The sequence below is a fragment of the Bombyx mandarina genome, chromosome 17, assembly GCF_030267445.1.
Source record: "Bombyx mandarina strain Sakado chromosome 17, ASM3026744v2".
NCBI classification, from domain to species: domain Eukaryota; kingdom Metazoa; phylum Arthropoda; class Insecta; order Lepidoptera; family Bombycidae; genus Bombyx; species Bombyx mandarina.
Window position 1 is genome coordinate 9,976,871 of NC_143223.1, and position 144,179 is coordinate 10,121,049.

At 36.7% G+C, this 144,179-nt stretch overlaps 4 protein-coding genes and 2 non-coding genes across 19 annotated transcripts; 3 read left to right on the top strand and 3 right to left on the bottom strand.

Moving 5' to 3' along the window:
- The first annotated feature begins 1,600 nt into the window (after positions 1 to 1,600).
- On the top strand, positions 1,601 to 33,512 carry LOC114240597 (G protein-activated inward rectifier potassium channel 3). 9 transcript variants are annotated; one of them, XM_028171191.2, is made up of 4 exons: positions 1,601 to 1,846; positions 11,983 to 12,383; positions 24,397 to 25,454; positions 31,964 to 33,512. In XM_028171191.2, exons 2-4 carry the CDS (start codon positions 12,100 to 12,102, stop codon positions 32,227 to 32,229), a joined length of 1,608 nt encoding a protein of 535 aa, XP_028026992.2. In that variant the 5' UTR covers positions 1,601 to 1,846; positions 11,983 to 12,099; the 3' UTR covers positions 32,230 to 33,512. The 9 variants fall into 9 exon arrangements, with proteins under 9 accessions (XP_028026992.2, XP_028026990.2, XP_089590542.1 ...); XM_028171189.2 differs by lacking the exon at positions 31,964 to 33,512 and adding an exon at positions 30,027 to 30,856 and having other exon boundaries at positions 1,603 to 1,846; XM_089734416.1 differs by lacking the exon at positions 1,601 to 1,846 and adding an exon at positions 23,847 to 24,111 and having other exon boundaries at positions 11,985 to 12,383.
- On the top strand, positions 10,557 to 10,628 carry TRNAE-UUC (transfer RNA glutamic acid (anticodon UUC)). The gene has a single exon. It is a non-coding gene; the product is annotated as a tRNA-Glu (tRNA).
- A 1,345-nt stretch (positions 33,513 to 34,857) lies between the features above and the next one.
- On the bottom strand, positions 34,858 to 98,185 carry LOC114240588 (inward rectifier potassium channel 2). 6 transcript variants are annotated; one of them, XM_089734415.1, is made up of 10 exons: positions 97,660 to 98,185; positions 73,148 to 73,677; positions 43,593 to 44,040; positions 42,474 to 42,653; positions 42,061 to 42,240; positions 41,137 to 41,326; positions 38,933 to 39,057; positions 36,747 to 36,852; positions 35,991 to 36,372; positions 34,858 to 35,325 (listed from the first exon to the last, which is right to left on the bottom strand). In XM_089734415.1, the coding sequence occupies exons 2-10, from the start codon at positions 73,537 to 73,539 to the stop codon at positions 35,247 to 35,249; spliced, it is 2,082 nt and encodes a 693-aa protein (XP_089590541.1). In that variant the 5' UTR covers positions 73,540 to 73,677; positions 97,660 to 98,185; the 3' UTR covers positions 34,858 to 35,246. The 6 variants fall into 6 exon arrangements, with proteins under 6 accessions (XP_089590541.1, XP_028026975.2, XP_089590540.1 ...); XM_028171174.2 differs by lacking the exon at positions 42,061 to 42,240; XM_089734414.1 differs by lacking the exon at positions 42,061 to 42,240 and having other exon boundaries at positions 34,858 to 35,344.
- A 10,796-nt stretch (positions 98,186 to 108,981) lies between these two features.
- Positions 108,982 to 109,053, bottom strand: TRNAE-UUC (transfer RNA glutamic acid (anticodon UUC)). The gene has a single exon. It is a non-coding gene; the product is annotated as a tRNA-Glu (tRNA).
- A 3,877-nt stretch (positions 109,054 to 112,930) lies between these two features.
- On the top strand, positions 112,931 to 115,265 carry Y-b (yellow-b). Its single transcript, XM_028171250.2, has 2 exons — positions 112,931 to 112,981; positions 113,147 to 115,265. The coding sequence occupies exon 2, from the start codon at positions 113,251 to 113,253 to the stop codon at positions 114,622 to 114,624; it is 1,374 nt and encodes a 457-aa protein (XP_028027051.2). The 5' UTR covers positions 112,931 to 112,981; positions 113,147 to 113,250; the 3' UTR covers positions 114,625 to 115,265.
- An 8,880-nt stretch (positions 115,266 to 124,145) lies between these two features.
- On the bottom strand, positions 124,146 to 131,671 carry LOC149501143 (uncharacterized). The gene is made up of 2 exons (XM_089734529.1): positions 131,151 to 131,671; positions 124,146 to 126,159 (listed from the first exon to the last, which is right to left on the bottom strand). The coding sequence occupies exons 1-2, from the start codon at positions 131,162 to 131,164 to the stop codon at positions 124,446 to 124,448; spliced, it is 1,728 nt and encodes a 575-aa protein (XP_089590655.1). The 5' UTR covers positions 131,165 to 131,671; the 3' UTR covers positions 124,146 to 124,445.
- Between the last annotated feature and the right edge of the window lie 12,508 nt (positions 131,672 to 144,179).

The window sequence follows — 144,179 nt, forward strand, 5'->3', positions numbered from 1 at the left end:
GTGAATGCGACCCATTTAATTGAATGTTTCTTGTGCCTTGAGAGTTAGGCTAGGGCCAGTGTTAGCAACACTCCGGTTTGAGCCCCGTGAGCTCACCTACACGTAAGGGTGAAGCTGAAATAGCCTCTCAAGGCTATCAGCATAGGTAGGAAGAAAAAAAACCTACAAGACGTCCTATCACCAGCAATTACGAAAATTATAGTTTTGGGTGCTTAATTTGATTTCTATTTCATTGTTAAGTTATTACTGAACATATAAAAGTATAAAATATATTTCATTGGAACAATTGATATCAACTGCGGGATTTGAGGAGCGGTATGCCGCATCGCTCGATTAGAGCATACCCGGCATCTTATTCTTTGTGCCCCGAGGTATATCACCAAAACAAACTTGTTGAATTAATTAAATGTTATCGCCGCATCCGGTTCCAAAAAAGCCACATCCTAAGAAGAACCGGCGAACCAAACTCAACGGGCGAATCTTTTTTATACTTAATCATTTTTGGTTAATTTCTCTCATATGCTTACATTTAAATTGAAAAAAATACAAATAAAATCAAGCGGTTTAAATCGAAAACCTTATATCGTGCTGTGCTGTGCTGTAATCATTGACTTCAATTAATTTCAATAAAGTTTCAAAATTGTTTTTTATAATTTTCTTAAGCCTATGTATTTATTATAGGTAACATTTTAAGGCCTTTGTAGATAGACGAGTTTACGACTAACAGTACCAGGAGCACAGTTAAGTCCCTGTCTATAACTGAGACAGGTCATAGTGCTCGGGAAACCCCGTGAAGGGGAGTTCACTCCAGAGCTGGATGATACCTGGTAGAAAAGATCGACAAAGAAATGCATTGTCGATGAACGCAGCGGTTCTTCATAATATGGATGAATGATTTAGGAATGATAATTTATTTAAGTTTTAAATTCCAAATCGGGATAGCTTGTGATATATTATGATCATTAACAACAGAAAAATGACAAACAACAAAGCAATTTCTCTCTGACGTTGCGCTTGTTACGATTATAGAGCCAGTTTAACTAGGTCTATCTTTTGGTCAACAATTGAATAAAGTTAGGATACAGGTATGAAGTTCACATTTATTTGGTTATATGCAGTGTGATTGACAGTCAAGTGTACGAAAAATGGAACGTGTCGGTGAATGAATGCTGTTCACGTATGTAAGAAATTCGTAATTTGTTATTACTTTTAAACGATCACTGCTTAAATTTCATGTAGGTCTAATTTGACATTTAAAAAGCAAGTGAACTTGATTACTTGAATTCAAACAATTTATTAATTTTTACTATTTTGTATTGTTTTACAAAGTGTTAAGTTTATTTCAACTAAATTAAAAATCACATTAGGTTGATGATGAATCGTCAAAGTCACTCAAGCGTTTCTATGCCGCATGGTCCTAAAAATGTCTAAGAAAATATTTTTAACTGTACTACACTTCACAGCCACGCCTATACCATTAGTCCCATACAATTTACTTAACAACATTACTGAACTCAAACAGGACATGCGAAATCTTATCGTGCAAAGGCCAAAAGCAAACGCAGTCAATTGTTTCCGAGCGCGTGGCCTGTTAACAAATAACAGCCGCTGACAATTGGATTAGATACCCGTGCAAGAGCACACGCTTCTACAGTCCATTCTATCCCGACACACGATGAGCTCACGAACTGGCCGAAATAAAAAATAGGTCCTAAAAAAAACTTTAAATGAAAAGAACGACAATTTTTTTGAATTGACGAACAACTAGTGTTGTGTTGAGAATGAAAGTGATAACGTTAGTGTGAAATGCTAATCAACCAAATAGCATATAAAACTTTGACTTAAGGTGAGTTTTTATGTGTTAAACGTGAAACGCCAATATTTATGGGTTTGAACTATGAAAAAACGTCTTTTTCGTGCACTTGAGTTTACCAATAATATGTAATTCCATTTTCATCACACCACCTAGTTTAATCACCGTATAAATGCAAATATAAAACTACAGATTTCTTGTTCCTTTAACTTCAACGTAAGGTCTGTTGACTACCGATGCCTGTAACAAACTATGCGTAATTGTTTCGCCTATGCTATTAACGATAAAACAAAACGCATTCAACACATTGTCAGAAGAGCGCTAAATCTATCCCTCTTGACATTTTAGAACACAATCATACATTGATATTCCAATAAAACTTAAAAGATTGTGATGCGTGGTAGTGTCAAATTCACGTGACAAATACTTATCATATCATTTTGACGCCAAATTTTTAAATGTTCAACGGTTTATGCAATGGTTTATTACTAAATGAGCAGCGAGCTAATAAAAATTAAATAAACAGTTTGAATCAAACTACGTATTATTGTCATTTTGAATTAATTACATACAATAACATCAAGCTCGTGAAGGGTGCACACCTGGTTGGTTGTAAACTGCTATTAATGTTCATTTGAATTTCAAATATACCACTATTCTAATTTGTGATTCATTCTACAACTTAGCAAACATACAAAACAGTGTGTTATAAGTTATAACTAATAACATAATTTATAAACGTATTCAAGAACAAAAAACATCGTATCAGATTATATAAACAAGAAAAAAAGGAAGTAGGTATTTTAGCGAAAATAAATAGGGCTCTATTACGTAATATTATAGGATGTAAGGGTTCAGGGGATCTGGATAAAGACATTGACAAGTCGTGGAATATTGATGAATGAAATCCACCCAGTTTCTCGCCGGATCTTCTCAGTGGGTCGCGATTCCGATTCGGTAATAGATTCTACGAAATACTGCTCTTGTCAGAGCCAGTGTTAAGCCAGTTGGCGTATCTTCTATCTTGCACGACACTGTGATACACTGACACTGATGTTGTATAAGAATAAAATAAAGTCTTAGGCCATCTCAATAATTAAATCACAAAATAACTGATTTCTGTAATGCGGAGCGCGCGCGAGGTAGCCGCCATTTTTTTTTTTCTTTTTTTTCTTTTTTTCTGTGTGCCCGCGTCGCTCGTACAATTCTCTCAGGTTGAGTTTGTGAGCTCACCTAACCGTCTGCGCGAAGTTGGAATAGCCCCTTAGACTACCAACAAATAGGCACCGCGGAGACTGACGTCGTTGGTCGTCGACTATCGCCTCGACGACCCGTCGGTCGGGCGTCCTCGGGGTGGCGCCGCGTGTCTGGTTGTAGTGTTGACCGCGGGAACCCCCCTACTCTGAACGGGTTCTGACCCCGGACGGAGATCGGACGTCGGGTGTAAGAGTGCAGGGGAGTCGTTTAGTGGGTGGGCCCTAAAATCCTTGGGCCCGCGATCTGCTCTCAACACCTGCAGATCGTTGAGTCTCACATACCCCGCGCGCCCCCTAGGCGCGGGGACCTCGTAGGAGGTACGGCCCCCGGCCCGAGAAAAAAAAAAAAAAAAAAACCAACAAATAGGCAAGGGGAAAATGTATAGTAAAAAATATAGTTTCTACAAAAAAACACGCTACCAAAATAATAATTTAGGTATAATTTTTCTGTCCGTATGTACGTTAGTGAACTCCTCCTAAACAAACGGCTGGACCGATTTTGATGAGTTTTTTTTGTGTGTTCCAATGAATGGGATCGAGAATGGTCAGACCGGACAGGGCAATGTCTGTCGGGTCTGCTAGCTATTAAATATTTGAAGTTTATTTCATGTATCTTTTCTCGTAGTGTGTGTGCAGCTTAACTAGCGTATACTGATTGTATGTTTAGTTTCGAAATTACTATGAGAACGATTAGAGTTTTACGCACGGACACCACCCTTTCCCTTCCCCTACCCTTCCCCGTGCTTAATCTCAATCTGAAATTTTATGACTAATGATTTGAGATGTCTCTTGTTTTTTTAGGTCAATCCTATCTAATTTTTATTATTGATAATAGCTATTATTTTAACAAACTAACTATTAATTGACATAAATTTAAAGAAATTACAAATAGGCTAGTCACGAACATTCTTGTAGCATCAAAATATTGGACCTAATTTACAAATAAACTTTTTAGACCCTAAAAACTGTGACGACAATGGTTTGTCTATTTATCAGAAATACCGGTCGATAATGACCAAATGTGCTATTTTGATGTACATATATGCTATTAAATTCTGAATTAGCATCAAAATCTGTGCAGTAGTTTTTGCTTAAAATAGTAACAAATATCCATCCGTCCCCACAAACTTTTGCCATAATAATAATAATAGTAGGATAAGTCTCTTCTTTACTTGTGTTAGTCACTGAACTCTTAAACGGATCGACAGATTTTTATGATTTTGTTCTATATAGTACCTGCATAGTAAAATCGGGAAAACACCCGGAAGATTTTTTTTTTTTTAATTTAATTACGGAAGAACAATGTTTTCCAAGTCAAAGCATTCATAAAAATAAATATACTCAAGCAAGCCTCAGCTAGACGATGTTTCATAAGATAATTTTATGTTGCAAAATAATAGACACTAGTTGAGTTCATAATGCCTATATTTATTCACCAGCTGATAGTTTTACAGTTGCAACGTTGAACAATAGTGTAGTGAAAGTTAATTGTAATTCTATTCAAATAGATGTTATTTATTGTGTAATATGAGGATCAGGAAATTACATTTGTATATTTGAACTGAGGTCCCTTTGCAATATTCTAGTATGCAGCGGTTTGGCTATGACATTTGAAAATATCGCTATATGACCTCCTCCTCCTCCTTCAGTCGATCGCTCATTGCTGATCGCTGCATCGTGATGCGGCCCGCCTGTGACCTTTTTTTTTGTAATTTGTAGCCACTTTTGTTGGTCAGTGGCACAGTGAAGTGCGTGGCTCAGTCTCATGTCCAGACGCTTGAAGATGGAGTGACCAAGAGCCTCCATCTTTTTTGACTTCGAGCTCTAGATCATATAGGTGTCATATATGACAAGCCGAATTAAAATAAATAACGTTCCTATTGAAAAATTACGTAAATTCAAATTCACATGTTTTACATAACTGAAATGATTTTCTGATCACAGCGCACGTTCAACTGAATTTGCACAATTAAGTATTTTATGTAATGCATAAATAAACATTTGGTTATATATAATTAATGATTCTTATTTCTTACTTATCAATACTTAGTAATCATATCATCATAATCATTATCATGTTCTAAAGATACTCAAATTAAGTGAATAAAATCAAAGACCTACTCAATCTTTAATCATTTAGAAGTTCGGTAGGCTAGTTTCATTAGAATGACTCGTATGTGGGTGAAGTGTCAACCAGTTGGGGACAAATGTAACATATCTAATTCTAGGTTGAGTCATGCGACATGCATGCATCTGTCTTTTTGCAGTTGGATATTCTTCTTTTAATATCGGTATGATGTAGGATGTAATATTGAAAAATGTAAATAAAGTCCGTGCTCTGAATGTGGATTGAGTTAAATTCAGTTCAATCCAACTTATTAAAGTAACAAGTGTACAAAAATGCGCACATTATTGAGCATTGTACACTTGACAAGTGGTAGGGAGTCCTGTGAGCCCACACGGCAATTTCTATCAAGAAGGAGTAATGCGTTCCGAATTGAAGAGATAGACAGACGTTAAGCTATACAATGAGACATATCTCAAGGTGATCGGTGGTAATCAAGTATTGGCTCCAATAACTACTTAACACCTGTTGGGCTGTGAGCATATTTACTCATCTACGACATGTTCTACTTTAAGCGTGGTTTGAGGAGAGTCTCCGGTCTCCTACGCTTCTGGTATTGCTGACGTTTATGAGCGACAATAATCGCGTGGTTAGTACGTCTGCAAAAGCAAAAAGTAAAAAATACACTCGTAGCGATGACTCGTGGAAAGTGGAAAACCATAGAGCTGGTAGCACGACAATATGTGTAGAGTTAGTCCAAAACAGTGGCGCATAAAATTTATTACAGCGTAGATGAATCATAGGTAATGAAATCTGTGGTCTAACATTCTGTACCGTGTTGTAATTGGGTGATTGGACCTCGGTGTCCCGAAATAGACATTTCCTGTGCTATTCCACAATATTCGACAGGATGAATTATAGCAATATCAGCAATTGTCAATAGAGATGTCCTGGGGTACAGAGATAATTTATTTGTCGGTCGATTTTCAAAATAATTGTGAATATAAGATGCTATTTCTTTAAATATTATATTACCGTTCACTTGCCTTCGCTATCAACAGAGATAAAATAAATCTATCATTATACAATATATTCATATCGTTTTTATGTTAAAAAAGTAAGTATACACGATATAAAATTACCTGACTCTTAATTAAACTATTTTTGTTCCACAACAAAAATAATGATTGTACAAAAATATGCTTACTATGTAGACTATACTATTGGAGACAATTAAATTCTTAAAACCGAACGCTACCTGTGATGAAGGTCGAACTCAACTACAACGTCTGACGAGTAATTAATAACGTTGCGCAGCGGCCCTATTTCTCGCCATTGTACGAACTGCATTTATATCGCTAGATGGTATGTTCATACAAAATATCGATTGATAACTAGTATATTTTTTAACCAGAATAAGCCCACGCATTTTACTGACTGTTATTTATATAACAGAGATAATATTTACTATTCGTATTTTAATGGTAGTAGAACGAGATCATACCTAAGTAGCGGTAGGCAGCGGCTTTAGCGCTAACCAGCGGCTTGGCTCTGTCCCTGGCATTACTGATGTTCATGGGCGACGGTAACCATTCATCGGTGGGCCGTATGCTCTTAGAAGGGCAATAAAAAAAAGTACCATCCTGTATATTTCTGAAGCGAAGCAAACATGCGTTTGGGATGCATTCGCGAAGCAGCTGCCCTTGAGCTGCTAGGTATCTTTCGGAGGCGCTCGGCCAGCTATTAGCAAATCCCACCCCTCCTGGCTGAGCTTTTGTTCGCCCACCTGTCCTGGTGAAACTAGAAAGGCCTTCGGGCCACCAGTAACCCTTCTTTCATAAAGAAAGAGATTTTTTTTTGGGTCTTAAAGTAGAGGGCGGTAGATTCCCTTTCTATTGTTTTTGTGCTCCGGTAAACACTTAGCACCAAGGCGACGTGAGCTAATCTGCTCATCTGGAGCTATAATAAAAAATCTAATATCTAATTAATGGAGATAATAAGTAGATTTAGTATCAATTGAAGCGTAAAGTATCCGCGAGCGTGCTCTATAATGTTAAAAACGGTTTTATATCAAACGTTCTCATACAATTTACGTATGAATTGCACTTCATTGTTATTTAATAATGGGCATTATCTTGATGCTACATTATTGCTGGCATAATGCCGATCTTTTTATTTAATAACAGGAAATTATGAGCCAAAACAAGTGAAATAATTTTAACGTTACACGGTCATTTATTTATTATGTCATACTAGGTCACACTTCAGGCACAACCACAAAAGTTATATCGTGTCTTTGCTTCGTGTTATGTATTGTACTATTTTGATTAAAAAGGAAACCGTTCTATGTCACAGAAAGGTCATTATATTTCCAAAAGACGTCTCTTCGTGGGGTCCATCCAGTCTCTTAGCGCTATGGAGATACTTCTTCAAACAAGGTTCATTTATCAAATATATGTAGTTCAAAAACGAACTTAATGCGCCTATCCAGCAAACCAAACTAATAATTAATCTTATATTTTTTATCCTGGTGATACAGAATATTAGAGCGATATTTTAAAACTATTTCTTTGTCGTCCTTGATGCATATACAAATTTTAAAGTTAATCGGAGGTCTTGAAGTCGGTGAAAACTATGCTATGCAATACTATGCAACTATGCTATACAAACAAACATGCATGTGGGATTTTATATTTTTGGTGGGCCAGTGAAACGGTTGATGAATTGACACAAACTTGATTTTTTATTTCGTCTTAATCGTATTAATCTATGTAACTTTTTTTTTATTGCTCAGATAGGTGGACGAGCTCACAGCCCACCTGGTGTTAAATGGTTACTGAAGCCCATAGACATCTACAACGTAAATACGCCACCCACCTTGAGATATAAGCTCTAAGGTCTCAGTATAGTTACAACGGCTGCCCCACCCTTCAAACCGAAACGCATTACTGCTTCACGGCAAAATAGGCAGGGTGGAGGTACCCACCCGCGCGGACTCACAAGAGGTCCTAACTCCTACCACCAGTAATCTAAACTACTGAAATATAAACGTCTTTCGCCTTCAGAATTAGACCGCGTCTATCTGCCGTCGCGTCCGGCAACTACCCTCTTCTCGCCTAAAAATAAAACTAAGCGTTCCGCATTCATTCGCCGTCTTTCTTACTTCTTAACTTGATATCTCCTATCTCTCTCACTCAGTCATGCTCTATATCTGTCATCCATCAATATTGTTCCGTTCCTACATACATACCAAGCTAACAAAAGCATGTTAATAAGGGTACGTCGTCACGACTGCGACCTTGGCACTGTCGGTTTTCAAGGGCGGTATTTTTGATACCATAACGCGGACCGCTAACTCCATCAATTGCAACCGCAATATGAAATAAATAAGCCTTCGATAAGCACGGTCATAAATCCATACGAACCAAATTACATTTCCTGACTGAGTGATTTATCAACGACCAGTGCAAACGACTGCACCCATGAGCCACATAATATAAAGCTGAAACTCTGACAGCGTATTTCTACAATGACATACATGTAGTTACTAAGAAAACGTTATATATGTAGTAACAATTTCATTTCTCTTACAAATTTGCTCATAGTTCGGTGCATATTTGCGTTAAGAAAAACATGAATAATAATTCCACTAATAGTTCCACTGTTTGTATTATTTATATCATCAAGATCGTATTTATTGTAAAAAAAAACAAATATACGTTTTTAGGATATTTCATATTACATATATATTATATTTCATATAAATTTATGTGAATATTTCTTAAAGCACTATCGTAATAATATGTTGATTTACAATGGCTTGTTATTTTTTATTCCTTATATATAGATATAGACGGACGATATCACGGCCCATTTGGTGCTAAGTAGTCATAGGACCCCTATAAGCATCGATAACATAAATTGCGCTACCCATCTTGAGACATGAGTTCTAAGTCTCAGTCGTATAGCACAATGGCAGCCCCATCCCTTAAATCCAAATGTATTTATTACTCCTTCACGGCAGAAATAGGCAGGGTTGGTACCTACCCGTGCGGGCTCACAAGACGTCTTTCGCCCTTAGCAAATATTTTACTGTTATACTTATCTTAGAATTCCTTAGTCTCTATAGAGCGAACGAAGCCAACGGCACCAAGTAGTGTACTGATTTTTGCATAAAAAGTCTTGTGGTACGCAGCGGCTTGGCTAAGATCCTGGCACGGTTCTTTAGTGACCGTGACATCTTATGTATGATTGATGACCTAGGAAGCAATAAACAAAAAAATATTTGAAGTAGTCGATTTGAGAAGTTAATGTCTTAAGTTTGAAATTTCCTAAGTTTACTTGCGCGTATACGTGGCATATTTTCTATTGTCATGAAAATATCGGAAGGTTTCGATAAGGAAATCAAGAATCTCTGTAATTAATATTTTTGTACACTAAATATTTTATCTGTCAATTGTTTTCCTTTCTAGTCTCAATCAGTTATAAAACTGATCACAGTAAACAGTAATTTTTGGCAATGATGTTGTTTTAATAACTAAGTAAATTAATATCTGATATGTTGGTCTACTGGCTGGGGCGACTGGTGATCGTTGTAAATGATCTGACCGTGTCGGGGCTTATTCCAACATTTTTCAGTGAAAACATTCAGTATTTTTCACACGAAAACCCTCTTATCGTGGCCGCCTTTCCGTAACCTACCCAGTAATGTAACAGACCCAGACGACGGGGTAACGAAACGCCGCCGTCATTCTATACACATCTTATCCGGCCGTGCCGGACATCAATTAGATAGCCTGGAAAGGCCTGGAAAGGCTGAGATGATGGTGGTGATTTTTTTTTATTGCTTAGTTGGGTGGACGAGCTCACAGCCCACCTGGTTTTAAGTCATTACTGGAGCCCATGGACATGTACAACGTAAATGCGCCACCCACCTCGAGATCTAAATTCTAAGGTCTCAAGTATAGTTACAACGGCTATCTCACCCTTCAAACCGAAACGCATTACTGCTTTACGGCTGAAATGGGCACGGTGGTGGTAACTAAACGTGCGGACTCACATGATGTCCTACCACCAGTAACGCAAATTATAATTTTGCGAGTTGATGATGAAGCGCCGGTCCGAAAAAGTCCAACTTGCAACATAGCCCATAGACACAACCCACTGAGTTTCTCGACGGATCTTCTCAGTGGGTCACGTTGCTGAGTCTATAGTAGCTTCAGCAAAGCAATTCCCCTGCTAGGGGTAGTGTTAGAAATTTCTCTCAGGCTTAGCCTTGTGAGCTGCTCTAACCGTTCGCGCCGTCGAAATCGCCCGTTAGTTACCAACAATTGAGCAAATTTATAATTTCTGAAATAAAAGTAATAGCAAAATAAAGAAGTGTTAAAACAAACAAATAACGTTATTCAATTTAAAAGGCATATCCCGTATGGTCTAGTGGCTAGGATACCTGGCTTTCACCCAGGAGGCTCGGGTTCGATTCCCGGTACGGGAATTTTTTTGCCTTTTTTGCAACACAATTACGACTAATACATTCAGTTCAATATGTTTCAAACTAAACTTGCACTTTTTATAAATTAAAAAACATCAAAACTTTACCTATAAGCCTCGTTATAGTTTTCTTTTACTTTTCTTAGGAAAGAGAGGGAAAGAGTAATTTACTGAATAGCATAACCCAACCTTGAACACTTACTATTTTAAATAATAATATTCAGAACATTATCTTAATAACTTAAACTAAAACATCACAATATTATAATATAATATTTATTTAATGTTATATATTATTTTAGAATAATATGAATGTGCTACAAATGTACACAAATTAATAAAAATAATAATTAATAACAAGTAATTTACAATACTAACAAACTGACGAAACCAAAACATTGTATTTTTTTAAATAACTTAAAAATGTATTTATTTATGTAATAACGTACGATGTAGAGTACATTTATTCTATACTATACCCGAAATTTAATTTTAATTATGAACAGTTAATGTTCTTCCATTTTTCTGGAAACCGAATTGAGCCATCGGAATGTTCGAGCGTTGTGTTTGACACATTACGTCCTTGCACTCATTAGGATGTGGTCGATCTCACTTTACCCATTTAACGCCCTGATGATGATTGTCGGATGTCTTTACATCCTACAGTTGATCGGTATTGCGGAAAAACCTCGTAAAGTTATCTTTATTCCGCGTTTCAACGGTTTGTGCAAAGATTACAAACGATAAATGACTCTGTTCCTTTTTTATTAATGGACGGAATTGCATTACGGTGTTTGGTTGGCTACTGGCATATAATTGGTTTTAATCTGAACACATAAACGTTGTGTTGTTCTATTTTCGTATTCTCAACGAAGATTTGGTGATTAAATATGTTTTTCTAAATTCAGAAAAAAAGTGGTTTCCTTATTATGTAACCGAGTAATGGAATCAAAATGCCAATGTAATTAAATGTTATTTATCACTCTACAAACATACATTTAAAAGTTAATGTTCACCCAACAGATAGTTAATCTATTCGACACAAGATGGCGCTACTAGAGTAAATGTCAGTTTAAATTTTCATTTCTGAATTACATCCAATTAATTTTACAAGCTGTTGTTATAATTTTGTTGTTGTCACAATAGCTTACAAGTTTTTAGAAAAAAAAGTATTTTTTGTTAATTTTATATTGTTTTTTTTTTCAAGACAAACCCTATCTGACCATAACTTAAGTTCACTTAATCTTTATTGCTCACAAGAATTTTATTTCTATTCCCACGCATCTAAATAGAAATATAAATAAGAAAAAATATTACGTACATAGATAAACTTTAACACAAACAATATCTTTCATCAGGTTCCTTGACGCGGCCCGGCGGAGACTGTACACAATGAGTGTTCAAACACCAACAACCTCCGATATGAACAAACAAACAAGCATCCGAAAAATATCGTGACATCTGTACAACACAACATGAATCCGGAACATTCTTATGAGATGCAAGTACGAAACGGAGATGACAGTTCAGACAAGGGCAAACTATCTGCCGGAAAAATCTTCTATAAGCCCGGTATTATAGAAGAGGAGACAGATGAAACCAGTGTTTTTGATAGTTCTATTGTGGAGACTCCCATGTTATACACCGGTAGTGGGTTTCTCAGGCCGCCTCAGATACACCCATCGAGCAGCCTTCATAGAATACCAACTTACAGCAGCTCTATTGGACAGAACACTATCTATCGGCAGGATACTTGCAGGTCTGTGCGTAACATTACTCGAAATATTATGATATTCATATTATGTTAAGATAAACCTTGAGTATTTAGTTTATATTCATGTTTAGATTAAAAATAAATATTCAAGATTACGTAAATTAATTTCTTAAAATTCGTTGCAGTAAATTTCAAAATTTTGCGTTCAGAAATCTTATTAATATAAATGATTTTAAATTCTATTTAAAGTATATTTTTTTTGCGGTGCTAAAGAACTTGTTTTGTACGACTTTAAAACTATTTGGTAGGCAGCGTCTTGGCTCTGCCCCTGGAATTGCTGAAGTCCATGGGCGACGGTAACCACTCACCATCAGGTGGGCCGTATGCTCGTCTGCCTACAAGGGCAATAAAAAAAAACTATGTTTTATACGTTCCCTTTATTAAAATTGATCGAGAATATGAATCATTAGAAGTTTCTTATTGTTTTAAAAATATTTAAAGCCCCACTTTCTACTAGCAAAAATCGTAACTATATCGAGCGCTTATTTGGTTTAAGCAATATTACGCTCAATACGCGACATTTATCTTTGTAATTAATGGTGCGTTTTGTTTGGTATTAGCCTCAATAGTTCGATATTTTTAATTAAACTTCAAATAAATTGAGTCCATTCAAATCGCTGAAGAAGTTTTTTGTTATGATATTTTTTGCAAATTTTAAACTTCAAATGGTTCTCCTTTAAAGTTGCAAAACTGTTTGCTTAAACCCAATATCCTTTCACCCCCCGATATTCAGCAATGTCTATGTCGTGTTAAGCATCAATGTTGTGAGCGCCTTAAACAGGATCTTCGATCTAAAATCGATTTGGATTGCTAGCTTCATCGATGAGTTGTCGGTGAAGGCCGCTGTTGTCAAGTCAACAAGTGTCAACAAGTGTCAACAAGTGACACCAAAATTTTACGCCTATTGAATGATTCTCTATGATCTTCTATGACGTTTTACAGCTAAGGATCGATATTTGCATATTATTATATCCGTTGCTTCCATACTTCCGGACAGTAGTCTATTCAGATTGTCGATGATTACGGTCTAAAGGACCCTGTCAGTTTACGGAGAGATTTCTGCTAAAGCTGTATTTTGTACGGAATGCTCTGTAGGTAGTTCTTTGTGGAATTTTTTATCTCGCTTAATTTACATCTGATTTCTACTACTAAAGCTCATCTCTACTGCTTATTGCTTTTATCCGAAGATATTTTTGCCATCAGCTAGACTTTCGACTATGGAACGAACTTTCCACCATGGTGCTTTTCCACGCTATAATAGAGTTATTTCAAAGGATAAGACTTACGGTCTCGATAGGTGTACTTTATGATCGCCTGTCTTCGTAAGTAATAAATGTAGCATGTAATTTTTTTTTTAATTTTTTTATTGCTAAAGTGGTTGGACGAACTCATGGCCCACCTGGTGTTAATTGGTTCCCGGAGCCCATAGATACCTACAACGTAAATTCCGCCACCTACCTTGAAATATGATTCTAAGGTCTCAGTTTTTACAGTACAACGGCGGCCCCACCCTTCAAACCGAAACGCATTACTGCTTCACGCAGAAATAGACTGGGTGGTACCTACTCGTGGGGACTCACAGCTTGCAGTACTATCCTACCGTCCTACCATCAGTAATTACGCAAATATCTCCATATTTCTGTTAGTGTTCATTCTTAATAAATATATGCTCGGCACCATTCGACCTTTTTCTTGTTTCTGCTACTGGTCCCAAATGTTACAAAAAGGCTCAGAATTAAATTCAATTTACTGAATCATGAATGCATTTTACGATACGTGTTTTGCGAAAGCAATTGAAAGTATAGATATGTGATTATGCTTTAATTTTAATATCCTGTTAAGGTAGGTTTGGGTGTCATAATTTCCGCAGCAATAAATCACCGAAGGATCCGCTTAAATGACAATCAGTCGCAATTTTATTATCAATATTTCCACAAAAAAAGATATTTTTATGTTTGCGCCACGGACAACAATCTTGAGGTGCCAACGTATCTAATCAGTTTGGAACAGATAAATTCTTGACTTATCAATAGTCACGTAAAGTGTGTATTCGCGCGTCAACCATTGTACTCGGGACGTTATTTGCCACACCTAAAAACCGCGTAAACGATCACCGTTAGTTACTGTTTCGAATAATTCAAAGGATATTTCAGTGAATTAAATTAATAATCGGAGGCGACACAAGACGACAGTGAGCGAAAATGCGTCGCAGACGTAAATAGTGATGTGATAAGTCCATTTTATCTTTGTTGACCACGTTTGCTCTACATTCATGTAAAATAAATCAGTGGAGTGACGAGGTATGTTCATTGTTCATAATAAATACATATATTAATTATGATAATCATAATAATATAGCTGTTTGTGACGATCACAACAACGTACTAATGAAATCGTCGTATGAAATTTCAACAATGGAACTTTCTAGATATTGTTATGCGAAAACTAAAATGCAGCTTAAAAAGACTGTCGTAGAGAAATAGACAGGCTTACATTTCAAATATTATGCGGATGCCTATAATATGCGTGGTGGTAGGACCTCTTGTGAGTTCGCACGGATAGGTATCACCGACCTACCTATTTCTGCCGTAAAGCAGTAATGCGTTTCGGTTTGAAGGCTGGGGCAGCCGTTGTAACTATATTTGAGACCTTAGAACTTACGTCTCAAGGTAGGTGGCGCATTTACGTTGTAGATGTTTATGGGCTCCAGTAACCACTTAACGCCAGGTGAGCTGTGAGCTCGGCCACCCACATAAGTAATAAAAAAAAAATGCGAGAGTATTGTATGTATAAATTAAGGTAGCTACGAAAGTTATTTTAATTAATATTTTTATTGCTCTAAGAGATCATGGTGTATCTGGTGGTTAGTGGTTATTGAAATTCGTAAACATTACAATGCGAACACCATCATCACCCGTTATGAGATCTCCGGTTAAAGTGAAGTGGAAAAAAAAAGATTTTTGCAAAATATCACTTTTAAATTGCGTGGCCATTGATTCAGAAAAATTGGAATAGAAGTGCTCACGATTTAGTCGTATCAGATAATAAATATTGGGTCATTGTCGGTTTGATGGCAAGCAACGGATTCGTTTGTCTTTTATATGACTTTTTTTTTATTGCTTAGATGGGTGGACGAGCTCACAGCCCACCTGGTGTTAAGTGGTTACTGGAGCCCATAAACATCTACAACGTAAATGCGCCACCTACCTTGAGATGTAAGTTCTAAGGTCTCAAATATAGTTACAACGGCTGCCCCAGCCTTCAAACCGAAACGCATTACTGCTTTACGGCAGAAATAGGTAGGTCGGTGGTACCTATCCGTGCGGACTCACAAGAGGTCCTACCACCACGCATATTACATCTACAACGTAAATGCGCCACCCACCTTGAGATATAAGCTCTAACTAAGGTCTCAAGTATAGTCACAACGGCTGCCCCACCCTTCAGACCGAAACGCATTACTGCTTCACGGCAGGAATAGGCAGGGTGGTAGTACCTACCCGCGCGGACTCACAAGAAGTCGCGATATCTCAACTCATTCAGAAATAATAGAAATGGCAAAGCAATGTTTTGAAATATTGCTACTTTTAAAAAAATCACGTTATTTCTTTTTACTATTGGCATCAATTCTAGCCCTGCCCATTTGATGATAAGGAGGAACTCCAGGGGCGTAGCCAAGCCGCTGCATGCGACTGAGAATTCTTTTTAAGCTTCCGTTTGAATAAAATCATGTCCTAGTGTTTAAGAAACGCCATGAACGGCTGTTCATGCCATAATAGGTTAGAACATGGAAAATATTTATCCCTTAAAACACACTAAATGAACGATGAGAATGAATGAACGATGATGAGAAGAGATGAGTAGATCTAGTGAGAACCTCAGTGGGTTAGATCGCCGAGAACGGTGACGAACATTTTCCAGCTCCGTCCCAGTGCAAAGTAGTGTGAAGTTTATAAGGCCATCATCAAATTCATCATCATCAAATATTTTCTCAAACCACTCCTCAAGGTGCCATCCCAACCTATTGAATTCAAATTACATCATTATTTTTACTCCAAATCTATTATTTCAATAGATAAATTATTTGTTACATTCAATACGAAACCTATTAGTCATAGGGTTATCGATAACATAATCGACTTTTGGAAATAGGATTTACTATTGATTATCGTCTATCGATATTTACGTGAAGAGAGTATTCACTGAATGCTTTTTTTAATGCATGATATGGAAAAATAAGCTTCCGATCCACTTGGTACTCAGTGGCTACCGGAGCCTATGAACAAAAGGCAGGTGTCATTGGTATTGTAATATAGGTAGGATGGGGGTACCCCTATTACATTTTCTGCCACCAGGACAATAAGAGGGCAATTGAGGTCGGGAGGCTGGGTGAATTTGAGAAATAAACATAATTGGTAAGTATAGTAATGGCAATTGCAAATGGGAGAGGTCGCACCACGTATCTCTCTTCTCCCTCTCCCCACATCTTATTTAAATTAAAATAATTGTTTGTATTTTAGTCCTTTATGCGTTCCTAAGCCATTCACCCGATTGCGACGAAACTCTGTACAGTCGTTATTGGTACTCTAGAGGAGATTCCTGACATTGTACAACGCCAAAGACCCATCAACGTACGATAGGTAATTTGTGAATAGTTTCATGGAACCAATGTTTTTCATGCAGTTCAACATTTTCATAGCGGAACATGAAATGGTTTCAATAGTCCTGAGAAAATGTTCGGATAGACGTGTCCTACACGTGACCTCAGATTTTTTTTTCTCTTAAATCTGCTAAATATACCGCACTATTTCAGCCGCGCTAAAGTTATCATTCAGAAAGAACTGAAACAATACAAATTCGCATCTAAGTATAAACGTTTATCTTCTAGGATATTATTTACATACTTTGTGTAATAAAAATTATTTAATCAGAAGATACAAGAATGCAAACCAGCTTCTTCGAGATCCTACTGCTTCTTTAATTTATTTAGCCGTCTTTAGTTATGACTCTTTTTTATTTCAATTAACTCTTTTTTATAAAAAAACGTTAACAGCTTTATCCAAATAGCAAATTTTAACAATATTAATAATTGATGAATCATTTGCGAATATTTACAACACTTAAAAGACGTTGCGTTGATAATGTAATTAATCCCAATTTAATAACTTATTTTTTCGATATAGATACAATATAATCGCGATTAATATATGAAAGGATACAATATATCGCGATTAACATATGAAAACCATTACCAAATTACGAACAAAGACATTTCATTATCAGCTGATAAACGCGTGGTCGCGAAAGGCCTTTACCCCGAATCTTTTCATCGTAAAAACGTCACGCCAAGGTCTCAAATAATAATGTAAACATTTCAGTATACCGGTTAATCTAGCAAATCCGTGAAAATCTGTAAACACAGATACGTGTCCGGGTAATCTTGATTAATGGCGTCTCGAAAACCTTTCCACGCACTCTATAGTAGATTGTTTTATAACGTCTATAGTTAATTTCATCAAAATAAAATAAAACAATAGTACTTAAATATGAATTAAAGAAAATTGGTCGGTGACTCACAATTATGGTGAGTTAAGATTTTATTATATCAGAAAAACATCCATCTTGTTTGTTTACAGTATCATGTTTAATTCTATGCTTTCAAAACTCCACCTAATCGAACCCTGATAATAAAAAAACGTTTTCGATTATTTCTAAAGGGCCTCTGATGCACGCCCGATAATTATGCGATTTTGTTGAGACAGGTTAGGCCTAGAGGAGGATAGCGATATGTAGCGAATAGGTAGGAAAAAAATAATGAAATGAAACCTATAGAACATTTTTTTTTTTTAAACTTAGGGCTTTATTTTTGAAGATCAAAAAATACTATGATGGAAAAGATGCAAGCGAATATTAGCACGTTAAGAATTTAAAATAGAGCATACCTTAAAACTTTTATGCCACAATATGAATTGTTAACAAAAAAAACTGGTTGATATTAAAATAATTCATTCCATTCTGTTTTTGTTAAATTTTGTATTAAAAAAAAACACTTTTATTTGGCTTATTGCGAGCCTTCTGTAAAGTGGCGTCCGTAAAAAGCTCTGTAAAGTGGCTTCCGTAAAAAGCCCATAGACATTTAGAACGTGAATGCCGCCAACCCATCTGGATACCAAGTTTCAATAACAATTGTTTAACAATTGTTCCATCCACCATTTAAAGTCCAAACAAACACGCAAGACGGTAATGATGTACTTTGTCGTTGACAAACATATGTGATTGCTATTTGCTTTAATTTTATGAATCCAATTGAAATGTATTTTCATCCAGATAGCGACATCTCAGGTTGAGTTAATTGTTTTATATTTATCTCAAATCCTTTTATTATTGTAGCTTCAAACTAGAACCATAAACTTTATGCTAGATACAAGCCGTTACCTTATTATATTATTCATTACATTTATTGGAACGAAGTTCCTTACGGCAGGCTTGGAGGAGATAGGGATTTTGTTGCGCGACCGAACTGAAAAAAATGTGATAGTGAAACCGTAAGAAAAAGTCCGTGGAATAAAACCGTTAAATGAGACGTGCGCAGGCGCGACAGTCGTATACACAAGCGAGTAGTGTATAATACCTTTCTCTTTCTCCTTCTTTCTTTTCGTTCTCTCATCCCTTCTCTCTCTATTATTGTAATTATTTCTATTTCTATGTAATTTTATGTTGTCAAACAAAAATAAAGAGACATATTTTGTTATTTTAATTGACAATTTGAATTACGATTTTTTTTTTTTTTTACGTAATTTATTATTTCCTAAAATACTGAATTTCCTAAATACTTTCCTGCACTTAAATAAAAACTAATCAGCAAAATTTGAGAGAAAAATCAAGAAAACCTACATAAAATTGAGCACGATTTTTTTTTTGCAAATTGTGTCTATTCTACATTAGCCGAAGGAACTTCGTTCCTACCTGGTGTCCCACGACACCACATCTTTTTTTTATTACTAATGTACACGACGTGCAAAAATAAATGATTTGACAGTGGTTACATTTAACTTCTTAAATCATTTCTTCGGTTTTTACGAATAGCAGACATTTAATACTACTTTTACGTAATCGTCCGTGACTACGAAAATCATAAATTATTCGTAAAGTAGCAAAAATTGCGCAGACACAAAAAAAATGCGAGACTAAACGGTAAAAGTGGTTTTAGTTATATTATCTTTTTGTTTAGTGTTCGGAAATGAATTAATACTCCCATTATCTTATTTCTTATGGGCGAATAAAAATAATCGAAATTAATTATTTTTATTTTTACGTTAGTATTATTGGTTAAATATCCGCAGTACCTATTGTAGTAGTATTCTCGTCCTATTTTTCATAGTTTCTAATCGCCTTAACGCATGATGCCCTAAACATGTCATTACAAATCCGTCCGATCCACTAACGGTGCTTTTAGGTACCACAAGCACCGATCACCGTCCTCGTCGATCCCGTCGCTTGCGACGAAGGGCTCGACGAGTAAATTAACCCATAGACACAGCCCCCTGAGTTTCTTGCCGGATCTTCTCAGTGGGTCTAGTTTCAGATTCGATGGTAGATTCTGCGAAGCACTGCTCTTGATAGGGCCAGTGTTAGCAACACTCCCGGTTTGAGCCCCGTGAGCTCACCTACTAGCTCGGTGAATCTATAATAACCCCTTGAGGTTACTAGAATAGCTGGGTATAAAAAAAACGGATATCGTAATATAGTTGGTTTTGTACCCCACTTTTTTGGAGCCGTCGTGGCTCAAGCGATAAGACGTCCGGTGCATTCGTGTTGAGCGATGCACCGGTGTTCGAATCTCAGGCGGGTACCAATTTTTCTAATAAAATACGTACTCAACAAATGTTCACGATTGACTTCCACGGTGAAGGAATAATAACATTGTGTAATAAAAATCAAACCCGCAAAATTATAATTTGCGTAATTACTGGTGGTAGGACCTATTGTGAGTCCGCGCGGATAGGTACCACCATCCTGCCTATTTCTGCCGTGAAGCAGTAATGCGTTTCAGTTTGAAGGGTGGGGCAGCCGTTGTAACTATAATGATACCCTTAGAACTTATATCTCAAGGTGGGTGGCGCATTTACGTTGTAGATGTCTATGGGCTTCAGTAACCACTTAACACCAGGTGGGCTGTGAGCTCGTCCAACCTACTAAGCAATAACAAAAAGGTTCAAGTTGAATATTGAATTGAAACATTGTTGTCTTGCCTAAATTGGAAAACATGAAAGGTATCATACCTCGAATATCAAAGAGTTCTTTCATGAGTTCTTCATGAGTTCTGTCTCATGCGAGGTTTGGACGTTGGTTGTTGAGCGACAGGAGGTTTTAGTCAGTTCGACTCTGACATGCTCCGCCCTCTATCCCCAGTGGAGGGCGGAAGTCCGGCGATTTCCTCCTGACAAAAAAAAAAAAATCCTTGACATACCTCGGGTTACGATGCTGACTACGAACCTCCAGTATTGGAGTGGTGCTAGAGGAAGACGATAGGAATATTGTATTTTGATTAACTTAGATCAGTTGGCGAGCCTACCGTCCACCTATAAAATCTCTCTCACTCACCGATGGGTAAATTTTACCTACCCGCGCGGACTCATAAGAGGCCCTTCCACCAGTAATTACGCAAATTATAATTTTGCGGGTTTGATTTTTATTATACGATGTTATTCCTTCACCGTGGAAGTAAATCGTGAACATTTGTTGAGTACGTATTTTATTAGAAAAATTGCCTCCGGGTAGGTATTGATGAATTGTAGTCACAGCTTATAGGTAAACTAGAGAATGTCACAAAACATGTCAGACAGTGCTTATTCTGGGATCACGATCAAAAGTGTCGCGCTATTTACAATTCATTAATGAATCGTGATCAAAATTATTGACTCGGAGGCGTGGTGTGAATCGAACCAGATGAGAATCATTAAGTCACGCCAATATTATGTTATTGTGCTCAACCTGTCGTTTAGTGAATAAATGGATGTGTTGATATCCCAAATTGTAAACAGTAATGTATTTGCGAATATGTCAGGTAATTTTTTTATATTTAGAGAGTATAGGGTTGCCATCATCGGTTTTTGACAAACTCATTGAAATAGCGGCATAATTAAACAATGTCATTAATATTGACATTGACACAGATACAGACAAAGATAAAATGCACAAATCTCAAAAGACAAAAATGAAATGAAACACTATTGGATTACAAACCCTTTACTTAATAATAAATAAAAAGTTTTACCATCATTGAGTTTGCAGAAAAAATCAAAAACATATAATAAAAAATAAAATAAAATCATATCTCGTTAAATTCATAATTTGAATAGTGAAAGTCTAAAACTTAAAAAATCTAAAACAGACTATTTGACTAAATTAAAGTATGAAAATCCCATTGAAAAAATAAAATACAGCTTCCTGGGATTTTCCTTAATTAAAATCAACCTAGAAACAAAATTAAATTCTCGATATTTTCGCCCTAGTAACTTTTTATCCTTGATCGTCCTTCAGAGTGCGATCGAGAGCAACAAATTAGTAAAGGCAAAATATTCATATTAGCAAATCAATTTGCGCGCTGTCAAATTAGCCATTTTAATGAAAATTTTAGGGGCGTGTCTCCGTATATAGATTGCTTATTTCCTATTATAATTTTTAAATATTAGATTTATTTAACTTTTTTTCTTCTTTTATGGAATTTCTTGATACGTAAAAAAAGTATAACGAATAAGGAATAACACGTTTTAGTCGTGCTTAAGTCTGTATGTTGTGAATTGAAATACTTATTATAATACACAAACACCTTCAAAATCCTTTAAAGACCTGGATACTATCTAATAAGGCCATTTCTAAGGTAAAACACTAATACGACAAGGGTTTTCATAAGAAAGCAAGGAAAATTAAACTATCCATATAATTAAAAAAGGCTCTGAGAGAACAGTTGATTACAGCACCTGAATTGTACACGGGACTTCTCATTAGAAAGCATAATGAAAAATGCATCTGAGGCAATACTTCAAAAGCTATTTCTTGCTAACAGAAAAATCCTTTGGTTTAAAGCATACAAAAGAGTTTTACAGTGAAATTAATTTAGACGAAGTCACTTGTTCAGACAATCTATCAGGTGCCTAATAGGCATTTTGGTATTTTTCCAAAATTATCTTGGCCGTTCTCCCAACGGTAGGAATATCTATTTGCTCGTAATTTCTAACATATTTGCCAATGTTGTAAGGAGATAATGAAAGAAGGAAATGAAAAAATAAACGTTAAAAATGGAGGTAGAGTCTATGCTCTAGGGTTGAAGTGTCCAGCCAATCAATATCTGTCCAACTCTCCAAACACAAACATAAGAATACACAGGTACTTTATTTGCAGTAGGTGAAAAATGAAAATATTTAATGAACGTTTGGAACAATAAGAAATTATTTTCCGGTAGTGTCAATCAAATTACTGTTCGTATCATGCGACACGTCGCCATGGCCTCGTAGAAAACTCTTTTTCAACCAATGCCAAGATAAAATTTCAATTACAGTACACGATTTAGGCTAAATATAATATAATATAAATATTATTTCGTAAATAACGAGTATGAGTGTCCGTACAAGTAGCGGTAGGCAGCGGCTTGGCTCTGCCCCTGGCATTGCTGAAGTCCATGGGCGACGGTAACCACTCACCATCAGGTGGGCCGTATGCTCGTCTGCCTACAAGGGCAATTAAAAAAAATGTCATAGCCGACTACTCCTGACGCTAGGCGTTTCTATTTTGGCAAAATTGAAATTATTCATGTTTCCAAATTCCAAATCTTCGCAAATCGAGTGTAAAATAAATATTTCCCTACAATTTATTGGCTAGCGACCGTCATCTTCTTAGTACTGTCTTAGTTGCCGTTGTAAAATATTTACAAACAATAAAAATTAATGACGCTTCACAATAATTGTCAGAAACAATTCGGAACAGTTTTAGGTAAATCAATAATGTTATGATACACGTGCAGAATTAATAAGTAACAAAAAAATGATTTTTGGAACTTCACCACGTGAGCACTGTTACCCGTCGTAGTGAAAATAGCCACTACATTGTATGTTTTTGTGATTTTTATTTTTTACAAAGCTATCTATGACAAATACGAGATATTTAGACTAACAAAACTACATATAATATTAAACAAAGTTCGCATAAACTTTTGATAACCGAATAAAGTATCGTGAAATACATCATATGTTTAAAAAAAATAATTGATTGTTAATCTACACCCTGTAGTTAGCGTAGCGTCTACGTAGACACTAACTAAAATTTATTTTGCGTAGCCGATAATTTCCGATACAGAGTCTCGCGGTACAATTATAAAACATTTAGCGCTTCGTTGTATGAGAATGTCTGTCAGTCGTGACCGAAATATTATCAGGCGCGATGCTTCAGGAGGCTTGAGATCATCGAGGGATGGTGGCGCAGACAGTACGCGATTGAGACGCGCGCACGACGCCTGCGCACCAGACTCCGCCATGCACGCCGATCCCGAGTCGCCCTGTTGTCGTGAGGAGACACAGCTGCTCCCCGACGAGTGGCTCAAAGTCAAGACGGTACCCACCAACGGGAACCTATCGCCCGGAGTCTACTATCCAACAGGCAGCAAGAGGTTCGTCGACGCCACCAAGCAACTGCCGTCACCGACCGAAACCATACCGTACTGTTTCGCTTTTGTCCGTTTATTGGCGTTTCGACTCATTCTGTTTTTATGTTGCATTAATTTTTATGTTAATTTTAGAATATTATTATGCACGATTAGCGTAAGAAAGCCTATAGAAGTCAGTGTATATAAACGATATTAACATTAACGAAGGTCGTCGACGTCACACCGACAGTGCAAGCGTGAACTAGACATTCACACATGTTAAAATACAATATGATCACAGGTATTAAGTAACATTACTGGATAAATAAATAAACAAATTATAATATTTATTTACAGGAGCCGATCGCACCGGCATGGCGTCACTAGAAGGACTAGACGGAGAGCGATTCTCAAAAACGGAGAGTGCAATATTCTCAAGTCCCGAATCTCTCAGCGGCGGTTGAGATTCCTGCAAGACATGTTTACGACTTTAGTTGACGCACAATGGCGGTGGACCCTCCTTGTTTTCACACTATCGTTTATACTGTCGTGGTTGGGCTTTGCGTTGATCTGGTGGCTGATAGCATTCACGCACGGCGACCTGGAACCGGACCACCTACCGCCATTACAGGATTCTGCGAATTGGAAGCCGTGCGTTTTTAATATAAACGATTTCACGTCGTGTTTCTTGTTCAGTATCGAAACGCAGCACACCATTGGTTACGGTGCCCGTACTACAACAGAAGAGTGTCCGGAGGCCATTTTCATAATGTGCCTCCAAAGTATCGTCGGTGTGATGATTCAGGCGTTCATGGTCGGTATCGTGTTCGCAAAGATGACAAGACCTAAGCATAGGACGCAGACGTTACTGTTCTCGAAGTATGCAGTTGTGTGTCAAAGAGATGGCGAGTTAAGTTTAATGTTCCGAGTGGGCGACTTGAGGAAATCGCACATAATAGGGGCGAGCGTGAGAGCGCAGTTGATTCGATCGAGGACGACTAAGGAAGGAGAGGTATTGTCGCATTATCAAACCGAATTAGAACTCAACGCAGATGGATGTGACAGCAATCTTTTTTTCATCTGGCCTATTACAATGGTACACAGAATAAATCGCGACAGCCCCTTCTACGGAGTGTCAGCGGCGGACGTACTACAAGAAAGATTCGAAATAGTAGTTATATTGGAAGGAACAATCGAATCGACGGGTCAAACCACACAGGCGCGCTCCAGTTACACAACCAGTGAAATTATGTGGGGACATAGGTTTGTTCCGCTTGTGACGTACAACCGTGAACGACAAGGATATCAAGTGGATTATTCTAAATTTGACGAGACGACCCAGGTGGACACTCCGCTCTGTTCAGCCAAAGAGCTAGACGAATTTTACGGCAGCCAGGCTGATCGTAGATCTATCGGTGAGTTCCTTTTCAAAGTAAAATCTCGTGTCGGTGGTTGGATCGGTGTGGAAAATGTTAATAACTGCTTGTGATGTGTCCTTTACTGCTTCACTTCTCATTACCGTTCACAAGACGCACTAATAAGAATGTTTTGATAACCTATTTTAAAATTTAAAACCCCAGTATCTTTTATTAATCGTGAAGAATTATGGTATAGAAATGTGAATTTATTTTTTCTTTAAATTAATAAGAAATCGCAGACCATTATTTATTGCTATAATTTTTATTTATCATTCAATTTTCATAAATTATCAAATTTCATAATGTTAATTATTATAATTTAAATCTTTTATAATTAGTAATTTCTTGTACTCGTTTTGTACGTACAGCCATTACAAATTTTATAATTTAACATGTTTCCTGTATAGAGACTCGCACAGAGAGAAACGCTTATTGTCTTGCAAGATAATGTCCGCTGTGATAATGTTACCAAAGGATTTATTGCATTTGATCTCATTGTACTACGTAAATCATATTTTGACCTACTTCCGTTGTAAGTCAAAGCCCTTTGCAAACGTTGATACTATTTTATGATATCTTTATAATTTAATGACATCAAATAAGAATTAAACATCATGGACAGTCCTGAATTCTTGATAAAGACGTCTTTTTAAGTTTGTTTTCTACATTGAGTTATGGATCTTTATTTTGCTCATTTTTACCGCGGGGTGATAACACATTCCAATTAAAATAAAGACTTTATCAATCAAAATTAAATGTTGGCGTGTTCGCGTTGTGATATTCAATAGTAGGCGCGTATCACATAAAAATCATGTTTATTAAATGTACACTTGGAATATAAAATACAAAGGTATAATAAAACGTGTGACAACGTGCTTGCAACAAAACTACTATAGACTGCTACTAAAGAATCTTACTATAGTTTCATTTATACAAAAAGTAATTTAAGGAGAATGGTGCGAGGTGGTTTATCTATTGCTAATATTTGTGAACCTAGCTAGTTTTGAGTAGTTACCGAAGCCACCACTCACCTTGAGACATAAGTTCTAAGGCTCCGTTTTTATAGTAAAACGGCTGCTCAGCCCTTCAAACCGAAACGCATTACTGCTTCACGTCCGAAATAGGCATAGGGGTGGTACCTACCCCTGCGGACTCACTAGTGCACACGGATCCTCCCAATCCATTAACGGTGTTTTTAGGTACCACAAGCACCGGTCACCGTCCTTGTCGAACCAGTCGCTTGCGACGAAGGGCTCGATAAGTGAATTAACCCATAAACACAGCCCACTGAGTATCTCTCCCGATCTTCTCAGTGGGTCGCGTTTCCGATCCGGTGGTAGATTCTGCGAAGCACTGCTCTTGCTAGGGCCAGTGTTAGAAACACTCCCCGTTTGAGCCCAGTGAGCTCACCTACACGTCAAGGAGAAGCTGAAATAGCCTCTCAAGGCTATCAGCATAGGTAAGGAAAAAATAATTGCTCTCATACTAATAGTATGGGCGGCAGTTACATACCGCCCACATTGCGTACATTAAAAAAACTAACTTGTCTCCAGTAATTGTATGTAAAACGAAGCGTCACATATATTTATTATATTTATTATGTTATTATTCATAACTCGCAAGTGTACTCGTGATCTTGTCAACCATGTCACATACTGTGTACACTGCAAACAAATATTCTTTCCTTAGTCTGCGCATCAAATAACGTGACTAAAGCATTTTTAAAACTATAACGAATTTATTAATGTAAAAATAAAAGCCTTTGCCTTCTCGTTTCGAAAATATAATAGCTGTCATTGACATTTTTCAGGCTTTGTGTTTTTTTTTTGATAGGTAATTGCACTCTTTAAAAGTCGAATCCTTGGAAATCAAAACTTATAAGCATTACAAACATATTCGACCAGTCTTGTTCATTACAGAAGCAGTAAACTAGCTTTGTTTTATATTATCGCGAAATTGTAGTATCAATGAAAAGTTTGGAGTACCTACTTCATATTCATATACCACATAAGTGGAATCACGATTAATGAATCAAGCAGCGCTTATCTTATATTCATGTTTTAATATGGATAAATCATTATTTTTTTTATTTCCAAATTACTTAACAATAACCTCCTTTTGTTTATGGTAAAATGAATCGATTATAAATAAATGCATGATTTTGGTGCAAGACTTAGTAAAATGCCAAGCTTAAGTTTTAAATTCAAATTGAGAACTCAGAGGTCTGTTTGTAATGTAAGCTAACCGGAGAATTTATGATTTCCTTGTAAACTAAAGCAAAGGATTTGTTTGATGGTTTTTGGATGGATGACAAACTCTTCATTTTTGACAGCTACATATCGATCACGAGCTCTCGTTTGAATTGGTGTAATTTAAGCGGGAAAATGCTGCCGCAAAATCTACAGTGTGGCAATTACATAAATGACACCACCGCTCGGACGTGTAACAATAATTACATGTACACACTCAAATACAAAGCTATTTATCTTCGAACATGTTAATTTGCATTCGTACCTATTAACTTATTAATTATCACATTGCCAGATCTTTTATTGTTGCAAAACGAACAACTTAAATATTACGTTATAAACCAGTTACATAGGCACCCATAAGATTTTTTCCAATGGGTTTATGGTTCACACTTAAGAGTCCTTTTTCCAACGTAATACTTATCTATTCACTTGGTTGTTGTAAAGTGCAGTTTTTGGTTGAAATTAAAAAAAAAACATAACATTTTATTTTAGAAGTGATATATTGCTTTCATTTTTATTAAATAAGTACACTAAAATAATTTCGTTTTGTCCAGTACGGTTTGGACAATTTAGATTCTCACAATATTTTACCTTGTAACGGCATAGTGTAATAGTCACTTCCTACTTCTCCCCTTAAAATAATTCGAGTCGTTTCTTATTTACCGATTATCGAATCTCAGCAGGATGCGCCATTTTGCCAATTGGTTTCCCCTTTTTCAAAACAGGATACATTTATTTTGATGTAATATCAGAACAATGGCATAAATAGTTTCTTTCTCCACTCTCTAGTCACAAACAGAAATATAATTTCAGTAAAACCGATAAATGAAAATTCCTCATCTAATCCTACAATATAGCTTTCATTTTGACTAAAATTAGTTAGGCTTTTACGCATATTAGGTATCAGTATTCGCTCAGATCAACGTAATCTTTTATCATATTTCAATACACACCTATGTGTGCACCATTTATCATTTGTTTACTGTTGATTGATACAAGTGAGATTACCTGTCTTATCAAGTTATAGTCCTAATTGACCTTAAAATAAACGTTTACTGAGAATTTAGTAAACCCAAGTGTACCAATTGAGACTAAGTGGCTTTGTTAAGAAGTTTCTCGGTTTATTGTTTGTGCAAACAAAGGTATTTTGCAGGGAATATGAAATTACTGTTCCTTCGTTTTAATAAGCCCCCAAAATAAAATGTGTGCGTTTGATATAAGATAATAACAGCAATATCTTGACTTTGTAGTTCATCGGTTTTATTGATTTTGTCCCATGGAAATTTTTAATGAATTTAACTAGTAAATTAAAGCTGGGATATAGGAATTTTATTCAAGAAGTAATCCGTTTTCCCACCAAAAACAAGACTGTAGATATATTATATACCTAAGTTAACAGTGTAGTTATACGTCCCAAAAATGCAATTCTTAACAAATCAAGGTAAGAAATATATTTCTATCTTTTTCCATACCAAATGTCACAGCGCGCTCGAAATTATTTCAGTTACGGAGAAGTACTGTAGCATTTTTTTTTGCATTTGTTCCCTATTAGTTTTCACTTGTCTCTATTATGCCCAAAAGATTCACTGAACACTAATTTACTAATGATCTGAATTATGATGAATTTTATTTAATACTAGCGGCCCGCCCCGGCTTCGCTTGGGAAGTAAGTAGCGCACGCGATGTAAAGAATATTAGGTAATTTTTTTAACACATTGGGTTATATTATTAGAGTTTCAGTGAGGATCCCTAAATATTATTAGAGTTTCAGTGAGGATCCCTAATTTTTTTTAAATATATTAAATATAGCCTATGTCACCCGGGGATAGCGTAACTTCCCAACAGTGAAAGAATTTTTTAAATCGGTTCAGTAGTTTCGGAGCCTATTCAATACAAACAAACAAACAAATCTTTCCTCTTTATAATATTAGTATAGATTTTTCACGCACTGTAAATAACTATAAGCACTATATTTATAATTTATTTTGTTAAATGTATTTTATTTTAATGCAATTATATTTTAATAAAAAGTCTCATAAAAGATACAGAATATTCTTGTGGTCTATTCACATTCAGTATCATCATTGAGAAAAATGATCAAATATGAAATATTTGAAAGTATTAATTACAATTATTATTGAAAGGTAATGAAACGCATATTAGGATACATAATTTGATTTATATAAATCCCGTTAATCATTAATTTAGAGATGTTCGATATTATTTCAGATATTTATTTCTTTTTATCCTAAGCCAGGTTTTGATGAGCGTTTGTATATAAATAGAAACTGTATGTTATGTTTGTGATGTCATACAGAAAGCGCGGAACATCCACAGCAGCAGTTAATTCTGAAGATGCCGGATAGAGCTCCCACCACCGAACCTAAGGCCGAAAATAAAGACGGCGACTTCACTGTTACGTTGTAAATTCAATTGTAAAGCCTGTTTCACGGCAGCGTAATTCTGACCAACGAAATGTGTTTAAATTCTCTTGATTGTCAATATTATTAAAGCAACCCTACCCTATTCAGTTGTGAAACACGCTCGTATATTATAATTAGCTATTTTTACTGAATCTGAATTGGAATCTGAATGTTCTTCATAAATAAAAAATCTCATAATAAGAAAAAGAAATTTTAAGCAGTGCTCCCTAGTCAGTTCTTGGCAATATCTGAATCTCATATTTTTGAAATCTAAATTGTTCGTTACCATTATATTAAATAGGTTGTGTAATTAAGTAGATTTTAATAGTCACATAACATTCCATAATTTATTATTGATAATCTGTTACGCATGGGCAGAGTTAATTTATTAATGTATATAAGAATTGAAAATAAATATGTAATGTATATATAATATATAGGACGTTAAAAATATTTACTTTAAAGATTCGAAAGTTTTTTTGTTGTATTTTTAGCAACAGGCTTCAAACAGCAATATTAAGAAATAAATTCCCAAATTTATTTGTAAAATCATAAATTATATTGATAATGTTATTAATAAACAAATAAAGAATGAATATCCCATATATCGTATGTGTCATACTAGATAAGTTCATTTAAATGAAGCAGCCATGATATATAATTCGAAACGCGTATAATTTTTGTCAATGTTAATGTGAAGTCAATAATTATGTGTTTATGTTGATTGTTGTTTGATTTTAATCACCTCGAAACCCCATTATCGAATTGAAACACCGAAAGGTGCAAATTAATTAAAAAGGTAACACTGCTCAAACGCAATAAGATTGCTACCGATGCAATTAAATCGAAGCATTGAGAATAATTATTAAAATAGAAAGAATAATTAAAATTAACCAACTTGCAGCTTCCTATGAAAATAGACGCGAAGATTTGGTCGATAATACCCAAGCTGTATGAGCCTAGTTTATTAGTATCATTGTAATCATGAATTCCATTTGTGTTTTGCATTTGTATGTCGTGAACATATTATGTAGTTATATTCCTGCTGTACCGCTTTTGGGTGTGTTCGTGAATGTCTATGTCGTGTTGGTGAACTGGTTAGTATTGTTTGTTTACATACATACACATATATATCTATATAGTTTCATTAAAAGTTTGATGGAAATTAAGATCGTTAATTTCGCCAAATTTCAATAAGCATTAGAAGTAGTAATGCGTTTCGGTTTGAAGGGTGGGACAGCCGTTGTAACTATACGTTGTAATCTTAGAACTTATATCACAAGGTGGGTGGCGCATTTACGTTGTAGATGTCTGTGGGCTCCGGTAACCACTTAACACCTGGTGGGCTGTGAGCTTGTCCACCCCTGTAATCAATATAAAAAAATGCGTTTTTAGTAGAAAGTAATTCCAACATGGTTAATTTGGTCCTGTCAATCCTTTATTGTCTACTTTTACAGATTTATTTTATTTAACTGATTAATTTTCTATGAAAATACGTACGCACGTATTCACAAAGGCTTCCACTATACAATGAAGACTTCGATTTCATATTTGAAGATAGATGACCCAGTATTCATTTGGGCCTACAGGTTCCGGTATGGGCCGTGAGCTCTTTCACTCAAACATGCAATAAGCCTCAAACAAAACTATTACCGGAGACTATGAATAATTAATTTTCCACATTCTATATCTAATAACATAATATCTAAATAGAGATAATAATATAATAGTTAATATCGAAATTTTGCTAAAATGTTAAAACACTTATGCATAGTAAGTACTTAATTATGAATCTCAATATTATTTTGAGACTATACTTTTCCTTTTCTAGGTTTTCAATCACCAGTACCTGGTGATTTCATATACCGCACTTCTCTAAACTCTGGAGGTGTACCTGCCTCTCCTATCCTCAACATAGCGGACAGACTTGTCGCCGACGCTATCCGGAGAGCCAGCCTCACCAACAGACCGTCCACAGTGAAATATCCACCGGATTACTTCAATGGCCCCGAAGACCAATCGTCTTCTTCAAGTGAAGAGGAAATAGATAAGAAAAAGAAGAAAGGAAACAAGAAAAACGGAGATAAACTTGTTTAGTTAAGCGTAATATCGTTTCGTCTACTCTTAATCCGTAAGGTATAATATGTAGTTTATAAATTGTACATTCGCAGTAACTTAATTTTTATTACGCTTTTATTGGCTTCAGACGTATGTAAGTATGTTAGTATGTAACGGAATCTTTGAACATGATTTTGACCCCCTTCAAATCGTCGAATTAGCTCGTAATTTGGTTGATTGTTAGGGACCGATGACAATACAATATTTAAAAAAAAAAGTGAAAAAAATATTGAAAAAATTGAAATTCAACTAAAAAATGTAAAATAAATAATAGTTTCAAAAAACTAAAAAATACACTTTTATAGAAAAAATCCCACTAAAAATAGAAATAAATCTTAATAAATTTGAATTGAAAATAGTGCATGGTATCAGTAGTTATAAATGTTTTATGAACAGATATGAGTAGAAGGGCTATGTTGATAATATCCTGAAAAGCAACCCACGCTTTTTTTACAATAAAATATTATTTTCTTACACTATTTTTAATTCAAATTTATTAAGATTTATTTAAATAATAATTTGCGATAGGAAATAGTACCTTTTAATTTACTTCAGATTGATTGTATTAGCGTGTCCGTAAGAGCGTCATATCATTTTCATAAGAAAGTGAAGCGTTTGTTAAAAATCCTTGTATTCTCTATGTAGGTATGCTTGTTAGTAGAAAAATGTATCTCAAATAAAAAAATTAAAATAAAACCAGATTACTTCGGCTGTGTAATAGTTTGTTACGGATATAATTTTTCATAAACAATAACATAATAACCATGTAACGATCCATTATGTCGGTCATTGTGGCGAACCTTCAGGGAGTCCTGTGTCCAGCAGTGAATATTTGTGGGCTGGTGATGATAGTCAATTAAATGTCAAAACCGCGTTAATTTTGATAAATTGAAAGCTATGTAGCTACTCGTTTTGTATGTTCTAAAGATACCTTAAGTTTATGAGTGCTTCTATGGTTAATTTAAGGAAAGAATTGAATCTACAAAACTGACTATCCACGCCATCTGTTGTTAAGTAGAAGTAACTATCAAATAAAACTCAAAAACTTAGTGAGTAACTAATTATCCTTACCTTACCCAATACTTTTTAAGTTCAATAAATAGGGTTTAAGTAAATGCAGGAATAATACGAGAATTTCGTATTAAGCTTTAAAGTTTGCATATTCGTTCTTATACTCTATATCTGTAAGACAATGTCTATATATATGTATATTGTTTTTATTATGTATAAAATAAAGAGAAATAAAAGTCTTATTGTTAAAATACTTTTTATTTACTCTGATATAGATATATTTATTTATATCAACACCAGAAAAAGCATTGGGCATATATATTTTTTCAGCGCCTGCGCCGACATTGGCCCCCGATATTAAGTCCACCGATTATCAAACTTTCGGTTACTGCTGCATTTTCTTTAATTATTTTACTTTGATTACAGTAACTCGTGTGATTGGGAATAAATGGATTATAAATGACAAATAAAATTTGGCGCTGTTTTATTTTATTTAAAGTACATTTTTCTTTGCGGATAAGTGGAAAGAAACTTTTTAAGACTTCACAAGCATTATCAACACTTACATTTGAACATTTAATTTTGAATTTTACTAGGTAGATGTTGTGTTACGATAAATAAGTAAAATACATATGAAATATTAAAAATACTATGATACATTGTCCAACATTACGTTCTTGTTTTCTTTTTCAACCACAATACGCTATATACCTAGAAAAAATCACAATAATATTTAAAAACGTCCTGCCCTGTATTTACGTGAAACGTTTCTTGAATAGTCTAATAGTATGTATGACATATAAAATTGCTAAAATATTAGATACTATGATTGTACGTATACCGCTTCATACAATAGCCATGTAAATTATTTTAAATTCAAGCAATAGCGCTCCTTTATAGGGATATAAAATTTTATTTGGATTTAATCCAATTTTAAGCGCTTCATTTTTTTATTATACAATAAAAGTCACACTTTATTTTGATATAAAAAATATGAATAAAAACAAATTTTGTTAGGTTTAAAAAGTATATAGAATTATATCGTTTGAAGTAATGAAAAATTTCGGCGTGGTGTTTATTTTTATCAAACCAGATTCGATATTTGATATCATACGAATATAAATGTATCCATATTTGTGTTTTACTATGTGAATCGATAATATAATAAATAAAATAATAATAAAAATATTAATAATAAACAGTTACTACCTACAGTTTCGTGTACTAAATGTAGCATTTTAAAAACATTCTTACAATGTTATGAATATAAATTTTAAATTCGTTTTTATTGGCACCGATTTAAAACACAAACCTAAATAGTTAGATTCCAATTTATAATCAAGGTTATTTTTTATTAAATACGTCATCAATACATCAATAAAACCTATAAAATTTTGGATAAAATTACAAGCAATAAATAGTTTTTTTTTTCTAACCAGTCGAGTTTTGAGGACTTTGGTAACATAGGACTTTTGAAACTTTGAGTTTCACGATTGCGAATCAAATTTAATTTAAATCATCTAAAACTAATTCAGTTGTACTATAACTCACTGACTCCTATGTTTAATACTTTTAATAAAAGATATTTTACGCTTATTTTTATTTTTTTTGTAATTCCTACCACTCTTGTTGTGGTTTCTTCAACGACACTAGAAATAGTTCGAAGAATAAATTAGTGGTAAAATTTTACTAAATCAATTAATTATATACCTCTTAACGTTCATAAAATTCAGACTTATGAAAGGAAATTAATTATACTAATACATATGTTGTTCTCTCTGTTAAAACTAGATGCCGCTTAAAAAAATCTACAATCGAAATAAAGTATTTAAGCGACATCTTTTTTTAATGTAAAATGAGTACATCAATGGAATTCATATATAAATTGTATTTAAATTTGTTAAGACCCCACAGCAATTTGAGAACCTAACGTGGGACTTCTTGTGTCTTGTCGCTTTGAAGTTGGAAAGTGGAAGTGGGGGGCGTCAGGCGGGCTCCGCCTCCGGTGACGTTACAAGGATGGGAATCACTGGAGTTTTCCCTATGAAGTTTTCACTCGGGGATCTGCAATAATAAGAAATTCCTAAAATAAATAAGCATGATTGGATAATTTAAATTATAATGCGTACATCCTTGTTTGTTATTTTTCGTGGGTCTTCGAGCGAGCTCTACTGACAGAGACGATCACGAAGCTTCCAGAAAACTTAGCGATTCAATCGATATAGACAAGTGTTTAATTGTGGTATCTCAGTTATTTATCTTTTAAGTACATTATTGATTGTTCACACATCATTAAACTATATGACTGTGATAGTTTTAATTCGTTATAAAATTAATTTCAGTGTTTTTTGTTTTAATTATTGGCAAAGAATGTTCAGACGAAGTCACATGTATTTGATACTAAATGGTCTTTAATGTCCGCAGCCAATGTAAATGCTGCTAGCCTCTTGGCATAAGGTTGAAGCCTCAGTTGTATTGTAAAGATTCTGACCTACACGTAGTCAATTCTGACCTTCGAATTAGAGTCCGAGATTGCTTCGCAGGAGAAATAGGTAGGGTGTTGGTGACGATGTGGAATTACAACGTACCTTACCAACAATTGGGTAAAAACTGGGCAGTTAATACAGCATTATATTATTAATATAAAATATAATATTAATCTTTCTCTCCTTTTTTCTTTCGTCTCCTTTTTGTTTTAATTCTAATTCACGATTACAATAATAACTTACTTGTTTAGAGTATGATCGTCGGGTACATGTTCATGACCACTAATCGGATGGCATATCCCATTCGGTATTAGCCCATGAACCCTCTTCATGCTGGCATGACTATGACTTCTGTGCATATGATGATTGTCCTTTCCTTCGGCTCTATTCTCTATAGTGTTCTTGTGCAGTAAATCTTGTCCGTTTTCAACGGCCAAGTGGTTATGATGACTTGGGTTTTTGTTTTTCTCGTTAACGTGCTGTACAAAGTTTGTTTGCGCCATCAGTCTGTTCTCGCGGGCCCTCGATTCCGGAATCTTAATCTCGATGTGCTCATCCAAAGACATCGAATCGATGGAGCTCAGCTCTAGCGTGTCGTTTGAGAATGTTTTCGGTAGCATGCGATCTAAAAAGTGATGTGAGTTTATTAGATATCTATGGATATTGAAGATAGCCACAAATAATCGAGTTTTCGTTTTCTTATACAACAAAAAAGATATGGAACTTTTTAAATTGTTTTTTTTTGCTTTTTATAAAAAACGATTTTTTGTCACTATGTTTAATTGAGGTTCCCGTTGAGCTAGTTTTGATTATACATTTATTTTAACTGTTTGTAAACTAAAAACCGCGTACTGGAGGTTAACGCGGGAAGCGAAAACTAAGGAAATTTACAACTCAATGAAATTTAATTTTACGTATGAAGACTTCTATATTCCATATTACATTTGTATGAACGAAATATTGAATGAAATATTACATTTGTATTTGTATATCACTCACCTAGTTTCTGTGAAGTTGAAACAGAGGCGCGCAGTTCGTCTAGTTGTTTTGCTGAACACAAAGGCGTGTCCACCTCGTATGTGTTGTTAAACCGCGTGTAATCAACCTGAAATATAATAAATAACACTTATTAATTCATTTATGGCATTGTATATGAGTTGTATTTGTATTCATATTCGACTGTAATCTAACGTGTTATAGTTGATTTCTTTAGATTTTACTATGTATTATAAGTTTAGCTGTTACTTGGAACAATGATACTAGGCTGTAGATAAGCTAAAGATGAGCGTTGAAAGCTTCAATACGTCTCTGGACTAAACTAGTTTTAAGCGAACACACTTAACATGGAACATGTTGTACAATTTTTAGAGTGGGATGGCTGTTTCACCATTGAGACTTCTGTCTCGAGTTAGGTAGCTTGGTTCACGTTGTGTTGTCTGTGCGCTTCACTAACCACTCATCTCTGCCTAGGGTTGTGAAATCGTTACGTACAGTGTTGCAATAAACAAAACAATAATTGTAATTAGTTCCAAATAAAAATTAATTTTAAGTCATGCTAATTTGATTTCAATGTCAGCTACCTAATAAATAAAAATTCGATTGTCGATTACGATTTTTTTTTATTGCTTAGATGGGTGGACGAGCTCACAGACCATCTGGTGTGGTTACTGGAGCCCATAGACATCTACAACGTAAATGCCCACCTTGAGTTATTTCTAAGGTCTCAGTATGGTTACAACGGCTGCCCCACCCTTCAAACTGAAACGCATTACTGCTTCACGGCAGAAATAGGCAGGCATCGATACAATAAAGCTTTAGACGACAAATAGATCTGTCTATACCGGGCGAATTAATGGCAAAGTTAAACGAGCTATTCTAATTATTAAATTGCTACGCGCCTAAAACGAGAGGCAAGATGCACATTTAACAATTACGCAGATAGCCGCGCCAATAAAGAAACGAATCTAAAATGGCGGCGGCGATTATGCGTTCTCACTCTAAACTATTGCTGTCTTTAGTCGCACACGGCGCGTACTGCATGCAAAAAAAATATCAGTTACGACTTTGTTCTCAGACGCGCTCTGTTTTCTCTAAAATTCTATTGTTATTTGTTGAATTTGTTCGTTATTTCGTGGTTATTTTGTTATTTATTTTACACCTCCCCTTCTGCCAGGGCATCAAAGTAAAGTGAAGTACATTTGTTTTTTTTATATTTTTTACAATAAACAACTTTTTCTTTCTATCTTTCTTTTTATTTGTTGACCCTACCATCTGTCAGTGCAGGTACATAGACGCCATTTTCGATTCGTTTCTTTATTGGCGCGGCTTTATACAAATATAAAAGGTGCCCTATGAACTGTCACGTGATTGTCTTTGTGCAAGCGCCAAGTCGCAGTCATACCGAAACGCCGACGGGCGTCACACGCTATCCGGAAGTCATGGTTGATATATGCTGCATAGTTCTTGCAGTGAAAACTTCGAACTAATTAATTGGTTTGCGGCGACGCGACGGTGTTAGGACCATAGTGGATTCGAAGCGACACGAAAATGAGACAGACACATATATCTATGGCATTTAGGTTGCGCGAGAATGATATAGAATTATAATTTGCGTAATTACTGGTGGTAGGACCTCTTGTGAGTCCGCGCGGGTAGGTACCACCACCCTGCCTATTTTTGCCGTGAAACAATGCGTTTCGGTTTGAAGAGTGGAGCAGCCGTTGTATCTATACTGAGACCTTAGAACTTATATCTCAAGGTGGATGGCACATTTACGTTGTAGACGTATATGGGCTCCAGTAACCACGTAACATCAGGTGGGCTGTGAGCTCGTTCACCCATCTAAGCAATAAAAAAAAGACTTCCTGAACTCGTGTTTTTTTTTAAATATAATCTATTTACATAATGTCCACATTATATACACATAATGCACACATTACGTAGTAAATACGTATGTATATGCTACATAACTCAATATCTGCAGCTTATGAACTGTCTCGTCTACTTCTATAGGCTGAACATCAAGGAGGTCACGAGTTCGTCTTTTTTATTGCCCTTGTAGGCAGATGAACATATGGTCCACCTAATGGTGAGCGGTTACTATCGCCCATGGAAATCAACAATGCCAGGGGCAGAGATAAGCCGCTGCCTACCGCTTAAGCTAGAAGCAAAACTAAAGAACTCACCTCATATTCACCGGTGTCCTTTCTGAACTTGACCATGGTCTCGAAACGATGTCCCCAGAGAATTTCTGATGGTAAGAAACTGCTGCGAGCTTGAGTTGTCATTCCCGTTGACTCTATGACACCCTCTGAAATTAATAACAAGCGAATGCTCATTAAAAGTGAGCAATATTGCGATATAAATATATAAATATTTTGTCGTTGTATATTAGGAAACGTAGAATGGTATTCCCAAAGGTTTGACAAAAAAAAGAAAATCAGTATAAAAGATGGCGAGATTCTAAATAAAATATGACTAGTACTGACAAACAAACAAGCTCATCAAACCTTGCAAATTTTAGAGTAAAATTGACTTCCACGCTGGAGGTATTCAGAAAATTACGCTAAATTTATAATGTTGACTGCTTTTAGCGACAGCTTTATTCGGCCGTTGATACAACTTAGGTTTTGGAGCATGTCGAATTTTTTTTAACGTAAAATGGGGATTCCATTTCCCATCCACGCTAACACAGAATAATAGTACGATTATTAATAAAGTCGGTTTCAACAATCAACTTTGAATACGGGTCGCGCTTCATACTTATTGGCTGCGAGCCCGTTATTGTATCTAAAATCAACATTTTCACTAAAACAATAAGCGATGAGCAAAGTGTGTTTCCAACGTTCTGTTGACATTGTCCATGGACTTTATAAAGCTTTATTCCATTTACAATAAAATACCTTAGAATTCCACCGATAACAGTTAAATAAACATTTATATCAATGATGTCACGTACAAAAGGTTCGTTATAATCAAAGAAATTTATTGAATTATTTTCCGTGTGGGGTCATTTATTTATACGTGAATAATGACGAACATCAATTCAGTTTTATTGACACGATAATATAAAGTAACGCGAAGGTTTATTACCTATAAATCAAATTGCACATTGCAACCGGCAATTACATATTCAACTTTAGCTGAATAACAAGTTTCTCGACACATTTACGCTCCTGTCTGCTAGCCTAAAATTACCTATAAACGACTTTCATTCTTGTCATTATTTCCCGAAACAAATAATGACGTCACACAGAATTAATTTAGTTAATTTATCTCACGGCTAGTTAGTGTTTGTTTATTTTAAGTAAATAAAAAAACTAGTAAAATCGGATTTGTATTCGTTTCCAACAACGCTAATAAAAAGAATGGTCACGTGTTGTTTTGTTGTTGTGTAGCCAAAGTTCAGGGCAATGAAGCTCTGATGCAACGTCACCGAATTTGATAGTAGGACTTCGTGACGCATTATCTATCTTATACCTTTAAACGAGCAATTCTTGTATATATATATATAATCTGAATCTCGGAAACTGCTCCAACGATTTTCATAAAATGTAGTATAAAGGGAATTTCGGGGGCGATAAATCGATCTAGCTACGATTTCTTTTCAGAAAATGTTGTTTTATTCGTGTTTTCAATCACCAACTCTTCCCGACATCTATTCGCGAATAATAATACTATTTTTCTTAATTGAGGGCAACTAACCGCTTTAATGACACAACAAGATGGCGTTATCAAAAAAAAACCTCATCATCATCTATTTGAATTAAATTAGGATTGAAATTAACCATACCAATTTACTTACAGAAGGTTTTCTTTACTGTGATGGGACGAATGATAATTGATAATTATAACCTCAATTAAACGGTAACGTTGACTTTAGTTTCTTGTAAATTTGCATCAAAAATATATTCAATTGTTAGTTTTAATAGCCTTACTATGGACCAAAGCTTAGTTTAAAAAATTAAAAGATAAAGCAAGACGAGGCACGCTATGCGGTTTGCATTTAGTTAAAAAGTCAACGTTTTCATTAAAAATAAATACATTTCTAGAATTACTTTTGCCTTCATGTTCTAATTGTTTTTGCAAGATCTAATTGTTTTTTTTTTTAATAACTAAATACTAACAAGAACTTCTGAGATTATTGCTATTATATTTAATCAGTTTATTTTGAATTAGTTCATCCTTCATTTGGTTATCATGATGAAAATCTATATATATATAGGTATATAAATGAATTGCCGTTCGTTAGTCTCGCTAAAACTCGAGAATGGTTGGACCGATTTGGCTAATTTTGGTCTTGAATTATTTGTGGAAGTCCAGAGAAGGTTTAAAATGTTTAAATTATCAACATCTATATTTTAAAATTTAGATAAGATATATAACTTACCAAGCATAACTACGATCTCGAATCTCTCTCTGAGCATATCCGACGCTGACAAATTGTATAGCGGAGATTTCTCATTGATCTTGTGTACTATGGTCATAGGCCAAATAAACATAAGTCTGTCCTCTTCTCCATCAGCTCCCACCTTCAACTCTTGCTGGTAAAAGGGCAAAACTTCGCCTTCCCTTGTTATCTATGGAAATTTAATTTTCTAATTAAAGTTCATTGAAAATTTTAATGTTTCAACTTATTAATTTTGACTGGTAAGTTTCTGTAGCTATTTTGTTATTCATAATATTTATAGAAGCGAATAATTTCAGCAACATATTAGTTTGTTATGTACATACATTAAATGTTTGCTATTTTTATACCGAATCTAGTCCGTAAGTAATTTATTGTTGACGAATGCAATTTGATTGTAATTATAACAATGTTTATGGTTTAATTTCGCGTTTTTTTATTATCATTATATTAGATTACGACTACGAAAAGTAAAAATTATTCGTAGCGTCGAAAATAATACAATGATAATAAAAACCCGAGATTAAACTGTAAAATTAATGTTAATTACGTTTAAGACTCGCGATAATCGAAAAAAAAACTCGAAAAGAATCGTAAGTATAAAAATAACAAAAATAATATTATATGAAAAATGTTAATATGTGCAAACGTATGTATTGTTATGAAATTGTTTTTATTGTTATTAATATCGATTGGCTTTTGTTAGAATGGATAAAGCGTAAAATAATAAATACAACAGTCAGGTTTTGTGAGCCATGCCGCAGTCCATAGATGGGTCATAATTAAAATAATAGAACAAAAGTAAACATAACAAGTAAAAAGTAAACACGCGACAGAATGTTTAAATACACATAGTGAATGCACGTTCATAGTAAAACAATTTTTTTTATGAATACATTTTTGTACCTTTTTACGTATGATCTGAGCACGCACGTGTGCTTCCAGAATGTGCGACTTTCTTATATCCCCGACGCGGAATAGGAGACAAAATTCACCGTCCCTCAGACAGATAACAGCGTTTCTCGAAAACAGGAGCGTCGTGTTACGTTTTTTGGCCCTCGCCAGCTTCGCGAATATTAAACCCACCTATGGACAAGAGACAAAGGAATTTCGTGTTTAAATTCCGTAATTGCGGCAATCGAAATCTGGGTCCGTCGATCAGGGCGTCTCCTAAGCGCCTGTTACAGTCGACGCCATCGAGATTTCGACTCTCGTTGCATTACAAAATGGAGTCAGTGCGAGTTCATGTTAAATGGAATATTAAAGCCGTCTGAAATCCCCAATCACTAACCAGTCTCCGTTTTGTCGTAACATAATACCTTGCGGCGTATGATTTGCGCTCTGATATGAGCTTCGACTATGTGAGATTTTCTCATGTCGCCGACTCGGAACATCAGACACAGTTGCCCGTCTCTTAAACAAATTACGGCGTTCCTGGAGTACAGAAGAGTTTGGGCGCGTTTTTTTGGCCTAGAGAGTTTCGCGAACACGATCCCAACCTAAAATTAGAATAACCTTCGTGCACTGTCTGTCGTGAGACTCCAGAAGCTCTTGTAAACGACTTTGGAACCAAAATAAATGAACATCTGTCCGACACTCGTTACCTTTTTTACTTCGTTCAATGTTTTCCCTAGATAATTAACACTTAAAGTTTTTTGCATTGAGATAATAAACTGTACAGTGGCATATTTAACTTCACAATTATAAGATTTTCAAAAGAACATCTGGCTTCATCGTTATAATATAGTACGTTACATTTATAAATTTGGATCGATTCCAAGTTTATTTTCATATTAAATTATCATAATGGCATAGAAGCAGGAAGATAATTTTTTTTTTAAAGAAAATTTAAGAAAATGTGTCATCACGCTTCTGTTAAGTATATCGGGGTACTGTAGGGGTTTTGTAGATTAAAAAAAGCTATTTTATTAGAGTGCGTTTTTTTTATTTCTTAGTTGGGTGGACGAGCTCACAGCCCACCTGGTGTTAAGTGGTTACTGGAGCCCGTAGACATCTGCAACGTAAATGCGCCACCTACCTTGAGATATAAGATCTATAAGGTCTCAAGTATAGTTACAACGGCTGCCCCACCCTTGAAACCGAAACGCATTACAGCTTCATGGCAGAAATAGGCAGGGTAGTGGTACCCGCGCAGACTCTCAAGAGGTCCTACCACCAGTGCGTAGTTAATAAATCCAATTTTACTATCATATCTAGACGTGCTTTATTGCCCATATATAACACAGGCAGCTTCGACTCCCGGTATGGTTTCCAGAGTGAAGATATAATGATTAATTGGGTGTCCAAACGAGTTTTAGAAAAAACCCTCCATAATATGCATTGATGTACATACATATGTCTATGAGTGGACAATCATTGTAAACGTATACACGTCTGCCTTCTTCAAATGGAAAAAGTATTACATAATTAATTCTTACCATGAAAGCTTGAATGAAAACTCCGACAATACTTTGTATGCACATAACGAATATCGCTTCGGGGCATTCTTCATTCGTTGTCCTTGAACCATAGCCGATGGTGTGCTGAGTTTCAACAGAAAAGAGGAAGCAGCCAGTAAAGGAGTTGACGTTGTTGAGGCAGGGAACGGGTGGTTCTCTCTGCTCCGTAAGTGGAATGGGGGTGAGGTCTCCGTGAGTGAAAATAATGAGCCACCAGATAAGTGCGAACAAGAGCCACGAGAGGATGAAGGAAAGCGCAAACACTAGCAGCGTCCAGCGCCACTGGGCGTCCACGAGGGTCGTGAAGATGTCCTGAAGGTATCGGCGCCTGCGCTTAGCCACGTTCCATTGGACCACGTTGCAGTCTCCGTGCTTGAAGATGACACGCTTCCGCACACGTCTCGCTGCGTAACGAGCATTACGGTATCTGAAATACAAAAGTACATCTTATAATATTACATTTGTAATTTCGAATTTCGAATCCCGCAGGCGGGTACCAATTTTTCTAATGAAAAACGTACTCAGCAAAGGTTCACGGTTGACTTCCACGGTGAAGGAATAACATCGTGTAATAAAAATCAAACCCGCAAAATTATAATTTGCGTAATTACCGATGGTAGGATTTCTTGTGAGTCCGCGCATGTAGGTACCACCACCTTGCCTATTTCTGCCGTGAACTAGTAATGTGTTTCGGTTTGAAGGGTGGGGCAGCCGTTGTAACCAACTATACTGAGACCTTAGAACTTATATCTCAAGGTGGGTGGCGCATTTACGTTGTAGATGTCTTATTTCATCATTTAGTCTATGGGCTCCAGTTACCACTTGGGTGGGCTGTAAGCTCGTCCACCCGCCTAAGCCATATAAAAAAATATTAATTTGGTTACATAAGTGTATTTTATTTTTATTTTTTTATTCTTTATTAGAGCCATATACCTATTAGGTTAAGTCGGCTACATAAGTATATTTATAAAACAGAATATTCACCAAACGAAACGAGGACTATGATCTTGGAAGAATTATAAAAAAATATGGTCACATAGGAATATAATTCTGTGTATTGAACGTTATGAAAAATACTCTTTAGGAATAAACCCTCATTTGAATAAGTGTAGTAATAAATGTAACGGTGTTCTTTAAAAAAATAATACTACTATAATGTTTAGCATCGTGAAGATGAAAAACCAAGTCAAACAAACTGTCAGACCTCAAAATATTGTTGGTTCGCTTCACTTCGGAAACTGTTATTTATTATTGAATTCTCCACTGTTTATTGGATGTTATTATACATATAAACCTTCCTCTTCAATCACTCTATCTATTAAAAAAACCGCATCAAAATCCGTTGCGTAGTTTTAAAGATTTAAGCATACATAGGGATATAGGTACAGTCAAAGCGACTTTGTTTTATACTATGTAGTGATATTCAAATGTCCACTAATAATACCTTAGTCGAACAAACTGTCACACCTCAAAATATTATTGGTTCGTTCTGTGTGAAACGAAACGTAAAAGCAAAAATATATTTTTTACAGAAAAAAAGAATTTTAGAAAATATAAAAAAATATTCAAATGTCCACGAATAATACTTTAGTAGTCTGCGACCACGGTAACCTTAAGATATTCGAGACGACCAAAAGAATATAATTACAATAAAAAACATGAGATTCAATATGAAAAGTAGTTTTAATTATATAAAAAAAAAACTTATTTATTTGTAATAGACGATTAACATATTAATAAAAGCGTCGATCACGCTACAATATAAACGATACCTGATGTAAATGCTCCGTGAAGTGAATAACATCATACGTCAACGCTTGTTTGTTTGGATATCTTAATTGCATTTACTTTTGTAATGAAAAAATTACTAAATAAATTAAGTTCCGTGATAATAAAGCGCACAACAACACTTTTTTTTCTTCGATTTAACGAGAATTAGCCAATTTTACAGTATCAAATACAGGTTTCACAGCATGTCTCTTACACAAAAAGCGAATACTCACTATTGTTTCGAGCCATAGATAACAAGGCCGTATACCGTGTAAAGCACTTCACATGCATTACATTTAAACACGGCAGCGATATACAATACCACACTCAGATTTATCTAAATGAAGCTTTTGATATTTACTTTTATCTCAACCGATAAAGTTTTGGTAAAAAACTATGAATTTTGAAATTTTAATACGTAAAGCTAGTAGGGGCTTCCATTGGAACGATGTATTTTTTTTTATTGCCCTTGAAGGCAGACGAGCACACGGCCCACCTGATGGTGAGTGGTTACCGTCGCCCATGGACTTCAGCAATGCCAGAGGCAGAGCCAAGCCGCTGCCTACCGAAAATATTGTATTCATAATATAGAGTGATGCAAATTTTTGTGATTGATTGTGAGTGATTTAAATCGTTAGGGCTGGTAATAGATTAGTTTTTCTGAATACTAACATAGCACGTGCTCACTAACGACATGCATGATGAATAAAACTGGAAATTAAAATTCAGTAGTTTATCATTATTAATGATAGGGCATTTTTGTAGTTACGACTATTCTCTCCGTTTCTATCGTAATATTAAGGATGTGACAACCCTAATACAATATTTAGAAGCTTTTCATGTTTTAAGCGAATAGCGGCATCAACTACATGTAGCCTGGGCTGCGATAGCCACATAAGATGAACTCTTGTCTGTGCACCTATACTGCACTTTAACATCAAATACAAATGCAATCACTCAGACTACGGCCGATAGTGGCCTTACTTATACACGTGGAGTGTAAAATATATTATCTCAAGGCTTTGCAGGTCATTCTGTGGACTAGAGACCCACCTAAGACAATAAAGAAGCACACACGATAATTGTCGTTACAAGGCTGGAGTCAATGTTATTAGCCACTTAAGTTCAGACGATCATTAGTTGCGACCAAGACAATCATTTCCAATACCACCAACTACAATAAAATCCAGCGAAGGAAATCACGAAAAAATATCGTAAAATTAATAAAGTTTATTTCACGCCACGTGACGTCACCGAATTGGTTTTGTTACGTCTGTGCTATTCAAGACTTGAAGATAACAAACGTCAGAGCTGTCCATTATAATAATTATAGACGCTTATTCCTGTAGATTGTGGCCAAATGAAATATTTTCATGAACAATAACTTCTTGATCAAATAAATTATAACGGAATAATTCAAGTCTTTGCGTCACCTTAAATGTGATAGATAGGTTGAAACGATATTTAGGTTAATTTTATTCGTAAATAAATTATTTCGATTGATTTTAAAATCATACATTTCACTATATCGTTCTTATCGATAACATCAAATAGTTTAATTTTCCACTTACTAATTGCTCGATGTTTTTTTTTGAGAGGCTATTTCAGCTTCTCCTTGAAGCTTAAGTGAGCTCACGGGGCTAAAACCGGAGTGCTGCTAACACTGGCCCTAGCAAGAGCAGTGCTTCGCAGAATCTACCACCGGATCGGAAACGCGACTCACTGAGAAGATCCGGCGAGAAACTCAGTGGGCCGATGTTTTTGAAACACTAAATACTATATAGTACCACCCAGATATTGTATAGGTGAGCTTGGAAAGTGGACTGCTGAATCTTAGATGGTTTTATTCGTCAAATTTGAGCATTTGAATATTTTTATTTATTTTGTCCGTAAATTTTAAATAGTAGATTGTAGGATTGGCTAACGAGATTTCGTTGCATTTTTAGGCATTCGTAAATTCATTTCTTCAACCTAACTCGTAATATATTTAATCAGTCGTCAACTTACTCAATCAACACGTAGAGACGATGCATTTGATTTACGGGCAGTCGTTTATGATAAAATTTATCACAAACACTCTTTATTACCTCATTTGACCGTCTGAAGCTGAAAACTGTATTGCTTAACGTCTTTCTTGGAATCTCATTACTTTTTTAACGATAATGTGAAAGCGCATAAAATATATTATTATCTATACTAATATTATAAAGAGGGAAGATTTGTTTGTTTGTTTGTTTCGAATAGGCTCCGAAACTACTGGACCGATTTGAAAAATTCTTTTTCCATTAGAAGCCGACTTTGTCCCTGATGAACATAGGCTACTTTTTTTATTTTTTATTTTTTTTGGTTTCATTTGTGTTTTAATGTTTCCGAAGCGAAGCGAGGGCGGGTCGCTAGTGTATTTATAAAGAAATAAATTGTTAAAAAAACCTACCGTGAACTTTAATTTATTCATATTGTAAAAATTCATAACTAAATGTTTTTTTTCATTCGCCATTGTTGCTGACGTCATTTCCACCATCGTTGCCACGTTAAAAGAGAAAATGGTCTCGTATATTCTAAAATGTATATTTCGATAAGAAATTTAGATTAGTTCTTAGTATTACACATAAGGTTAAGCATAAGCTGTTCGTCAGTTTTAAGGAAAACCAATAAGGAAAATGCTTACATTTAAAAATAGTTTTGCTTTAACTTAATGACAATAAGAAGAATTTGTTGTGCAAATAAACATGAAACAAATTATCTACTCGATTAAATAGTAACATCCATCTTCCTTCAGGACCTAATGAATGGCTCTGCGTATACATCATCAGTGTAGCCACGACTACTCTTACAAGAGAACCCGACTAAGTAAAAGAAGAGGACTCTATATAATAACTACAAATATAATTAAGAAGCTTTTATATCATTTTTAGCATACCGCCTCAAAGTGCAATGCAAGTGGAACCGGAAAACATTGCATTCTTCCGCAAAAAAATTTAGTAAAATAACAATTATACTTAATACTAAGAAAAATAGATTTAGTAAAATCTAGATCAATTTTAATTAAAATTAAAACTAATACCGAAATAACTTTTACTCTGATCAGAGGTACCGATATCCTGCCTTTATTTATTTATTTTAGACTCAATATTACTGCCAGCATCGGGGCATTTATCTACATTATTCTCATAGGTATCTGAAAACCAAATAGGAAGTAAAGTTTTTTATTTTTAACTAGTGGACCCGACGAACTTTGTTCCGCCACACGGTTTGTTTCAAAGACATCAACCGGTCAACTTCAAAATTCTACTATAATTAACCATAGAATAGATTACGTTTGGCTGTCAGTTGCGTTTTGTTATTCCATATCAGTTGCGTTTTGTTATTCCATATCAGTTGTGTTTTGTTATACCATGTTTTATGTCACGTCCCATGGGAACGTGATAAAAAGTATCCTATGTCCTTCTCCTGGTTCTAAGCTACCTCCCCACCAATTTTCAGCCAAATCAGTTCAGCCGTTCTTGAGTTATAAATAGTGTAACTAACACGACTTTCTTTTATATTATACTTATTATAGTTATAGATTTGAAGAAAATATTCTATCTAGCATACGTAGGCATACGTCAACCGAGTCAATAGATTGAAAACAACTGTATATATTAAATTAATACTATTCTACGAACCACACAAGATAAACAAACACATAAGCCAATTAAAATTAAACTTGCAAAAAATTATTATCGTCCCATTTTACGTGTACAATGTACGCAGTCAAGCTTAATAATGAGTGGCGCCGATCCACCCGTAAATTGTATATTATTTATGACAAGTTCATTTATAAATTAATAGTATCGAGATATCTATTATATTTATTACGGTGTGTATTAAAATACTTGATTAAATAAACAAGAGCTTTCAAGTTAAATTCCTGAGTGAGTAATTACTTTTAACCGATTGATTTTGAAATCTATGGAGATTGTTTTGGTTAATTGAAGGTTATATAGTTACGATATTATGAAGATTGCTTTATAAAGTTATAGCCCTGAAAGTATTTTTTTTATAAAACCTCTTTTCAGTAATTTTGTGAAATAGAATTTAACACGTTTTTATTTTATAAAACACCGCGAGTAGTTTCGTAAAGGCTCTCTTCTGGTGGATCAAAATTTTACGACACTTAAATAGTGATCAATAATTGCGCTTTTAAAACTCAATAATCTATAAAATTCTTATATTGAAAATTTTCTGGCATATTTCTTAATTGGAATCCTTAGCTGACAGTTTACTAATCGTGAACCAAATGATTGAATAGTTCAAAATATGTAGAACTGAATAAATATTGCACCACAAGTCTGCTGTTAATGCTAATCAATTAATATTTTGATTACAATTAAGTCGTGCTATGTAAAGTTAACATACCGGTTTAATGGAATGTTCTCGGTTCTGATCTGTGTGTATGGCTTAATAATGCGGAAAAATCGTTATAAGTCAAAGTATCTTTTTTCACGATATTGATTTTTATAACTACTTTGAAATAAATAGTTGATTATTAATTGTGCCAACCAACGCTACCTTGCTTATTTTACTAAAAAGCTTTTCAATGTATTTTAATTAATGCATACTATGAAACAAACTTTCTCGCTTTCAATTTCTATCTTTTACTTTTCTTTTTTTTATTGCTTAGATGGATGGACGAGCTCACAGCCCACCTGGTGTTAAGTGGTTACTGGAGCCCATAGACATCTACAACGTAAATGCGCCACTCACCTCGAGATATAAGTTCTAAGGTCTCAGTATAGTTACAACGGCTACCCCACCCTTCGAACCGAAACGCATTACTGCTTCACGGCGGAAATAAGCAGGGTGGTGGTACCTACCCGTGCGGACTCCCAAGAGGACCTACCACCAGTGAAAAGTTCTCAAGTTTCTATAGCTATCTTTCTTTTTATATACGAGGGTATGTTTATGCGACCGGTTGCATATTTTTTTTTTACTAGTCATACAATAATTCACTACTACGTATCTCTTTATTTTTTAAATACTTTTTTTTCATATAGTATTAAGTGATATCTTGATTAGTATTGTTTTTTTATAATAAGGAAATCTCTTCCTTTTTCTTGTTCAGTGTCAGAAATTACAAGCTCTACCAAGCTTTTGCTCTTTCGAGAAAGGTTCATTTACAGTACTTATTAAATTATTCTGTTAAAATTCTTTTTTTTATATTATATTTGAGATTTTGATTTTCACCACTTCAATGTCTGTAGTGGCATTAAATATTAGTTCTTATTCACAAACTAGACGTGAGTAGCTTTAAATCAATATTTAGACGTTTTTAAACTTTTATAGCTTTATTCGTGTATTTTACAATTTATTTGGGACAAAATGAAATGTGACTAAACACGTCGGCATTAAGCTTATATTGAAATAACGCATAGTAAGCGTTATCAAAAATATATCTCCATTTCGAATTCGCGATATTCGCTGATTGATGTGTACTAATAGCATGTTTAAATTTGCTAAACAAATGCAGATACTCAGAGATTGTTTGAAATGAGTCACAGCATTGAGACAAGTTATTGCTGGTGCCAATAATAAAAGTTCCGAGAAAACCTAGAAAATAAAAGTATTAGTAAGCCGACTGGTGCCAAACGTTTGGATTTTTTAGGATTTAAATACTTACATATGCCAGCGAGAGGCCCCTACATCAGACGCTACCTTCGGACATATGCGAATTGTTTATAGAATCCTATCACTATTCTTACGCTCGTATATATATATTTTTATATATTGCGTAAACAGTGGAACGAACACACGGCCCATCTGGTGTTAATTGACTACCGGAGCACATATACATCTCGACGTGATAAACCGCTATACAACTTGAAATTTAGGCCTCTTATCTAACTGTATCATTATTTTTAAAATAAATTCTTTTACGGTTTTGATGCTTACTATATTTCTAAAAGTCTATGTCAGTGTTCAAATCCCGCAGGCAGGTACCGACTTTTCTAATGAAATATGTACTTAACACATTTTCAAGAATAATCTCCATGATAACATATACATATGTATGTTTGTTATACGTAACGTGTATACGTTTATATATTATATATGTATACAATTAGTATGCATATATATACAATAAAGAAACAGTGGAAATATTCATTCGATTGATTAGTAAACTTATTTTAACTAGAACGCTTTTCATTACGCCTTTCGTTTTTTTTTAAAGATCTATAATTTATTCGCTTAAGAAGCTATAAATTAGCTTATGCCGGCACGGCCAATTTACGCTATGACAACTAATATGTGCTATTTTTGACGTCGATCAATTCAAAAACACCTACATGGCTGAAAAACTTACTTTTGTAACTCTTCTCTCCAGGCGGATTCGGAGGAGTTCATTAGTTTTTCGGCCATCAGCATCGAAACTTGACTTATACATTTCTTTAATCCTGACATTCTATTTAGCATGAAATTAATTTTATGTCTAAAAATGATGTTTTCACTTATATTATTATCGAACACGTAAATACACTTGCACTATTGATTGAATTTACTAAAATCAAAATTCCACACGAAACTATTACAATTCTGGGAAGGCAGGAACAAATTACACCAAACCTCCGTTGATTGTTATAAATTAACTATAAAGTATTTATATCGCACAGCCAAAATACTGTTTAAAGCGAAATTCGCATACGAGATGAGTCGCTTCACAGAATCGTCTCCATTCTGTCTTTCAGCAAAACGTTGATTAGTGATTCACTGAACACTTCTTTGATGTCGAAAAGTAGAACCACGAATTTCCCCAACATTGTCCTCGGCGCTGATAACGGATAAAACGAGAAAATACAATATGGCGTTGCAATGGAAACTGCGTGTCTTCTGACGCGCAACGAAAATTCCGCTCGCACCGATTGCGAAGGGAATTGCTCCGATACTGAAACCCACGGATGCTTAATGAAACAGACGCGAAGATGTTCACAAACAAATACTATACCGACGTCCCGTGCCAAGGCAGCCAGTGGCGCCGCGGCGCGTCTCTGCGTCGCCTAGTCTAATTTTGAATAAAAATACAGAACTACTTACTAAAATTTAATAGTCGCCGATTACCCGTAGATAACCTTAATTTCAGTGCCGTATACTTACCGAGAATTAACAGAGATTAAAGAGTAAATGTTTAGACTGCGATGAGTTAAAGTAATCGAGACCGAAGGAGCATTATTTATCTTTGATGTTGATAGCTCTGTTTAATAGCTGTTTAGAAATGTTTTTTTATTACCGCCGATTACGTTTTGTGCAACGTTGATTTGACGTCTGGCAAGGGCTTGATTTGAGAAGAGAATTTACGCAAATATCCGTGTTTAGGTACAGGGGTTCAACAACGGTGAGAAGGCGGTAGGTCTAACAATAGTGTTTATGAAAGAGTTCGTGCCTTAACTTAACTGGTCAACAAACCTGCACAATGTAAGCTCACGTGTTTTGTTTGAGCAAAACGGTTTCCTCGTTCGCAGAAGGGTCGGAACCACCGCGAAGTAGCTTTCTACGCAATTTTGTTTTGAAATTCTGAAGGCTCATTCGATTACAATATTTATTGCTTCTTTGTAAGGGTGGCGATGAGATAATTTATAGACATAATGTATAACCATAATGATTTTCTGGTAACGTGACTTGAAAACGTGCTCCTGTGGTCTAATAGAAAACGCCAGCCATAAATTATGTATCGTATAAACATTTAACAATGGCTTTGAGGAATGCTCCTCCTCCGAAGGAATTAATATAAGGTGTCAGTGTCACGGTCGGAATTTTAATATATTACATATGCAAAATACCAGATAATACAAATAAGAACTTCTGTCATATCACGAATACTATGAAATATGTATATGTAACTATGCCAATTTAACATATTATTAACATATTGTTATTAACTTTCAATATGGCACTACGTGGGAATGAGGCGTTCGCTCCTGGCCTTTCCATTTTTAATTATTATTATTATTTTAATTGTATGTTTTGACTTGTTTTTTCCTTTATTGTAAATATTTTTATTTATTTAAAAAAAAAAAGAAGAAAATATTTTGAGAAAAAACAAAAGACAAATAAAGCCCGCTGAGTTTGTTTCGCCGGTTCTTCTCAGGACTGCGGCTTTTTTTGGAACCGGTGGTAGAGTTAACATTGTTATTTTTATTTTGACATTCAACAAGTGTGTCATACTGACATCTAAGTTGAAATAAATGATTTTGAATTTTAATTTGAATATAAAGTGAATGCCTAAAAATTTAACCTATCGAATTGTTTATCTTTTACAAGCGACCCGCCCTCGCTTCGCTTCGGAAACATTAAAAGACACATGAAACCAAAAAAAAAAAATTAAAAAAAAATTAAAAAAAGTAGCCTATGTTCATCAGGGACAATGTCGGCTTCTAATGGAAAAAGAATTTTTCAAATCGGTCCAGTAGTTTCGGAGCCTATTCGAAACAAACAAACAAACAAATCTTTCCTCTTTATAATATTATAGTATAGACGAACAACCACGTTTCATTTAACTAAGTTAAATATGAATAATCCTATATTCTAATCCACCACAGCAAGTTAAGAATCTCTAAAGTTATTTAGTTAAAAAAAACAATAGTAATCAAATATTTTTACAATAAAAATGTAGAAAAAATCGATACCTAATACAATTCAAAGTTTAAATTGAAATGATTGATAGTAATCATCATTGGTTTATCCAAATTGTTTATGTTTTGAACTTTATTCACTGAGGTCAACCGGTCATTCTTTGATGTAAAGAAGAAATTGCAGCTTGATGTTTAATTGAGGAATAAAAGTATATTTTACAAAATAAATTCTGATTTGTTTTTTGAATAGCAATGTAGTTATAACTACCCTTTAGAGATTGATGGGCTAATGAGTGTCAATCATAGGATGCTACTTCTAGAGATGTCGCGCAATGTATTCAAATAAAATAAACTTGTTCATGCGATGATATTTGTGATATCCCAACACATAGCTTTTTGAAACTGTTTAGGATTATAGTAAGTGGCTTATTTAGAGGAACGCTCAATAGTGGACGATTGAAGATTGTGTCAATCTGGTGGTAGGACCTCTTGTGAGTCCGCGCGGGTGGGTACCACCACCCTGCCTATTTCTACCGTGAAGCAGTAATGCGTTTCGGTTTGAAGGGCGGGGCAGCCGTTGTTACTATACTTGAGACCTTAGAACTTGTCTCGGGGTGGGTGGCGCATTTACGTTGTGGATGTCTATGGGCTCCAATAAACACTTAACACCAGGTGGGCTGTGAGCACGTCCATCCATCTAAGCAATAAAAAAAAAAAAACTATGAACAACTGAAAGACATCAAACAACGCATTTTAATTCACCATTTAATAGGTATGACCCACCCCTGCTCTGAAAATTATCATTAGAACGACGCAACTAAAATAAAATATACGAAAATGTTATAAGAGATTTATTCATCAACGTCTTAATCAATTTAATATGGCACTGCAAAAATAATCGACTAGGAATACAATCCAGAATTTTCTACGAATGAGCAGTGATATTTTTATATTTGATTTAGTGTACGATTGATAAATAATGGTTACACGAGGGGATACTATCTTTATCGTAAAGTTGGCAACGAAACTATTCCTTTGGGAATTTCTGCGGAAGACGCTACTAATTTATCATTGGATAACGTAATATATATTAGGCAATTAATAAAAGTTTTTTCCCATATTTTCGGAGTTTCAATTTTTTATATATATTGTCTGAGCTACGATCCCCTATTCGGCGATCCAATTTAAATTGAACTTATAATAAAATCCAAAGTTACGTAGCTAGGTTAATAAAACATTTTTATTATTTCGTCATTCGAATTTATTATACGAGTTTGGTCGAGCCATTTAATATCAAACGTAAGAGGGATAATGTAAACGACCTAAACTATATCAAAAGTACGACACTAAAACATTGACACTGCTAACGACCTTGGATTTTCGTGGACTACGCATCACAGTCACCGATGCCAAGAATCTGACGACAGAAGCGGAGTAGCAATCGAACTGAGTCTGATTCTTACAATTATTTAAATGGCCAATATTTAATTTTATTTTTTTACAATAATCCGCTATATAGCCAGATGTTACATTATGCATTAGCTTAGTGAGTGAGGTTATTGATACCAGACTTAAGTGCTTTTTACATTCCGTCTTGATTAATTCGGAATCTTTTTATTTTTTTATTGCTTATATTGGTGGACGAGCTCACAGCCCACCTGGTGTTAAGTGGTTACTGGAGCCCAAAGACATCTACAACGTAAATGCGCCACCCACCTTGAGATATAAGTTCTAAGATCTCAGTATAGTTACAACGGCTGCCCTACCCTTCAAACCGAAACGCATTACTGCTTCACGGCAGAAATAGGCAGGGCGGTGGTACATACCCGCGCGGACTCACAAGAGGTCCTACCACCAGTAATTACGCAAATTATAATTTTGCGGGTTTCACTTTTATTAGAAGATGTTATTCCTTCACCGTGGAAATCAATCGTGAACATTTGTTGAGTACGTAATTCATTAGAAAAATTGGTACCCGCCTGCGGGATTCGAACACCGGTGCATCGCTCGATACGAATGCACCGGACGTCTTATCCTTTAGGCCACGACGACTTCTTTAAAGATACAACTAAAAATGTATGTAGCTGTCAATAATATTAACATATTTATGATTGACCAAATGATTGACACAAGGTGCGTTTAAGTTCTTTAGTTAAACATTCCATTTATGTTTGTCAAATTCGCGCGATATAAAATAACCATTTCGAGTATTATTTCGGTACGAGCTTACGTTTTTGATTGAAAAAGATAGAAGTTAACAGCTCAACATCGAGCGAATCTAATGATTAAGCGCTTGTTCGCGTGTCCGTTATTATTGTCTTCGCCAATTCGTAAAGAAAACAGTATTTTAGTAATTGTTACCGTTTCACTGCCAAACGAAAGAACAAAGTCCGAAAAAAGTATATTCAAAAACGCTTCTCAGCCAAACTGTAATTTCGTGAAATAAAGCACCTGACGTGCGTTTTAATTCTGCTCATTATTTACGCAGCTAAATAGTGTAACGTGTTTAGCATCAGCATCAGTTTCGCATCAGCTAAATGTTAAAATTTTAATAACATTTAACTATAAAATTGAGGCCGTCAGCGCAAAAGTGGCCTATGCTTACCATAGTATGGAGGCAATTAGGTTTGAATTTTCATGAATTTGAATTTAAGTAGGCAAAAAAACAATACGCGCAAAAATAATGCTTACAAAGCTATCTGTTATCTATGGGTGAAACTATGGATAGGCCGGTTTTGCATCAAAATTTATTATATTTAAATAAATTCCAATATACGTCATATAAGTTTGAATAAAAAAAATTGTGGGTTAGGCCACTTTTGCGCTGATGGCCTCTAATATGCTCTCAAACGTACTATCAAATCGGCTCTTCCAAAATATACATGTAATTTGAAAGCATTGCATAGTTTTATTTTACTGAAGCCCGTAGATGTCAAAACTCGACTACTATTCTTAAGACATGAAGTGAAAAGATCGGTTGTATATCTAAGGGGACAGCTAGCACGTGTCAAGCCAGTGCGAAACGGTTTTGCGGTAGAAATATTAGATATGATTACTGCGCGGTAAGTATCTCCCTTAAAAAATGAAGTTTCAATGAAAGTTTTAATCAATTTTTTATAACCTGGTGGTAGGACTTCTTGTGAATACTGGTGGTAGGACCTCTTGTGAGTACGGACGGGTAAGTACCACCACCCTGCTTATTTCTGCCGTGAAGCAGTAATGCGTTTCGGTTTGAAGGGTGGGGCAGCCGTTGTAACTATGCTGAGACCTTAGAACTTATATCTCAAGGTGGGTGACGCATTTACGTTGTGGATGTCTATGGGCTCCAGTAACCACTTAACACCAGGTGGGCTTTGAGCTCGTCCACCCTTCTAAGCAATAAAAAAAACAGGTTCATTGGAGTCTTTTCCTTTTTTTTTTTTTTTTTTCCTACCTATGCTGATAGCCTTGAGAGGCTATTTCAGCTTCACCCTAACGTGTGTAGGTGTGCTCACGGGGCTCAAATCGGAGAGTTGCTAACACTGACCCTAGCAAGAGCAGTGCTTCGCAGAATCTACCACCGGATCGGAAACGCGACCCACTGAGAAGATCCGGCGAGAAACTCAGTGGGCTGTGTCTATGGGTTAATTCACTTATCGAGCCCTTCGTCGCAAGCGACGAGTTCGACGAGGACGGTGACCGGTGCTTGTGGTGCCTAAAAGCACCGTTAATGGATCGGGAGGATCCGTAATGACGTGCTTTGGGCGACGTCGACTGTTTACCATTCGGTCTACAGGATCGGGTATGTAGTTTCCAGCGGCCACGACAAGAGGGTTCTCATGTCGTGCCGCCTTCTCGAAATGGCGCAATGATGCCGACTGTAGATACTTACTGACAGAGTCGAGCTCCAGGTCATCGTGGAGATCCACGTTCCTCAGGAACCATGGTGCTCCGACGGCTATCCTGCAGAATCGGGATTGAATAACCTGAAGGGGCTTCAAGTTGGTGCGGGCTGCGTGAGCGAACACTATGCTTGCATACGTCATAACGGGGCGTATGCAAGTTTTGTAGAGAGTTACCTTATTACGGAGGGACAGTTTGCTTCGCTTGCAAAGCATAGGGTAGAGACGTCCTAATATGAAGGCGGCACGGTCGCGTACCGTTTTAATATGGGGACGGAATGTCATCCCTCTGTCGAGGGTGACGCCTATGTATTTGACCTGCGAGGCCCACGGTATGGACTGGCCAAAGAGAGTGACGGGGCTAACGGCGGAGGTGTTTGCGCGCCTATTAGGGAGTGGGATGCTCGAAGTGGTATTCGGAGGGCGACCCCTTTTGAAGAGCACCGCTGTGCTTTTCGTGGGGTTGATGTCGATGCGCCACTTCCGGAACCACTGTCCCATGGTGGCTACTGCGATCTGGAGTCACCGATGCAGCAACGACATCTTCCTACATGAGTAGTAGATAGCCGTGTCATCGGCGAAGAGCGCTAGATGGGTCTCCGGAGACCGGGGTATATCATTGATATACAAACTAAATAATAACGGGGAGAGCGCGGAGCCTTGCGGGACTCCGGCAGTCAGATGACGGGGGCGAGAGCGAGTTCCCTCTACTCGATATCGAAACAAACGGTTCGACAAGAAGTCTCGTATGATGAGCACGAGTCTGTCTGGCACTCCCATGTTGTACAGTTTGTAGATCAAACCGTTGTGCCAGACTTTGTCGAACGCCTTCGCGATATCGAAGAAGAGGGCGCCGGTCGGGATTTGTTTACGCCTATTTAGCCCTATTAAGATGTGCTCCGTGAGGCGGTGCACTTGTTGTACGCACGAGTGCTTAGCGCGGAATCCAAAAGTCTTTTCCGATGATGAGCTCACAGTACGCACTACGATTTTAGTTTTTTTTTGTTGCAAATAACAAAATTGTATTGATTGTTAGTTTTTGCCGACGCAGTCTTCGGAAACCGTGCACTGTATCGTGCTTGCTACTTTGTAAAGCTAACAAAGCATTTTTTTTTCTCTTGCGGGTTCAAAGAACAATGGTATTATATATTTTCATGTTAGTGTTTAAATAATACGGGGTTATATTGCATTCGCTATGTTGTTTCTAAATGGGTTCTAAATTTCAGTCATATTTGATGAACAATGCCAAGACCGAAATAGTCGAAATTGAAGTAAAAAAAGAAATAGTACATATTTTTGTAAAAAGTTAAAAGTATAATTTTTTATCGAATTAAAGAATGGAAGAGATTTTTTTTATTTTACTCTTATTCATTACAGTTAAAATTCTATATAGATACCTATTCTTCATATTCATTTTGTTATATTTCATTTTAACTTCAAACTGGCTGAACTTCGCTCGCTATGAAATAAAACGAGGGGCACTGTTGCCAAGTCGCAGAAACTGTTGTAGATTCGGGTGACAAGTGTGTCGGAAATAGCAGTTAGTAATCTCAATATAATTTTACATGCTGAAAACGACTGCTCTAATTTTATAGTTACGCTATTCGATAATAGATGGCTCTGATCATCACAAACCTTCCTTTTTAAATAACAAGATGCATACGTCTTATCTAAAAATAAAAATCCAAGGTAGATTGTCGTCATTTAACTTTGACTTAGTCAGACAAACACTTCCTGGTGAAATTGCAACAAAGATTACAAATGCGTTATTATATCTTAATTGTTAAAATAAATTCATTAGATGTTCTCCAAATGGTCTGATTAATTCACCAAAACCTACTTGGCGATGGGATTGGTGCATTACTCCACTTAATTGCGGTTTGCGTGTTGTATGATCATCCTAATTTATTTAGTAATTTCATATATGATTTAAGCAATACGAAAGTAACTGAATACTAAATTGAAACTTTTCAGTTTATTGTTCATAGAACTACTATCTCCCAAGCCTAACCTTGTAATTAAAAAGTTGATTAACTACCGCACAATATTGGGTGAATAATGAAACACAAATACAATAATTAGCAGCTATTTTTGCAGAATATTTTTACTCAGGAACTCTAAAAATAAATTTATAATATACTAGAAAAAATACCCATGAAGATTATTGATGACAGCACCATCTATTGGTTTCTAGTGACAGCACTAAAATTACAATGATGATTAATTTTGGAATACAACCGAGCCTCATGTGACATCGAATATCCAAAAGTATTTTTAACGGACTCTACGGTTCATTGGTCTTTGAACTGGTTCACAAATCTGAGTCACGTATCTTTTTTTTCTAAAACTATGAATCCTAACGTCCAACAGAATAAAAAATTGAACAAAAACTCATGACCAATTTCAAGAAGACGGAAGGTAAATTATATTCTTTATCAATGGAAAATTTTTCAAGAAATATACCGAACAATTATGTACAACACATTTATACGCTATTACTATTAGACAAAAGAATAACATTGTGAACGTGTTGTATAGATTATTTAAATTCTTTCAGTATGTTGCATTCGGAAATTTAAATTTATTCGTAAACTTCTGAAAAATCATAGTAATTATTTCGTGAATTTAATTAATTATTATTATACCTATCCAACTTAAGTTTGTGTTTGATTTTATACAACTTTGGGAAAATAAAATAATCAATTTGAAAGAAATCCGTTTTAAATAGGGATCCGTAGAAATATTTAATTAGGGGTATTTGAATGTAGACATATTGCGGAATAGTGTTGTGCAACAAATGTGTCTTACTTTTTATCTAAACACAATTAAACTAATAGTTATTTAGGGGACTATTGAATTTATTCAAAGCGAGTTCACGTCCGTGACTCAGTTATTGCATAACGGTTACATACAGACAGTCACTGTTTTATATAACACTATGTCCATACTAAACGACTAATGGGTGATGAGAGATTATGTACCACTCCCAATGGAACTACAACAGGTTGTAAAATGTCAAAACAAGTCCCATTTATTTCTCTATACATTCTTCTTCTATACATTATGCCTACGACGATTGGTTATTGATTTTTTAAAAGACGAAGACCGAACATTCCTAAATAGCAGATTTTTTTTTTAAATTGCTTATATGGGTGGACGAACTCACAGCCCACCTTCTGTTAAGTGGTTACTGGAGCCCATAGACATCCACAACGTAAATGCGCCACCCACCTTGAGATATAAGTTCTAAGGTCTCACTATAATTACAACGGGTACCCCACCCTTCAAATCGAAACGCATTACTGCTTCACGGCAGAAATAGGCGGGGTGGTGGTACCTACCTGTGCGGACTCACAAGAGGTCCTACCACCAGTACAATATAATAGTAATAAAATTAAAATAACATTAGATCTTAATCAAAAGAAAGTTTACATCACAATAACTTACAAATGTATTTGTATACTAGATTAGTATAGTTTTAAAATAATAAGGCAAAAAAATGAGGATTGAGTCTAACTGAAATCCTAAAAACGACAATATTTTGTTGTATTTAATTGAAGTTGTTAAAACAAATTTTATAAATGGCGTTTTATGAGAAGCTATGACGAGTTGACTTGTGAACTTTTCAATCAAGACGTATTGTAAACAAACGCATACATTGATATCAATCCTTGTGCATAATAATAATAATAAAATCGGGGACAAGTCACACAAGGTCATCTGGCCTCAAACTTTTATTCCTTGTACTATTGGAATCAGGGATTGATATACACACTTAAAAACGTTTATATATGCATATATCAAACACCCAGACGAAAAGTAGACACACCCATTCATTACATGGATTGTTTACCTGATGTGTGGATCGAACTCACAACTCTCAGCCAGCAGTCAGAAGCGCTAACTACTACACCACCGAGCCAGTCAGTGAATATATTTTTAATGCATAACGTAAAAGATGCAGTACAGTACCCGGCGATAAATATTGCACATCGACCGTAGGAAAGAGACGGTTAATTTTTGCTTCGTAGAGCGTTATACCTGTCGCACATTACCTAATTGACATTTAATCTCCATAGATACCGGATTGTTAGTGTTTCGTCGCACACAGGTGACGCCCTACAACAAAAACAAAATTAGACGACTGTCTCTTTCTAAATATCGATGTGCAATATTTATTGCCTGGTACAGTAATACATTTAAAATTAAATTCTTGTATAGTTCAATATTTGACATAAACGTTAAAGTTAACGTTTCGAGAAATTTTAAAATGAAACTATATTTTCAATTTATTTTGTAAATAGCGGATTCGTGACAAAATCCATCCTATAGAAAAATCCTATCATTTGGCTGCTTCGTTTCGACGCGAAACAAAGACAAACAAACACAATTCTACGTTTGAAATATTAGAAAAGTTTGGATTTGTAACGCAGTTGTTACTACCGATGTGTATTCTCAGTATCATTGTTTGAGATATTATGACTTCATCACACATTCACGACATTAACAACGTAAGTCAAAACAAGTGGAAAAACTCCATATTTCTAAACATCAAATTCTTTTTTATAAGATTAACTAATATTGAATTAGTAAAGATAGAGTTTTGTTAAGTGTTTTCAAATTTACATTACACTCGGTATCAAGTATTTGAACATCTTCTGATTGTGAATAAATTCAGAACTATGTATGCTTTTTTCACTCCAGAAAGAATGTAAGCACTGATAAATCTTTTATAAGGCACAAACAAAAACGGTTTATTTTATTTTTGGAAAAAAGAATTCCTTGTGTACCCTTTATTTGAATTACTTCTATCTGTCACCGGTATTATAATTCAAAATTTATCTAAGTACCGTTGCAATATTTACAGACCTAGATTTCGCGGATGTCTGCCTAACTGTCAAATAAACCTCATTTTACTTATTTTTAGTGTTTGTAAAAAGGAGAGATGGGCACGTTTTGAGGCTGTTGTTATACTTTCTACAAGAGTGTGTTTGCACGATGTTAGACTTCCTATTTGAGGATTTTTTCGAGAAGAGAAAGTGTTTCATATGTCTTGAGCGGCAGACGGCACACAAGTGGTCAACCTCGCTCATTAACAATGGCAATACTATGAGCACAGCTAAAACGTAGTCTAGCACTTGAAGAAGAATGTCATACCGCTGAGGGACCACCATAAAGCGATGCTCCCCAACGTGAGGCTCACGCACCACAAGGGGGCAATTTGATAATTAAGGATTAGGCAATCGTACTAAATTAATAAAGAAAATCTGCATTAAAATTATTTTCAGAATTAGAATTTCAGTTTTTTGTTATGTATTTAGAAATATTACTTACTGTGTTTTGATAACAATTTCATAGTGATTTCTTCCTAAAACCATTTATGTTTCTTAAGTGAACAAATCAATTTTTTTATGTTAAAAATTATGTATAGGGGCCATAAAAATTTTAGAAATGTTACAGTAGGGAATGGCACAAAAAAGTTTGGGAAACACTGCCATAAAGTGTCCTTTTAGCTGAAGCACCGTTCATTCCATAACCATCAAAAATAGTCCTTGGAAAGTACTGTATAGAGTTATAGGGCTTAGGGATTTTGCTGCGGTGGCGTGTAGTGCGGTGTTAAAATGAAGATGGCGGATCCTCAGCAAAAATCCCGAATAACAACACTATTCAAAATACATTATGGTATGATTAGTATATTAACGTTTTTCCTGTCTTACATACATTATTATAGTATGTATAACTAACGACCTGCCCTCGCTTCGCTATGGGATAATTTAATTTATTATTGATTACGAAAATAATACGTCAGATGTTTTTTCCTACTTACTTGACACTTCGTTATATTTTTGGTACATGGTCCTAGCACACTTACTGGTGGTAGGACCTCTTGTGAGTCCGCACGGGTAGGTACCACCACCCTCCCTATTTCTGCCGTGAAGCAGTAATGCGTTTCGGTTTGAAGGGCTGGGCAGCCGTTGTAACTTTACTGAAACCTTAGAACTTATATCTCAAGGTGGGTGGCGCATTTACGTTGTAGATGTCTATGGGCTCCAGTACCTACTTAACATCAGGTGGGCTGTGAACTCGTACACCCACATAAGCAATAAAAAAAAAATTGGGTAATTCACACTATATCTCCTATAAATAGCCTTTGTGCTATTCTGAAGTGTAAGCTATATTATTGTAAAGTTTCTTCAAAATGCATCCAGTAGTTTTTGCGTGAAAGAGTAACAAACATACATCCGCACATTCTTAAGGCTTCGTCAAACAGAACGCGTAATTAGCGCGCGTCAGAGCGCTAAGGTGACGGCGCGCTATGACGCCGAGATGTGTTGTATTACTATGGTAACACACCGTCAAACAGAGCGCCAGCGCTATAAGTACGCAACGCTCTGTCGCAGCGTTAGGGCTTTTTGACAGTATATTACCATAGTAGTACAGCACATCTCGGCGTCATAGCGCGGCGTTAGTTTAGCGCTCTGACGCGCGCTACGCTATGAATAGCACGGCGTCAGTTTAGCGCTCTGACGCGCGCTAATTACGCGTTCTGTTTGACGAAGGCTTAACGTTCTGACGCGCGCTAAGTACGCGTTCTGTTTGACGAAGCCTTTACAAACTTTCGCGTTTATAATATTAGCTGGATTGTATGAGTACGTATTTTCCTTTCCAGATGTTACTATATTCATAATTTATTTTTTCGTTTAAAAAAAAACACTATAGTTAACAGTTTCTATACTTACTCGAACGTAAACAACTGTAAAGTTTTACAATTTATGTATTGATTGATCTGTTTCTTACATTTATTATTGTAAAAACTTAAAAAAAAAACAAACTTGTGTACCTAAATTTACGGACGGAAAATTTATTAGACAGTTTTAGTCTACATGAAATGTTACGAGTGATGGACCAACAAAGGAATGCCGTAAAACAAGATTACCTAATTACAAAAACATGGTTCATTTTCAATCTGACTTCTGGCTAGTTTGCTTTGCAGTCTTTGGAGTACACCGATAAATCCTTGTTCTACTTTATGGGAGTGATGGTATGACTCTCACAGCATACTAAACACGGATACCTACTTATAGGTACTATCTTACTTGTGTACAACGAATAATAAATCGTAAGCTACTATTAAGTACTTCGAAAGTATGGGAACGTCACGTGGGCGCAAATATGTATTATCTATACTTCTATACTATAATAATATTATAAAGTGGAAAGATTTGTTTGTTTGTTTGTATTGAATAGGCTCCGAAACTACTGAACCGATTTGAAAAATTCTTTCACTGTTTGGAAGCTACACTATTCCAGAGTAACATAGGCGATAATCTTTTTTGAAAAAATATTAGGGATCCATACTAAAACTCCAATAATGTAACCCAAGGTGTAATAAAATTACCTAAAATATTCTTTACATTGCGTGCCCTCCGAAAACTATTGATGATAGAATAAAATAATGTACTACGACTTTGTAGAACACAATATTATTTACAAAAAGTGTCGCGTCAGCATACGTCTAACTATTATAGTTATGCCGCAATAAGTGTTCTTTTATTTAAAATAAATAAAATAACGTCCAATATCGTTGAAATGTTTGTTAAATACCCGAGCGGAGCCGGAGCGGGCCGCTTGTGATGACTAATTTTGTAGATCCCAAATATAAAGATTTTAAATGTAGTGTTGAAATGTAATTATTGCTTTGAAGTGCAGCGTCGATTGCACAGACTCCATCGACCGCAGAATATACAATAGCAGAAACCACTGCATCGGTCCATTGTTCGTTTTCAGAGATTACTTTGGCCTATTTCCCATTAACTATGGAATGAAAAACTCGTGTGCGCTCCAGCAGCGGTGCTAGCTATGTTTAAAAATAATTTTATTGCTTGTTGACTACAACAAGAACGGATACATATCACGTCCTTCAGCATTACTGTGTGCCTAGTGCGAGTTTTTTAACGTTCTCGATAGCGTAAAAGTTAGTTCATATTTGTATAGAATGGCATAGTTTGCCTACGTTTCCCACTAGGGGCGCTGTTCCAACTGCATACAAAACTGTTTTTTTTTTTTGTAATCCTACCTAAGGTGATAGCCTTGAGAAGCTATATCAGCGGAACCTTAACTAGTAGGTGAGCTCACGGGGCTCAAACCTGACGAAGTTGTTAACACGAACCCTACCATGAGCCGTGCTTCGCAGAATCTACCACCAGATCGGAAACGCGACCCATTGAGAAGATCCGGCGCGAAACTCAGTGGGCTGTGTCTGAGGGTTAATTTACTCGTCGAGCCCTTCGTCGCAAGCGACGGGTTCGACGAGAACTATGACCGGTGCTTGAGGTACCTAAAAGCACCGTTAGTGGATCGGGAGGATCCGAAATGACGTGTTTGGGGCGACGTCGACTGCTTTCCATTCTGTCCGCAGGATCGGGAATGAGAAAAGTGGGTTAACCTTTACGCTATCGAGAACGTTAAAAAACTCGCACTAAGCACGCTGTACATTTTTCACTAGATTGGAGATAGATTAGTGGACCGTTACACAGATTAGTTTTGTTTTGATCGCCTCATTGGTCTCGCCAATAGACTAACGGGTTGCTCAACAAGATGCCGCCCGCACTTCAAATCTCCACAAGCACGCATCAACTGACGTGGAATTACAGTCCTTAAATAGTTTCGGGTCAGCGTATGATTGCGAAACTGTTTCAATGAATTTTTATATAATTTTTTTTCTCTATATTTCCTATAAATTTGCACATCACTAATTGCGCGACATATTTGTGACTTTTAGTTACTAATAGCATCACTGATTTGATTTCTAACAAAAAAAAAAAATTACAGCAACCCCATTGATTGTATCAATTACCTATGCATGTAATATAGATCACATATACACGTAAAAATAAATATATGCATACCTAGCATGATCTTTTCGTAAATCCCTTAAGCTCGAACTTCTAGAAAAAGTTATGCGATAGAGGATAGACAGTACTTAACAAATATTATTTCTGAGTGAATTTGAATGCTTTGAAGTTATTTAGGCAACTTCACTGTGTAGGATAAAAATATGTTGGTCATCTTTTACGAAAATATACCGAGAATATTAATTAGGATCAATGTTAATCTTCATGCTCACCGAGAAGCTCTGCTTAATGCAAAGAAAAATAAATGACGTTATATTTCAGAAGGGATGAATGAATTTGGCAGAACCGGTCGCTGTACCCACTTGTATCAGCTGTATTGCTTACGTGAGCTTGTATGACTGCTTAATCACCTCAAACCCGTAACGTAATTTATGGTATAAAAATACACGGATTATAATACGTATGCGGTCTGTAAAAACCATACAAAGCGTTTTCGTATTTTATCCGTCACGATCAGCATGTGGTTCTTGTTCAAATATATAATTAATACATTATTTAAAATGATTAATAAGAACAAAGAAAAGGCTTTTTGGTTACGACGTCTGTTTATTCCTCAATATTAAACACATACATCTTTTCCAGATCATTTTTGTATTTGAAAACGGTCGACTGTTTGTTTTTAGTGATAAGAAATGTAATTATTGTTTTGGGTAACAATAAAGTACATTCTAGTCGAGGTATTTGTTTTGCTAGTATAAAAATATATCTATCTCTATATACGTAATATGAGATACGCAACATTTTACTTGTAAATATTTTATTTTTTCCGTTGTTATTGGTAGTCATATTGAGTTCAATGCCATCAAAGAGGTAGATATTTTGGTGCTCTAAGTGAACACTGTGAGCATTCGTAACGAGACTTAGAGGTCACGGACGTGTCCACTGAAAAATGGAGGTCAATGAATGCACACTTTCATTTAGGTACATAAAATTCATAGTCATCAATCATTATTCGTTTGCGAACGTAAAGCGTTTGCTGTTTCTAACAGAACAAAAAAAATATCGTGGTCTGCAGAAATTGTTTGGGTAAGGAAAATATCGGATTAATTACTACATTGAATAAGCAGTATATTCTTTACCCTAATTACTTTTCATTTACCCTTTTTTTGTGTGGCCTGACGCAAGCTAAAACTAAGAAAACCAACTAGTTGATAAATATATTTTTTCTTACGATATGTGTGCTATTTTCTATATAATTCCTCAATTAAGATCTTACTTATTAAGATATAATACAGCTCCTGAACAGATGCATATTTTGTTTCTTATTTTTTGTTAACACAGGTGAGCAGACATGCAGATTATCATCTGATATTATGCAGTCCACCAAACCTACAGAAAGGACAATTTGAACACACCGGCCCACTTTGAAGCATTATAATTAAGTCAAAGGTGTATTGGAATTGGCGAGGCTGGTGGAGAATACTTAACGGTAGACAGCGGCTTGGCTCTGTCCCTGGTATTGCTGAAGTCCATGGGCGACGGTAACCACTTACCATCAGGTGGGCCGTATACTCGTCTGCCTACAAGGCCAATAAAAAAATAGATTGTAAAAAAATATTAAGAAGCCAATTAGATTAGCCAATTTAGATATTGAGTTCCACGTTAGTAACAGATTCATAATATAAAAAAGATGTTCGGTCGGTTAGTATAAATTTTCAACGATATCTTTTTTATAGTTCAAGTGATATGAATTACTCAGCTTCTGTGTTGTATAACGCTATAAGTATTATTTTAGGCATGATTCATTCGTATGACGTCATCTGAATTAGAGATTAGAATTAGAGTTGATTTTCTGGAACTAATTCGATTTTTCTTATTAAAGTTATTACGTAAGCAAAGGGTCGAATAAAAAGGTTTTTGTAGTTTATTATTAGTGTTTGGTTTTGTGTGTTTCGTCTCTTTTGATGTCTTGTTTTTTTTATCTTTTAATGAATGAAAATTCTTTCAGCGTTTATAAGGACGAACTTCTGTAGATTGATATTTAGAATTTAATAAATGATGTCGTTGTCTTTGATTGTAAATAAAAAAATCCAATATTCGTACGATTTTTTTAAATATGATTATCTAAAGTAAATTCCCAAAAAAAATGTGGTAAAATCATTGTCGTAGTCCGTTAAGTGATCGAAAATAGTTTTAAATACAAATCTATGTACATTAGTTTTTAAATTTGTTACTAGAACATTATCAAAGCGGTTTCGTCACGAGTTTGTTTTGAAACATTAAAACCACTTTAGTAACTGGCAATCTTTTCATGATTTCTCGACTGACAATGATAACAATTAAAAAAATATATATATATTTATCTTTGTTAACGAAAATCTTCTTCAATGAAGTCCTAAAAATACTGCCTTCGTATTTGTTATTATATTTGCCAAAGAAAATGTTCTTAAAGTCCTGAAGAGATTGCCTTCGTTTTGTTATGAAACCATTCATGATTTATATGAAATTGTACAGTTGAAATCACGTCTATAAAATACGTCTTTCAACCAATTAATCTCTTTTCCTATTATGAATAAAATAATGTCGCCGTAAGTAAGAATTCTGAAAATAAGCTTTTCATATTCTCAAACAATAGCTCAAACAAAAAGGAATACGTTAGTTTATAATAACAAAGGCAGATGACACATATTCGTGTGCATCATTAATAGCAAACATTTTCTTTTCAGAATTTTCCCCGAATACATTTTATGACACTAAACGTGTTCTAAGATTTACTGTTTATTCAGCCGACTACTTGCATTGTGTTTAGCACCTCGCCTTTCAATAGATGTATACGTGCTTGTAATTATTATATATAGTAAAAACAAGTATGTACGTTCATACAAGTATACCTACACTTATATACCTTCATACAATTATACACTTATGTACAAGTATGTACTTCAGTGGTTCATTTTTGAATTATTATTTATATTGATTTATTAAACTCGACCACACAAAGTCGTGACGTATATAGGTGTGACGTGGGTCTCGAAAAGGCGTTTTCAGAGAAAACGATATATATACTTAGATTCTGATTCACAATTCAGCTGAGGGCTGATCACTTTCTTATCCATTTGTAGTAGAAATATCTTCACATATCTTTCTATTTTAGTCCATAATTACAAAGCTCCAAGGTCGATTTTAATTTTGCATTTAGTCGCGCCGTGCTTTTTGCAGTATCTCAGATCAAATGGAAACCACATTTTAAATTGGAATTAAATTGTGATTAAGCGTTGAGACCTTTACAATTCCTATTGTTATATAAACAGTGAAATCTATTCGTTTTAAATCTGGCAACTGTAATTAAAGATTAGCAATTTTCAACTTAAAGTCCGTGAATTAAGACTCCGTTTACACAAGCATCGAATGCGAATTAGCGAAAGTACCGGGAAATAATATTCATATATCTGGTATAAACAAACATTACAAATTTCGCCAAAACGATACGACGCGTTTGTGTGTCTTAATCTTCTTGTCGATTATCGCCCCTTCAGTAAAGGAGAGTGTGTGAGATGCAGACGAGACTTTCAAGACGCGCTCATGTCATCAGACCGTTTTAAGACAATGTGATACAAAAACGAAACAATGTATTTCGAAATTAAACAAAGCAGATGTTAATTGACCTAATTAAGATAATTTTTTTCCAACCTAATATAAGCTGAGAGCCTTTAGAGGCTATATCAGCGTAACCTTAACTAGTAGGTGAGCTCACGGGCTCAAACCTGACAACGTTGCTAACACGAACCCTACCAAGAGCCGTGCTTCGCAGAATCTACCACCGGATCGGAAACGCGACCCACTGAGAAGATCCGACGAGAAACTCAGTGGGCTCTACTTGAGAATTCATCACATACCAGAGCTAAACAGCTGTAGTTTTAAACTAACCAACTGTTCTTCGACTTGACGAAATAAACTCCTCAAGTAGGCGTGACCGGTAACGTTGTTAAACTAGTCCGAGAATAATATTGAAATCTGGGTCGTCTGTTCTGAAACGAGCTATAGCAGGTAAGTAGGAAATCCTTATTATGTATTTGAGGACGGGATAGGACGAATGCTATTTTTATGTAATTATTCACTGAAGTCACTTGAGCTGTTATGTAAATTGATCTAGGCAGATCACGATTTTTCATTATTTTTGATATATTGCTTAGATGGGTGGGCGAGCTCACAGCCCACCTGATGTTAAGTGGTTACTGGAGCCCATAGACATCTACAACGTAAATGCGCCACCCACCTTGAGATATAAGTTCTAAGGTCTCAGTATAGTTACAACGGCTGCCCCACCCTTCAAATCGAAACGCATTACTACTTCAAAGCAGAAATATTTGATATTATACCGTCAATATATTATAGAGTATAGAATTCTAGCCGTTAGCTCATTTGCTATGCTAAGAAAACGGGCGAACACAGAGTTCATTTAACTCAAATACAAAATGTAAATTTTAATTAATTGTTTGAAGTAAGTCTTATACTTGAATAAAAACTGCGTATCTCGAACCCAAATAAATGCATTCTGAACTAAAATATAGACAGTACGTGCGTATTAAGGACCATGAAGTACATATATTCAATTGGATCATCTGAGAATCCTCAACTGGTTAATAAGGAAAATCAAATGACGTTGAAAAAGAAGCATGTAATTGCTTATGTTTTATGGTTTGTTAACTTTACAATCAACTTCAAACATTTGTCAAAACATTGGTAAAACATTGGCCACACGCTGACCAGCTTATGCCAATAAAAACATTTCGCGTCAAACCATTCTTCATCATCTTCGATGTTATGGAAGTGAATGGCCTCGTGTCGATCTTTAAACACTCGTGACGTGAATCCGTCCAATCGTTATAAAGACATATAACTAACTATCTATTGACATTACTTTCTATAATAAAACCTTTCTGAGCTGACCGGCACGAATTACAGCTTAAGCATCAGTGAACAATAAACAATCTTACGAGTTTCACATTATTTAAAGTGGAAACTGATCCATAGCTTGAATTTTTAGTTTTAAAATGAATTACTAGAGGATATTTTAAAAATTTACTCAAATGTTAACTTGGAAATCTTAATGATGTCAGAAATTTGGTTCTCACTCTATACCACTCTGTAGTGAGTTAAAACTTCGCATTAAATGATTCAATACTCTCAAAGGTTTATATGATAATAATAATAATGGCAATAACGATACGATTGTATTAATTGAGGTTGAATGACCAAAGAATACGACGCACCTATTAAATATTTTAAGAAAACGTTAATAGCAGAGATCTCGAAAATTAGTATAGGAAGCAAATCTAGTGATAGACATTGAGGTTAATTCCGAATCCAATTCAATGTTCTTTTAAACGAATCCAAGTTGTAATTGGATAGTTCGTATCAATAACAGCCCAGGGAAATTTGATTGATTGAAAAATAAAATCGCGTGATTTACGACCCAAACGGGTGCTTGGTACTTATCGGTCTATCAATAAAATTGTCTTTGCATTGTTCGCCCAATGTCTAGGCCGGCGTCGGGTTTCCTGTAAATCGCAACACTTCGAAAGAGGACGTCCGTTTCCTTCGAACACCATTATTCATTTGACAAGAAATTTATCGATTGAAATCGTTCGTGACAATTGGCGGTCGCAAGGAACTTTGGCAACGGAAGGACCTTTCGTGGAACACCTCTGGATGTGAAGAAGAAAGTTCTTAGAAACACATATTATGTCGACAATTGTCCTTGTAAACGTGTCGTATTGATTTGCAAATTTATTCTTTGTTATTTCTCTATCTGAACAATTGCGTTCATATGCGTCACATTAATCTAGTCAATTACACATATTACAGGTAGGTCAATTGTTTACTACACAGCCAGCGTTAATAATTACATAATTCAAATGAATATTTAATATTTTATTTCTAAAGCGATATGTGTATTTCTATTCATTTCAAAGTATCAAGATGGTTACGTTAGTGTTGGACTGTCATTGAAGATTGAATAAAATCTGACCGAGACCTTGAAATGAGGGATTAAGCCTCACAGACGCCGCTAAGGCATTTACTCTTGACCTTTCTAGCTATTATTAACAAATTCCTAACTATAGTCGTCCTATTTAACCTAGTACAATTATAAACGTTATCGTACATATCGTTGTGAGGACACTTTACGTGTGGAACGCCTTTAATTTGAATTTGTAATGAGTTGTGTCATGTCTTCGTTTAAATACAAGTGTGGAAAGCGGAAAATGTCAATGTTTATTTCTTTTATCATTCGACAATGGCGTGTGGAAATATAGCATTTATGTTGCACTAGTTACCGTTTTGAGAATTTCTATATTCAAATTCAATTGGATCTGAAATCAATACCTAAACAAAAAGCACGAATAGTCGTTAAAACTTACTTAAGAAGAAGATTGAGGGCACTATCGTTTCTAGTCGTCGGGACGTCCTTGACGCTGGAGGGTTCACTGCGAACGCCACGGAGAGAGAGCCGCAGCTGCCGGGGGATGGAACTGAGGAGGCCGCTGCTATTCCTCCGCTGGTTGAGGCTCTTGGAGCGCGTCAACTTGTTCGCCTCTAAGTCCACGACTCGGGGGTGCGTAGACACCTCCTCCCCGATTCTTGAAATCGTTGCACTCGACGCATTAGTTTTAATTATAGTAGGAACGGCAGTATTAACATCATCCAACAGTTTCTCCCAAGGTGACGTCACGTCCTCCTCCGAAATCGTCTCGAAACTTCGGGGACCGACCGACGATGAGGTCTTGTCAGACATCTTGAAAACACTAAGCATTGAAAGGATAAAGGAACGCAGCACTACAGACACCTACAGGGCACTTCGTCACTTTGGATTTTTAGTTTCTTGACAACACTTCACTCTTATCATAATATCCATTTGTAAATCATAATGTTTGGGGTAGAAATGTTGACACTGAAACAAAAGAGAAATTGAAATTAGAACTCAGAACCGAGGTAGGACCTCTTGAGAGTCCGCGCGGGTAGGTACTACAACCCTGCTTATTTCTGCCGTGAAGCAGTAATGCGTTTCGGTTTGAAGGGTGGGGCAGCCGTTGTAACTATACCTGAGACCTTAGAACTTATGTCTCAAGGTGGGTGGCGCATTTACGTTGTAGATGTCTATGGGCTCCAGTAACCACTTAACACCAGGTGGGCTGTGAGCTCGTCCACCCATGTAAGCAATAAAAAAAAAGTATGCCAGAAACATTATGGTGGAAAATAAAATATTCGTCGTTTTAAACGAAAGTAATTTTTTTTTTTTCGGTAATCAATATAAGTCAATATGAACAGTGATACAAGACTTGTACTTTTGCTGAAACTCCGTCTAGTATGGACAGTTGAAAGGAATCTCAAAACATACGTAGTAATTATCATACATTTTGAAAGTACTAAGACAAAAGAAACTTTCATGTTACGTTTAGAATTTGCAATATTATTTGAGGAGAAAGGTGTATGTTAATGAGACGCTAAATAGCTGCTAACAAAACATACTATTCTTAATAACTAGGTACATATTTTTTAGGCCCGCCGGCTGCCAATTACTGCGTCATTACTAAGAAAATAAAATGACTGGTTATTTATTTTGTGCAAGTTTCACTTGTTTAACTAGCCAATATTGATAGTGGCGCAACAAGCTAGGTTTAGGCATCTTTGTATATTAAAATTAGAAATAACAAAACATAAGATTTCGTTCTTCGAACTCGTATGCTTAAAACGTATTGAATTAGCTTTCCCATTGAGTTTCTCGCCGGATCTTCTCAGTGGGTTGCTAGGGTTAGTGTTAGCAACACTCCGGTTTGAGCTCCGTGAGCTCACCTTTTAGTTAAGGTTACGCTAAAATAGCCTCTCAAGGCTGTCTTAGCTTAGGTAGGAAAAAAAACAATACCAGGTGGGCCGTGAGTTCATTCATCTGTCGATGCTATAAAAAATAGAGTTTGAGCCCCGTGATGATCACCTACTAGTACGATGACGCTGACATTGTCTCTCTAGACTATCAGATTAGGTACGAAAAAAATAAGTTAGCTTTTACTAAACTATATATGTGTGTATGGATGTTGATAGCGGTTTTGATCTAGTTTGTATGAAAGTGAAATTTAATTAAGTCGCGAATCTTTGTTTTCGTAGTAGTGAAAGCGGGCGGCAACACAATTTCAAACTTACGCTATTGAAAGTCTCGTTTATCTATATCTGTATCAAATAAATAAAAATGAATTGCTGTTCGTTAGTCTCGCTAAAACTCGAGAACGGCTGGACCGATTTGGCTAATTTTGGTCTTAAATTATTTCTGGAAGTCCAGAGAAGGTTTAAAAGGTAGATAAATATGAAAATGCTCGGAATTAAATAAAAATAACAATTTTGTTTTTCCTTTGATGTGTCCCCCGTCGGACGGATTTTTTTTTTTTTTTTTATTGCTTAGATGGGTGGACGAGCTCACAGCCCACCTGATGTTAAGTGGTTACTGGAGCCCATAGACATCCACAACGTAAATGCGCCACCCACCTTGAGATACAAGTTCTAAGGTCTCAAGTATAGTAACGACGGCTGCCCCACCCTTCAAACCGAAACGCATTACTGCTTCACGGCAGAAATAGGCAGGGTGGTGGTACCCACCCGCGCGGACTCACAAGAGGTCCTACCACCAGTAATTACGCAAATTATAATTTTGCGGGTTTCATTTTTATTACACGATGTTATTCCTTCACCGTGGAAGTCAATCGTGAACATTTGTTGAGTACGTATTTCATTTGAAAAATTGGTACCCGCCTGCGGGATTCGAACACCGGTGCATCGATCAACACGAATGCACCGGACGTCTTATCCGTTAGGCCACGACGACTACAAAATTTATTCCTTTTGTTTGTTTTAAGTTTATTTTATACAAAAGCTTAGGTCTTTTATTTGTCGATTGAGGCACTACGAAGTCTGCCGGGTCAGCTAGTAATTAATACAACTGAATGCTTGGTTTTAAATAACCTTTAAAAATACTTTTTTACTCTCCTTCAGGATTATATTATATTTTCTTAGGTTTTCGCGAGGCGTAGATTTAATTTAAATTACTTTTAAGGTTAAATCTCGCATTTTATTATATTTTACAGTCTTCCGTAACCAAGTATTGGAAACATCAGTAATAGTGTAATGATCGTAAAACAATGCCAGACTGAAACGTATTTTTATAGTAACTTTTTTTTTTACTATTATTCATACACATAATGTAATGTAAAACACATATTATAAAGCATGTAATATAAAAAAGGCAATATAATATTGATTAACGATTACATAAAATCAAAACACAATAAAAACCATGGTCGGTTGCTATGGTGGAAAGGGTATTAGGTGTTAAGCCCGTAAAGAGGTGGTAAACCCGTGCGGGTAGGTAGTGCTCGTTTTAAATGCCCCACTTAGTTTCTTTAAAACCGAAAATAGTCCAAATTATCTACATTTGAATAAAGGTTTATTATTGTGACGACCTTACCTTGTTAAGTGGCAAGCAAAAAGTACTAGCGATATGCATTTGTTTTTCACAAGTCCTACCACGAATAACTTTTTAGACTATCTACTTCTGCCGATAACAACCATACATTCCGATTTGAAGTGTGCGACAGCCCTTATAGAATGGAACTGAGATTTTGACCCGACTTTACACAATGGATCCTTTAGACGCTATGGTATCTATGGGCTAAGGTAGCTATTTTAGACCAAGTAGACCGTGAACTCTTTCGACCATGTATATAATACAAAAGTAATAAAAAAATACGTTTATATAACGAAAAGTGACGTCTTCCTGACAGACTAGAAAATACAAACAGACAAAGCAGACAAAGCGATTTTGTAAACTGAATAAACACCGCTCAATCAAAGTAAATTAATTGTTACGTAAAACCTAGCTCCATTCGTAGTAGGTAGTATGTACTTTGCAATCGAACAGTCTCATAATTTTGAACAAACTAACCAATTTATGGAGAGGAATTCCAAACACATCTACGCCCGTTGTTATGAATAGTTGGGCACGAATAGTTTTAGCTAAAAACAAAACCTCATTCGACTGTGCAAGTTTGGCGTACCATACATATTTTAGTGCGCGATCACAGGAAATGGTACTTACTGGTGGTAGGACCTCTTGTGAGTCCGCGCGGGTGGGTACCACCGCCCTGCCTATTTCTGCCGTGAAGCAATGATGCGTTTCGGTTTGAAGGCTGGGGCAGCCGTTGTAACTATACTTGAGACCTTAGAACTTATATCTCAAGGTGGGTGGCGCATTTGCGTTGTGAATGTCTATGGGCTCCAGTAACTACTTAACACCAGGTGGGCTGTGAGCTCTTACACCCATCTAAGCAATAAATAAAAAATTTAAAGCACTGAGCGCAATACAAACAGCGTTAAGACCGGAAAATGGTTCGAAATTAGTGAAACACTATACTTATAGGTCGCTAACAGAGAAGATCGTCGTTCGAAGAGTTGTATTTATAACGGAACGTCTGCCAAATGTCCCGCATTCTGCGAATATGGGTCAATGCTCCAGTGCGCTACTGAAGTGGAATGGATCATGGACAAAACTCTCATGTACCCTCAGACTGTAACCCGCAAACGTTTGTATTTTCGTCCCTTAGCACGCGAAATGTCACAAAAAACCTCGAGAAAAATACATTTTCAAGGCTAACGTGTTCACTTCAAATACGACATTACATTGGTTTTAAGAAATTAACAACACACAATTCGTTTTTTGCATATAAAACTAAGGAGTTTGCCATAAAATAATAAATAGCTTGATTACGAAAAAGAAATAAATAATATGTGTTAGCTTATTTTGTAAAGGCATTACAATTAGAATTTATATATTAATACGTGAAGCAAAAACTTTGTATCCCTTTTTACGAAAATTGCGCGGACGGAGGAGTATGAAATTTTCCACCCTTATACAGAATATAGAGAAGAAGTGCACAATGCTAATATTATTTTAAAATAATGCATAAAAGATACATTAAATCAATACAGAAAACATTACACACACTACATACTATGTAGTTGACGCACACACGCATGTATACTATTTATTGTCAAACTTTTGTTCTTGACGTCTGTGGTCAAATTGGGAATAGATTAAATATTGTTGGTCTTTATCAATATTTTTTTATAGAGTAGCCTTGGCGAAATTTGTGATTATAGAAGTATAAAATACAATCATAATAGTGTACAAACTTACAATTCCAGTTAATTATAGTCGAATTTCGACTACTGCGGGACCTCTAGTTATAATAGATTTATATGTGCCGAATGTCTATAGTAGAAATAAAATTAATAATAATAACTTTAGTTCAATTCTAGCTTTATGGAATATGCACATATTTTTTTATTAATTAAGGATGCAATGTTACGTATTTATAAACAGAAAATACTCGTAGCAGCTAGCAGCTTTACAAGAAAAATATCTTTGTGGGAAACAAAGACAATGGCTGCCAAGTATTTAATGACATCTCAGAATCTCCGCATTAATTTGTTTTGTATTATAATGAGCAATTTATTTAAAAAAAATTGTACGAAATGATTAGTTTACATCAGAATAGCTGTCGCTGATTTGCTGATGATTTAATCATAACTGGCAATTTAAATTACTAAGATTGACGTAAGCTTTGTTAATTTTTCAGCAAATCCTGTAGCTTTTCCATTGTACTAGAGGTCCCGCAGTAGTCGAAATTCGACTATAATTAATTGGAATTGTAAGTTTGTACACTATTATGATTGTATTTTATACTTCTATAATCACAAATTTCGCCAAGACTACACTATAGAAAAATATTAATAAAGACAAACAATATTTAATCTATTCTCAATTTGACAACAGACGTCAAGAGCAAAAGTTTGACAATAAATAGTATGCATGCGTGTGTGCGTCAAATACATGGTATGTAGTGTGTGTAACGTTTTCTTTATTGATTTAATATATCTTTTATGTATTATTTAAAAAAAATATTAGCATTGTCCACTTCTTCTCTATATTCTCTATAAGTGTGGAAAATTTCATATCCTCCGTCCGCGGAATTTTCGTAAAAAGGGATACAAAGTTTTTGCTTCACGTATTAATATATATCCATTGTATAGAATGTTACTGAGTATTTAATGTCAACAATCACTTTGATTCATATCAATCCGTTGCGCGTTGCTTGAATACTGTTTTGTTATATGTGTATTTCTAAATTTTCGGTTTATATTTAAAATGCTACTTCAATGCATCAACCCGTCCCTCAGTCTCAAATTTTGACTCAATTTGAGATTGAATCTGATCTGCAAATTCGGAAATAGCGGGATCTTGTGTGGTGTGGTTTAATGGTCAATAGCTTTATGAGACAAACAGTATATAATTTTGCGGTAGGCAGCGGCTTGGCTCTGCCCCTGGCATTGCTGAAGTCCATGGGCGACGGTAACCACTCACCATCAGGTGGGCCCTTATGCTCGTCTGCCTACAAGGGCAATAAAAAAAATATATAAGGAAAAATACGAATCCAAAATTAATTAATTAGTCCGTATAACGTCAGATCCTGTTCAAAGCAATAGGTACGAAATTGTTTGCAAGATACAATCATATTTAGAAGCGGTCAATCGTCAATTCAATCGCCCATGAACCTAGGGTCCTGTTTGAATGGGTTTGGGTGGCCAACGCCAAAATACTAAGCAAATGAATTAATCATTAAATAAATCATCATTATTTTTGGAAGAGCTTGTCTATCTAAATCAGTTTTAGACTACAGCGTCTTAATTTGCAAAACTTTAAATTTGCCCCCCAAACCCAGACAAGCGCATTCATTAGCTGAATTGTTTGAACGTTTTAAATTAACAACGATCCACGAACATTCTGTAATATTCCGCTCATTAATAAACATTATAAATGATTCAATGCATATCACATTAATTGTAGGAAACAGCGAATCACAGATAAATGTTTACAATTTTCAGCATTGAACACGTTCTTGACTGATGGCTGGATCTGGTATCTAATGACATAATATTATGTTGAATGTTTTATAATAATCGGGTGTTTTTCTGTTTTTTTTTTATATCAGACCCGTTTAAAACGTCATACTTTTCGCTCGCGAACAAAATCTGTATAGTAGTAATTTCTTCTTATCAGCCCACAGACCTCCACTGCTGGACATAGGCCTCCCCCAAGCCTCGCCACAAAGACCGGTCCTGCGCTGCCTGAATCCAGCGGATCCCCGCGAACCTCAATAGATCGTCGGTCCATCTTGTGGGAGGCCTACCCACGCTACGTCTTCCGGTACGCGGTCGCCACTCAAGAATTTTCTGGCCCCAACGGATCAAACTAATTTGTTTGATCAAGCTAAGCTTTCACACTAAATGGCACAAGCGAATAATTTCTCTTGTGTTATGGTACACTACAGTACGGTACATCCAGAAATCGTAATGCTGAATGTGTTCAACAAAGCAAATGACTCAGACCGGGAATCAATACTGGACATCGTAATACAATGATCGTGTCGGTGACTACATTGACTAACGAGACTAGATAATTGTAAACAGTAATTGCGAATCGCCCACAATTCTTGGCCTTAAAGGATTTTCACGCTAAAATCAATTCATGCTGAAGCATCATGCAAATGTTCACCGTTTGCTAAACAATAAAGCACACGGCAGTAATCACCAGCTTCCATCACTATAAAATTAACATAACCATCGTTTACGCCTCAATAATATTCGCGCCGTAACGGATGACATCTATAAAACGTCAAATACGCCAATCACATCAATAAATACATCGATCAAATTACGAAACTATTAGCATAGTCTAAAGTCCAAATTCGACTTCTGATTTTTTTGTTTTCTTCTAAGAAACATAGCACGCAGGTATACATGAAATAGTGAATCCCTAGTCTAAAGTTGTCACAGATAAAATAATATTGTAGTAAATAAAAGTTTTATTTGCGATTAACATATTTCAGTGTCAACAGTAACATCATATTATAATAATTATCAAGGTATTGTCAAGGTATACACGAAAAATCCGCATGTAAAATAATTAAATTTCTAGATTTGGATCGTTCAAAGATACACGATTTATTATAATCGAAGCATACGTATTTTTTTTTTTTTACGTACGTACGCTTACGTTTTAGATCGTCAAATGTAACACGAATAGCGGGAAACGAGACGTGATTTCATTTCGTTGTATTCAATGACCGAAATAATGTTGCCATTTTATATTCGAAATTTATTGTGAACTGGCCAATTCAAACGAATTCAGATTTAAAATTTAAATAAGGCCTCGCTTTCGTAAAGGCTGATGTTATGAGCACGAAACGTGTGAAAGTCTTGCAAAAATTCGAAGAATACAATTTTTGTTTCTCTTCGGAAATTATGATGTAATCAATTGATATTTTAGGCATGATGCTTGCAGTTTACTGGAAGTAGGTAGATAAGGTTTTTTTTTATATTAGCTTGAGTCACCGAGCTACCTTTAGCCGACAACGGATATTTTTCCTCGTAATCAATTTAAATAAATTAATTTAGTTTTTCTGCAAGATAAAATTTTCTTTTTTTGTTATTTTCAAAAATAAACCAAAAACTGTAAACAAGACTCCTCTCAGTTTGTTACTTATGTAACTACCTATTTTAGAGTTGATTACAAATCTGATCAACTTCGCTTTGATTTATTAACGATTAAGATTTTAATAAACTTGGGAGGTCCGAGTAATTAAGTCATTAATAATAAATTACCACGAAGATACATAATAGAAGAGACATAATACGGAACATTACTTATCGTAATATTTAATAATGAAAATCATTTATTGCGCTTTCTTTCAATTTGATTTTTAAATGAAGTAGATTGCCATGTGATTACGACGTAAACGTCAAAAGATCTTATTGTGCACGTCATTAGATTGATTTCTGAGCTTATCCCAGACAATCTCACAGCTCTCCTGGTGTTATGTGATTAGCGTAGCATCAGAACGTAGCAATTCTTGAAACAAGAAATCAAATTCTTTATTATATAGTATATATACAGCTCTGTCAGCCTTCAAGCCTTTATACACAAAGGAAAGATTGATTCGCGGTGGAAATAGACAAAATAGATCCAACTTGTACGGACTCAAAAACATCCGTTTTATTTTATAAGAATGTTGAATAGTTATTGAGATATAATTGATTTGATTGTACCCCAAAGTAATTCATTGAAATCTATATATATAAAAATGAAACCCGTTTTCCGTTGTCACGACATAACATGAAAACGGCTTGACCGATTTGGCTAATTTTGGTGAATTATTTGTGGAAGTCCAGAGAAGGTTTAAAAGGTATAAAAATATGAAAATTCTCGGAATTAAATAAAAATAACAATTTTGTTTTCCCTTTGACGTGTCCCCCGTCGGACGGATTCCTTTTGTTTGTTTTAAGTTTATTCTATATAAAAGTTTAGGTCTTTTATTTATCGATTGAGGCACTACGAAGTCTGCCGGGTCAGCTAGTATAATATAAAAAAGTATAATCGTCTTTTGGCTTAAAGCAATCTCTTATAGGCAACCGTTGTATTTACAAAAACAAAGAAAAAAGTGACTTATATTACGTAAATGTAATTAAAATTTGGAATATTTCAAAAAAAAACATAGTGTCTTTAGTTTGTTACCCATAGGTACATACTTATCCGGCGATATTTACACTATATATTTGTGTATTATATGTACATATTAAATTAATAAACACTTATACATACACAGTATAAATATGCAATGAATATATTTCGTTCAATATTACACAGGACTTGTTCGTATATAATATAAATTTCATACACAAAATTACAGCACTACCAGGCGATACTTACTACTTATAATTTATAAAAAAAATAGTTTTCACGTTAATAACAGTATCACGAACACAATCATTGAATATATTATACCTACATGTTTATTTTACGTATTTAAGTATGTACGTTTTAGGCATTTACATTTTTCTTTTTGAAAATATAACCTTTTTTTTTTCTAAAATGATACCTGCTGATATCGATGCCCGCTGACGATATTGGTACATTAGTCCGGTCCACGTGAAGTTGGAATGGCTAACGATTAGGCAGGGGGAAAAAACTTGCGACATCTTCGCATCGCTGGATACGAATACATCAGTCCTAGTCGACTGTGCATTATTTATTAATTTTGCATTTTCTTCGGTTTTTGATTTTAAATTAAATCTAAGCATTTGCAATGTAACAATGAAAATCAATGTAGACTAAATGTATTTGGTAGGAATCGGATTTTATTTTATTATTATACTAGCGACCCGCCCTCGCTTCGCTTCGGAAACATAAAAACACACATGAAATTAAAAAAAAAAAAAAAAAAATTTTTTTTAAAAAGTAGCCTATGTTCATCAGGGACAATGCCGGCTTCTAACGGAAAAAGAATTTTTCAAATCGGTCCAGTAGTTTCGGAGCCTATTCGAAACAAACAAACAAACAAATCTTTCCTCTTTATAATATTAGTATAGATATTTCTGCTAAGCTAATGACTAACTAACAATTTATTTCTGTTCAGTGAATTTAAGCAATGATTAGTGAGAGGATTGTAATTATTAAATAGAAATTAGTTCAGTTTTCGGGCTTTAATTAAACTAAATTTGAAATAGTCGCGTACAAAAATCACATTACGAATGACAGTTGAAAAAGGGCGATTCACATTAGCGTTCGTCGACCGTGACAATTTCGACCATGAACACGGAAGCCGACGTACTGTTGTTTCGTATGTTTATATACGTACACGTGCAATAGTACAACACACATGTGTTTATTTTTGCTCATCCCGAAATAAGGTTATTTCCTTGGAATCGTGAAATGATTTCGCGAACATATGAAGAACGTTGGCCTGGAGAGCGTTGCCCACTACTCCGCAGATACATGACTGAAATTAGGTTACTTGAGAATAATGAATTATTCATGCTTCAAAGAACGTTCTAATCTTAAACGCAAAGGGTATGACGAAATGAGTTGTACACCACATGACGAAAGGCATATTAGGTTCGTACTATCGTTAATTTAGATAGGTTAGGTTGACTCATGGTGAACAAAAAATCGCTTACTCTATAACAGAAGGCTTCGAATGAATCACAGCTCAATAAGTAATTATTACAACATTATTAAAATACGAATGCGTATACCGAAATTGGAAAATTCGAGTCGCGTGTAAAATAAGCTGAATTTGCATTAATGCAGCAAAATCAATAGACCTAGTTGCTGGGGCGCTAGGTAACCTGCTTACAAAAGGCTTTCCTATTTTTCATCGAGTCATATATTGCTTGATCAAGACGTTTTGCGTAAGAGGATTCGCGTTACCAAGTGCCGATATGGCTATAAACTGTTACTACGCTTGATTGGTAATTAATTCTACACAACTTTTTCAATGTCAAGGCCACCTTTTCAAAATCATCGAAAGAAACTCCACAATCTGGTTATTGAAAAAAAGAATATGTAATTTTACTCATAAATCAAGTTTCGACATTGCTAATATGTATAATTCTAAGAAGGTTACCTACCCGTTGTTTAAGATTGAATTTTAATCTATACTAATCTATACTAATATTATAAAGAGGAAAGATTTGTTTGTTTGTTTGTTTCGAATAGGCCCCGAAACTACTGGACCGATTTGAAAAATTCTTTTTCCATTAGAAGCCGATATTGTCACTGATGAACATAGGCTACTTTTTGAAAAAAAATTTTTTGTTTTTTTTGTTTCATGTGTGTTTTAATGTTTCCGAAGCGAAGCGAGGGCGGGTCGCTAGTTTATGATATTTATTGCTATTTTAAAAATTGCTTTGATTTTTGATCGTTATGCGATGATGCGAGGATTATATTTACTAAATATAATAAATACTCAACGGTAAATGTTCTGGAAATGTGGAGCTGAAGAATAATGTTCGGGATACCGTGGAGTGAATTTTGCACTAATAAGTCTTCGATCGAATCTAACGGAGCTGGGGAGAGCGAGGAAGGAGACACAGTAAATTGAAATAATACCATCGTAAATTACATAGTGGAATAGCGACACCCAATGCGTTTTAATCCACCATAATACTCAAATAAAAAAAATGTGCATTGCACTTTTTTTAGTGACAAATAAAAGCTTTACTCAGCGTATAGAAACTCTTAGTAATTCTGGCGACAATTAACGTCACAGCGTCCGAACGGCTTTGGAGGATAAACTTGTATCTAAGCAGTAAGTAGTAGTAGAGCTCACGGCCCACCTGGTGTGAAATGGTTAGCGGTGCCCATAGACATCTACAACGTAAATGCCACCACCTACCATGAGATATGGTTCTATAGTCTCCGTTTTTACAGTATAACGGCTGCCCCACCCTTCAAACCGAAACGGATTACTGCTTCACGGCAGAAATAGGCAGGGTGGTGGTACTCACCCGGGCGGACTCACAAGAGGTCCTACCACCAGTAATGAAGTAAGAATGTTTGTTTCTGTCGCCATTTTAAAAATCGAATTAATAATCATAATCAATAATCTTAAATAGTATCAATTCAAATTCAATCAATATTAAATAATAATCAATAACCTTTTGCTTTCCTAAGACTAGAATTTGGAATTGAATGGATTCGTAATACCTAAAAAATTGAATGCGCGGGGATATTTGATGATAACTCATGTTGACGTCAAGTATACTCTATTCTAAACGTTTGTATGAAAGATATAGCTAATGTTATCACTTTCTGCTGAATCTTTGTCTGTGAAATCCTTTGAATGTCGCCATCAAGTCTAACACAGCGAGACAGGTCTGTAATATGAACAGTCTTGCAGTGACGTCCTTTATAAAACTTATTAATGAGCTAACCTTTTTACGTGCGTGCAATTTTTTTTTTTACTACGTTTCTGCAAACCTTTTAACACCGTAAGATGTGTAGGAAATTCTAAAAGCAACGTTAAGTTTCCATTGCAAGGAATTTAAAAAAAAAATTAAATCAAAATTCGAACCTCTGGTAGACATATTTATTAGATCACATAACCTGTATGAAAGCGACCAAGATGTGAATTATTTTACGTAATCATTAATTATAAAGTATTTATCAATCTCATGCCATGTCTTTTGTAATTACTTCCTGTATAATTGTAGCTTAGCAAGTACTTATTGCCACATAGTTAATGAAACATATGAAATTAATTACTGTTCTGAGGCATCTCTGATTCTGACGTAAGAGAGAACTCAACATAGATAAAGCACATTTCCTTTACAAATTTTAGTATTTTTGTGAAATGTTCTGTGTCATCAACAATAAATTTACGTAAATTACTAATACTAATTTTGTACGACCGAACGAAGCAGTCAAGCGTTCAGGTTTCATGTCTCGAAGTGGGTGGCGGCAATCTCGTTTAAGATGCCTGTGGACTCCACTAACCACTGAACACCCGGTCGGCCTTGGGTTCGTGTCTATCTGTGCAATAAAAAGTACAAAAATCTCTGATTATCCTGTTACTTATAATTTAATACGTTGTGTACATGTTCAACATCACAAAAATATTATGGAATTGCAAGATTTTTCATCGGTTTTCCCGAGTCGTAAGCGTACTTGAAAATGCTTACTAAAATAACTTTTAGTTCTTATTAGTTTTAAGAAGTTTTCTTTTTTTTTATTGCTTAGTTGAGTGGACGAGCTTATAGACCACTTAGTGTTAAGTGGTTACTGGAGCCCACAGAGATCTACAACGTAAATACCGCCACCCACCTTGAGATATGAGTTCTAAGGTCTCAGTATAGTTACAACGGCTGCCCCGCCCTTCACACCGAAACGCGTTCATTACTGCTTCACGGCAGAAATAGGCGGGATGGTAGTAACTACCCGTGCGGACTCACAAGAGGTCCTACCACCAGTAATTACGCGAATTATTATTTTGCCGGTTTGATTTATATTACACGATGTTATTCCTTCACAAAAAAAATAAAGGGTAGTTAGCACTACATTAAAATGTTGAGGGAATAACTCTTTAGTCATCCATGACCACGAACACGGCAAAGTATTTAAAACGTCAAAAATAATATTAAAATGACAACAAAAAAACGCGAGATTAAACCGTAAAAGTAATGTAAATTTTTACAGCATTAGTTTGAGTTCGCCAGTGAGACAATCTCAATTAAAGTTATTCTTTAAAACAATGTGGCGTGTCGTCTCTTCATTGTCTTAACGTGACTAGTCGCGTCGTCGGTCAGTAACATGAGACAATGAGGACACCGATAACTACCGACCTTGTCTAAACTAAACTTATACAATCATCAACAGATTTCTATTTCTAATCATGTAAGACGGAAAACCTTTGAAAAAATCCAGAGCTAAATTTATGTAAAGTTTTTTAAATGTTATCGTGCAGATGGGTAAAGGAGTTTACGGCCCAATTAACGTAAAATGGCTTTCGGACCCTATGGGCATCACAACTTACTGTCATCAACAAGCGGTAGGCAGCGGCTTGGCTCTGCCCTTGGCATTGCTGAAGTCCATGGGCGACGGTAACCACTCACCATCAGGTGGGCCGTATGCTCGTCTGCCTACAAAGGCAATAAAAAAAAAAACCAGGTTAAGTTATCAGGTCGAAGTCTTGTGTCGTGTGACGGTTGGCACAACTTTCAAGCATAAACGCATTACTGCTTCGCCGCAGCTATTGGCTGGATCGTGGGACCTGCCCATGTGCGTATATGCCTTACCACTAGTACGTTAGTTATTATATTACTTGAAATGAAAATTATTCGACTTAAGTTTTTATATATAAAATGTTTGTTGCTAGGACTCCGTTTTGATTTCTAGATTCTTTTTTATTAAATTTTGACTGTCCGATTTTCTCTTTTCTGCGTATCACTATATTCACAAGATTATTATTTAGCAGATGCCAAAGTATAAAAAAAAAGGAAAACTAATCTTATAAGGTATTTGAATATGGTGGAATCCAATTTAAAGGTAAAGGCAGCCGTTTTTCCGATTGCATTTGTCAAGGCTCTATGGCAGTGATTCTCAACCACTGTTCCGCGGCACTTTTGTGTGCCGCCAAATTTCAAAAGTGTGCCGCCAAATTTTGGGAATATATAATAATGTTAATATTATTAAATTATATCATTTTAAAAGAAAAATATTTTGAACATGAATATATATTTAAATCCATAAAAAAAAAATTAGTATATTTTAGTTTATTTCGTATATTAAAATTCTTTGATAAACTATTTATGTAGTGTGTTGTAGTAAGTAAATAATTTTTATCTTTTTTTTTTGTGTGCCGCCAAATTTTGAAATCGTTAAATATGTGCCGCAACAAAAAAAAAGGTTGAGAATCACTGCTCTATGATTTAAAACTAGATTATAAGAATCAAAATGGATGCATTCAATAATATGTACAATCATCGGGCTAAGATGAAACTCTTATAATTACGGATTCTTCAAAGAACTTCAGTTTGCCAGGATGATCTAGTTGGTTAATGCTATTTTGAATGACGGTACCTAATGTAAGTACAGCAACGTCTCAAGGTAACAACTGCAATTACAATTACATTCCCTATTTATACTGCGTTTAGAAACGCGATCAGCTAAACTTAGCCGATACTGATTTAGCATAAGACTGTATATCAAACCTTCAATAGATCCCGTTGAGCTGAAGTTATCGATTGAGCAACGACCGGAAAGCGTTGATTTCGATTCAATTATACTAACAAAAATCGCCTGGTTCGTTTGGTATGTTTTTTGTAATTAAATTTTTTATGTTCATAAATCGCTTAAAAGGATTTAAAATTTAAATACAATTAAACACAAGTGGAATTTCTAAAGTGAAACAATTTTAAACAAAGTCGTTGAAAATATTAAATTTATTAATAGTTCTGTGTGATTTATATAATATAAATTCTGAGTGCTAAATATTAATTGAATTTTATCTGTGAATCTATATACCAGAATCGTGTTCGATTTTGATTGTACCACAAGCGAATGTTTTCAAACATCAATTTTCAATAAGTACTCGGCAACTGAATTGATAGAATTGACAAACAAACTCAAGGTCAATAGCATATTCATTGTAAGTTGTAACCCACAATAATTGATACTCAAAATAGATAAACAAATTTTAAATATAACATGTTTTTTTTTTATTGGCATTGTAGGCACTCGAGCATACGGCCTGTTTAATGGTAAATAGTAATGGATTGCAACTACAACGAAAACTATTTTAAACTAATTTTTTTAAGACTAGCATTTTACAAATCGAATCCGAATTTAACGTGAAACTTTTCTCAAAAATTAGTGATTTTAATAGTCTGTTTAGTGACAATATTTTAATCAAAAAACTTAAGTTAACATTAAATTATTATACGTACAAACGATGTTGGTTCTCTCTCGCATAGCATGGTAGGTTTAGGTTGATTTACGTCACTTTAGTAAGTAATAACAATTGGCGCTTGTCGAAAACGCACGCTGATATCACGTGAAACGCATATAAACACAAAAGCGCGAAGGCGCGTGCCCATTTCTTTGAGTCTATCTTCATCTATACTAATATTATAAAGAGGAAAGATTTGTTTGTTTGTTTGTATTGAATAGGCTCCGAAACTACTGAACGGATTTGAAAAATTCTTTCACTGCTTGGAAGCTACACTATTCCAGAGTAACATAGGCGATAATCTTTTTTGAAAAAAAATTAGGGATCCCTACTAAAACTCCAATAATGTAACCCAACGTGTAAAGAAAATACCTAAAATATTCTTTACATTGCGTGCCCTGCGAAAACTATTGATTATAGAATAAAATAATATACTACCACTTTGTAGAACACATTATCATTTACAAAAAGCGTCGCGACAGCATATGTCTAACTATTATAGTTATGTTGCAATAAGTGTTCTTTTATTAAAAAAAATAAAACAATGTTAAATATCGTTGAAATTTTTGTTAAAGACCCGACCGGAGCCGGAGCTTGCCGCTAGTTGGTCATAAAGCTAAATTACAATTCGTATTCCGCCATTTTTTATTAAAAAAAAAGACCATTCCCATAAATTTTATTATTTGTATTTAAATACATAATCGTTGTAGCAAAAATTTATCGAACGTCCTTTAAATTGGTTTACTGCAATTAATTTATTAAGATTAACATATTCTGTGTGCGTAAATGACAAATTATGATTCCAGTACTGGATTAAAGACATGCCACCTTTTCCTTTTTTCCAACTACATAAATGTATCATACCACTCAATATACCATAAAAAAACCAAAGATAATAAACATAAAACAACCGTATCGACGAAAATTGTAAGTATTCGAAATATCTTCTTCATGCGCTTATTCCACCATGTGGGGTCGCCGGGTCTATCGTATGTCATCTTTGTACTTTCACCCTTCTCACGCATACCCGGACTTTTTGGCGGGAACGCGAGGAGTGAAGTTGTGTGATTTGTTTTATTTTGTCTATTTAGTGTTTCTTCAGGTTTAAATGTGTAATAATGGTGGTTTATTAACTGTTTAATATCTGTGAAAGTGCACAAATGTGGGAAAATGAAACAAAGCTGCTGGACGTAACTTCTCGGGTTCCTCCAAAAAGTCCACTGAAAAAATCTCAGTAAATGACCACCATTTTACTGCGATTATATTTCATCCCATATCATCTCATTTCATTAAATTTCATCCCAGTTGATTAATGTCTCAAATTAATCATCTTCATTTCATTTCACTCCATATTATCATTTTTCATAAAATTAAGAAAATAAAGTAAAATAAGACATGACTTAAAGGTCTTAGTTACCAGGTCATAAAATCTCTTAAAAAAAAAAAAAACACGCATGCCCTCTTTCACACAGCCTCTTCAAAGTCTTTTTGTGACAACCCTTCTTCACATTACTGTCGGACGGATGGACAACGTCTACATAAACGGTGAATATAATATTATGACAATGAAAAACGCGATATCAGTTTGATCAGTGCTAGTTTTTAACGTTCTCGATAGTGTAAAAGTTAACTCAAATTTGTATGGAGTTAGAATGTTTGCCTACGTTTGCCTCTAGGGGCGCTATAATGCTTTAGGTAAATATAATGTTTTTTTCTCTGCCTATGCTGATGATAGCCTTGTGAGGCTATTTAAGCCTCTCCTTGACGTGTAGGTGAGCTCACGGGGCTCAAACGGCAGTGTTGCTAATCCTGGCCCTAGCAAGAGTAGAGCTTCGCAGAATCTACCACCGGATCAGATCACCACGACCCACTGAGAAGATCTTTGAGAAACTCAGTGGGCTGTCTCTATGGGTTGTATATATATGTATATCGTGTACCTATACATAAAAACGATCAACATTTGCGATTATGAATTTCACATCAGCTAACTATTCGCTTCATGAGGCAATCGTGATTTGACGTTTTTCCGCGTAGTCAAGAAGTAATCAGAACACACTTCTTCAGGGCAATGAGTGGTTTAATCTACGAAGTATCGCTCAGTTTTACCACCAAATGTTAACAAACATACACAATTGTTTTCGATTATTTAATATTAGAGTGGATTAGTAGCGATTGCGTCAGTCCGCAGCTAATTTCGGGCGCCACATTCATCCTAGCTTGATTGAAACTATAATACTGGGTATTTAACTGTGTGAGTAACAAATATTCGTGCTATTTGCTCGAAACAAAATTAGCCCAACGTTCCTATTCTAAAATTTAAATTGTCTACTATCTATGTATATTAACCGATCAGCTCAGAGGTCAATGTTAACTATCCGCCCTATAAAGAATCAGAACTATTACTAATTAGTGGAAATTTAATATTTATTCAGATCTTTTTGTTCTTGTTGTTTTTTTCACCTAATTTAATTAATTTTAATTGATACAGCCTTTTATCAAACTTTTTCAGTGTGATTAGTCTATCTGTTAGTAAATGTACTATTTTATCAAATAAGATACGTGAATGGAAAAGTTTAATTTATCATTACCCGTACCCCTTTCTTTAGCAGTTCCTTGACTTCAAATAATTAGTGATAATTTATGATAAGTGATTAAAATTTGGTAAAAACAAAAGTGTTGACGTGAAATTTTAAGGAATGCGTCCGTAATCTATGTACTTTTGAATGTACGTAGTTCAAAAGATTATCATCGATATTATGATCGATTTCGCGAATTGTATAATTAAAAATACTTTTACGGTTTAATTTCGCATTTATCAAAGTCATTATAATATGTATCAGTAGTGATGTTTCGAATACAATTTTCGTGGTCACGACTCCTCATAACACGGCTCTAAAACGGGATTGAAATGTTTTGCGGACTATTTTGGACGGATTGTTACAACAAATGTCTTATACACAAGCCATATATTTATGATTTGACGCGTCTAGGTGTGCTGAATGCGAATTTTTGAATTCATTTTGCACAACAAAGAGAATCATTATTTGAGACGAGTTAACCCACTTAACGTAGGTATATTTTTCTCAGAAATAAGTGATGTTACAAGATTTATTGACAATATCAATTAGGCATGACTACATGAGCGAGGTGTTACCTCCATGTTCAGACGAATAATGCATATATTACAACAAATAAACTAAATATTTTACAAGGTAAATTTTTTTTTCAAATCAAATCTAAGAAATTATTTATGCAGTTCGACTGATACTTCTACCCAATGCCTCAAAGTAGGTGGCAGTATTATGCTGTCCATGGACTATACTTCACACCAGACGAGCTATAACTTCGTTCACCCATCTATAACAATAAATTGGCATCACATTATTGTTTCTCAGTACATTTTAGTGTTCGGGGTATGTGTATTGTTGTGCTTGTCGTATTCATTTTCGACATCAATGAGACAGGCGAAAATTCTAGCATGGTCTGTTTAAAAGTTGAACGTGCCTCATTCGCTTTATCTATCTTCTATCTATATAAATGAATTACTGTTCGTTAGTCTCGCTAAAACTCGAGAACGGCTGGACCGATTTGGCTAATTTTGGTATTGAATTATTTGTGGAAGTCCAGAGAAGGTTTAAAAGGTAAATAATTATGAAAACGCTCAGAATTAAATAAAAATAACAATTTTGTTTTCCCTTTGATGTCCCCCCATCGGACCGATTCTTTTTGTTTTTTTTAAGTTTATTTTATACAAAAGCTTAGGTCTTCTATTTATCGACTGAGGCACTACGAAGTCTGCCAGGTCAGCTAGTCTATACTAATATTATAAAGAGGAAAGATTTGTTTGTTTGTTTGTTTCGAATAGGCTCCGAAACTACTGGACCGATTTGAAAAATTCTTTTTCCATTAGAAGCCGACATTGTCCCTGATGAACATAGGCTACTTTTTTGTATTTTTTTTTTTTTTTTTTGGTTTCATGTGTTTTAATGTTTCCGAAGCGAAGCGAGGGCGGGTCGCTAGTTGTTTATAAAAAGCATAAGACTATCTAATTTGAAATTTTAGATTTCTCGCGAATCCAAAGCGTGTCAATGTAACGATTCCGAAATTGTAATTAGTATGTCAACTAGAATGCTTAATTAACCCTGACCACGGTTAGAAACTAAGACCAATGTATTTCATAGCATACTACTATATTTTTAAATATACTATGTTAGTAATTCGTAGGTCTTAGACATAAAAAAACGATTACAAATTGTTACAGTGTTTGTATCTCTTTAAGTGATTGAAGAGTTTTTTTTTTCTTCGATGACTAAACTTAGAAAACGGGTATAGTATATTATCTTATCTCCATTAAAATACCACTCCAATATTAAAGAATATTTTTTAACTAATAAATTTGCGATCAACAATCCATCAAGTGCAGCAAATATTAGGTCAGCTTACATTTCAAGTATAAATCTAAATACAGACGTGGCGCCAATGAAACCGTTGATCATGACTAGATGTATTTATTACATTATATTTGCATCTTTACCAATCTACATACGTTTAAGGACGATATTTTTATTAAAATGGAGTTCTTACTGGTGGTAGGACCTCTTGTGAGTCCGCACGGGTAAGTACCACCACCCTGTCTATTTCTGCCGTGAAGCACTAATGCGTTTCGGTTTGAAGGGTAAGACAGCCGTTGTAACTATACTTGAGACCTTAGAACTTATATCTCAAGGTGGGTGACCCATTTACGTTGTAGATGTCTATGGGCTCCAGTAACCACTTAAGACCAGGTGGGCTGTGAGCTCGTCCATCTATCCAATAAATCAATAAAGAGTGAATTTCTTATCTAGCCATTGAAGACAAACCAATTGCACCTCAGCAACATTACCTACATTTAATAGCTATAAACCTAGCACCGTTACTAATCACTACATAGTATAAAACAAAGTCGCTTTCTCTGTCCCTATATCTCTCTGTCCCTATGTATGCTTAAATCTTTAAAACTACGCAACGGATTTTGATGCGGTTTTTTTTAATAGATAGAGTGATTAAAGAGGAAGGTTTATATGTATAATAACGTCCATTAAATAGTGGAGAAATCAATAATAAGTTACAGTTTCCGAAGCGAAGTGAGGGCGGGTCGCTAGTTATCAAATAAAACTTAATAAGTTTTATACAACCGCCTACAATAGAATAATATTGAAATGAACGCAGCAAAATATCGATTTAAATAGATCGGTGTGAATGGAATGGAGTTTCTGGAAATAAATCTACCGCTTTCTTTTAATGCGATACCGTATAAAATGAATGTAGTTTTTTCTAATTATTCGGTATATCCGATTGAGCGTCGATTCTCGTATTTTGTATGCACATATATAGTCATAATCACAGTGAGTTTTGGCCGCATTTCACTGGGAAGTACTTCTAAATTATATACAGGATATTTAATATCGCAACTCGTGATGCCAAATGTGGGTAATCGTTGAAAGTATAATAGCGTCGCTCACTCACCGTTTTTTTGGCACCTAATGACGTCACACTTAATAAAATTGCGCTCAGCCGAATTTTATAGTCTGTGCAGTAATTTTGAAAAATAGGATCCTTCCGGTGCCGTACTGTTTGCCGAATCAAATTGTTTGATAATTTATTTTTATTAAAAATAGAAAATTAGCATTTCGTAACTACTATTAACGTACCAAAATTAGGAATATTCATACGAAACCTTGTCAATTATTGTTCTTCACGATCAAGTAATTTTTTTTTAATATTCTACATTAAATATTACTACAATTTATTTTTTCACAAGTGATTTACCTAATGTCACATGCATTTTAAATTAAACATTCAAAATTTCCAATCAAACTGAAAAATAGTTTAAATTGCTCACACCGTTTCAATAACTGAGTGACTCTACTTTAAAATAATTTAAATATCTACAAATTAGATGAGCACCTAAGAAAAAATACTGTGATAATATTATTATAACAATTCAAAGTACCAGAACCATAAGCTCGTCATTCTAAATTTTATTTCTTCATAATATAAATAAATTTAACTCGATAGTATCCTTTTTTGTAGCGAGTGAAAAAAGTCGTAGAGCCACCAACGGACCACTGAGACTGGCCAATAGATAAATTAAACTCACTGCATACAAAGGAGAAGTTTCTTTGAATGCCGATTTCTTTTAATTTAGTTGTTCGAAGACGTTCATTTTGTTATTATTCTACGAAATAGCTAGACCGGTCCTTGAATGAATGAATCATTATCCTGCCCTTCTCCCAGTCACCTGGGGTCGGCGCAACATGTTTTCTCCTTCCATACTCTTCTATCATATACAATTTCTTCGTTCACTCCCCTCTTACCCATATCGTCTTTGACACAATCCATCCATTTTTTCTTAGGTCTACCTCTTCCTCGATATCCTTCCACATTCATAGTTAACACTCTCTTACCAACCTCATTTTCATTTCGTCTTATCACATGTCCATATCATCCCAAGCGCGCACTCTTCAGCTTCTCTGTCACAGGTGCTACTTTCAGACTTCCTCTAAGATATTCATTCCATATTATATCCATTCTCGTTACTCCACACATCCATCGCAACATTCGCATCTCTGCTGCATGCAATCGCCTTTCATCCGCCACTTTTTTTGAATGAATATGTGCTTTAAATCAAGCCATTTGCAGAGTGGTTGGAAATGGCAAAGGTACCGGTGTATCGAATCGCATTTACCGTCGGATGCATGATTCAATCTCAATTACAATTTCCTGATAATAGGTTGTTTCAATGCAAGGAAGAGCATTGTATTAACTATTGATAAGGCCACCTCCTTTGCAGTTACGTGCTTTGTATCAAAATCACCGCTATTGGCCGAATTCGCGTATGCGAAACTCAACTTTAGCAACTCATATATAGTAACACGTATTGCTTGATCGATTCTAAAACAAGTATGTGGACTGTGGACCAGTTGAACGCAACGGTTGTTGCCAAACTATGTCCGATATAAAAGAATCAGTGATTCATTTTAAAAACCAGTTTTTGAAGTTTTTTCTTCGTTATGAGTTCTCGGAAAATGCCATTGAGACTAAGGTTATTTATATTTTATACATAGATCGATAGATATGTATAAATAGGTATTATTATAATTGGCGTCACCAAAGAATCGATCGTCACGATCTACTACTATCTGGAAATTCCAATTCTCGTATCATAGCTATTTATTGTTATGATAATGTGATATTTAAAACTAGTTTTCTTCAATTATTAAATCATACAATAATGTGGATAATTAAAAAAAAACAAATAATTGAACCTTTTTTTACAAAACAAAGTCTCTCCTTGTGAGCTCTCGCCTACACATCCGTGTGCTTAGTATGAGTTTTTAACGTTCTCGATATCGTAAAAGTTAACTCAAATTGGTATGCAGTTGGAACAGCGCCCCTAGCGGCAAACGTAGGCAAACGTTCCAACTCTATACAAATTTGAGTTAACTTTTACCCTAACGAGAACATAAAAAAACTCGCACTAAGTACACCGATGAAGCCAGAATAGCCCCTCGAGGCTACTGGCAGTAGGCAGGCAAAAAAAACGTTTACGTTACCAGTAAAGTCATGAGTTTGTGGTAAATGGGAACAGGAAAGTCCGGTTCGAAGGATGGGACAATCGATATACGATGCAATAGAGACTTGGATCACATTCCTCATCTACACAATAAAGTCTGGGTGGGGAACGCGTGCATATTTCACGGCATAAATAGAAAGGGCTATGGCCACGGAATAGATAATTAAGGTTATCTATTCCGTGGCTCTAGCACAGACTCAAGACGCTTCTTACTTTATATAAAAACTTTTTTTATTTTAGAACTTTTTTTTTATAATTTTTTTAATAATTTAATATAAATAAATATAAATATTAAATGTACCTCTTTACTCAATTTAAGCACACTTTTGCGTCAAATAGCCGCATTGAAATGCATTGTTCTGTTGTGTTGTAATAATTCGTAAAATAGAAAACGAATTTCCTTATCATTAGCTCCTCGCCTTGATGCTCTAGACCAGGCATCAACACTAGTTTTTTTTTAGTTCTATGTATATGTATGGTGTTTGAATATAAGCTTCCGGTACATATGACGTGTTCCCAGGTGGTCACTATTAGATGTCTGTTAGCAGTACATACATTATTATTCACTGCTCGTTTACCAGTGTGAGGTACATAACAAAGTTCATATTTTTGTTGCATTTTTTTACTGATTTTAAATTATTGAATTTAAATACCGATTTTATGTGAAGGTTATATCTTTTACTAAATATATTATATAAACAGCATGATGAAGATTGCTGATATGACTGTTACGTATCTTTACCATTACTCAACTTTATACAGAAAGAGAATTCAAAAATTTTGAGGTTAAGAAAACAGCGTAGGTTAGTTAGTACGTAATGCAAACATTATTCGCGCCATTTATCAACGCTACAATGTTATCAGTCACCTGATAAGAACGACATTTAAAATCAATCCAGTGCTCATAGTAGAAAAAAACAAGACTCACCTTCATATATGGACCTATCATAAAGAATTATTCTTGGATGTTTCGCGAAATAAATTCACGAAACGATTTTAAGTTAATTTTTCTTTTAATGTTATAATTTACTAAAGTTTTCACAGCAACAGTATCACAGAATGTTGGACGCGACTACACAGCACTGTTTGCATGCGGTCGCAATGTCAATTCGAATTCACAATTTAGCACATGTTCTTTTATTTAAAATTAAAGCAACAACAAAAAAAAAACGATTTATAAATTAAATACGTTACGTCATCTATTTCTTTTTAGGCATATTTATAACGTTACCGACACGAGAAGCACTAGTTTCTTGTTATAAAAAAAATCGCGGCGGGATGTTTGCACGCACAAGACGCGAATGTCGACCGTGCGTTGTCCAAGCGATGACTGAACGAACGCTGTAAAACTCAACACTTGTATATTCGCGACGTTAAAAAATAAGTACGACTGCGATGGAAGCCCCGCGGAACGTTTCGTTGGAACTGTTATCTAACCGACGCGTCGTATCCAACGCACGACCAACGCGGGCTCAATCAGAAGACGCCAATGTCGATGCCGCTCCTTTTTTTCTCTCAGGGTTAGGCCACTTTTTTTCATCAATTACAATTAAATTCGGCGACGTCTACTAGAAATACCATACAATTCACTTCTCCATATTTGTGAGTCATTAACAAAATGTATTAAGAACATTGGTTTTTGTGTCTTTCCTAAAATTAATGATCGTGAACATTTATCGTACGATTATTTCTGATACAAAATGAAAAAAATATATATAAAAGCAACTCATACGTACAAACTTACAAATGCATTCTTGGCGCTAATATTTCATACGGTTCGCCAGAAGGTGAAAGGTTAAACAAAGGACAAAGACACATCTTACAATTTACAGTTTCTCTCTTATAAAATCACTTATCCTATTAAATTCCTCCATTAAGAATAACGTTCTGAACATGGAATTTTTTTTTTATTGCTTAAATGGGTGGACGAGCTCACAGCCCACCTGGTGTTAAGTGGTTACTGGAGCCCATAGACATCTACAACGTAAATGCACTACCCACCTTGAGATATAAGTTCTAAGGTCTCAGTATCGTTACGTTCTCAAATAAATGAAAACGGTCACTTGCCGCTTATGGCAACAATAACTTTAAAACATGAAACAGGATTTGCCAGTCAGGCTTTGTGCTTCACGCCATTTCTATATTCGGAAAGCCATTTGTCAAAATATTTATAATAAACGAATTGTATAAAATAACACGTTCGAGGTTTTTTACAAAATCGTCTTTAGCGATAATGTATTTTTTGTGTCCGCTGAGCAAATAAAAACGGCTTTTAATCATTTCATACAAAGGTTCAGAGTAGAGAAAGGCCTTTTTACTTTTTGTGTCATGCGAGTCGCGAGCTTCGCTTGAGTTGAATTTAAAAATCAAGATACTTCGTAATCCTGGGGTCCGAGAAGCCCTACCTCAAACAGCGGTGCTATTTAGCTTTTTGAGAATTAATGTAGCTTCTAGAAATACGAAACGATATAACCTACAAAAGCTGTACCCCCATATGAATATATATTATCTACTTTCATAAAGTCTAAATAGCTAATCATTTTAGTTCATCTGTCCGTATCAATAAAATTTATCACATTACTAGGCTGCACTAAAAGTATCGGGAATGGAATATTTCCACGGTTCCTGTCATATTAAAATCTTTTTAATTGAAAACTCCTTGGTTTTAAAAATCGAATACCATTTATTTATTTTAAAAAAAGATTCTCGGTCTTGTCACGAGGTTTTGTCAAACTTGTTTAGTCGTTGAGAAAATGGAATTGACTCGAGAAAATTCAAGAGCGATGATTTATTATGACTTTCGAAGTGGTTTAACACAAAAACAGTGTGTGTGTCTCGCGTTACTTGGTGCGTCAGAACTCTCGAAAGATTCCACGCAGGATCCTCAAATGCTGTATACAACATTGTATCAGGTGACGAATCCTGGATATATGCGTACGAACCCGAAACAAAAAACCAGTCACGAGTTTGGGTGTTCGAAAATGAGTTAAAGCCAACAAAAATTGTTCGTTCACGGAGTGTTGCAAAAAAAATGGTGGTCACGTTTGTCTCCAAAACCGGCCATGTTACGACTATTCCTCTTGAGGGACAAAGAACGGTTAATGCAGAATGGTATGCTAGCATTTGTTTGCCACAGGTCGTTTCTGAACTCCGTAAAGAGAACTGCAACCGCCGCATCATCCTCCATCACGACCAATAAATTGCGTGGACAGAGATTTTCATCACCGGAAGAAGCTGTGGACGCCTACAAAACGGCCATTTTGGAGACCCCAACTTCCGAATGGAATGGTTGCTTCAATGATTGGTTCCATCGTATGGAAAAATGTGTCAAATTTCGCGGAGAATACTTCGAAAACCAATAAATTCATTTTTAAATAGTAATGTTGTGTCACTTCGTTAATTCCCGAAATTTTCAGTGCCGCCCTCGTAACGCTATTGCATGATGCCTAAACAATCTAATTATTTTGACTGTAGGCAGCGACTTGATTCTGCCCCTGGTATTGTTGAAGTCCATGGGCGACGGTAACCACTCACCGTCAGGTGGGCCGTACTCTCGTCTGCCTACAAGGGCAATTAAAAAAAATACTTTACATAATAATATGATTTTAGGATAGGATTAGTGTGCTCTAAAAACCGTTGATAAAATACGGCCCTTGGATTGGAGCAAATGTAATGACAGAATAGTAGTTTATAAAGTAATTTTATGGTAGGTAGCGGCTCGGCTCTACCCCTGGCATTGCTAACGTCCCTGAGTGACGGTTCGTCTGCTTGGAAAGGCTATAAGAAAAAAGTAAACGACAACTGAAAACTCGAACGACTATTGTTCAGAACTTTTAGTTAAGCAATCACAATGTACTCGAGTTACTACCAATTATTCTAATTAAAATAATATTTTCAGTTAATGCTCATATCTCATTATTATAGATATTTAGATTAGATTCTCTTTAATGGGTAACGAGAAAAAATACCAAAATTATTATTTAATTAAATCGGCCCTCTTATGCATATTTAGAAATGTAGTTTATTGAGAACATTCGGCAAGAAGTTTGGAGCTTGTTCATTTCCTATACGTAGTGTGTACATCGTAGCTGACACGTAAATTTAGTATAATTTAAATTCAGTATATACTAAGATATGCACGACTATAGATAGATCCATCTTAGCTGAGCCCGCGTTCGTAATAGTGCGATCCACCTTACTACCCATTTTACGGAAAAGCAAACATTCGTTCAATTTGGTGAGTAAGTCACCGTGATTACCGGATTAAGACCTTACCCCTCAAGGCAAGTGGCAGTAGCAAAGTAACAAAAACGTTAGAAACTTTCACCAATGTTCTTAGTGCGTCGTCAATTGAAATGTCATGTTTTTTATCAAGTAAGCGAATGAACAGGTTCAGTATCTACCAGTGTGCTTAGTGCGAGTGACAAACGTAGGCAAACGTTCCAACTCCATACAAATTAGAGTTAGCTTTTACGCTATCGAGAAAGTTAAAAACTCGCACTAAGCACACTGGTAGATAGTGAACCTGTTCATTCATTTACTTGATAAAAACATGACATTTCAATTGACGACTCTGCATTAGATGTACAGAAAAAAATACACGGTAATATTTTTTGTAATAAGTATTACTTTACTTACATTATGCATCCTAATCTATAATTAAGAACACACATCTATTACAAAAGTATTTTACAATAATTGATAATGTGGAATTTAATAAAATATACGAATACAAAGTTATTATATAATAATATGGTTCTTTTTTTAATGGGAGCAGACATAAAACCTATCGCATGGCCAGTTATAAAAAAAAGAAAAGAAAAAAAAGAAGAGAAAAAATTAAGAAAAAAAAGAAGACTACCGCTGACCGCATCGCACGCATTTTACACGCACCCGCCGCTTGTTTTTTCATCTCAATATTTTTATGGACTTTTAGTACTTTTTTTATAACGAACTCTTATGGACGACCATACTCGTCGTTGCCCGAGTGGTATACCAGTTTTGTGAACAAACAATTTAGAAGAGTGCCGTCAAGTCATCACGCCGGCCGCCGCCACTACGCGTCCTCCAGCAGTCACGTTCCTTGGATTCTGCAGCCTGTAAGAAGCCAGCGACGGGTTGACATGTACGTATACTTCTCATTACCTAGCCTCGGCCTGCCCCTCCTTTTGTTCATCTTTTAGCGATACTCCAGAACCAGCGCACCGCCGTGTTGAAAATTTGTAGAGTTTTTGCCACTAATATAATACAGTTGAAGTATTTATTTTATAATATCTATATTTATAATTAAACTACGCTTAAGGTTTAATCTCGTGTTTTTGATTCTCATTATATTATTTCTGACGTTTCGGATAATATGTACTTCAAAGTTTTGGTTTTCACGGCGAAAGACTAAAATGTTTGATAGGCGTCGATATTTTATTATTTTATTTAATACTGTTCTAACCACCGTCTATACCGTGAACACAAAAACTACACATAAACCGTAAAAGTGAACTAAGTATGTCTATTACTCGAAAAAAAAACGATGAAAACTTTATAGAATTTTTTTATTATGAATATTAGAATATAATAATATTATAATAAAGCTTTCTTTATTCCACACAAAAATACTTAATTACAAACAATTTGAAGATATATTAATGGTTTTTTATTTTTTTATTAAACAGTTAAAAAGTAAATATTAAAGTTTAAAAAGTTAATTAAGAAGTCAGTTTAGGGTTAAAAAGTTAGTTTTTTTTTCTTATATTAATTTTAATATTATTTACATTTTTTCTGTATGGACCCCCTTCGGGTAAAAGCCTCCTCTAAGGTACTCCACTTCTTTTTATCCTTGGCGATATTCAGCCAATCTTTACCAGCCACTGTTATAATTTCGTCTACCCACCTAGCGTACGGGCGGCCTTTAGCTCTCTTTCCTCGTGGACCTGTCCATACGACCGATCTTTTTGTCCATCTGTTGTCGTTGTATCTAGCCAGATGGCCTGTCCATTTCCATTTCCTTTGTAGCGAGAATGTTAAAGCATCTGTTATTTTCGTTTTCTGACGGATATTCGTGCATTTCACCTTGTCTTTAAGTTTTAAGCCCATATAACTTCTTTCCATTTTTCTCTGAGTGGTCTGGATTTTATTTTTCGTTTTGAAATCAAATATATCATAGGATCATTAATATTAGAAACTTTGACAAAAATGTATTATACATATCTCACAGGAACACCGAATGGGCCATTCGTAAATTTCAGAGTGTGAGCAACATTTATGTTTCTCCAGTAGTCGGTCTATCGTGGCTAGTGAGTGAGTCTACGTTACTTAATAAAAAATGTTATAAGAAAATATTAAACGTATCATCAGTAAAACGTATCACCTTGAATTGTTGCCAGTTTAAACGGAACATTTGCGAATAAATTAAATTTCAAAACGTTATTCAAACCCATAATCACATATCGAAAATAAACCCAAATGTTTTAAAATACGCCATTCGCTACTATATTATACGTCATCGCATTTTTATAAAGGGAACAATTTTATTTGAAATTAATTAAGACTAAAGCTTAATTTCGCGTTTATACTTAACAGTTAATAATTTTTTTCATAACAATTTTTAATTAGCACAATATTAAGCTTACGTTGACCAACATTTTTTTTAATGAAGGAAGGCTTACTGTTGGTGTCCTTTTCAGTTTCACCAGGACAGGTGGGCGAGCAAAAGCTCAGGCAGGAGCGTATGACCAACAACGTAGACATCTGTTACAAAAGAACTTTGTAAAGTATTTATAACATCAGAAATATATTAAATGAAAAGATTAAAAGCGAGATTAAGCCCCAAAGGTAGAGTTAATTTTGTCTAAGACTCACGGAAAACGAAGATAATAGATACAGTTAGTATAATTAATTCATCTATTCGTCAAAGTTAGTGACCTCGTACGAGTGTGTCACGCCTCCGCCTGTTGCTATATTCCGATTCTGCAATGACGTAATTCCGAGTAAAACTTCTAAATTTTGTACGCCTTAGATTGCCGATTCACGAAACTATCTTTTCGAGTAAAGTAAATACAGTACAACAACGATATACATTTACTTTACAAATTTTTCAACCAAAATAATTGATGTCTACAATTCGAAATAATAAATAATTGAAACGGTACTGTCAATAGTCAACAGAAATACTAATATTTTAACTTGTTTTTATCCTTATTCAGGAAAACAACCTTCAATACAGTGTTTTAATATTATTCTTGATATTTAGCCATAATCTTGTCCCGGAAAAACTAATGCAATAATACAAACTAAACAATTACACGCAAAAAAACTTATTAAATTCTGTTAGACAGTCAAAATCATCGTGACCTAAAGGTTTAAAACACCTGGATTATTCATATCGAAAAATACGGCTAAAGTGGAGTTCAAATTCCGCAAGCAAATACCAATTTTTCTAATGAAATACTAACTTGACTCATCTTCACGAATGACTTGCTGAAGAGAGCAATAAACTATTTTATTTTTAATTACTATTTAATTGATATATAGACCTCAAAAGTCAAGCTCGGTAGCAAAATTCATCTTGTTCAACACATGAACTCTGGTAACCCTTTAACACCAGGTGGGTGCTGAACTCGTTCATCCGTCTAGGACAGGGGCTCCCAAACTTATTTTGTCTACTGCCGACTTTGAGAATAAATTATTTTTTAACGTCCTTATTTTTTCACCTACTTAAAAATCATTATAGCAATCAGTCAGTGTTTAAGAGTCCTTCTAATTGAAATTACAAATCGCCTCTCTACGCAACGCCCCTTTTTCTGGATCTCTTACCGCCCCCCTTTAGGCCTGCAGCGCCCACAAGGGGGCGTTATGGCCCACTTTGGGAAAGGCTTGTCTAGGCAATGGCATGTCCAGTTGGATAAGAATAGAAAATATATTTTTTCGAACGTTTCCGATTAAACATGCGCGCTGTACCGATAATGTGGTAGGTATTGACTGTCAGACGAAGGTCTGTTTCGCGGCAGAAATAGGCTAGATGCGGCCCTACAATACATACTGCTGGTAGGCAAGTAGTAATTACAGAAATCGGTGCATCTTCTTGATTCCGTTTGTTTACGAACTCGAGGTTCTTTTTTTTTTAATATTGAAGTATTACTGGTGGCCCGTAGGCCTTTCCAGTTTCACCAGGACAGGCGGCGAGCAAAGGCTCAGCCAGAAGGCGTGGGACTTGCTAACAGTTGCCCGATTGCCTTCGAAGGAGACCTAACAACCCAAGAGCAACTGCTTCGCGAATGAATCTACTACCGAATCTACACCGCCCCGCCTATTTCTGGCGTGAAGCAGTAATGCGTTTCGGTTTGAAGGGTGGGGCAGCCGTTGTTACTATACTGAGACCTTAGAACTATATCTCAAGGTGTGTGGCGCATTTACGTTGTAGATGTCTATGGGCTCTAGTAACCACTTAACACCAGGTGGGCTGTGAGATTGTCCACACAAACAAGTTATAAAAAAAAATAATCGCGACCCACTGAGAAGATCCGGCGAGAAACTCAGCGGGACGATGCATGGGATAGGTAGCAAGCACGTCGACCTCTTTATCGAGTTCGACGAGTACGGTTACCGGGATTCCTCAGCCTGCTTCTAGTGTTAGAGCTGAAGGTATCTAATGCAAGAGTTATTGGATCTGATGGATCCGTAAGGACGTGTCCAGGGTGACGACGGCGACTTGCTCCTGCGTGATCAGGACTCGAGGTGAAACTATTAATTATTCTGCAGCTGTACCGAACGCAATACATATAACAGCCGATTCTTTCTTCAAAGCGTTGCTGAATACTACATGACCCTAAAACATTAAGTTCAAATTAAACTGCTATCGTTTACGTGCCGTCCGTCAAAACATCAAATAACGAAGCGATAGTCGCAACCTTGAGCTGATAAAAGGTTACCGCAGTGTATATTGAACCTAAAGAGAATTTTAATTATAAACATACTTCCCCGCAGCATTTTAAACAGAAGAGCACAACTGTTTTGTGAAAGGTACCTTACTGAAAACAAACTACATTTACCTAAAGCAAATACACATATAAGGTGGCAATGAATGAATGAAAATGAATGAATGAACGAATATGTTAGCGGAAGTCTCAAAGTGGCACCTGTGACAGAGAAGCTGAGGAGTGCGCGCTCGGGATGGTATGGACATGTGATGAGACGAAATGAAAATGAGGTTAGTAAGAGAGTGTTAACTATGAATGTGGAAAGATATAGAGGAAGAGGTAGATCTAAGAAAAAATGGATGGATTGTGTCAAAGACGATATAGGTAAGAGGGGAGTGAACGAAAAAATGGTATATGATAGAAGAGTATGGAAGGAGAAAACATGTTGCGCCGACCCCAGGTGACTGGGAGAAGGGCAGGATAATGATGATGATGATATATGGTGGGCATGAATCCCAGTAATTTTGTTGATGTGATTATGATCTAGACCAGAGGTCGGCAAAGTGCGGCTCCGGAGCCGCATGCGGCTCTTTGAACCCCTGAGTGTGGCTCTGGCTCAAATATCCTACGGGCTATCCTACGGGACAGGTTACTTTTTAATGCGAAAAAGTGTTGAAAGGGGAGGATGAAAAGTTGTATGCAAGTATCGTCATTTTTTAGGTTGTGGTTTCGATATAATAAATAAATATAACACTAGGCTACACATCAGAATAACACATATAATTTAAGAAAATATAGTGTGAATTATCGAAAATCTAAGGATAAGCGAGAAGGAAAAAGATTTGCCATCTGCGAGTTATTTTTGCGGACACCGCAAAAACCGTTGGAGTTACACGTATTTAATGCAAAATGGAGATATTTATATTAAATAGTCCGGCAGAAAAGTCAAAAAGGCAGTTACTGTTAGGATCGGATTTGAATAAAAAAATTTTCAATAAGATCAACAATAAATTAAAGTTCCCGAAGCGAAACGAGGGCGGGTCGTTAGTATACCTATGTTTGAAATGTTGCAGTCAGGCGGTATCATATTTCAACAAGCTTTTGTTAGCTTGGCATGTTTAAGTATATTTCAAATATACACATATCAGTATCAGGGAAATGAAAAAATAAGGAAGTTATGATAATAGTTAGTTCGGCTCGCGAATTCAGGGTGTTTTGTTGTTTGTTTTCAAACTACATATTATAATCTTATACCTTTAAACAAGCAATTGTTGTATATTATTTTTTTTTTTTTTTATTGCCTTTGTAGGCAGACGGGCATACGGCCCACCTGATGGTGAGTGGTTACCGTCGCCCATGGACTTCAGCAATGCCAGGGGCAGAGCCAAGCCGCTGCCTACCGCTTAATACTCTCCACAAGCCTCGTTTGAAGAAGGACGTGTCAATACATATTATGTATATAATCTGAATCTCGGAAACGGCTTCAACGACTTTCATAAAATTTAGTATACAGGGGATTTCGGGAGCGATAAATCGATCTAGCTACGATTTATTTTCAGAAAATGTCGTTTTCTTCGTGTTTTCAATAATCAACTCTTCCCGACAACTATTGGCGAATAATAATAGTATTTTTCTTAATTGAGGGCAACTAACCGCTTTAAAGACACAACAAGATGGCGTTAACAAAAAAAAAACCTGTTGCGTCTATTTCTTAGATGTATCTTGAGGTGGCCAAGAAAATGAATAAATGCGTTTACTTCTTCAAATACTCATTATATTGTTTTTAATTATTTTACAAATACGAAATTGAAATGCGCGTCCATCTTTTTTCTTCGTGTTATAATAATTTTAAATTTTGACAATTGGTGCCACTGTTGCGTTTCCTGTTTTGTGATTGGTTTGTGCGATATGACGTCATCGTTGGCCAATCACAACCATCAATGTATCACGTGACGTTGATTCGTTAACAAACCTCATCTAGTATAATATTATTAGGTACTTGAATTATATTCGGCTGTGTTTAACATCGTAAGCCATTTAAATATAAAACCTTATCATCTCAACAAACCCATTTATTCTACATCATCTGATTCTTACATTATGGATTTTGTTATTTGTTTGTTTTGTTGTTTGTTGTGAGTTTGTATTAAGAATTGTTCGTTAATTTGCTACATTTGACTTGAAATTTCTAGAACCTTCCCCATTTTCCTATACAGCTTCCTGTCCTTACACAAATTAATCCTGTTGTTTCTCGTCATAAGTATATCATCCGCGGTAAATATAACTATTTGAATTGAGACTATAATTTTGAAAGCGCCTACCTAAATGACAAATTTGTTTCGTCAGCATCACTTCTTGCTTATGTTTCAGGGAACGCTTTATGGCACAGTACTATCAACATACGATAGGTTCCCATACCATATCATATTAACATACGGTAGGCTCAATATAGCTATAATCACAGCGAAACGTACTGGTTATTTCTAGTCAGGAACTAAAGCCAATTAAATATCACGGCGCCTACGAATATAATTGTCGCAATTATCTTAAGCCTTTCAAGCATACATTGAATTCGTTTTCAAAAATAATGCTATCACAGTTATAAGGTAGCAATTAAATATCACATGAATTCCCGATCCTGCGGATCGCATGGAAACAGTCGACGTCGCCCAAAACACGTCATTTCGGATCCTCCCGATCCACTAACGATGCGGTTAGGTACCAAGCACCGGTCATCGTTTTCGTCGGACCCGTCGCTTGCGACGAAGGGCTCGGCGAGTAAATTAACCCACAGACACAGCCCACTGAGTTTCTCTCCGAATCTTCACAGTAGGTCGCGTTCCCGATTCGGTGGTAGCTTCTGGAAAGCACGGCTCTTGCTAGGGTTCGTGTTAGCAACAACGTCATGCTTGAACCCCGTGAACTCACCTACACGTCCGGTTACGCTGACATAGCCTCTCAAGGCTAGGAAAGTTACCATTTCTACACAAGAAAATTGACACGTAAATGAAAGAGCACAATGAATAATTGAGAGAAGATTCCAAATTCAAATGTAGTAATAACAATGTTATATTTTTTTATTTTCTTGTAACAGTTTTGATGGGCAGAAAATATTTAATGATCGGCATTTAATAGAATAAAGTGTTATAAATATTAAAGTTTTTAAATTAAATAGGATATTTGTATCAACCATTGGACGGATTGATCACTAGCTGAGCTCCGACATCACATTCAACCATGAATTTAGGAGAACATTTAGTTATATTAATTGAAGGTGATTGAATTAGTTGCGAAAAATTAATGAAATCAGAAGAAAATTGAAAAAAAATATAAAAAACTTCCCGTACCGGGAATCGAACCCGAGCCTCCTGGGTGAAAGCCAGGTATCCTAGCCACTAGACCATACGGGACTTATGAGGTAGAATGAAAAGGTATAATATAAGCTATAAATTGATTACAAAAACACATTTTATTCAACATTATATCTATATGTCGTAGGCGTCGCCAGGGATGGCTAAGCGGTAGTTTCGTCATCACTCGTATTCGATTGAACTCAGTTCAGTCAACAAAACCTTTCAATAATAATTATTGAAACTCAACACACACAACTTTCACAATGACAGGATAAACCGACAGTTTCGTTGCACATACCGACAGACCGACTGACTGACTGTCTGACACGAATGCCACGACTCTGTCCACGTACCGCCATTTTATAACTGTGGCGTTACGGAGTCTACCCTTCATTTTGTGATATTTATCAAAACAACATTTCATCATTTAAAATAATAATCAAAACCACCGTCTTAATATTACTAAAAGTCGTCAACCACGACACGGCCATTCTGATACTTTGACGTTTGTGTATCGTTGATATTCCGAACTATTGACCCGGATGCGACATATATATTAATACGTGAAGCAAAAACTTTGTATCCCTTTTTACGAAAATTGCGCGGACGGAGGAGTATGAAATTTTCCACACTTATAGAGAATATAGAGAAGAAGTGCACAATGCTAATTTTTTTTTAAAATGATGCATAAAAGATACATTAAATCAATAAAGAAAACGTTACACACACTACATACCATGTATTTGACGCACACACGCATACATACTATTATTGTCAAACTTTTGTTCTTGACGTCTGTTGGCAAATTGAGATGAAATATTGTTTGTCTTTGTTAATATTTTTTATAGTGTAGTCTTGGCGAAATTTAAGTATAAAACACAATCATAATAGTGTACAAACTTACAATTCCAATTAATTATAGTCGAATTTCGACTACTGCGGGACCTCTAGTTTAAAATTTTATTTTACTACATATTTTCAAATAAGTAAAAAAGTCTTATGAACCCCGATGGGAGCCCCTTGGTTATTTTTTATGTATTCTTTTTGTATTCGTATACATACGAATTAAGATATACGAAGAAATACGAATTAAGTTCGTCGTTATAATAAAAATAAGAAAATAATGACAAAAATAAAGAGTTACTATAAAATAAATAAATGAATCATAAAATGTGAATTAAGTTAGTATTGCAGTTAAATTACTGGAATATTAGAAAAAAATATCTCTATTTTATTACATATTTATTTTAACTATATATACCTACCTAATATGTTTTACAAATTTGAGGATAAGCTGAATCGCTTCAAACAATGGCAATAATTTGTCGGGTTTTAGTGTTGTTTTTCATTGTTTCACTTCTTTCAGTCTAGCCTTTCAGCCCGCAAACAAAAAACAGGCGATTAGGAACTTCATTTCAAAATTACACTCTTATCTTATCTTAGTTGAAAAATAGAAATTAATAATATGTTTGGAATCTATGTAACGTGCCTGCCGGTTGTAAAACACGAGCATATTATATTAATACACTATAATATGATATTAGTAGTTTTCTTTTTGAAATAACACTATCGTCATTAAATTGAAAATGTTACAATTATGTACATCATTGTATTGTATTGTACATCATTACATTGTAATTACAATTGTACACCTTCATTATTTAATTTAAATATGTACTAGGTAAATCAAAGAATGTGGAAACTAATGAAAAACATCAAAAGACAAATTAAAAATCTGACCACAATTCTCGAGCTACTACAATTAAGTTTAATGAATCGTGTACAAATTTTACTTATTTATTTTTTCGATTCTCGTCAAATGAAATGTAGACATCAGGCTTGCTTGTAATCTCTTCAGATTACTGTGAATCTGAAACAAAAAAAAGGAAGAATTTACAATACTATCCCCATCTAGCGAAATAAAGTGTCAATCAGAAAACAAAAAACCAACACCATGAGTATAGTGTTTACTGAAATAATTTTCACATAGTTCAAAAGTAAACAACTAGATGGCAGCAGTTTGCTCAACACAATTCATTTTTAGTTTCCTAGGTGATACTACCTAGCAGGGCCCTGAAACTGCGATACTTTAAGACAAATATTTTTTTGTATGGAAACTAGCGACATCTTGTAGCGGATGCCCATAAGCTTATATGTTGTTAAAGCTAATGCATTTCATTATTCCCGGTCACCGTTCTCGTCGAACCCGTCGCTTGTGACGAAGGGCTCGACGAGTAAATTAACTCTCAGACACAGCCCACTGAGTTTCTCGCCAGATCTTCTCAGTGGGTCGCGTTTCCGATCCGGTGGTAGATTCTGCGAAGCACGGCTCTTGCTAGGGTTCGTGTTAGCAACGTCATCAGGTTTGAGCCCCGTGAGCTCACCTACTAAAGTTAGGGTTACGCTGAAATAGCCCCTAGGGCTATCAGCTTAGGTAGGAAAAAAAAAAAAAACATTATTCTATATCTAAACACAGAAAATAAAAAAAATAATAAATCATACAATTTGTTGTTGTACTTTATTTGTGCCCCACGCAGTGAGTTTTATCTATGGGTTAGTTCGCACATCGAACTCTTCGTCGTGTTTGACGATTCCGACGAGGACGGTGACCGGTACATCAATATCCTAAAAGTACCAACTACACCATAATAGACACGGTAACAGTCTCAGATGGGTAGCAGCATTATGTTGTGTCTTTGGTCACCTCAGGCAGGCGAGAAAAGTAGGTCCGTATTAGTCAATCAATTATCGCTTTATTAGTCATTTCATGAGAAACATAATTATTCAAACAATAAAACGGCACCTACATAAAGTGGGTAATTGATAAGTGATAAATAAGTTATAGAATAATTATTTAATTAACATTTATGAATCACGAATTATTTCGTAATGAGTTATTTTATTTTATTACACAATATCGATGAAAAAGCTCAAGGCACGCCTGGTGCTAAGTGATTACGAGTCCATAGACATAACGTGTAATGTAACAGCTGCCCTGCCTATAAAACCAGAGCATACTGCTTCGCGGCCGAAGTGGGCAGGTCGCTTGTGTCATGGTAGGCAGCGACTGAATTTGATTGATTTGATGATGAACTCTATTTGTTATTGCATTGACAGGTGAACGAACTCACGGCCCATCCATTTAATTGATTACCAGAGCCCGTAGACATCAATCACCACGTGAATTTTTAAACACGAGGTCTAAGTCTCAATTGTAGAGTATACTAATAACGTCTGGAATGCATTGCTTCAGGAATAGGTAGTGTGGTGGTATCCACCTAGCTGCGCGGGCTCAAAAGACGCTTTAAAACCAACCACCATTAAAAAATATATTTTGTGTCAAAAACAAAACTGTTTACATATTATTAATAAATGATGAAAGAGATCTTTGACCCTGGCTTTAAAGAGATATCGAATAACATGCCAGTTAAATGCGTTTTTTTTACTGTTGGAAAGAATTCAGACACTGTGTTATGGATACCAGAGACTGACAAACATACTTATATACGTTTAAATACATAAACATATAGATAAAATACACCTAGAGAACGAGCAAATATACCTGTTCATCACACAATGTTTGTTCAGCGCGGGAACCGAACCCACGACCTTCAGGGGAACAATCCGGGTCACTAACCACTGCACCACCGAGTTAGTGATGATTATTGATGCGTAATTTTTTTTCTGAGTTATATACGAGTTATTCCGCGGAATTTCATCGGAAAACTTTAATTTTCTACATACAAATAGCAACAACAACACTTAATATTCAATTTAAAAGCATAAAATGTATTTGATGCCACAAATCGATTATATTGAAATAATAACAAAGTAATCGTGACTTAGTTACTTGGTATGTTAAAACAATGGCTCACAATAATGTTACTTGTCTATTTGTTTGTTATTAAAAGATAGGAACGTCTTTCTTCGAAGACAAGGTTTTGTATTTAAGAACGTTAATTGCGGATTCAATTTTATATAGTGTGTAAGTGTTCATTATATATCTATTAAATGGACTGGACCTATGTCATTTTAACATCCCTTAAATAATGCTTACATTAAAACCGTAGGTACCCATTGTCTGCTAAATTCAACAAAACATCAGATAATAATGTTTACGAATTCATTGTTTATTTTTATTTGAAAACAGGGACGATTTATGTTGTTGCATCTGTTGTCGTGACGCGTTCTTGTAGTCGCAGAAGCAACGGCCGCGCTTCGGTTCGAGTCCGTCAGTCGTATTGCCCGCGCCTCATGCGCCACACGTTGACATCGCTCTCGATGATGATAGCTATAGTGCTCCTCGCCGCCGTCGCCGCCGCGGCCGCGCAAAACAAGACAACACTCCCGAAGACGGATATTAACCCCCAACAGTTTCGCGTTATCTACGAATGGAACGCAATCGATTTCGAATGGACGTCTCCAGAAGAACGCGAGGCCTACCTCAATACGAGCCAATATATACCCCAAAACGTCCTAATATCTGGCATAAACTTCTACGGCGAAAACCTGTTCCTGACTATGCCGAGGATGCTTGCCGGAGTGCCGGCGACGTTAGCGACAATACCGATACAGCAAGTAAACACGGCGCCGAAACTGAAGCCTTTCCCGAGTTGGGCCGATAACGCCATCGGTAACTGCAACGCTCTACAATTCGTTCAAAACATAGAAATTGATAAGAACGGTATTATGTGGATTCTCGATAACGGACGAGTGGGCACTCTTACCCAGAACCCTGACCCGAAGTGTCCTCCGTCAATCGTGCTCATCGATCTTAAATCTGAAAAACTTGAAATGGAACGGATTCCGTTCCCGCCAGAAACGGTTAACCCCAACACGACTTACCTCAACGATCTCGTCGTAGACAATCGAGATGGTGATTACGCGTACATAACGGATAACAGTGCCGTAGATCCAGGTATAATTGTCTTCCGCAGAAGTGACAAGAGATCGTGGAAACTCCGTGACGGAAAATCGATGAGGGCTGCAAATGACGCTACGTTCTTCCGCATAAACGGCACAACGGTCAATCTTCCGGTTAACATCGACGGAATAGCCTTAGGACCGCAATATGTAACGGAAGACGGTAAAGTAGACAGAAAAATATATTATAGTCCTCTTGCCAGTTTTCATCTGTACGCCATAAACGCGTCAGTTTTACAAAACGAATCGCTCGCACCATGGGGTGATGGAGCTTTACAGCCCTACGTCATCGATCTTGGCACTAAAGCTTCTCAAACAGATGGCATGAAAATGGATTCAGCGGGCAACTTATACTACGGCCTTTTAGGTATTGCATCGATAGCTGAATGGAATTCAACGCTAGATTTTCACGTCGGCCAAAGAACGATTGCACGCGATTCTAACTACATACAATGGGTGGACCGTTTCACTTTTGACGACAAAGGAAACGTTTACGTCATAATCAACAGGCTGTACAACTTCGTGAAAAATCAGTTATCTCTGGACGAAGTTAACTACAGAATTCTGCGATCGCACACGGGATCGAAAAGCTACGTATTCGGGGAAGACGTGACGCCGGTAATGAAGCCGGCTTACGGCGCAGCAACGGTGCCAACCCTGGGAGCGTCGCTGTTGGCACTTGCGCTAGCACACCTGCTTGCTTAGTCTCCGCGGAGTTTCTCGGTCGCGGTCCCCTCTCGACCCAGACCCTGAAAGACCGTATTCACTTCGCGGCGCTCGGACTGACGCGTAATATTACCAAAAATTAAGAGTTACCTTGATCTAACGGTCATTCCAGTGATAATGCACGTGTAGATAGATAATAAATTAACATAACTACATAGCGTTTCATAGGCATTCGATCAGAGTTTGAGCTATGAGACCTTTGGAGTATGGGGTCACGATGCAATGAAGACGAGTTAGGAATGTACGAAAGGTCGGGGTCGTATTGCCAAATGTCGCAAGTAAGCTCAATAAAAAACATTCCATTGATTTCTATAAAAACGCCTTCCATATTTATTTGTGAGAATACGAATATTAGGTAATAATATATTTTGTTATAATCAACCAGAATAATTTAAGCGAAACGATCTCTGAGATCATCAGTGTTGAAAATTTAAACAAGTAAGACGCATGTGTATATTGAAATATAAATATAAATTGTCTAGCAATGTATGGGTATTTAAATGTAGATCTTTATTGTTAATACTAAACTGTGTAATATGCATTCGTGTTATGCTTATAAAAGTGTGGTTGTTGTGAGAATGGAAACGTGTTTGAATTATTGAATAAACGTGTTTATCGTATTATTGTTTTTTTTTTTTGTATTTAACCAAAAAATAACTAAGGTCACTAAAATATTTCTAATTTTATTTTATGCATTGATAAGTGGACGTGCTCACGGCCCATCTGATGTTAAGTGGTTACCGGAGCCCATAGACATCTACAACGTAAATGCCACCACCTACCTAGAGATTGCAACAGCAGGAGTTCTAAGTTATCAGTATAGCTACAACGCTCCACCCTTCAAACCCAAACGAATTACTGCTTCACGGCAGAAACATGCGTGGTGGTGGTACCTACCCTTGCGGACTCATAAGACCTCCTACCACCAGTAAATATTCAAGGAAAATAAACTAGCTATTACTCATTAGCCCCATGGCGTTTTCGAGCCTCAACTATTGAACTCTTATTAAGCTGCGCTACAAATCCCGCACTGCTTTTATCCACTCACTGTCTTTTGTACAGTTGACCAAATAAAAAGGGGCTCATTGAGGAGAGACTTATCCAGCAGTCGACTAATGTTATGACGACAACGAAATTATCACACCCCTAAGTCGTATACAATAACCTTCTACCGAACAGCGATATAATGATAAACTGTAAATTACCCGTTGAAAATATTAAATTTAAATTTCAAATAAAAAGTAAATATGTGTCAATGATAATTAGTATAAAATGTATATGTAATTAGCTATGTTTGCTTAGAAAGAAGAAATATGGTTGTTACACAATTTAATGTTGTTTTGAATTATAACTTTAAACTTAGTAGGTATTTTCAATTACTATTTTTTATTTTCTTTTTTAACAGTCGAATAATCTTGTACCCAAATATTATTACTGCTTTTACAGTTTAATGTCGCGTTTTTTATTATCATTATAAGATGTATTAGTAGTTGACGTTGAATACTTTACAATTTCTGTGGTCAGGGTAGTTTTAATTAAGTTTACGACTCGTAAATGCCGGAGGAAATACTATTGTTACCATATATACTCGATATATACATATTCGAAGTCGTCGTGGCCCAAAGGACGTCTGGTGCATTCGTGTTGAGCGATGCACCGGTGTTCGAATCTCTGGCGGGTATCAATTTTTCTAATGAAATATGTACTCAACAAATGTTCACGATTGATTTCCACGGTGAAGGAATTACATCGCGTAATAAAAATCAAACCCACAAACATTATATTTTGCGTAATTACTGGTGGTAGCACCTCTTGCGAGTCCGCGCGGGCAGGTACCGCCACCCTGCCTATTTCTGCCGTGAAGCAGTAATTAATGCGTTTCGGTTTGAAGGTTGGGGTAGCCGTCGTAACTATACTTCAGACCTTAGAACTTATATCTCAAGGTGGGTGGCGCATATGCGTTGTAGATGTCTATGGGCTCCAGTAACCACTTAACACCAGGTGGGCTGTAAGCTCGTCCACCCATCTAAGCAATAAAACAAAATTAAAAAAATACTACTTTTAAAAGTAGATTTTCGAGAGTTCTAAGATAAAAACCTGTTTAGGATGTTATCTCGGAATCCCTTCCAACAACAGATTCCGTTCCCTGCTTCCTACTTTCCTTAATTAAATTGAATCACTGAACAACATAATCACGAGATTAAGCCTCGAAACTGTTTTTGATTAGATGCTTAATGTTCTGCTTACATTTACACGTACTGCGATAGTAATAGCTTAGTTCAGACGACCCAATTACTGACTATAGATGCAGCTTCTCTGAAACTCCAAAATACACAGAATTTCACATGAAATCCGTATTAATTATGCATAATATGAATTAAATAAATCTATATAGTATTACAGACTTCGCACGACCACGCATGCCTTTGTCTCCGGTGTTTCGGTGATAAAATAACCTTTATTATAATCAACTGTCCCTATATGAACATAAAAGTTTTCCAGCCGAACCGTCGAATTCGGCCGTTCAACCCGATTGAAGGTAAGGTACCTAAGGCCTCCGAGGCGAATACTATATACATCGATACAAAAATAAACAAAAAAATTTTTTTTGTACTGATACGGTACTAACCCTCCGATTGTATACCACCATGATGTCTAATAATTCGAATAATTCTTTAGCATAGGAGAGAATTATTCGTTCTGGTGTGAAGACCAGAACAGTCGCTCTTAGTGATGATGTAATTGAAACCTATAGCTTTGCTGAGATTTATACAATGACATAAAAACGTTTTAATCGATTTGTTTGTTTACAAACTGAGGGAGTTCATATAGAGTCCCATCTTTATTTCGCCGTAAAGTCCTGTTTTATGTAATTAACACCACAGTTGAAACAATATAAATTTTATTGATGTAGCAGCATAAACAATTCTAGCTAATTATATTATATTAGTTATATAACACATTATAAATTATTTTTACGTTTTAAATATTTGGCGGTAAATAGGTCCCGTCATAGATTATACCTTTTTTCCACCTCTCGTGCGTTCCGGCTTACGCATCATAAAAATATGCGTTCTTAAACGCCACAAAACAATAATAGAGAAGATAAGGAGACTGACACGAGAACCTAAATTAAGAATACACTTAAATAATCACATAACTAATTTAAATAACTAATGTTTTTATAAGCTGATATATTCAACATGATTTGTTAATGAGTAATAGTATGGATGTGAATCAACTCATGGAAAAAAACGGAATTTTCTACAATACATCTTTATAGGAGACTAATCCGTTCTACACACATTTTAAATTTTCAACTTATTAATTCTTACTATTTGTTTTACGGAAATAAACGTTCAAAGAACTGGAAGGGCATGCATGCAGGATCCGCATGGATAGTAACCACTATTCTATCTAATTCTGTCGCGTAGCAGTAATGCATTGCCTTCTCATCCTACAAACCACAATGCATGAATACTTACTCTGATTTAATAATTTTCTTCGTGAAATCAGTTAAAAAGATATCACTATTGAAATTAAGAATCAATTAATGCATATTTTAGATAAAATACCTACTTTTTTTTTGTTAGAGTTGAAACCTGTTTTGTAAATCATCACTTTGGTATGCTATAAATGTTTTAATCTAAGAATCAACAAAAAGCGACCTCGTGCGTCTACTTAAAGGTCATAATTGTATACCTCAAATACACTATGAAAAGTCTATGCTAATTTCAATAACTTCGTCAGTATTCGTGAGTTTTCTATTTTCGGTCGGCAAGGATGCATGCAAACTGGGTAGGGACAATTAATTTCATTATTAAAAGGTGTTGGGTGATCATCGTCCAATTGAGTGCAAATAAACTGACATTTTTGTGATCCTATGTAGCGTTATGCTTTTGGTTTAAGGTGTCTGAGATGTGACTGTAATGATATGTAAACTATGATTACTTTTAATTACGACTATGAATTCAATGTATGAAATTCAAATCTTGACTAGTATTCTTTATTTAAATTGTTCTAAGAATTTCATTATTATCATTGTCTCCGATTTCTTTATTTATCCACTAATGGAAATCCCTGACATTCGATCGAATCATCGGTCGTGTTGCTGCGATCATCGAAAGGTCATTCCGCCCATCTGAACATGATCAATTATGATATGACAAATCATTTAAATGCATGAAAACGCTGTGAAAATCCGATATTAGAACGCTCGAATGAGAGCAACATTCCTGGCTGTCCCTACAGTATATGAGGCCGTCAACCAGAAAGACATTTAAAGGCCCTATATTCAGCATTACTCTTCAACGAATGACACGCAAAGGACTGTAAAACAATTATGTAGACAATGCAAGGATTGTTGGAGGAAGGTTATACTTATTTAAGGAAAACACCTTGGTTTTCTTCTTTTATGGTGCATTCGTCACCTAAACAGTGACAAGGAAATGCACCGTATATCAATATAAAAAATATATTTGAAAAGTACAAGGAAAAAGTCGAAGTGACCCTGAATTTCTTAGCTACTCTGTTAAATTTTAAAAAGATTAATGGCCAAATAAGTAGTTTAATATAATACAATATTCATTTGAAATATTGTTCATATTTAACATAAACAATTTTACAATATGTACTCTAAATATCAAACTTAAATCGAAATTTATTTATAAAATCGGTTCGTTTTTCGTTACGTCTAGACGATAGGGTGAATTTCCCCATCGTAGGGGAGACCAGACGGTCTTTGTCGATACATGAATGAGGGAAGGAGATTATTTGTTAATGTGACTAGCTCAATGCTTAACAGTCGTGTTGTATTGTAATTTTTTCAATTTTATTCAATACTATTGGTATTAATTGATATAAGTATTGCTTAAGCAAACATGCGCAGATTTCGCAATTTGTTATCGTATTCAGTTGAAGTGGGTATCGTAGTTACTTATGATATAGACTCGTCAAAACACTTCACGTAACGCGGTCTAAAAATCAAAGCAACTATTTATTTTAGGAAGAAAGAGGGACGTGTATTTTTTTTTTATTGCTTACCTGGGTGGACGAGCTCACAGCCCACCTGGTGTTAATTGGTTACTGGAGCCCAAAGACATCTACAACGTAAATGCGCCACCCACCTTGAGATATAAGTTCTAAGGTCTCAAGTATAGTTACAATGGCTGTCCCGCCCTTCAAACCGAAACGCATTACTGCTTCACGGCAGAAATAGGCAGGGTGGTGGTATCTACCCGCGCGGACTCTCAAAAGGTCCTACCACCAGTACATAATCCGTAACCAATATTATATGTAGTAGTGCCAGTTCGGTCACTTGGATGATGTAGTTGTCTCCATAGTAATGTGTATTTGAAGTATTATAGAGTATAGTCCTTCACGATACTACGTACTATTGATTCTTTTATATATATAATACTCGTATTAATTAGACGCGTCAATTAAAGCTTTCATTGTGGATTACTTTCATTTACTTTCACTTATAATCTTAAGCGGGGTGTATAAAAACACGCTAAGTGAAAATCGAGCACAATATTTTGCATCGCAAAAAGTAGGTACGCTTTATTTGTAACTAGTTTTTTGGTCACATGTCATGGTGATCTTGAATTCGTGTTTCAATGTTAAGTATCTTTATTTGTGTTAGTGGCTGTTCGTAAGAAAATACATTTGAATATTTTTGTAGAGCATGCATTGTATGCACCGTCAGTTCGACAAAATCGTTTTGTGTAGCGCGTTCCGGCTTAACTCGACCATGTGATATAAATGATTCACAAAGCACAATGTGCCGGACAAATTCTGCAGAGCCACTCAATTTGCAAAGATCAGCAAAAGATGTTCTAACTTAGCGTGAGTAGAGTAGTAGTAGAGTACAGTTTCGGCCAAAATAATGTCATCATCATCTTCTGTTTTCCTACTCGCTGGTAGCCTGAGAGCCAAGCTTCCACCTAGCTTCCAGCTACGCCCAAACGGATAGGTAAGCTCACGGGTTCAACCTGAGAGAATTTTCTAATACTAGCTCTAGCAAGAGCAGTGCTTTGCAGAATCTATCACCGGATCGGAACCGCGACCTACTGAGAAAAACCGGCGAGAAACTGAGTAAGCGTCACTAACACCTCTAAATGTTTTCTAGACTGTCGCCCGATTCACGCGAACGTCTACATCATGTGAAGTGAACTGCTGATCATTACAATCGTTTGAATGGCTCTTCTAGAGTATCAAAATATATCTAACTGTATATGTGAAATTAGGGCTCCCTCAACGCTCGTAACAACGATCGGTCCAACCCTACCTGCATCCAGTGTGTTGAATATTCAATTCCGCAATAATTTATGAAGTACGTGTAAAAATGTATTTTCTCAATACTTTGCAATTGTTTTTACTTTTGAATACAGATGAACGTAAGTGGAAGCCCTGGGTTACTTGCTAATTATTTTCAATGCTGAAACTGCATTCCGAATCGGTGGTAAGTCTGCACTTATGTGTATGTCACGGTAATTACCATGTTAAAGTGGAATTAGATCTAGTAAGATCATAAATATATAAATATATTACATACATTATTGTTCTACATAAATAAATTATTGCGAACAAATTGTAGCAAAATTTTGTTTACGGCTACTTTAAAATGCGTGCGTGGGTAGACCAGTTCAGAGTTCTTAGTGCGAGTTCTTTTAACGTTATCAATAATTTAAAGTTATCTCAATATTGTTATTATAAAAATTATGGAGTTGGAACGTTTGCCTACGTTTGCCGCTAGGAGCGCTGTTCCAACTGCATACAAATTTGAGTTAACTTTTAGGCTATCGAGAAGGTTAAAAAACTCGCACTAAGTTCACGGGATCAGCCGCGGCGCGAAATCTGTGCAAACCATCCTTGTATTCCACTGCTCAGCTTCAGACATGAGGTCGAGGACTTCAATGTTTCATAACATCTGCTATCCTGCTCTTCAAATCGAACATTTACCTGCGTCGTTCTGTGTTTAGGGAATACTAGATGATGACAACGCCATCTTGTTGTGTCTTTAAAGCAAGCAGTTAGTTGCCCTCAACTAAGAAAAATTGTATTATTATTCGCCAATAGATGTCGGAAAGAGTTAATGATTGAAAACACGAATAAAACAACATTTTCTGAAAATAAATCGTAGCTAGATCGATTTATCGCCCCCGAAATCCCCTGTATACTAAAATTTATGAAAATCGTTGGAGCCGTTTCCGAGATTCAGATTATATATATGTATAGAATTGCTCGTTTAAAGGTTTAAGATTATTAAAAGGCATACGATCTCAGGCGTTACATCTACGCAAATAACTCGTGTAGGCGTCTCCACTAAAGCCTCAATTCCATTGAATTTACATTCGCATTCCAATAATATTATGCATCTTCGTTTAATATACACCATGTAACATTTAATGCGATCGTGATTGCAAAACAGCAATAAACTATAGAACAATATGATATCACCATATTATTATTGTTATGTTTATTATAGTACAAAGAACATATCGGTAAGTTATAACGGCTTATGTACTTGTACACAAAGCGATTGACGAACGATAGATTCATTTTATTTTCTGATAAATAGTATAAAAACCTGTCCAAATGACTCATTATACGGATTATATAGTATTATATGTATCATATAGTCGACATTTTCTAATCAATTACTAAATTTATTTAAATATCCCACTACAATAATCGAATAAAAATAGTATAAAAATAAATTATCACAATAATGGACTATCTAAAATAATGATTGACTAAAAAATAGAGGGTATGTAATATCTATCTAGATAATAAATTTTGGTTTTAAATTGGTAACTCGGTCGATATATATATTTAATAACCATAAAAAAAATATCTTACTTACAAATGTAATTGTGTTGTGCCGAAAGCAAGCCAAAGTTCTGCATTAAAATAATACTCTGCAGTAACACTATTGGTCAACAAAACATTTACTAATCAATCCGGATGTAAAGCGGCGATATAAAATATACCCGATAAATATTCATTAGCATTCCACAAAACGCATACAGATAAAGACGAAGCCTTTGTTCAACATATACAGAACCAAAAAACGCATCAAGTCAAAAGGTTTTTATTAATTAGTGAAAATCATCAAGCTCCGCTATGATTATCGTTAAACTTATGAAAAGTAGTCGCACCCTGTTGTCTAAATCGACATTCCTTCACTTCCTTGAAGTATCCACAGCAGCTATTGAAAGTTTCAATTTAACATAAATATTACTTAACATAATGGACAAATAATAATTAAAGACATGACTTTTTTACGAGTGTCGCCTAGTGATCGAAATTCGAATTACTAGAGATTTGGATTATATGTACATTATATGCATATTACATTTTCTCTTTCATTTTATTATCGTCGTTTTTTTTTTAAATTGAAAAATAAATATTTATTCCAGAAATCAAAGACAGAAATAAAATGAAGCTCGACAATAATAATTGAATAAAACAAAAGGACAATCGGATAATCTATATGAAATCGATTTTTATTGCTTGGTAGACGGTCTCACGTCCCATCTAACATTAGTCGCACGTAGGAGCACGTAGACCACGTAGATCAGATGCATTCGCGAAGCACCTGCCCTTGAGCTGATAGGTCTCCTTTAGAGGTCATCAGGCAGCTCTTAGCAAGTCCTAGTGAAACTGGAAAGGCCTTTGGGCCAACAGTAATTCTTCATCCCTAAAAAAAAGCACGTAGATCCTATAACGCTATTCGGTTCGCAGAAAAGGCGCGAAAAGTCTTCGTGTATTAGAACAATAGCTTAACTACCCTTCTACCTACCCGATAAATTTACTGTAGAAATAAGAAGATGGTGGTAATTCGTATCTAAACTACCCAGTTGAGTAATCTCAAAGAGAAATGATAATTTTTTCCTACTGAAAGGTTAACGATATTTGTATCATCCGTCTAGTAATATATTTTTTTTCTCTAGTTATTGTACGAATCTTGTCTAAGTCTACGATCAGTTTTAGTCTAAGTCTTAGTCTAACTACCATGTTGAAGTGAATTGAGGTAAATAAGGCTGTCATTGTTCTACACGTAACCTGATCTCATCGAGTGATGTCACTGCATTTACTACTTCATTATACATTAAATCACATCAACAATTGAAAGACTACGTAATTTTTTGTAGTAAATAAAACATTAAAACCTTAAAGCCTCCGTGGTCTATTCGGTAATACACCAAAGATTTAATCCTGAAGTACATACGAATATTTGTAGGTTTATTTATTTATTTATGTACACACAGAAAACAAGACACAGTACAGAGTAATAGGAAAATTATGTACAAAGGCACTGCTTATTTCTTTGAGAAATCTCTTCCAGCAGACCTGCGAGAGGATAATGAGAATAATAATAAAAAGTGATAAGTGTGTGTAGAACAAATAACACATAACTAAAATAACAAATACAACATGAGAATTATAGCACAAATTATGTAGACTACAGCCGTAGCGTTTAAAAAAAACCAAAATTCTATGAACTTATTTATTAAAGAATTACAATTATAACAATTAATTAAACTAAGATGCTATCGAGTGGACTTGGACGATGTCAGTACCGAAGTGGCGCCAGCGGGCCCCGGCCCGGGCGGCATAGCGACGCTGCAGTGTCAGCACTTGACGCCAGTCGCGTAATTTTCCATGAACATGGAATGAGGTTGCTGCGTCGACAATTTGTAGTCACGTACGCCACTGGTTGCTAATTGCGAAATAGCGAATTAACAAAATGCATGTTACTAGGGTACGTAACACCTCCCCCCTTAGCTCGGCAACTATTTGATAATCTTGAGGGCAAATGTTGCCGGAATTCGGTCCTTCTTCTGGGGTTCTTCTGGACTCTCGTACGGGTGAAATTTTGAGGTTTCTTCGCGTGGCTTCTTTTCCAGGGTTATGTTGCAAGACTTGTGCCGATGAACAGCGATTACAACAGCTAGGACAATCGCGCCGCAGAGTGCTCCGTAAAAGGGTATTGTCGTATGAAAGAGTGCTTGGTTCGTGACGTCACTTTGTTCTAGGTCCACAGGATGTTGTTGGATTATATCATCTTGGATTTGGTGTATTTTCTCCAGGTTCAAGGAGGTGAGCTTGATATGAGGTCTAATGGGTCCTGTGATTTTTGCATCCTTCGGGATTTCGGTTATTTTCAGAGGCTGTCCGTTGATCTGATCATTATTGTTTGCCAGTGTTAGTCGTCCGGTTCGCAGCTTACAATTTTGCGGGATGGTAACGAGATAACTTCCTTGAAGCGTACTGTACTCCAGGCGTTGACAATGAAGTTCGATCTTCGTGGTCTCGGGGAAAATAAGGACGTAATGCTTATCGTCTAATTGTTCCATGGCTTCTTTAGTGAAAGAAACAGAGGTTGGCTGGCATGAAGTGTTCATGGCTTGATTGTAGATAAGATCGTGGATGCAATCAGGGTCATCTCTTGGCTGGTGATTTATATTTTCCTCGCAGAGGTAGTACCTGTTGTACTTCGGGCATTCAGCCTCTATGTACATGAACGCTTTCTTATTTGTTGCGATGAAAGGATAAGGAGGGACGAAAGTTAATTGATGCTTATTAGGGGCAATGGTTAATTTATATAATTCGAATTCATCCGGAGAAATTACAGGAAATTTAAAGACAATAACTATTTTCTTTCCTACATAATAATAGCCTGGTTTTATAATATTATAATATTCTCTTAAATCTACGTTTAAAATACGGTTTTCCGTATATAATTTTCTTAACCTATCTGTCATATTACTTAACGTATCTATGCTTATCATACTATGGTGTGTGCTTGATGCACGGATAAAACTTAAGATATTTTCAATCCTACATAATTCGTTATATAAATCCTCAATATTTTCACTAATGATAGCTAGTAACTGGGCAAATTTAGCATATTTAAGCAGATTACTATCGGCATATATTTTACTGTCTAATAACCAGCTTAGGGTAACATTAATTTTTTCCTGATTCTTTGCGATTTCGGAAAGTAGCTGTGTATGTTCGGTCATCCATGCTTTGTTCAGACTAATATATTGGTTAAGCTCGGATGATAGCTGATTATCATTATTTTGCAAAATTTTAATAGCTTTACTGTAAAGTTCGGCATCTGACTGGTCTAGGTTACCTGTAATGCTTTTAACAATTGAACCTAAGCCATCAATGAGACCTCTTTTTACACGATTGGGTTTGAGGCTGTTAATTTTAGAATTGATTTTAGTGATTTTGCTAGTTAGGTAGTTTATTTGCAGTTCATAAAGGAGATAAGTGTGTTCGTCTAGTTGGTCTTTAAAATATTTTAGTTGAGTTTGTACTGAGTCGAGTCTGTGGTCTACATCAGCTAATTCTATATATTGTAAAAATGAATGATAGTGGGATACGAGTCTAGTCTGTCCGAGTTTAAAAGGTAAAAGTCCAGGTCCGTTCTCGAGGGTCTCAAGTTTTATCTCGTGTGCGGTCGTCAGATGTCGGGTCAGGAGGTTCAGTAGAATCCTGTAACAATCGGAAGTCTTTATGTGCACGTTTAAGTCGGGATTTAGCAATAGGGCCTCGTTTTTTCGATGTGTAGATATGAATTGGTAAGTCTGCTAACACTCTATCTTGAGTGTACCTCGGGGCTGTCTTTTGTCGGGCTGCTATCGGGTTTTTAATGAAAACTTGTTGGTTAGGTTGGTACGTCGCTTCTGGTTCGCGGTCTTTATTTCTATTTTCAATGAGAGATGTACGGTTAGCAAGTGAGGTTTCATTTATGAGTTCATAAACTGTAGTCATTTGAGCTTTATGTGATTCCATGTACTGCTGCAGTAAATGGGCTGTTATGTCGATGTCGAGAGGGTCTCTAGGGTCAAAGTGTCCCGTTATGATGTCAAAAGGGCGACATTTGGTGAAACTGTGAACTGAACTGTTGTAAGCTAATATTGCATAAGGCATTAAGTTTATTACAGGTTCATTTTTATGTTGTAAGCGAAGTATGCGAAGGTGTTCTAGCAAGGTTGAATGGAATCTCTCTACATTGCCATTGTCATTAGGTGTATGTGCTAGGGTTTTATGATGATTTATTTTGTGAAGTCGTATGAATTCGGAAAACAATTGGTTTGTGAATTCTGTACCATTATCAGTTACTATGGTTAAAGGTAGACCATGATGCGTGCAGAACTGCAATAGACCTTGTAATACGCTAATTGCTGTGCCGTCTCTCAACAGGTAAGCCTGTCCGTACTTAGAGAATACGTCAATAAATGTCAGGTATTTTTCGGATTGGGCGGTGAACAAGTCCATATGAACTATTTCGAAGGGTTTCTTCGGGGGCGGTACTATGCTAAACTGCTGTTTAATGGGTGCGCGATCGTATTTAGCTTGTCCGCATATAGTACATTCGTTTATGAATTTTGTAATTTGATCTTTCATTTTCGGCCAGTAATATTTTCGCGAAAGAGCTAAATAGCACTCGTTTATTCCGCGGTGGTTAGTTTTTCCATCGTGATAGTGGCTTATTATTTCTTGTTGCCGAAGGTACTCCTTCACATTTTCTAATTCGACCTTTGTGAGTAGGAGGTTCATTGCCGAATTTCTGAACGTGTCTTGAATTATAGGTATAATGTCGTACATGCTTAGTGTTGGATTAATAAGGAGGCCAGTTTTTACTTTAGGATTAACGAATTCTTTAATGGCGTTTATGATGTCTTCTCTTAAGTTTGATTGAGAAACTTGTATAGATATGCGAGTGTGCGTTTCAAATGGCTTACTGACAACGGGTCGTTTTTTGATGTCTCCGACCACTGTTATACATATTTGCTTATAGAATTTATTCAATGGTTCGTCGGTTATGGGGACCTCTAATATGGGGTTTTCATTACTGGTATGAGCTGTGGCGGTGGTTGAACCAGTGACTGAGGGTGGTTTTTCTGAAGGGTTCGCTATCATGGAACTTACATCTTCGTTATGTATCTCTACTCGCGAGAGGGCGTCGGCGTTTGTATTAATTTTGCCCTTTTTATAGACGATGGTGTAGTCATACTCGCTAAGTTTAAGTCGCCACCTGGTCAAACGTGAGTTAGGCTCTTTAAGGTTCATAATCCACTGTAGTGGTTTATGGTCCGTTATTATTTTAAATTTTCGGCCAAATAAATATGGTCTAAAGTATTTGGTGGCCCACACGATTGCGAGTAATTCTTTCTCAATTGTACTGTAATTCATCTCGCTTTCATTTAAGGTACGCGAGGCGTAACATACAGGTCTATCGGAGCCTATGGGGCCCTGTGACAATATAGCTCCTAAAGCCACATTTGATGCGTCAGTTGTTAAAATAAATTCTTTTGTAAAATCAGGGTACTGTAATATTGGGTCGTTAGTCAAAAGTTGCTTACACTTTTCGTAACAGTCTATGTAGTCTTTACTAAGGGTTATAGTCCGTCCTTTCTTTAAGCACTGTGTGAATGGTTTCGTTATTTTAGCAAAGTCGGGTATAAATTTTCGATAATATCCTATAAGTCCGAGGAATTGCTTAATTTGTTTTGTGGTTTTGGTATCGGGTACTTTTGTATGGTGGCAATTTTGTCGGGATTAGGTTTAATTCCTTCGTTGCTAATTATATGACCTAAGTAGGCTGTTTCTAATTTTAAAAATTCTGATTTGTCCATCTGTATTTTGAAGTTGGACTCACGAAGTCTCTGAAACACTTTTTCGAGGTTAACAAGATGTTCCTGTAAGGATGTGCTAAAAACGATGATGTCATCAAGATATACTAGGCATATAACGTTTTGAAGACCTTTCAAGACGTTATCCATAACTCTTTGAAATGTAGCCGGAGAATTTTTTAATCCCATCGGCATTCTTAGAAATTCAAAATGTCCGTGCTCTACATTAAACGCAGTTTTTGGGATGTCTTCAGGGTTCGTCTCCACTTGGTAGAATCCGCTTGCCAGGTCCAGGGTTGTGAAATACTGGCACTTACCTAATTTATCTAGAACGTCGGATATGTTTGGTATCGGATATTTGTCGTCGATAGTTTTTTCATTTAGCTTACGGAAGTCTACTACTAATCTCCATTTTTGTTTTCCAGATGCATCTGCCTTTTTAGGCACGACCCAGATAGGCGAGCTCCATGCTGAGTCGGATGGTCTTATTATATTTTGTTGCAGCATCTTAGAAATTTGGTCTCTAACTTCCTCCCGGTGGACAAAAGGATAGCGATAGCTTTTTGTATAGATCGGAATTTCATCGGTCGTCCTAATGTGGTGTTTTATTTTATTAGTAAAGGTGAGCGGTTCACCCTCAAGATAGAATACGTCAGCGTACTGCGAGCAGAGGTTAATTAAATTCATTTTTTCCTCCTCATTAAGGTGATCGGTACGTAATCGTGATAAGACCTGATCAACGCGACTACGACTTTGTTCGGTACGGCTGCACTCGATATTAAACGTTAACGCTTCTATGGGGGCGGTCCATTGAAAATATCATGTCGTTATGCGATGTGTTTTTCGACTTCAATTATACCACGGTTTTTAACGACTGTCGTGATGCATTCGTTCACCACACAGTTGTTCAGATATTGCTGCGGGATATAGACTTCGCCGTCAGATGAATTTATTGGAATTCTAACTAGCTTACTAGAGTTAGCCGGTACGATGTCTTCGTACAGGTTGACGTTGCGAGAATTGAACATTTCAATAGGGTTGGTAGAATTGTCTGTAATCAGTAAGTTGTCTTTAAGGTCGATTCTAGATTTCCATTTAGTCAGCAAGTCTAAACCAATAAGTCCGTCAAAAAAATTGTGGAAATCGTAGACAAACAGTTTAATAGGTCCCGCGTCGTTAAATTCTGAAAAAGCTGGTATAGTGATAGAAAAGTCGTTCCTAGTTGTAGCGTGGACGTTCGTTACTTCGAAGGGGTCATATTTAAGAGGTATATTTGAATAGTATTTTTCCACCGCTTTCGGGCTTAAAAAGGATTGATTTGCGCCCGTGTCGATTAATATGTTTAGAGGTGGATTTTTAATTTTTAGGTACGGTAACTGGCGTTGAGTTTGTAAATTTAATTCTATTTTAACAGTTTTAATGGGGGCTCACGGGAAAATCCTGATCCGAATGACTAGTAGAGGGTTGCGCTTCGGCTCCTATACTACTTATTTCGTTAACTTTATTTTCGTTTGGTGGGCAGTCATTTATTGTAGGGTCGTAATATTCGTATATTTCATAGTTATTATAGTCCGCGTCATAGTTAGTGTAATCTGTATAATAGTTACGGTCATAGTCGTGGGTATAGTAGTCATTGTCGGGTAGTAATAACCGTCACTATTGTAGCATTCGTTAATGTTCATCTCTCTTGTTTTAAAATAATTTGTTGGAGGTGGGTTACCTGACTTACTCCAATCATGACCTGTGAGTGGAAGTTGTTTTGCCACGTAGTGACTAATACCACTCATAGGTTTCGGTCCCTGGTTCCGCTGAGGTAGCCTAAATACGTTGCTACGGGGTTGTAGTTTGGTGGGTGCGATGCGAACATTTGCTGCGTGCGTGATGGCATGTTAGGCATGCGCTGAGGGGCGTTAAATTTGAAAGCAGGTTTCCAATGGTTATTAGGTCCTGGTGGTGGCTGTCGCTCCCAGCTCGGTCCTGGGTTCGGTCCGAATGAAAGCGGTTTCGGCATTGCTACCGGAAACATAGGTGGTATCTTTACAGGTGGTGTCGGTGTAGGCTGAATAAGGTTGCGCCGTTCAGAGGTGAACCCGTTTCGCTGTTGTAGATACATTATGTTAAGTTCTTCCTGTACAAATTCCAGAGCCTTTTCAATGGAGGTCGGTCTCATGCAGCGTATGCGAGATCCCAAGGGTTCCTTGAGGCCTCGAACAAATGCTTGCATTGTTAGCTTTTTATACAAGTCGCGTTTTGCCTCGATGGTTGTGGCAATACTTTCGTGTAAAGTTACGTATGTCATGAGAGTGCTGAATAGGGTCTGGCATTTGTCGTAAAACTCCTGGGGGCTACTGTTTCCCTGTGTTAGTAAGGATAGGTCATTGTATAAAGCGGTCTCATCTCTTTGGTCTGAAAAATTATTAATAAGGGCAGTACGGATACCTAACCAGTTCTCTGGTATGCCATTTGAATTTATGGTCCTGGCGGCAGGACCAGTTATTTTATTTAATATACCGTTTATTAGGCTGAGGTTATTTAATTCGTTGCCAGGATCTGTTCTTATATACTGTGTGACGATTTGGTCACAAATTCTGATAAACCTAGTCAGTATGTTCGGATTGCCGTCGAACTCTGGCACTGGGCGAAGGGCCTTATAGATTTGGTCCGGGTCTACGGCCATTTCTAATTTATAACTTACGTTAATATCTAAATTTCTATTTAAATCGACGTCTCTCTGTCTACTACTAATCTGCCTTGAGGAGACAGATTTTTCACCGTAATTCTTCGGATGAAAAATTTTGGATTTGGATTGACAAGGAGGCAACACAAAAAGAAGGTTCAAGTACTTACATACGATATATCATTTTGGTCTTCTCGCGTATCGATTTCCAGATACTACGCCGGCTGTGTCTTCACGATTCAGGTATTCGATAAGGGCTTGATAGCACGAGCAGCGACTATACGGAGTCGGCAGAATCAACGATTTTTGGTGTTCTTTACCGCGCCGCGCACTGCTTCGAATATCCTACCGACTGCGCCAATTATGTAGACTACAGCCGTAGCGTTTAAAAAAAACCAAAATTCTATGAACTTATTTATTAAAGAATTACAATTATAACAATTAATTAAACTAAGATGCTATCGAGTGGACTTGGACGATGTCAGTACCGAAGTGGCGCCAGCGGGCCCCGGCCCGGGCGGCATAGCGACGCTGCAGTGTCAGCACTTGACGCCAGTCGCGTAATTTTCCATGAACATGGAATGAGGTTGCTGCGTCGACAATTTGTAGTCACGTACGCCACTGGTTGCTAATTGCGAAATAGCGAATTAACAAAATGCATGTTACTAGGGTACGTAACACACATACACATAGCAAATATTATAAGTAACACAGTAACACTCATATATACGAAGAGTATAGAAACATGATCATTCGGTTCGGTTTATTTATTTATTAAAAATTAAAAAATCAGTGCGTACACATACAGTACATGTACATATTTCATAATATTACATATTATAATGAATGATCAGTGGGTAGTTGATAGACCTGAAAACTCACATTTTGAGTTTTCAGGCTTGGCATGGCTACTGGAATCCACACACATAACGTGAATACCGACCACCTTGAGACATGAGGTCTGAGTCTTCATTGTATATGTCACAATAATTATTAAATCATATTAAAACGGCTGTCCCATGATTCAAACTAGAACGAATTCCTTCACAGACAGTTACGTGCATACCATTTTTATTTATTTTTTATTGAAAGATTACTGGTGGCCGGTAGGCCTTTCCAGCTTCACCAGGACAGGTGGGCGAGCAAAGGCTCAGCCAGGAGGGGTGGGATTTGCTAACAACTGCCCGAGCGCCTCCGAAGGAGACCTAACAACTCAAGAGCAATTGCTTCGCGAATGAATCTACTACCGGATCGGAATCGCGACCCACTGAGAAGATCCGGCGAGAAACTCAGCGGGCTGATGCATGGGTTAGGCTGCACGTCGACCTCTTTGTCGAGTTCGACGAGTACGGTTACCGGGGTTCCTCAGCCTGCTCCTAGTGTTAGAGCTGAAGGTATCTAATGCAAGAGTTATTGGATCTGATGGATCCGTAAGGACGTGTCTAGGGCGACGACGGTGACTTGCTCCTGCGTGATCAGGATTCGGGGAGTAATCAGCGGCGGCAACGATAAGGCGATTATCATGACGCATAGCCTTATGGAAGTAACGTTCCGACACTAACTTCATGTGTTTGCGGATCGATTCGAGGCCCAGGTCGTCGTGAAGGTCGACGTTCCTCACGAACCACGGAGCCCCGACGGCTAACCTGCAAAAGCGGGATTGTAGAGATTGGAGGGTGTCTATGTGTGTGTGGGCCGCGTGAGCGAACACCACACTCGCGTAAGTCATGACGGGCCTTATGCAAGTTTTGTAAAGTGTCACCTTGTTCCGAAGGGACATTTTACTCCGCTTACAGATCATGGGATAGAGTCTACCGAGAATAAATGCGGCACGGTCACGTACTGTTTTTATATGCGGACGGAATGTCATGGATGCATCCAGGGTGACTCCCAGGTACTTGACCTTCCTGGTCCAGGGTATAGGTTGGCCGAAGAGGGTGATCGGGGGTGTGATATTTCTCCTCCTAATGCGGGAGGAAATGAGCGGAGAGTTTCCCCTTTGAAATAACACTGTTGTGCTTTTCGCTGGGTTGATGTCTATGCGCCATTTTCGGAACCACTGTCCGAGGGTTAACGCTGCACTCTGGAGCTTACTCGCGATTAGGGACTTGTTTCTACTTGAGTAGTAAACGGTTGTGTCGTCAGCGAATAAGGCTAGCTGGGTCGGCGGCGACCGGGGAATATCATTGACAAATAAACTAAATAGGAGCGGAGAAAGAACGGAGCCTTGCGGGACTCCAGCCGTGAGTGGTCGCGGGGAGGAGCGGGTTCCCTCTACTCGATATCGAAAAGAGCGGTTAGACAAGAAGTCCCGTATGATGAGCACGAGACTGTCCGGTACGCCCATGTTGAAAAGTTTGAAAATCAAACCGTTGTGCCAGACTTTGTCGAACGCTTTTGCGACGTCGAAGAAGAGGGCTCCTGTGTAGATCGGTTTTGGTCGGTTAAGTCCCACGAGAATGTGCTCCGTGAGGCGGTGCACCTGTTGTACGCATGAGTGATTTGCACGGAATCCGAATTGTTCATCGATGAGAATGCCCTTTGATGAGACGAAGTCTCCGAGGCGTCCAATAAGTGGTAGAGTTAACATTTTCTTTTACATTTTGACATTCAACAAGTGTGTTTTTGATGACATCCAAGTTGAAATAAATGATTTAGAATTTGAATTTGAATTTGAATTGTTTGTAGAGCAGACGCTCATACAGTTTGCCCAGAGACATGAGGAGGCTAATCGGGCGGTAACTCGTCGGATTATTTTTTGGCTTACCGGGTTTGTGTATGTCGATAACGTCCGCTTCTTTCCACACCGCGGGAAAGATACAGTTAGCCATAGCGGCATTAAAAATAGATGCCAACATCACGATGAGTTGGACGGGTAAAAGTTTAATAACACGGTTAGATATACCGTCTTAACCGGGAGCTTTGCGAGGACGTAGGTCTTTGATCAAGTCTTTAACTTCCATCGGGGTGACGGGTGGTAACGCATCCAAGGGTGGCAAGGAGGCTCTGCGTTCTACCTCACTGTCTACTAATTCTACATGAACAGGGTCCTCGGATTGAGTGCTGGGCGTGCACTGGGTTTGCAATGTATCGGCCAGCAGCTCTGCTTTTTCGTCATCATCGAACGCCGCGAGTCGGCCCGAGGGGCCTACGAGGGGGGGCATAGCTACTACCGTATCCGATTTGAGAGTACGAGCTAAGCGGTAGTAAGACCTTTGAGAGGGCGCGAGTCCTTTTAAGAAATCAGACCATCTGGCATCTCGGACTTCGGCGATGCGAGACTTTACGTCGCGTTGTAGGGCACACGTGCCTACCCTTATGATCTCCCAAAACACGAATGTTCACGGACCATTGCAAACTAAACCTCTTTTCAAATACTGGTGGTAGGACCTCTTGTGAGTCCGCGAGGGTAGGTACCACCGCCCTGCCTATTTCTGCCGTGAAGCAGTAATGCGTTTTGGTTTGAATGGTGGAGCAGCCGTTGTAACTATACTGAGACCTTAGAACTTATATCTCAAGGTGGTTGGCGCATTTACGTTGTAGATATCTATGGGCTCCAGTTACCACTCAACATCAGGTGGGCTGTGAGCTCGTCCATCCACCTAAGCTATAAAAAAAAAATAGAGGTTCATAGTCCTTGTCATTCTCGCTCACGCCTCGGTCGTGCGCGGACGTGCTTTCCGATCCGTGGCCCGCTTGCGAGCTGCGTCTCTGAACTCACAGTTGTGCTCGACAGTGTAGTGACCGTGAATACATCGTGCTTGCAATTCGGTAGTGCGGACGTGCCGATCCGTTGGTCGCTTGCGATTTGCGTCTCGGAGTCCATTTTTGTGCGCTAAAGTTTTGTAACCGCGAACCCACCCTTTACCAACTGCCTTTTTCAAGGCAAAACCAATCGCTACGTTCAGGCTTCCTGTGGCACTCACAGGCTAGCGATTTCCTAACCCTTCCCAAAACAACAGTCTTTTTCAAGACTAGACCCCCGCTCGCGATTCTGCCTGCTGTAGCACTATACAGCCCGAGCGGGTTCCTTTCCTTTTCCCCGCCGATTGCCGTTTTCACGGCATAGGCATTCCCCCCCCCTGCTCCTTGCTGTCCTGCAGCACAGGGGGTTACAAATCCTATCCGGGGCCTCGCCTTTCGGCGAGTTCAACAAAAGTCCCGGGGCCGCCCCCCCGGGCAAGAAGACCGAAAAATGGAAGAAGATTGTGCTAGTGATATTGTCGGGTTCCTCCGGGATAGGTACCCGTCAATTAGGGCCGAGTACCTAGAGTTTAGGGCCGCCCGTGGCAATCCCTCCCCCCCGCGTCCGTCGCCGCGTACTTCAAACGTGCCTCGGAGGCACGCCGCGCGCCCCCCGCCGCCGCGTCAAATTCGAGCGCACGTTCCGACGTAGCGACTCACGAAGCGCCTAACGCTACCCCCACCCCCGCGCCCGCGTCGACTACGTCATCGCGCGTTTCGTCCGTCGCGACCTCGATCGTTTCGAGTTCAGGCTCCGATACCGAATCGGAGATGGATTTCGAATCCGCGTCAAGCCCTCAGCCTGGAACTTCGGATGGGTTCCAAACCGTAACGCGCGGTAAAAAGCGTACTCGCGCCGTGGAGTCCCGGAGCTCCACGACGAAGCAGACTAAATCCGCGACCGCCTCCCGCCCGCAGGTAGTCGTGACACCGGAGTCGGACTCCGCTCGCCGTGTAACCCCACCGCCGCGTCCCAAACCCGCGCCCGCTCCTAAAGTAGCTGCCCCGCCCCCGCTGATTCTCCAGGAAAAAACTGCGTGGAACCGCGTTTCCCAGGCCCTTCAGGCAAATAAAATTAATTATACCCATGCGCGTAACGTCGCGCATGGGATTCAGATAAAGGTCGCAACGCCGGGCGACCATAGGGCCCTCTCTTCATACCTCCGAAAGGAGAACATAGGTTTTCACACCTATGCTCTTCAGGAGGACCGCGAGCTCCGCGTAGTAATACGCGGAGTCCCAAAAGAGCTAGATATCGAGTACATTAAGGAGGATCTGACCGCTCAGTCCCTCCCGCTAGTTAGTGTGCACCGGATGCACAGTGGGCGGGGCAAACAGCCCTACAACATGATTCTAGTAGCGCTAGAACCCACCCCGGAGGCCAAAAAGAAGATCGCATGTCTCACGACAATTTGCGGCCTATCCGGGATCTCAATTGAAGCCCCCCATAGACGTGGCACTCCCGGGCAGTGCTACAGATGCCAGCTTTACGGCCACTCGGCTCGTAATTGCCACGCGCGCCCCCGCTGCGTAAAGTGCCTCGGCGACCACGCCACACTAGATTGCTCGCGTGTTAGGGAAACCGCGACCGAACCTCCAAGCTGTGTCCTATGCCTTAAGCAAGGCACCCCGCGAACTACCGTGGATGTCCTAGGGCTCCGCGAAAACGTCCGACCCACCCAGCCCCCCGAACCGTCGGCCCAAAGAATTCGGCGCCTTCAGTGCCGAAACCCGCCTTCGTGCCGGCTGCAGTTCCCACGGTGTCGGCGTGGAAAAAACCGCTGCCGTATACGAAGGCGGGAACGGAAACCGCACCCCCGCCCCCGCTCGTGACACGCCCCGCGCCCCAGCCCCTGCTCGCACCTCGCCCCGCGCCCGCGTTCCGTCCCCCGCAACCCTCTGCCGTCAACGACTTCGCGCTCGTGCGTGACTTCGTCACCGCAGTCAACTTCGACCGTCTGCGATCGTTCGCAGACGCGATACGTAGGTCGGTAACCCCCGAACAGCGGCTCGCGGCCGCTTTCGATCACATGGACGTCTACGAGTCCGTGTCGCGTACGTTATAAAATCTTTACCGATAATCAATGGCGCAAAAAGGTAGAGAAAAACCGTATTCCCTTACGTTAGCATTCTATAATGCTAACGGACTCGCGCGGCAACGCGATCAAATTTTTGAATTCCTCCGCGATAATCTTGTAGATATTCTATTAGTGCAGGAAACCTGTCTGAAGCCCTCGCGTCGCGACCCGAAAGTCGCGAACTACGTCATGGTTAGGAATGACAGACTCACCGCCTCCAAAGGCGGGACTGCCATTTACTATAGACGGGCCCTGCACGTTGTCCCTCTCGATACTCCCTCGCTCTTACATATCGAGGCGTCAGTGTGCCGTATCTCGCTGACGGGACACCAGCCGATCGTCATCGCATCCGTTTATCTCCCCCCGGACAAGCCCCTTCTGAGCAGTGACATCGAGTCACTGTTCGGCATGGGAGACTCTGTCATCCTGGCAGGCGATCTAAATTGCCACCACACTAGGTGGAACTGCCATCGTACAAACGTCAACGGTAGGCGTCTCGACGCGTTTATAGACGACCTCACCTTTGAAATAGTCGGTCCCCCAACTCCAACATGTTATCCGTATAACATCGCGCTCCGTCCGAGCACTATAGACCTGGCATTGCTTAAGAACGTAACTCTGCGCTTACGTTCCATCGAAGCAATGTCAGAGCTCGACTCAGACCACCGACCTGTCGTTATGCAGCTCGGTCGCCCTCACAACCCAGTCACTGTTACGAGGACCATGGTGGATTGGAATAAGCTGGGCACGTGCCTAGCCGACGCCGCTCCGCCAATCCTCCCTTGCGGCCCGGATTCGAATCCATCCCCCGAGGACACCGTCGAATCCATAAACATCATTACCGATCACATCTCTTCCGCGATCATTAGATCTTCAAAAGAAGTCGATGTGGAGGACAGCTTCCACCGCATCAGACTGTCCCCCGATCTTAGGAATCTCTTAAGAGTTAGGAACGCGGCAATCCGGGCCTACGATCGTCTTCCCACGCATTCAAACCGGATTCGGATGCGTCGTCTACAACGCGAAGTCCACTCCCGCTTAAGCGACGCGCGTAACGATAATTGGCATAGTTATCTAGAACAACTCGCGCCCTCCTACCAAGCATACTGGCGACTAGCTAGGACTCTCAAATCCGAAACTACCGCTACTATGCCTCCCCTCATACGCCCTTCAGGCCAACCACCGGCATTCGATGACGATGACAAGGCTGAGCTGCTGGCCGATGCACTGCAAGAGCAGTGCACCACCAGCACTCAACACGCGGACCACGAACACACCGAGTTAGTCGACAGGGAGGTCGAGCGCAGAGCTTCCCTGCCGCCCTCGGACGCGTTACCCCCCATTACCACTGACGAAGTTAGAGACGCGATCCACAACCTCCAACCTAGGAAGGCACCCGGCTCCGACGGCATCCACAACCGCGCGCTAAAATTTTTGCCAGTCCAACTGATAGCAATGTTGGCTACAATTTTAAATGCCGCTATGACGCACTGCATCTTTCCCGCGGTGTGGAAAGAAGCGGACGTTATCGGTATACATAAGCCGGGCAAACCGACAAACGAAACTTCTAGTTACCGTCCGATTAGTCTCCTCTCGACGATAGGAAAAATTTACGAACGGCTCCTTAGGAAACGCCTCTGGGATTTTGTTACCGCGAACAAAATTCTCATTGACGAACAGTTCGGATTCCGCTCTAAACACTCGTGCGTACAACAAGTGCACCGCCTCACGGAGCACATTCTGATAGGACTAAATAGGCGTAAACAAATCCCGACCGGCGCCCTCTTCTTCGACATCGCGAAGGCGTTCGACAAAGTCTGGCACAACGGTTTAATTTATAAACTGTACAACATGGGAGTGCCAGACAGACTCGTGCTCATCATACGAGACTTCTTGTCGAACCGTTCGTTTCGATGTCGAGTAGAGGGAACTCGTTCTCGTCCCCGTCAACTGACCGCCGGAGTCCCGCAAGGCTCCGCGCTCTCCCCGTTATTATTTAGTTTGTATATCAATGATATACCCCGGTCTCCGGAGACCCATCTAGCGCTCTTCGCCGATGACACGGCTATCTACTACTCGTGTAGGAAGATGTCGCTGCTTCATCGGCGACTCCAGATCGCAGTAGCCACCATGGGACAGTGGTTCCGGAAGTGGCGAATAGACATCAACCCCACGAAAAGCGCAGCGGTGCTCTTCAAAAGGGGTCGCCCTCCGAACATCACTTCGAGCATCCCACTCCGTAGTAGGCGCGCAAACACCTCCGCCGTTAGTCCCATCACTCTCTTTGGCCAGCCCATTCCGTGGGTCTCGAAGGTCAAATATCTAGGCGTCACCCTCGACAGAGGGATGACATTCCGTCCCCATATAAAAACGGTACGCGACCGCGCCGCGTTTATTCTAGGACGACTCTATCCAATGCTTTGTAGTCGAAGCAAACTGTCCCTCCGCAATAAGGTAACTCTCTACAAAACTTGTATACGCCCCGTCATGACGTATGCAAGCGTAGTGTTCGCTCACGCAGCCCGCACCAACTTGAAATCCCTCCAGGTTATTCAATCACGATTCTGCAGGATAGCCGTCGGAGCGCCTTGGTTCCTTAGGAATGTGGATCTCCACGACGACCTGGAGCTCGACTCTTTTAGTAAGTATCTACAGTCGGCATCGCTGCGCCATTTTGAGAAGGCGGCACGACATGAGAACCCTCTCATCGTAGCCGCTGGAAATTACATACCCGACCCAGTAGACCGAATGGTAAACCGTCGACGTCGCCCAAAGCACGTCATTACGGATCCTCCTGATCCATTAACGGTGCTTTTAGGCACCACAAGCACCGGTCACCGTCCTCGTCGAACCCGTCGCTTGCGACGAAGGGCTCGACGAGCGAACTAACCCATAGACACAGCCCACTGAGTTTCTCGCCGGATTTTCTCAGTGGGTCGCGTTTCCGATCCGGTGGTAGATTCTGCGAAGCACTGCTCTTGCTAGGGTCAGTGTTAGCAACTCTCCGGTTGAGCCCCGCGAGCTCACCTACTAACGTTAGGGTGAAGCTGAAATAGCCTCTCAAGGCTAACAGCATAGGTAGGAAAAAAAAAAAAAAAAAAAAAAAAAAATAGTCCTTGTACTGATAAAGGTGAAGTCAGCTAGGAAGCTATAAGCTATAAATAGGAAGAACTTCGATGGCAGACAACGTGGCGTTTGTTTGTGATTCTGTGAACGTAGCGGAAATTACTGCTTAAAAATAAATTAGAATACTAATCTTACAACAAAGCACAAATGCAAACAATTGATTCGCTAATAGCCTACCGGTATCTTGGGTGCCTTCGTTTTCAAAACTCATTGTTTGAGACTGAATATGTGAACAAATATATATACTATACTGAGTAACTGTAACTATACTATGTATAGTATGTAACTATACTATGTCTATGGGCTCCAGTAACCACTTAACACCAGGTGGGCTGTGAGCTCGTCCATCCAACTAAGCAATAATTTTTTTAATTTTAATTGCTATATTGACTAGAGTACTCAATAGTCAATATAGCAATTAAAACCAAACACCCTTTAAAACCCTATCATATCTGGAGTATCGTAACGTGACTGGTATGGTTACAAAAATATCGTGATTCAGTAATGTACTAAAGTTAACAATTTATTCGCTTGAGTAGTCACGATGGTAAATATCTTTTGTTAATAAATAAAAACAATGTAAAAAAACGGTCCCCAAAAAGTAATATAGCTTACGAACTAGTTCTTAAGACAAAACAAGCAAAAAGACTAAATATAATATTATCTTTACTGGTGGTAGGACGTCTTGTGGTTCCGCACGGGTAGGTATTACCACCCTGCCTATTTCTGCCGTGAATCAGTAATGCGTTTCGACTTGAAAGGTGGGGCATCCGTTCTAACTATTCTGAGATCTTATAACTCATATCTCATGGTGGGTGGCGGCGTTCACATTGTAGATGTCTATGGGCTCCAGGTGGGCTGTGAGCTCGTCCATCCATCTATTAGATGGCTTAAAGCCATAAAAAAAAAACATTTTACAAACAATAATGAAAACAAATGAAATAATCGTCCAAAACGGAATTTTGTGTACTTATTTGCATTTGGCTATAAGCAAATTAACGCTGATCATATGTCAACAACATTTCGACTGGAAATCGAAAAGTCCCTTCTATAACAATTACATACAACGGTAACGCAAATTTATTATTCAATTTAGGTCTTCAGAAAATGATAATAAGATTAATAAGATAAACGATAAAACTATGGGAGCTAACTTATACACAAATGTGCTAATTACTAGCAGTATTAAATTTAATAACGTACGTTCCATGTTCAAGGAAACGAGGTGGTGATCAATAATTCATGAAGCGTTTGTTTATTTGGACACGAGTGCCATTGTCAACAGAACTGCTCAATTCCATTTACGACGGCAATACGAATAATCCGTTTACAAAACTGAAGTATTATTTGATGACACGATATACTTACTAAAGAATACGTAAATTCAAAAATATTGAAATCATTAAATGCCAGCTGTATTCAATGTTAAGACTCGTGATGACATCTGCGTTCAACCAAAGAACGAATCTGACATAGTTACCTCGAAATTTCTAGATACTAAAACTATTTTATGCACAATGAAGATTCTGATTGAAATATATTCTAGTGCGTGGCCATTAATTTTACTGGTGGAAGGACCTCTTGTGAGTCCGCGCGGGTGGTACCACCGCCCTGCCTATTTCTGCCGTGAAACAGTAATGCGTTTCGATTTGAACTGTGTGTGTGTGTGTGTGTGTGTGTGTGTGGGGCAGCCGTTGTAACTATACTTGAGACCTTAGAACTTTGAACTTATATCTCAAGGTGGGTGGCGCATTTACGTTGTGGATGTCTATGGGTTCCAGTAACCACTTAACACCAGGTGGGCTGTGAGCTCGTGCATCCATCTAAGCAATAAAAAAAAAAATTAAATTTCACCACTAAACGGTGGAGTTTGGGCTTAAGGGGGAGTATTGTTCGTTGTATTGTTCATAATACTGTTCAGTAAAACTATTACTTATTCATTCAGTTTAACAGTAATCAGTTAAAATATTATAGTACTGTGCTATCAATTATAATACTAAGCTTAAAAGTTCTAGTTTAATGTTGTGGCTAAATTGAGGAATTTCAGTGAAATTAATGGGAAATAAAAACGTACATAATTGTAAATAGATATGCTTTAACAAAAACCGCCTTCAAACAGAAAAAAAAAGATATTCCAAAACAAATTAATGTACACTAAAAACAATAATCACCGAAATCGGTTGGCGTGATATTGAGTTACTGAGTTATTCATCTATTTGTCCCGCACGTACTTAATGCAAATTTAAGACTTATATGGTTTTCTCAGGGATACCACTATCAGAACTGGACTAAATGGGACCACACGGGAAGCGTCAGCTTTCTAATAAAAAAAGAACCATCAAAATCGATTCACCCAGTCAAAAGTTTTTTTTTATTGCTTAAATGGGTGGACGAGCTCACAGCCCAACTGCTGTTAAGTGGTTACTGGAGCTCATAGACATCTACAACGTAAATGGGCCACCCACCTTGAGATATATTTAAGTTCTAGGGTCTCAAGTATAGTTACAACGGCTGCCCCACCCTTCAAACCGAAACGCATTACTGCTTCACGGCAAATATAGGCGGGGTAGTGGTACCTACCCGCGCGGACTCAAAAGAGGTCCTACCACCAGTACATTTATGTACCAGTACAGTTATGAGGTAACAAAAAAAACATACAGTCGAATTGAGAGACTCCTCCTTTCTTGAAGTCGGTTAAAAATTGTTTGACCTTCGCTATATAATCGAAGCATCGCGCATCATAGATTATCATCGCTGTAATGCAACTTGACAGTATATTAGCAGTATCTGTCTAACGAAGACAGTACACGAATGTAATGTTATTTACTTACTGTGGTTCGATAACGTATTGGCATCGAAAAAAAAAAACTTCGAAATTTTCCTAGTCCTAAACAAACACCCGATTACAACGGTATCTATATATTAATACGTGAACCAAAAACTTTGTATCCCTTTTTACGAAAATTGCGCGGACGGAGGAGTATGAAATTTTCCACACTTATAGAGAATATAGAGAAGAAGTGCACAATGCTAATTTTTTTTTTAAATAATGTATAAAAGATACATTAAATCAATAAAGAAAACACTACATACCGTGTATTTGACGCACACACGCATGCATACTATTTATTGTCAAACTTTTATTCTTGACGTCTGTGGTCAAATTGAGAATAGATTAAATATTGTTTGTCTTTAATAATATTTTTTTATAGTGTAGCCTTGGCGAAATTTGTGATTATAGAAGTATAAAATACAATCATAATAGTGTACAAACTTACAATTCCAATTAATTATAGTCGAATTTTGACTACTGCGGGACCTCTAGTTAGATTAAACGGGCAATCAATACAAATATTATTAGTGTTTTGTTTGTTTTGTTTAGAGTGTAACGTCAGAGGATTTTTGGACAGGAATGAAAAACGTTCAATCATAAAGTTTCTTTTCTTGGAGTATGATTTTGTAAATAAATACGTTATCTATACTAATATTATAAAGAGGAAAGATTTGTTTGTTTGTTTGCATTGAATAGGCTCCGAAACTACTGAACCGAATCGAAAAATTCTTTCACTGTTTGGAACCTACACTATTCCCGAGTGACATAGGCTATAATCTTTTTTGAAAAAAATTAGGGATCCTTACTAAAACTCCAATAATGTAACCCAAGGTGTAAAAAAATTACCTAAAATATTCTTTACATCGTGTGTCCTGCGAAAACTATAGATGATAGAATAAAATAATGTACTACGAATTTGTAGAATACATTATTACTTACAAAAAGTGTCGTGACAGCATATGTCTAACTATTGTAGTTATGCTGCAATGAGTGTTTTTTTATTTAAAAAAATAAAAGAACGTCAAATATCGTTGAAATTTTTGTTAAAGACCCGAGCGAAGCCGCCTAGCCGGAGCGGGCCGCTTGTTCGAAAATATATAACTTAGAAGTTTGAAATCTTTGGAACGCTATCAATTTTATTATAACATTAGCACAATTTATTTTAGTATTAAATCGTATTCCGAATGCAATTTTTCATTCTAATATTGATATTGTACCCACATCTGAATGTTTGTAATGTCCACAGAACAATGGATGACACGACGATGTTTAATGTTTTATTATTATAAAATATGTTTTTATTTATTTAACATTTTACTATCGCATCGGTCTTTGGAGTGTGTTGTTTAATGTTATTTAAAATTGTAATATATGTGACACATAGCTGCTGATGTACCGCGCTCACAGCATTGATGCAT

Coding starts and splice junctions, on each gene's coding strand:
- LOC114240588 (XM_089734415.1), bottom strand. CDS start 73,539: ATGCTTAGTGTTTTCAAGATGTCTGACAAGACCTCATCGTCGGTCGGT. Junction 44,041..73,147: donor GCCCTCAATCTTCTTCTTAA/GTAAGTTTTAAC, acceptor TTTGTATTTCAG/ATACCGTAATGCTCGTTACG. Junction 42,654..43,592: donor TTTTCATTCAAGCTTTCATG/GTAAGAATTAAT, acceptor TTCTAATTTTAG/GTTGGGATCGTGTTCGCGAA.
- LOC114240597 (XM_089734416.1), top strand. CDS start 12,218: ATGAAACCAGTGTTTTTGATAGTTCTATTGTGGAGACTCCCATGTTAT. Junction 12,384..23,846: donor TATCGGCAGGATACTTGCAG/GTCTGTGCGTAA, acceptor GCGATGCTTCAG/GAGGCTTGAGATCATCGAGG. Junction 24,112..24,396: donor TCACCGACCGAAACCATACC/GTACTGTTTCGC, acceptor ATTTATTTACAG/GAGCCGATCGCACCGGCATG.
- Y-b (XM_028171250.2), top strand. CDS start 113,251: ATGCGCCACACGTTGACATCGCTCTCGATGATGATAGCTATAGTGCTC.